At 42.2% G+C, this 113,075-nt stretch overlaps 2 protein-coding genes across 2 annotated transcripts in view; both read right to left on the bottom strand.

Moving 5' to 3' along the window:
- Positions 1-16,900: 16,900 nt before the first annotated feature.
- Positions 16,901-54,226, bottom strand: SMC3 (structural maintenance of chromosomes 3). The gene is made up of 29 exons (XM_055424679.2): positions 54,069-54,226; positions 52,998-53,073; positions 46,802-46,840; positions 45,245-45,312; positions 41,058-41,129; positions 40,381-40,460; positions 40,035-40,113; positions 38,768-38,885; positions 37,598-37,773; positions 36,998-37,078; positions 36,608-36,772; positions 36,185-36,306; positions 34,837-35,050; positions 29,466-29,569; positions 29,186-29,285; positions 28,392-28,552; positions 27,922-28,063; positions 26,167-26,317; positions 24,272-24,424; positions 22,907-23,058; positions 21,914-22,072; positions 21,196-21,303; positions 20,595-20,703; positions 19,717-19,964; positions 19,415-19,627; positions 18,953-19,144; positions 18,621-18,798; positions 17,937-18,043; positions 16,901-17,299 (listed from the first exon to the last, which is right to left on the bottom strand). The coding sequence occupies exons 1-29, from the start codon at positions 54,081-54,083 to the stop codon at positions 17,228-17,230; spliced, it is 3,654 nt and encodes a 1,217-aa protein (XP_055280654.1). The 5' UTR covers positions 54,084-54,226; the 3' UTR covers positions 16,901-17,227.
- Positions 54,227-100,658: 46,432 nt separating this feature from the next.
- DUSP5 (dual specificity phosphatase 5) overlaps positions 100,659-113,075 on the bottom strand; it is a 13,230-nt gene continuing 813 nt past the window's right edge. Inside the window, exons 2-4 of the mRNA XM_055424680.2 lie at positions 108,531-108,679; positions 105,272-105,491; positions 100,659-102,538 (exon numbers count right to left, since the gene is read on the bottom strand). Coding sequence (XP_055280655.1) covers positions 102,132-102,538; positions 105,272-105,491; positions 108,531-108,679 — 776 coding nt within the window. The 3' untranslated portion in view covers positions 100,659-102,131. The remainder of the gene's footprint in view (positions 102,539-105,271; positions 105,492-108,530; positions 108,680-113,075) is intronic.

The raw sequence follows: 113,075 nt of genomic DNA, 5'->3' as shown, positions 1-113,075 counted from the left end.
AGCAGCCTTGAACTGAGCCTGGGAAGGGCTTGAGCTGGTGGGGCACAGACAGGGACTCGAATCCTTACTCTGCTGCTTAGCTGTGGATTCTCAGGCAAGCTACCTTCCCTGGCCTTGGCTCAGCCAGTTCACTTCTATGCAAAATGGGAATGCATGAGGTCCAGCTTAAAGAATTGTCAGAATTAAGAGAGCATATGCAAAGCGCCAGAGAAGGCAATGGCACCCCACTCAAGTACTCTTGCCTGGAAAATCCCATGGACGGAGGAGCCTGGTGGGCTGCAGTCCATGGGGTTGCTAAGAGTCGGACACGACTGAGCGACTTCACTTTCACTTTTCACTTTCATGCCTTGGAGAAGGAAATGGCAACCCACTCCAGTGTTCTTGCCTGGAGGATCCCAGGGACGGGGGAGCCTGGTGGGCTGCCATCTATGGGGTCACACAGAGTTGGACACGACTGAAGCGACTTAGCAGCATGCAAGGCGCCTGGCACCTGCCTAGCACAGAGGACAAACCCTCCATTCAAGGTACTTCTGCTCTCTCTCCAAATGATGTGTGTGCAGGTGTGTGTGTAACAGGTGTTAAATACATGTGTGTGCGTGTGAGTGGGAGGAGGCAGGGCCGGCCGGGGGATACAGCACACAGTTGGCTCAATTACTCATGGCCTCAAAATAAAAAAGCTGCTCCAAGCATTTATAGGCCCCAGGATGATTGTAAATCCCACAGCCCTGGCCCCAGGCCAGAACAGTGCTAGCCCACCCTCCCCCACCTCCTCCGCTGGTGGCCAGAGCCCCTCTGCCTTCCTCTCTCCCCAGATGGCCTGGTCCATGCGTGCCCAAAGCCCCGGGAAGTCACGGAGCATCAGAGGCGCCATCCAGGGTGGTCCTGAAGGGTCCGGGGTGGGGGTCTGCTGGGCTTTTTGGAGACCCTGGACTCTCCAGGGACCTCTTCAGGTGAGGAGATCCATCTAGAAGCAGGGAGGGGAGCCATGCACAGCCTGGACTTCTCCCCCTTACAGTGTGACTCTGCCAGGGGTGTGAGTCCTCAGTCCCTCCTGCCTGGGAGCCGGCCAAGCAGGTGGGCACACTGGCCTTCATGTCTCTGAGGAGGAACCAGGAATCTCTTTCCTGTTCTGGAGCTTAGGGGGAGCTGGTCATGGAAGGACTCCTGCTGGGACTCTTTCTAAACCAAAGGCTGCCTCCTCCCTGTCGAGCTCCATAAAGCTGTTTTTCTGTGATTTTGCAGAAGGTTGAGAGGCACACAGATGGCTCTGGAAGGTCAGTGTGAAGCCAGCAGGCCTGTCTCCCCGAGTCATTCCAGTTAGCCCTGGGAGTGTTGCTGGGAGTAGGGGTCCTGGAGAAGGGTTCAGTGGGCATTCCCACCTCCTTCGCATTCCCCTGGCCAGGAAGGTCGGGGACAGGACTGGCCTGAGGTCACCCACAGTACAAGCAGGTGCTAGCTGAGCGCTAGAACCCAGGAGTACTCTCCCATCAACTTCTGTGTTCCCAGTGCCAGATCTGAGGCCCCAGGGTAACAGGGGTTCAAAGTGATGGTGGGCTGGACTCCAGCCCAGGGCTCCCGGTGGCAAGACTGCCTGCTCCCCCAAGAGGCTACTGCTGCTGCTGCTGCTGAGTCACCTCAGTCGTGTCCGACTCTGTGTGACCCCGTACACGGAAGCCCACCAGGCTCCCCCGTCCCTGGGATTCTCTAGGCAAGAACACTGGAGTGGGTTGCCATTTCCTTCTCCAATGTGTGAAAGTGAAAAGTGAAAGTGAAGTCGCTCAGTTGTGTCTGACCCTTAGCGACCCCACGGACTGCAGCCTACCAGGCTCCTCCATCCATGGGATTTTCTAGGCAATAGTACTGGAGTGGGGTGCCATTGCTACTGCTAGAGTTCCACATAAAGAAACATTCTGGAAGTGCCTACTTACAAAAGGGTAACTGCAGCAGATTAGAGATGGCCACAAAATCTTGGCAATCCCTCCATGGAGAGGTGGGGCCCAATTCCCCTCACCTTGGAACTGGGCCGGACTTCGTGGATTCATGATTTGCTTGACAAATGAATGATGTGAGAATGACTCTCTGGGACATCCATGGCTAGTTTCCCTTAACTTCCTATCGGATACAGGAATGAAGCCGCCTTGAAGTAACCCAGGTGAGCCCATCTTCCAGCTGAATCCCACTCAGGTGACTGTCACTGATGCCACATGGAGCAAAGAATCACCTTGCTGCTGCTGCTGCTAAGTCACTTCAGTCGTGTCCAACTCTGTGTGACCCCAAAGACGGACCTGCCCAAATTCTTAACCCACAAAACTACGAGATATAATAAAATGGTGGCTTAATCTTCTGAGTTTTGGTGTCGTCTCTTAACACAGCAATAGATAACTATACGGTAACTTTCCATCTTGAACATACCAGCAAACAGAGCAGCTGGCTGCGGACTCCTTTCTAAAGCAAGTACACACACCCCTGAATTGTATACACCACTGAAGCTCAGATGTCTTTCGAGATTTCATAAAGCTGATTTGGGCCCCAAATATTATAAATGTAACTTGGATACCAACTGGCATAAAAAAATTAAATCTAATTCTTCTGGTGCAATGACTGTGTGCACAGCCCTCTGTTCTCATTTAATTCAAGAACCACCTTTTAGGGTAGTTTCATGCAGTATCGCCGTTTTACCAGAGAGGACATGGAAACAGACGTTAAGGAGCTTGCCTGAGACCACACAGCTCGCAAATGCCAGGGCTGGGATTCAAAGAGCCTCTCTCCACGGAGGCTGCTTCCCAGGGGCCCTCCCCACGTCTGAGAGGACACACCTGACACGCCGTGTTGGTGACACGAGGGGCGGTGGGTGGGCGCTGCTGGAGCGGGGGTCCCGGGGCCCCAGGAAAGCGGCCTCCAGGCTGACGAAGGAGCACAAACCCCAGGCCCAGCCTTGGCCACCTGCCCACGCCCCTGGCGCAGCTGTCCCCATCGCGGGCCTCCGATCCGGTTACAGACCCCGGAGCCCGCTCCTCCTCCTGCCCGTGCGCGGGACGGAAGGCAGAGCCCGTCCGGCCTGGGAACAGCGCTGGAGGCGGAGGACCAAAGCGTCCCAGGCACTGCCAGCTGCCGTCACCGTCACCGCCGCGCCCCCGCCCGCTAAGCTCATTCTCGGGGGGTCTTCGGCGGCTGGTGCTGAAGACGGACAGGAGTGCACGCCCTGCGGTGGGCTGAGAGGGATCCTGCAGCTGGCTTTGTCGAGACGGGGGATGCCGCACCAGGCCGGGGCTCCGCACCTGCTGCGGGAGGAAGTCCCCTCCTCCCTTGCCCCAGAGGGCGTGCCAGTGCCCACGCACGCACCCAGAGGAAGCCGCCTCCCACCCAGGGGCTCCCATAGAAGGCCCGGGCCTGGACTGACTCTGGGCTTCCACCACTTGCTAATCTAAGCTTCAGTTTCCTCACCTGTTAAATGGGTTCATATAGCACCTAACTCATCGGTTTTATATCTCAGGTCCTCACCAAAGGCCTGTTGAGTAAAACCAATAAGCAATAACAAAAGCAACAACCCCACATCCGTCCATCCATTCCCCGTGGTGCAGGTCCCAGACTCGACTCTCCTCCTCACTGCCTTTCTGTCAGCCCCACCCTTGCTTGACTGGACTTGACCCAAGGCTCTTAACTAGACCTCCCCCTGCCACCCCTGCAAGTTGGTGAGCTTCTCTCCTCTGGGTCACGCCTCTGAGAAGCTTCAGGTGTCTAGCAAATGTATCCAGTTCTTGGGGATTAGGCGACAATCCTACTGAACGCCCTTTCAAAGTCACACTAGAGCAGTGACCAGCAGGCCCCCTCGGGCCATCCAAGTTTCTAAGGGAAGTCATTTGTTTGACACACTGTCTTCCACGGACCAGGGCATAGATTCTGCTAAGTTAGATGTTAACTTACAAAGAAATGAAACTTCCCCCAACTGGAAAGTTGGAAGTGACTGTTGTAGGCTAGAAAAATAACCGCAAAAGACTACGGTTTTATTGACCTATTGAGCTTCTGTCATCCTGCAGGTTCTGTCATTAATGAGATAATGGTGCTCATGGGAAAGAACCCACCTGCCAATGCAGGAGACGCAGGAGACCTGAGTTCAATCCCAGGTCGGGAAGATCCCCGGAGGAAAGCATAGCAACCCACTCCGGTGTTGTTGCCTGGAGAACCCCATGGACAGCAGAGCCTGGCAGGCTACAGTCCATGGGGTCACAAAGAGTCGGACATGACTGAAGCAACTTAGCATGCATACCTTGTATGAGAATCATATTTTCAAATTTTCAAAAATGATGCTTCAACACAGATCTCACATGTCTAGGAAGAGGCCAGGGTTGGGGTGAGAGGACCCCTGTGAATGGAAATTGGAAAGAATGAAGCCCCAGTGGATGATGAGAAGCTGTGGCTGGAGAGGAAGACGGAGCTTAAGGCCAAGTGCACCTGTGTCCTGAGAGCTGGTGATGCTTCAGATGCTGGGGTGATGTTAGGGATGGGAGACAGGGTAGATGGAGCTACAGAAGAGTGATTGCTGAACAGAGTGGTGACACAAAGTGGCAAGCAAGAGCCAGGAGCTCACCGGTCCCTCTCCCTAAGCCTGAGAGAAGAGGGAGATGAGAAAATCCCTCTCCATCAAAAGGACTCCAACAATGAGAGACCTCAAAGGGAGTCATCAGGAGGCAATGGAAGGTCTCAGGTATTGAGAATGAGGCTGAAGGTTTCAGAAGCCTTAGTGATATAAGAGGGTGGGGAGAAGGTGGGGCAGGTGTGGAAGGAAGATGGCCGGCTGGCCCAGGAGTGAGGGCAGCAGGAGGGCAGGAAGCCGTCTGGAAGGAAGCAGGGTCATAGTGATGCCCGTGACGGACAGGGCAGGCCGGGGGCTTCTACCAGAGCAGGGCCTGGTGCAGCTCTGGGGTCAGACATGCTCCAAGTGGGGACTGTGGGCAAGAGGATTTGGGGGTTTTCCCAGTGGCCAGATTCACTGGCTGGGCATGAGGAAACCCTGAGCTGGTCACACTGAGCTCTTAGCTTCCAAGGCTTCCCAGAAACTTCAGGTGTGCAAGGGAGGTATTGGGGTGACTGGGAGCCGCTGTCAGGCTCTTCAGCTGCCACATTGTGACACTGGGCCTGTGATTATGCTCTGAATCTCCCCTCAGAACTGCTGGCAGCCAGCACAGACCCTCATCTGGGAGCCTCCAGGTCCCATCTACTGAGGAGGCCCAGGAGTCAAGCTGGTGAGTTTGAACTACTCTCCCCTCGAGACAAGAATTAGCTTAAAGCCCCCAAGTCAAACGGGGGAGTGGCACAGCCCTCCGGCTGGTGGGACAGCGGCAGCTCTGGTTGGCTTACCTCTGCCACCCCAGCCCTCCAGTCTGGAGGCCTTTGGAAAGTTATGCCAGTCGCCGGGACCACCCTTCCCCCCACCTCCCCACTGCATCCAGCTGCCGCCCACTGTTTACCTCGGTTCAGATGAATGTTTTCACTTTCCCCTTAGTTCAAGCAAACCAAAAAAGCCTGCTGCTTTTCTTTGCCTAGACGTCTCAGAAAAGATTCCTCCCAAGTTCATGGGCCACTCTTTGTTCCAAAAGTGAAGGGTTTCAACAGTCTGAGCCTTCTCTTTAAGGCCCATAGATTGTCCCAGTTAACAGGCAGGTCCTGCGACCTTCCTGGGCCCTGCCCCAGACCTGCTGATATAGAATCTCCAGGGGGAAACGCTGGCGAAATGGCAGCTTCAAAAACGACTTCAGGGGCTTCTTTGGTGGTCCAGTAGTTAAGAATCCGCCTTGCAGTGCAGAGGGCGTGGGTTCAGTCCCTGGTCTGGGAAGATTGCACATGCCACGGAGCAACTAAGCCTGTGTGCCAGAACTATTGAGCCCTTGCTCTGGATCCCTTGAGCCACAACTACTGAAGCCCACGTGCTAGAGCCCATGCTCTGCAACAAGAGAGGCCGCCGCAGTGAGAAGCCCGCACACTACTGCTAGAGAATAGCCCCCACTTGCCTTAACTAGGGAAAGCCTGTGAGCAGCAACAAAGACCCAGCAAGGCCAAAAATAAATAAATAAATATAAAAACCACTCCAGGGCATCCCCCTGGTTAAGAATCTGCCCTGCGATGCAAGGGGCATGGGTTCAATCCCTGGTCAGGGAACTAAGATCCCACATGCCTCAGGGCAACTAAGCCCACGTGCCACAAATTCTGAGCCTGTGCAGCTAAGCCCTGACATAGCTAAATAAGTAAATAAATACTTAAAAAACCACTCCAAGTGGGGAGTTCCCTGGTGGTCTAGCAGTTAGGATGGCGGGCTTTCACTGCCTTGGCCCGGGTTCAATTCTTGACCAGGGAACTGAGATCCTGTAAGCTGAGCAGGCAGGCCCCGAAAAAAGGACTAAACATAAACAACACTCCAAGTGATGGTGAGGCAAGGCTGGGTGACACAGGTTTAGATAAGAACTCCTCTTGGATATGGGGTATTTGTACATTTCTCATCAAACTTCTAGCTGATTTATTCCCGATTCTTCCCTAGCTATCAAGTTCAGCCCTTGAGTGGGCCAGGGTGGCCGCACAGAACATAGCTATCTCGAGCATCCACACCCCCTTCTGTGTGGGGGAACCCAGTCAAAGGGAATCATGGCAAAGATAGAAGTAGACCATGGGAGAATTCAGAGGGGATCAGCAGCCTGGGGCGTCCCAGGTCACGGCCTGTGGGCAGGTGGAAGGTTCATGGACAGGGAGGCACCACACGGGTATGTGGACCTCAGAGGAGGACCGACCTGGGCTGGGTCTGCCGCCCCCTCTTAGAGCTGTGTGGCCGGGGGTTGGGGTGAGGAAATAGCCCCTTTGAGGCTCAGTCACGTTTTTTTGGACAACAGTTCCTCTCTCAGGGTGGTGGTGAGGTTTGTCTGCCCTTGCCATAGAGAATAGAAGTCTCTGAGCACAGAGCCTGGCACACAGTAAATGCCCAGTAAGTGCCAGCTGCTATTATTGATCATTCATTCATTCCACAAACACTTGCTGGGTAAAAATGGCAAAAATAAACAGCAAAACAGAAAATTATACAGATGCGTTGTCAATGCTCATAGTGCATACGGGGTGGAGGGTTTTAAAGGGATTTTACTCTAAATTCATACAAACAAAGGTTTCTGTCTTTAAAGTGACAGAAGAAAAGAACTTGGGGGAAAAGCACAGGTTCTACTCAGATGAGAGTTCCGCCCTGGCTCCTGCTTCAGATTTAGTCTGTTGGTGCAGGAATAGATTGTGGAGATCCCAGAAAGGGGGCCTGACTTCCCGAGACTGGAGAATCTTTTCAGCCTTGAAGAACAAATAAAACTGTTAGCCCTGTACCCTAGTACCTGTACCCTAGTATTTTTGCAGTAGTAAAATCTTAGTGATCTAGAACTATTCTTAGTTCCCTCAACTTCCAAGTCCTCCTCTACCTCAAATGTCTCATGTTACTGCTTTAAAAGCCCTCTTGTACCTACAACTACAAAGTAAAGAATCACTAGGTGGATTTGAGAACCAAGAGAGAAAAGGGACAGTGTGGGGGGGGGGTGTGGAATCACAGTCCTGCTCTTCGGGATACACGAGGTTGAACCCAGGCTCTCCTCCAGGAAAGCTGAGCGCTCAGAGGCGTGGGCAGGGAAGAGGGCTAGTGGTGGTGGCAGAGCTCAATGTGCAATCTTTGCCTTTTTAATACTGGGAGCTGAGAATAGGGTTGGGGGACTTGAGAGGAATTGACAGTTAACTGCTAGAGAATTCCAGAATCAAAAGCACTTAGCCAGTATGCTCCTCTGCAAAAGATGTGTGTGTGATACAGATTGTGGGGGAAGAGTGTTGGATCTGCAATTGCTTCCCAGGGACCATCTGAAGCTAGGGCCTTGCAGAACCCGGGATTGTGTTTCAACGACAAAAGCTTTTTGCTTTTGTGGCCTGGCATCCCTGGGGGATGGGTTGGGGGTGAGGAACGAATGTAGCTGCAGGAAAAAACAAATCTCCGGGAATACACCTCAGATTTGTAGACAGCTAGGAAACCAACTGGTCCAGAGGTGCTTTCACCCTGCTTTGTGGCAGGTCATTCTGCCAGTGTCGGTACCAACTTTGAGTTTTAAAAGGGGAGTCAGAGAGAAGAGCTCTAGTGAAATAGGAGAGAGCAGGGCTCTCTACCCTCAGCCCCACCACTTTCTCTTTTCTTTAATATTTATTTATTTGGCTGCGTCAGGTCTTAGTTGCAGCATGTGAACTCTTAATTGCGTGATGTGGAATCTAGTTCCCTGACCACAGACTGAACCCAGGCCCCTTGCTTTGGAAGCACAAAGTCTTGGCCACTAGATCACCAGGGAACTCCCCCCACCTCTTTCTAACAGGAATTTTTCAGCAAGTTACTTCACCCTGATGGAAGCTTCCTTTTGTGAAGACTAGTTAACACCACCCACCTCAAATTTATTGCCCTTAAGTGAGATGAAAAGAGGGTCTGTCTAGTATTTGTTGTTGTTTAGTCGCTAAGTCGTGTCTGTCTCTCTTTTGTGACCTCATGAACTGTACCCACCAGGCTCCTCTGTCCATGTGACTTTCCAGGCAAGAATACTGGGGTGTTCTTGTATTTCTTTCTCCCGGGCATCTTCCAGACCCAGGAATCGAACCCATGTCTCCTGCATCGGCAGGTGAATTCTTTACCACTGAGCCATCAGGGAAACCCCTGTCTAGTATTTGTCGGACATGACTGAGCGACTGAACTGAACTGAACTGAACTCACAGAGTTAAACTGTATAAATTCGATACATAGCAAAGATGCTTCTGTCCCAAGGGATCAAGATGACCACCTGAAATCAAACTTTTTTTCCCCCCACTGTGTTGCTTGCAGGATCTTAGTTCCCTGACCAGAGATCGAACCCAGGGCCCCAGCAGTAAAAGTACCGAGTCTTAACTACTGAACCTCCTGGTAAGTCCCTGAACATTTCTTTTTAATATCCAGCCAAGGACAGAAGTTAGACAACAGACACTCCAGGATTGTGTCCACAAAAAAAGAAAGCAAAAGGTCACTGGGAAGACCTCGTTGGCATGCAGCTTCAGTAGGTTATCTTTCTTGAAGGCTCCAGAGCTTTACTCTCACACTTGAGATGAAAGACGTTCTTAGCTCGGAACTGAAAGACCAGGTAGCTCATTGCTTGTAGCTTAAACACCCCAGGCCGTTGTAAGGCCATGCCTAGTGCCAGTTACTTGCATCAGAGTCACAGATGTAGCTTTAGGGGGGCCAAGATTGAGGTCACTGTTTGACTCCAGCTGAGAAACAGAAGGCAGGGCCATGCGTGTGTACAAGCAGGCACACATGCTCCTTCACACCTGCTTCCCAAGAATGAACACTTTATTCTTCAGCAGTATGGAAACTGGACTTCTGGGAAAGTCCTTAAGGGGGATAATAGTACTTTCTCCAAGGCGACTGGGGTGCTAAGAAGGTTTCTTAGAAAACCAACCGGCAAGTATTGTCATCATTCTGTTAAGAGACCCTGATTCTGACTCAGAGTTGTGTTGGAGAGATGATGAAATGGCAAACTGAAATGCAGTGTCATAGGTGAAGCTGTTTACATTAAGGGATGCAAGGTGAAAGTCAGAAACAGAAAACGGGAAACGAAGACAATCTCTTCTGGGTCTACAGAAGAATTCAGCAGTCACAAGCAAAAAAAAAAAAAGCTGCTCTGAGGAGAAGCAAGTCAGGGCTATTTCAAGAAGGGGTTGCTGTTTTGTTAACAAGATTCTATTAAACAGCTGTGGCATAGTTTTCTAAATGCAACGATACAACATGTTGCAAGCACTAGCCACCTTGGCTGAAGGCATCCAATTTATGACTGAACTGCAAGCAGTTAACACTTAGCTCGAACTTCTGCAGCAGAGAAATCTCAAAAATATCACACCTCAACCTTCTCATTGCTCCTGAAACTACTAATAAGGAACTAAAGAGGAAACTAGTTTGAAAACTATAGGCTGAAAAAAGGAGGGGTTGGCATGTGGGAACGGCCCCCTCTAGTGGTTCTGGAAGTAAATGAACTAATTTGGGATTTAGAATATCAGGAGCAAAGCACAGCTGCAGCAAACCTCAATCTTACCAAAAAGCTTACGCAATTATTATTTCTGAGGTGGCATGACAGATTCCTATTTTAAAAAGAAAACCTCTCCTAGCAGGCTTCTGCCTTAGAAGCAACATGATCCTTTCACTATGTTACACAATAACCGCTTCTGTGGGCTTCAGTTCAGTTTCATTTCAGTTCAGTTGCTCAGTTGTGTCTGACTCTTTGCGACCCCATGAACCGCAGCACGTCTGGCCTCTCTGTCCATCACCAACTCCCAGAGCCTACCCAAACTCATGTCCATTTAGTCGGTGATGCCATCCAACCATCTCATCCTCTGTCGTCCCCTTCTCCTCCTGCCGTCGTTTCAAATGAGTCAGCTCTTCACATCAGGTGGCCTTAGTTCCAAATGATTTGGCCTCACATCCATGTTCTTCACGATCAACTTTCTAATGTTTTTTTCTCTCTCACCTATGTGCACTTCTTACCAGTCTATATAACCATCATTTTTAATGAACAAAAAATTTCATACTTAGGAGACTAAGGCTGGATTTGGTATCACCACACACTTGACTGTGTATTATATAAGCAGCATGCCAGGCACTGGTCTGAACCATACAGAATCCATAAAAGATAACATTCAAATGCTAACAGACTTATACCAGCCAATGTGATGACTCGGGGGAGTAAATATATCCACATTCTCCTTGAAAACCTAATCTCTATGCTGCCTCATATCCCTGTGCAGTTACTGGCTGCTACAAGGGCTCTTACACCCAGGAGACTCTCTGTCTCTAGGAAGGGGAGACCAAGTGCCACAAGGTGGCAGATTTATGGAGCAACACTGGCATCTTTCATGCAGAGACTGGCAGCCAGGAGTAACCCAGCCCCCTAGGACATTCAGGGGGACAGAGATCAGAGTGTACCTAAAAAGGTGAGAGCTAAAGAAAAGGGGAGAAGGGTAGGGAGGGAAAAGGTTTTGATTAAACAAAAGATGGTGGTGACTCACCCTTTGAAATCTGCTACTGGGTGTAACGTGGAGGACCAATCAACACTGTACAGAAAAGCACCCCTATTTTCAGGTAACCAGGGAGGACAAAGAGCTAATCATTCCATATTTCATGTGTTTAAAAAAAGGTACAAAAATTAAACAAAAAGCTTTCTATCTTGAGAAAATTAATTTCCAGGATTCTGGGTAAAAATGCTCATTTGGGGGGTTTTGCTTTTGGCACTGTTGCTGAAACAATCTAAGCATCCAATAGGAGATATTTAAGTAAATTAGGCTACTTCTGACAGAATTTTGTGGCTATTAAAATTTTGTTTCTGAAGAGATTAAAGAGGAATATTTCATATTGTATTACTAACTGAAAAATTCAGGATATAAAATTATATACCCAGTATAAACCTAACCGTAAAATTTTGCATGAAAATGCAAGGAAATGCCTGGAAATGTTAATTGTGGAAGTCTGGCTGGTAAGGTAACCTAAAAATGCCATATTCTTCAAAACTACATGTAATATACACACTCTTCAATCTATTAGTACTTTGTAAATAATAATATTAGTAAAATCTCAGAGTGTCAGAACAGAAACCCTTTTTAGATTTATGAATCACTGGCTAATTCCTTTGGTGAATTTCTGTCCTTCCTCTGAGTTTCTGGGTTAGCCAAATATTCCAGGATTTTCACATTTTTCTGTTCATTTTCATTAAGAATAATTTATGAGGAACTCCATAGCAGTTCACTGTTAGGACTCCATCCTTCTACTACCAGGAGCCCAGGTTCAATCCTTGGTCAGGGAACTAAGATCCTATAAGGTGTGTAGAGAGACCAAAAAATTACATAATATAAAAACTTATGATGAGATATAGAAAGGAAAATGGGTTTTACATTTATATTGTTTCACTATTTAGGTGCTTACTGTTATAAATTCACTTAAGCCTCATTTACACTCTTGGGGAGATGCTTAAGATTATTAGCAAGTTCTAGAATGCCATGCATGTAACATCCCTGCCAAATTCTTTACTATGGAGGTTTGATTATATCAGGGCAAAGTTACAGATCATGAACTATATACCACTTCAGTCTCCATTTGTTGTTGTTCAGTCTCTCAGTCACGTCCGACTCTTTGTGAGCCCGTAACTGCAGCTCGCCAGGCTTCCCTGTCCTTCACTATCTCCCGACTTTGCTCAAACTCATATCCATTGAGTTGGTGATGCCATCCAACCATCTCAAATTTTGTTGACCCCTTCTCCTCCTGCTGTCAACCTTTCCCTGATGCTGGGGACTTTTCCAATCAGTTTCAATGTCCATAGGTGACTCATAATGAATATTCCTGGGGACATGCTTAAGAAACATTTTAGGAATGTTAGAAGGATACTGTGCTTACGTAACCCTTTGAATGGGGTCTTAGAATTCTATTTCTCGAATCAGATTCTCCCTTAGGAAGATCAGTTAATTTATGGTAAAACTATAAACAGTCTACTCTGTGTGTGCGCTGTCTCTCAGTTGTGTCCAACTCTGTGGGCTCACTGACTGTAGCCCACCAGGCTTCTCTGTCCATGGAAATTTTCCAGGCGAGAATACTGGAGGGGTTGCCATTTTCTACTCCAGGGGATTTTCCTGACCCAGGGATCAAACCTGTGTCTCTTGCGCATACTGTATTGTATCCCCCCAACCCCCACGAGCAAATGCACACATTTAAGTTCCAACCCCACTACCTCCAAATATCACTACTGTTTTGGAGACAGGACTTTAAAGAGGTGATCAACTTACAATAAGGCTGGAAAGAGTGGGTCCTAGTCCAATCTGACTGGAGGCCTTAGGAGGAAATTTCCTTAAGTGGAAATCTGGACAAATGAGTTTATTTCTGGACAAAAGTTATGCTTCAAAAGATATCATTAAGAAAGTAAAAAGACAAGGGCTGGGAGAAAATTTCTACAAGTCACACACCTGACAATGGACTTTTGTATCCAGAATATATAAAAAACTCCCACTTCTGTTATTAGTATCCTATAATAATGTAAACTATGATTCTATAATAAGAATACGAGTTAACAGAATTTAAACATGGGCAAAAGATGTGAACAGACATTTCACCAAAGCTGACACAGAAATGACCAGTAAGTACACAAAAAGGTGCTTAATATCATCAGTCATCTGGAAAATGCAAATTAAAACCACAAGGAGATACCACTTCACCTAAGAACGGCTATAACAAAAAGAGAGATTAAGTGCTGGTGAGGACACGGAAAAATCAGAACCCTCATAAGTTACTGATAGAAATATAAAATAGTACAGTTCCTTTGGAAAAGTTTGGCAATTCCTCAAAATATTAAACATACCACATGACCCAACAACGCCAAACCTAGGTAAATACCCAAGAAAAATGAAAACACACAAAAACTTGTTCACAGATGTTCACAGAGGCATTATTTATAATAGCCAGCCAAAAGGTAGAAACAACCCAAATGTCCAACTAATGAATGATTAAACAACACAGTATACAGTTGACCTTTGAACAACATAAAGGTTAGGGGTGCTGACTTCCCCTTAGAGCTGAAAATTCAAGTAATGCTATTTCTGCCTCAAAAGCAAAGGAAATGATCCATAAAATGAAACTACAGGTAACTATATTGAAAAAATATCCAAGTATAAGCGGACCTGACCAGTTCAAACAAATGTTGTTCATGAGTCAAACTGTATAATCATACAATGGGATATTATTCAGCAATAAAATGGAATCAAATACTGGTATGTGCTACACCATAAACGAACCTTGAAAACATGCTAAATAAAGAAAGCTAGTCACAAAAGGTCCTATATTGTATAATTCCATTTACATGAAATGTCCAGAATAGGCAAATCCATAATATGAACATGAAATCAATTTGTGGTTGCCAGGGGAATAATAAGAGGAAAGGGAGATGTAGAGTGACTGCTGATTGGTACAGTGTTACTTTTGGGGTAACTGAAATGCTCTAAAATTTGACTGTACAGATGATTGCACAATTCTGTGAATAAACTAAAAAGCACTGAATTGCGCTATACTATTCTGAAGGGTGAATGTTATGGTGTGTGAATTACCTCAATAAGCAATTTAAAAACACAATAAACAAAGCTCTCCTTTGGGAAAAGACCAATGTTCCAATAACAAGGTTTTCCAAACTATTTACTTATCTGGAGGAACAACTTCTACAGCTCAATTTCTGGGATAATTTTCCTAACTTCTATTAAATACACTGGCATTTTAAATTAAAACTACTTTTTAAAGGACAGTTATAGCAGGATTTCTAATCTTCACTGAGGGTCAGATCACCTTACGGAACTTTAGAATTAACACTGACCAAGACTCTATCCGATTGATTATATTCTTTGCAGCCGAAGATGGAGAAGCTGTATACAGTTAGCAAAAACAAGACCAGGAGCTGACTGTGGCTCAGATCATGAACTCCTTATTGCCAAATTCAGACTGAAATTGAAGAAAGTAGGGAAAACCACTAGACCATTCAGATATGACCTAAATCAAATCCCTTATGATTATACAGTGGAAGTGAGAAATAGATTTAAGGGTCTAGATCTGATAGATAGAGTGCCTGATGAACTCTGGACGGAGGTTCGTGACATTGTACAGGAGACAGGGACCAAGACCATCCCCACGGAAAAGAAATGCAAAAAAGCAAAACGGCTGTCTGGGGAGGCCTTACAAATAGCTGTGAAAAAAAGAGAAGCCAAAAGCAAAGGAGGAAAGGAAAGATATAAGCATCTGAATGCAGAGTTCCAAAGAATAGCAAGGAGAGATAAGAAAGCCTTCCTCAGCGATCAATGCAAAGAAATAGAGGAAAACAACAGAATAGGAAAAACAAGAGATCTCTTCAAGAAGATTAGAGATTCCAAGGGAACATTTCATGCAAAGATGGGCTCGATAAAGGACAGAAATGGTATGGACCTAACAGAAACAGAAGATATTGAGAAGAGGTGGCAAGAATACACAGAAGAACTATACAAAAAAGATCTTCACGACCAAGATAGTCACGATAACGTGATCACTGACCTAGAGCCAGACATCTTGGAATGTGAAGTCAAGTGGGCCTTAGAAAGCATCACTATGAACAAAGCTAGTGAAGGTGATGGAATTCCGGTTGAGCTATTTCAAATCTTGAAAGATGATGCTGTGAAAGTGCTGCACTCAATATGCCAGCAAATTTGGAAAACTCAGCAGTGGCCACAGGACTGGAAAAGGTCAGTCTTCATTCCAATCCCAAAGAAAGGCAATGCCAAAGAATGCTCAAACTACCGCACAATTGCACTCATCTCACATGCCAGTAAAGTCATGCTCAAAATTCTCCAAGCCAGGTTTCAGCAATATGTGAACCGTGAACTCCATGTTCAAGCAGGTTTTAGAAAAGCCTGAGGCACCAGAGATCAAATTGCCAACATCCGCTGGATCATGGAGAAAGCAAGAGTTCCAGAAAAACATCTATTTATGCTTCACTGACTATGCCAAAGCCTTTGACTGTGTGGATCACAATAAACTGTGGAACATTCTGAAAGAGATGGGAATCCCAGACCACCTGACCTGCCTCTTGAGAAACCTGTATGCAGGTCAGGAAGCAACAGTCAGAACTGGACATGGAACAACAGACTGGTTCCAAATAGGAAAAGGAGTACGTCAAGGCTGTATATTGTCACCTTGCTTATTTAACTTCTATGCAGAGTACATCATGAGGAACGCTGGGCTGGAAGAAGCACAAGCTGGAATCAAGATTGCTGGGAGAAATATCAATAACCTCAGATATGCAGATGACACTACCCTTATGGCAGAAAGTGAAGAGGAACTCAAAAGCCTCTTGATGAAAGTGAAAGAAGAGAGTGAAAGGTTGGCTTGAAGCTCAACGTTCAGAAAACAAAGATCATGGCATCTGGTCCCATCACTTCATGGGAAATAGATGGAAAAACAGTGGAAACAGTGTCAGACTTTATTTTTTTGGGCTCCAAAATCACTGCGGATGCTGACTGCAGCCATGAAATTAAAAGACGCTTACTCCTTGGAAGGAAAGTTATGACCAACCTTGATAGTACATTAAAAAGCAGAGACATTACTTTGCCAACCAAGGTCCATCTAGTCAAGGCTATGGTTTTTCCCGTGGTCATGTATGGATGTGAGAGTTGGACTGTGAAGAAAGCTGATCGCCGAAGAATTGATGCTTTTGAACTGTGGTGCTGGAGAAGACTCTTGAGAGTCCCTTGTACTGCAAGGAGATCCAACCAGTCCATTCTAGAGGAGATCAATCCTGGGTGTTCACTGGAAGGACTGATGCTAAAGCTGAAACTGCAATACTTTGGCCACCTCATGCGACGAGTTGACTCACTGGAAAAGACTCTGATGCTGGGAAAGGTTGGGGGCGGGAGGAGAAGGGGACGACGGAGAACGAGATGGCTGGATGGCATCACCGACTCTGTGGACATGAGTTTGCGTGAACTCCGCGAGTTGGTGATGGACAGGGAGGCCTGGCGTGCTGTGGTTCATGGGGTCGCAGAGAGTCGGACACGACTGAGCGACTGAACTGAAGACTCTATCCCTTAGAGATTTGGATTCAAGTGGTCTAGGGAAAGACTCAAGCGGTGTTACATTTTTAAAAGCTCCCTCCATGGATTTAAACAAGCAGCAAGGATTGGGAATCATATTGCAATTCAACAGAATATTAAACCATATTTTAAAAATCTTCTTTTAGGTGAAGGCAGACCTTTTCTTAAGCAAAACAAAAAGCAGATATTTAAGAAAAATTTGTTTCCAATCATACAACTATAAATAAAAAGCCACATAAAACAGTCATAAAACCAATTATTTAATTGAAGCTATAAAAAGAGGCAATACACTTAATAATTAGGAAAGAATATTTAGCACATTTTAAAAGATTTAAAACACGAGAACACTTTACAAAAAGTTGTGTGGGAAATAAAATCCTTAAACTATCAATAGAAATGTAACATTAACAGAGTATGTTATAAAATACAATGACAGAAATATAAAAGGACTATGTATACTCTAAGCTGAAAACTATTAATAACGACCAGATATTTAGGTTTAAATTTACAGTTCCTGGGTAAAAGGATCATATTACTATACACATCTTCCAGACCAATGGGCAATATTTTCCAATTAACCATGAGTGGTATCATCTTCTACAAAGTCTTTGGCCATCTCTGCTGTGATCACATCAATATGACTAACCTGTAGAATAAACATTAAAAACAGAATCTGTTAAACTGTAAAGAAACTTATCAGTGTTCCCACTAGATATGGTAATATTTTAAAAATACAGCCAGTTACCTATAAATTTCATATTTCAAGTCAACTGACTCTAAAACACTGACTGATAAAACCCTTATTTTAATGCTGTTTGTTCAACACATGAATTTAAAAAATATTCCGCATTTTAATGCTCTGAAAATACAGATAAGTACTAACGTCTAAATATCTGAACCACATTTTTGTTCAGTTTTTATTACTTTGCTATTTCAAAGAATTTTAAGGCTGAAAACACCTGGAAGAGCCATGTGGTCTAACCAAATATAAATCAATGTATGTAAATATTAAAGACTGTGCATTAAATAAGCACTCAATAGACTGGAGAGGAGGATAATGTCTCTTAATGCCAATGAAAATAAAACTATGCAATGAATGCCAAAAAAAAACCTGATGAACTTCACAAACATTTTAAGTTGTTTTTCACAAAGATATCATCATCCGATAAGCAACAAGTATCTGAATTTTTTCTCATGACTTAAGTAACAACAAAAAAAAGAACTGAACAAATACAATGGATTAAATACTATATGAACTTAAACTTCACATAGACAAATTTTACCTTATTTCTGAACTTCACACCATAGAATTTGTCAGCTGACTCAAGCAGTTCAGGCCTAAAAGTAGTTGTAATGAATTGAGCATGTACAGCAAGCTCCATAATCATATCTGTAAAAAGAGTAATTTAATAAAACCGTTTTCTCAGTAGAACTAAAAATTTAAAAAGCAATGATCTTTACTCTTAACCTAAAATTTAAAACTGCCTGTTTGCATATATCTACAGAAAGCATCGTTTCTTAAGCTAGGGTTAAACCTTTAACACCGATATCTTAGTTACAGAATATAAAAGCAGCATTTTCTGACATAGGATTAGAAATAATCTCAAAGCAAAGTAAATTTTCTCATCCAGAAAAACCAAAAGCAACCTTTTCCTGCTACCTACTCCTCCAAGATCTTTTGAACTTACTAAAGATCAGGTATAGATTATTTAAATACAGAATCAAATCTGTTTATGAAAAACAAGTTTTAAAAGGAGAGACGTTTGTATAAAAGTTTAACTGGGGTTGGATTTTCAATTGTTTCATGTTTCTCATAGAACTAAACTTTGTAGTCTAATATTAAATTTAAAAATCTTTGTTAAAAGAGAAATTATTTTATTGAATAGTACCATGTCTAGTCTCCCCAGATAACCTTAGGCAGCAAGAAATATCATTTCTAGTAAGTTACTATGAAACCAAAACTGTACCTGACACAGCCTTTCTATGCTGAGCATCCAGAGCCTGGTCAATCTCATCAAACAAGTAAAAAGGAGCTGGGTCACATTTCTGAATGGCAAAGATCAGAGCAAGAGCTACCAAGGATTTCTGTCCACCCGAAAGCTGTTGCATTTCTCTCATTTCACCTTGTTTTCCTGTAAATGACACCTAAGAAAATATTTAATTAGAGTTAATATTTCAAAGGGGGTAAAATCACCATCATCTCTTAAAATTAAATTGCATACAGAGCACCAGTTTAAGATTTGCAAAATATTCAACAATGATAATGCTCTCAGCAGAACTGAATATAAAGTTATTTTACCCTAATTCCAACTCCAGTGAACTGGTCAACTGATGGAACACTGCTTTGCGACCCAGAGCCCCTCTCACTTTCACCACTCCCTTCTCCTTCATCCTGGGACTGACTGCCTTCCACATCGCCTTTCTTCATCACCAAAGTAGCTTTGCCACCAGGGACCAACTTCTGGAATACTTCACTAAAGTTTTTGGATACCTTAAAATGAATAATATATAAACAGGTGTCAAATGGAATAGGTACTTTTTAAAACAAAGACAAAAATTATTTAAAAGCAATCAAAAATATTTTTATTTTTTAATCTTAAGAACAAGAATAACAGATTTGATCCTGTTAAGAGTTGTGTATATACTGGATGTCTGTAAGTATTAAACAATTATCAGTGGAAAAAAAGCTTTAAAATCTTTACAGATTGATAAACTGAGTATCTGAAGTTAGCCTGTGTATTAACTACAAACAGAAACATACCTGTTTGAAAGTTAACTGAATAGCTTCGTATTTTCGAAGTTCAAGTACGTTCATCAGTTCCATGATTGATTTGTAGCCCCTGTCCAACTCTTCTTGTCGCTTTATTAACTTTTCTTTCTGCTCCGAGAAATTTACAAACTGATCTAAAGCTTTTTTGTTAACATGGCTGTACTTCTTCAATTCTGTGTTGCACTGTTCAAGTTTTCGAAACAACTATAAAGAGAAAAAAAAAAACATTTAAATAAACTCACATGTAGGAAAATTTGCAATGAGATTTCATATTTAAAACCAACTAGATTTACCTGTTTGAGGCTCAGTGTTTGGTATTTTTCAAATGCTTCCTGAGGAAGTGATCCAAGTTCTCGAATTTTCTTCATACACTCTTCTTTCTTCTTCAGCAGCATGCCTTGTCGATTTGTCATCTTTTCTAGTTCTTTAGTATCATGATTTATAGCATCCATGTGTTCTTTTTCCATATTTTTCCAGCGCTCCATACTCTTCTGCAGCTCCTTAATTCCAGCTTCTGTTTTATCGATGGAATTGTCCAAATCTAAAATGGGGGGGGAACCAAATTAGGCCGTAACACTTATTTTATTTTGGCTGAGCCATGCGGCTTGCAGGATCTTAGTTCTCCAACCAGGGATTGAATCTAGATCCTTGGCATGAAAGCAGGGAGTCCTAACCACTGGATCGCCAGGCAATTCCCCATAACACCTGTTTTAAGGCCAGACTGTTTTCTGACCAAAGATTTTAATGGTCAAATCTATCAAAATAAATAGGTTTAAATTTTCCTGTGAAAATTTATGAAAGAATTCAGAATAAAATTGGGAGTGTACACAAGCCATTTAAATATAAAGTTTTTATTATTCAATGTTTATAAAAACCTAAAATAATTTTCTTCTCAGCAATTAAGTGTCAAGAAACTTGATTCAGCTATTCCATGCTTTTGTCAATGAAACTAATAATGTATGGTCTCGTAAAAACTTCATTTCAATAAAATGAAGGTGACTATTTATAATCAACACTCTAAACTCTGTTCACTAGAAACTGTTTACAACGAAAACTTCTGGTACATGCTTTTGCCTGTTTGGGTATTTCATTTTGTAACACACAGTCTTATAAAATGAATAAGCTAAATTTAACTAGATACCAAAAACATTTTTACAAAGTAAAAATTCACCTTCTGATCTTGCCATGGTATCTTTCACCCTTTTATTGATGGCTTCAAGTTCTGAGGTTGTAGCAGTGAGAACAGTACCCCCTTCTGTCTCTCTCAGTTCATTGAGTTCCTGTAATACAAAAGGAACATAGGAGCATTAAGCCATAAAAATATAAACTTTGTTAGTTTCAGAAGATTATGACTGCCAATGTTTATATAGCTGTTATGTTTGAATAAACACTTAAGGAAACCAAAAAACATACTTCAAATAGTTGTAAATACTTAAGGAAAAAAATGATTAATGACAAAAAAATTTCTTAGCATCTGACCACTAATGAGAAAATATTCGTAACTAATATTTACTGAGTACCTAGAATGTGCCAGATAATCACATAAAACATACTGCTATGCTTATTTTACACAAGAGGAAACTGGAGCTTAGAAGTATCAAATGACTTGACCAACACAGTACACTAGGTGGCAGTGTAAGATTTCCAAGCCAGGGCAGGTAGTCAGACTGCTAGTCTTTCTGTCCCCAGAGTCCATACTCTAAATCAGAGCCTCTCACATAAGCATATTCAAAAGGTTATGCTCATCAAGAAACCATCAAAAGAGAACGTACCTGTTCTACTTGGTCCAAGCGTTTCCTCAAATTCTCATTGAGGTAAGTCTCTACTCGAGTAATAATACCTTCTAATTTAATTCTTTCATTCAGTAGTTGTCTGTTTTCCTAGAAGAAAAAAGAAAAAGTTGTTTGTCTACATAGGCATGTACATTTCACATACAGGAATGCTGTTAATCTGTTGTTGTCTCCATTACTTGTGTTCAAATGAGCTGAAACAAGAGTTTTATACCTCTCCAAAAAGACCTTTGTTTTCTTCATCTACTCTTTTATCTATTCAGAAGGCTATTTTTGTGCCTGATTCTTTTTATAAGGCATACTTCCAAAAATATTTTTCTTTTCCTGTTTTTCACTTTTTGAATTTAGTGTTAATTATTTACATCTATATTTAAGAATCAAATGTTATTAAAATGTTTAATCAAAACAATATTTTTAAACATGTAAAGGTGGTCAGATCAATAAATACAGCAAAGCTAACAAGCTCAATTTTACTAATGACAAGCAGGCATTAAATAAGATGAAAGAAAATAAAGATTTCTTATGCAATCCTATCATAAGGTTTAGAAAAACTTACTAAAATCTCATTTACTTTAAGGATACTGAAAGTCTAAATCTTATATTTTCTCAATATCTCTTTCACACTTTTTACTAGCAAGAAAGACACTTTTCACAACAGTTGATTACCAACAAAATTTTTTTTCCTGTCAACTGTACTTGCCTGCTGAAGTTGACGAATTTCATCATTCAGTGCATCTACTCTCTTCTGATCTTCAAGACTAAGTTGAGAAAGCAAATCAGTTCCCAGTTCTGCTTTCAATGATTCTCTGGTGGACTCCATAGCATGCAAACTTGCCTCCAAACTTTGTAAGCTACGTTGCTATATGACAGATTTTCCATTTATTAGTAACAGTATTAGTCCGTGTATCACTTACAGTAGTGAAAAATTGAAGACCATGTATATTTGATATTAAAGTGGGCTTTAAATAATATTATCTCAATTAAATATGAGATGCCCATTACATTTGATAATTAGAACTATGCAGCAACAAGAAAATGTTTATGATGCAATGTTATGTAGGATGTGTGGAATACATCATATTCCATGGTCAAACTATATAAAAATCATTATGCATATTCATAAGAACAGAAAGAAGTTGCTAGAATGTTAGGGTGGTCTAATTGTGGGTATATACACTACATTTTTAACTTTGTTGTTTTAGTATAATTCATGTACAAAATTAGTTCAGTTCAGTCGCTCAGTCGTGTCTGACTCTTTGTGACCCCATGAATCACAGCACGCCAGGCCTCCCTGTCCATCACCAACTGCTCATGTTTATGAGACCAATGGATATTATCATTTGTAATAGCAGTAACAGTTCACTTTCTAATTCATTTTAATATAATTTGGACAAAATGCAGTCAAATAAATCCATAAATAGTATTTATAGACACAAATGGTACCTGGCTGAATATTGGACAATACGTTTATGCCATGGCTCAAAATGCCTACTTGCTTAATGAAGTTGGAAAATATGAATTTGGCCTACAAAAGTAGACTCTTGAGTACTCATGAGTAGAAGTGTGATAAAGATACATGCAGATACCCAAAGTATGGGCCTAAATGAAAATGGAACATAATGTATGTTATATAACCTACACAATATATAGTCTACCTCAAATCTATATATTTTTAAAAAGCATACTTACGAACCTTGGGCATAAAGGTTTTCTCTGATTGCTGCCTCTTCTCTTTTAACATCTTCATTTCTGATAATATGCTATCTCGAGATGCTTTAAATTTCCTTTGCTGAGTCTCTATTTGCTGCATTTGGTTCATCAGCTGATCAATTTCATTATTAATCCATATACAAGGCTAAGGAAAATTCTCTTCAGTGTCTATTAATTTGTATCCCTAGATTAAGCTATTTCCCTGAATTTAAGTACCATAACAACACAGTTAAATGCTATGTCAAGTCTGTAGAGTCATAAAAGAAGCTTTTAACATTTTAACCCACTTCTCTCTCAAAATAACATAATTTTACCAACTGCTATACAAAATAAATAAAACCATGGGAAAGTCCTAAAGGAAGCTAAATGATATACATTTTAAAATATTTTTTTTTCATTCAGCAAGTATTTACTATATAAGCTATTATGCTTAAAGCACTATATAAGAGTTAGATGTGAAGAGGAGGCTTCACGTATTTTCCCAGGCCCTGTGCTCAAATCTTGCCAAATTTGGGCAGATCTCAAAGTATGCAAAGTCAAAGCTAAGACGTTTATTTACCTTCTTCTCTATGCTCTTGCTTCCAACTGATGACAAAGAAGCTATACACTCACAATTTTTAAAATGCCAGTTTCAATAAAAATAGCCTAATGAAACAGTAAAAATAATTATTTTCACTTCTTGAGTACCTGTTTTTAATATTGTGTGACATAATGCAAGGTATATATACAAAGCACTTTTGCCTTATACCATGGTTATTTTAAGAAAATAGACATGGCACAACTGTTTCAGTTTTGAGCCAAACTAGTCACTTTTAACAGAAAACCATTTTTATCTGAAAGAACGGAAAGAACCATGGTTACTAAGACTTGCATTTTGATGGACATTTCCTCCACTAATACTAAATCTGAGACTCAAGATAATAATCCCTAATAGACATTTTTCAATCCTTATATATTTAACTTCTTTGTAATACGTGGCATTCCTGATACTGCCCATTCTTCTTCTACTGAAACCCTATCCTGGTTTTCTTCCTATAATTGTCTGACAAATCCTCCTCAGCTCCCTTTACAATTTTAAATTTCTGTGTTCCTCAGGTTCTTTTCTCTCAGAAATACACTCATTGCCATTAACTATGTAACAGTTAAGCAAAGGATATTACAATGGTTTTTAGTTTTCTGTTTTTGGAAGTTAAACAGATATATTACACAAGCTTAAATAAAGTAAAAATAAAACATTTGGGCTATTTCCCCCCACTGTATATGTGAAAATACATCTAACACTCAAAAGATTCTATATTCCAACCAAAACACAGTTCTTTCTCTACAGCAACACAAGACAAAAAGATATTTTCAATATTTCTGCGCAGATTTTCATTGAGCTTTGCTTCAAGCTCGCCAAGTTCTTCTTCCGCTTTTCTAACATCTTTTTGTAATTCAAGTCTAGACTTCCTTGTATCGTAATAGCCTCCAGTCAAAGCACCTCGATGACTAACTTGGTCACCTATTAATAAAACATAAGAAAATTAGTAATTCTGTATAACAACTTCTTTATTCAACAATAAACTGATTCATAATCAAACGACTAGATTAAAGGTTTTACCTATTTAATAAGAACTTAAAAATTAAGAGTTTAAGCCATCCCGGAAAAAATGTTATTTTACAATATTAACACTTGCACTTAAAAAATATACCTTCCAGGTAAACCTAAACATTTGCCAGAAAGGAAAGAAGTGTTAAAGACTAACAGGAACATGTCAACAGGACACAGAACCTAGCTTGAAATTCCCAATGGCCATAACTGGAAATATGAAAATCAAAAATAATGCAATTTGGTAACACATTGAATAATAAAAAAAAATCCATGAATCACAGCAATATATAAAAAGGAAAAAAGGAGGGGGCTTTTCTTTACAGAAAAGTGACAGCTAATAAATATAGAAGCAATCATGGAATTTTAGAATGATCATTTTGAAACCCTCAATGTATTAAACAAGTCAGGCAACAGTCACCAAAGGATGCTAAACCCTTGGCAAAAAACTTTTTGGGGAACCTGATATTCAAATGTCCTTAAAGGATAATCCCACATATCATTTATTACTTACAAAGGGAAAAAGGTACCTTTACAACCAAGATCTGCTGGTGGTCAAACCTGGTATCACCAACAGTGGTACACAAAGTGACGCAGTAAGTACACATCACTCATGCCAATGCTTAACCTAACCTAATAAAGAGGAAGCAGTAAGACAAATCCACAACACACAAGATTTCTGAGAGGGCAGACAGAAGAAGCAAGAAGAACCACAATCCTGCAGTGGCTAAAGCGAAAACCACATCACAGAAAGTTAACCAGGATGAAAAAAGCAGAGGGTTTTGTCCCAGATGAAGGGGCAAGATAAAATCCCAGAAAAACAACCACATGAAGTGGAGAGAGGCAATCTTCCAGAAGAAGAACTCAGAATGATAGTCAAGATGATCCAGAATCTCAGAAATAGAAGAGGCAAAGATTGAGAAGATGCAGAAATGTTTATCAGAGACCTAGAAGAACTAAAGAACAAACGAGATGAACAACACACTAAAAGGAATCAATAGCAGAATAACTGATGCAGAAGAATGGATAAGTGACCTGGAGGACAGGATGTTGGAAATCACTGCTGCAAATAGAATAGTAAAAAGAATGAATAAAAATGAAGACAGAACACAAGAATTTCTTTGAAAAAGTAAATTTCTGGGGGTGGGAGGAAAACAGGAGAACTGTGCTATAGTATACTGCTTATGCTTCCCTGTAAACATATAGGGGAGAAAAAAAATATAAAATGAGGACAAGTGAACCTATATACAGAGGTTCTTAATCGTCACTCAAAATAAAATTCATGAGGTCCACTGCTAAACCTCGTTTTTAGTATCTTAAAGAATAAATTACAATGTCATATTTCTAGAAATACTGTGATAACCATGCCAACTGGTTTCTTTGGTGATCCAAAGTATTTTAATACATTTAAAAATTTTTTGAGAAAGGTGCCAGAGGCTTCACCAAACAAGTCCATGATGCCAAAAAAGTTAAGAAATTCTACTATGCATTAAATGATTATATTTGAGACATCAATTAAACATAAAATGTTAACCTTGCTTAAATTCTGACTTGAATAAACCAACAGGACTTAAAAATGAGAAGTAACTGGACATGAATTTTCAAACACTTTTAAAGGATTTATTTGTTCAAAGCTAATAATTAATATTACGAACCTTCCAAGGTAATGCAGTCCATAGTGAAAGCACGGGCCAACTGGGTTGAAACTTCCATACTACGACAAATAAGTGTTTTTCCAAATACATGTTTGAAAGCTTTGTCAAATCTGGGATTGTACCTCAACTTACTTATCATAGGAATAGCATCCTAAAAATGAGTATGTTGTTAGCAAGCAAAGAAATCACAACACAATTAATTAAAATATGTTATCAGAATTGTAAATTACATTTTTCTGAAACATAAAATGCCTTTACATTTCAAAACTGTTGATTTTTATACTGAACAAGTGAGAAAAATCATTCTACTGAAAAATCCCTGAAATTGTACTCATGTAAGTCATCCAGGTTTTCAATAGTATAGAGGTTTTCAGAGTACAGTGATAAAGAGCTCAGTGGCTCTGGAGTCAGACTGCTGAAGTTCAAATCTCAGTTCTGCTTCTCAGATGTGTGCTCTGGACAAGTTGCTTAACTTCTGTACTCATCTACTGAACTACAATAACAACAGTACCTTCCTCATAAAGTTGTTAAGACTAGGCGAGTTATAAATGTGAAACATTTAGGATAGCATCTGTCACACAGAAGGGACGAATATAAACTAGTAGTATATTCTCAAAATACTTTCATTTTATTTTCATCTAATAATCTACGCACATATAACCTTAGTTAAATACTCAGAAAAATATTTTTTTTCAGATAAAATTTATTTTCCCTTTTTTCTCTCTCAACTGGCAGAATCGAATTTTTAATTAGGAAATACATCCTACATACAGAAAAAAGCAATAAATATATTAAGCTTAAATTAATAATTACAAACCAAACACCAACATAACCACCATGTAGGACAAGAAACAAAACAGTACTATAAAACCCAGAAGTCATGAGCGTAGCCCTCTTCTAATCACACTGGTTATCTCCAACGGTTATACCACTGGTGATGACCACTCTTATTATTTTGTGGTAATCACTTCCTTGCACTTGTAGTTCTATCATCTAAGATTACTTTTGTTCAGGTATTGTAAAGGGAACAACACTATATGCATTCTTTCGTGACTTGCTTCACTCACATATCACATTTAGGACTCAATTTCTCCTCCTCAAACTTCAGAGATAATTTGTAGATTTAAAAGAAAAAGCTAGACCACTTAAATAGCTCATAAGATTCTCACTGTTCCTCTTCAACTGTAGATCATTCTCCCAGGGTTTTAGCTTTAACCTTAAAAAACAGTGAAATAATGGCTACTACCCATCAACATTCTGAAGCCAAACACCTCAAAGCAATTACATTTTTATCAAGGATGATGTGTAGGTAATATTTTTAATCTGTTAAAAAGCATACCAACTAATAACAAGAGCAACGTTATGCTTTCAGAGCCTATCATCTTGCTAGATATTTTTAATCTAATTTATAAGCCGTTTCAAAAAAAGAATATTCAGAAACCTTATTTACTTTAAATGATACTTCCTCAGGGAATGCTTCTCCAATTATTAAATCTTACTTTTGTCTCCTTGAGTTACACTCTCAGAATATCCTGCACTGATGTATTTTAACACACTGTGCAATGGTTTGTCATGGCTGTGACCTCTGCCTGCCTTCCTTCCCTCATCCAGCATTAACTGTCCTTTACAGTAAGAAAGGCATGTTTACCTCACAGACCGTGTGAGCCACAGTGTACAGTGCTTGTTGTGCACTAACACGTGCTAAACCAAGAAAAAAACTTTTTGAAAGACAGACTTCAACACACACCAACTCACATTGGTTTCAGGATAGGCAGTATCCCTTACATCTAACTTGTTAAGAGGCAGGAAAGTAACCTCTCCAGGGAGATTCATTTTATTAAACTCCATCAAAATCTTCGTGCTGACTTCATCTGAATCAACAATGTGATAAAATAACCTACATGTAAAGAGAAAGAGATAGGTCCAAAGTGCTTTAAACATTTACGCAAACAAGTTACTTTTTTCTATGCAATCCAATTTGTATGGGGAGGGCTACTCAGAAAATTCCAGTGGAGGGAGAGAAAGTACAAAAAGGAGAAGTTGTAGTTTCTGCATCTAGGAACAAACACTTAGCATCAACGTCTTTAATTGGAATATTAAATAAAAGAGGATTGGAATATTAAATAAGAGGATATATTTAAACTACAAAAAGTTATTTCTTAGGTTATTCTTATTCCCTCTTTTCTTTCAAAACTCAAAACATCAAGCAAAAGAACAAATCTCACCTGTTTCCAGCAGTGACTTCCACACATGTATAGAAAGCAGGCTCACATTCAAAGTTATTCATCACAATCCCATGATAGCCATTTTGAACATGCTGGTTTATTCCTTTTCGACGGAAGTGGTCTAGCACTTTATTTATGCTATCTATTCCATTTAAAATGGCCTGTTCAGAAACAAAAAATTGTAAAATATTGCTAATGGCACTCATGCTGATATAAAATGCCCCCACTGCTCTCTACATTAAGAAAATATACCAAATTGGGAGATTGGGATTGACATATACACAACTATATAAAACAGACAACTAGTAAGAACCTACTGTACAGCACAAGGAGCTCTACTCAATACTCAGTAATGCCCTATTTGAAAAAGAATCTAACAAAGAGTAGAATTACTTATATGTATAACTGATTCCCTTTGTTGAACACCTGAAACTAATACAACTCTGTAAATCAACTATATTCCAATAAAAACTTTAAAAACTATACCACAGATTAAATACCCTCTCCAACAATAGGTCAACTCCCTTGAAATATACCAACTACATGCAACACCTTGTATTATGGATTCTGTTCCATGACATTAGCATTAAAAATGGACCCTTCATTTTTAGAAGAAAATCAAATGTGCCAGAAATCAAAAGTGCTATTTTTAATAGCATGGGTGCTTAAATGATATCCAGTATTTCATGTTTATAAGACAAGTTAATTTGCATTCTTATCTTGAAAGCTAATAAATTCTTATGCAGTAATAACTGATTCAATGCAAACTGAGGTAATGAAAAAAACCTACCCACCTTTCCTGTTGCAGCTCTAAGAAGTTGCTGTTTCTTTTCAAGATCTTCTCTTTTAGCAGCAAGTGCCTGCTGTTCTGCGTTCTCTTCTCTCCACAAGTAACTAATCAATAAAAAATAGACTGTCTTCAATTTTAAAATTAAGATAATACGCTAACAGTATACAATTTTGAGGGAAGACTGAAATTAAACTTCTGTAGTTAATTTATAACTTAAAGACCATTTAACAGCCAGTAACTAGCATTACTCAAAAATATCAAGGCATACATTAGTCTATACTAACTTTCTTTCACTTTGTAATTCATCTTTCTTATTTTTTACTTCATAGTATTTTCTGTCCAGTTCTTCAACTCGAGCTTTGACTTCATTAAGATCCTGATCCAGTTTCTATGGAAATAAAAATAATTCAAATTTTAAAATCTAATTTCATACAAACTAATCCCTAATAACACAAAGCAGGTCAATTGTTACCAGAGGATGGAAGAGGCCAGGAAAGGGGAGAGGGAGGAATTACCAAGGGATATGGGAAACATTTTGGGGTGATCAATAAGCTTGTTATCTTAATTGTGGTGATGGTTTAACAAGCACATACATGTATAAAAATAATTAATTTGTTCATTAATGACCTTACTACTTCTATAATATATACTCTACAATTTTAGAAGAAAAAAATTTATTAATTCTCAAAACACTACAGTGCATACTTTTCACATGGCCCCCTCTACACACACACCCCAACACAAGAGATTTAGGAACATACTAAGAAGCAAAAGGCTCTTTTGCACACTGTAATTAGCACTGTAAAATCATCTCTATCCAGTATAAAGAACAGAGTTCACCCTCCCAAGTGGTCATTTTGATAAACTTAAATGTGACTGAAATATTGAAAAATAATTTCAAACTTGAAAAAGAATAAATAAAACCTCTCACTGCAAAGTCCTGTTTTAGAACCAAGCTTTTTCAAAAAGGGCATCTGTTGAGGTTGATATTTCTGTGAACTCAAGACAAAAATGCCTTTTAAGACAGGACTGTAGCTATCTCAACTGAAACAATACTAACAAATTCCCAAATAACTGACTACCTCAATCAATCTGTTTTCCATTCCTGACCAAAGTCCAAAGCACACTGGCCAGCAGTCTATTACTCCTGGTCACTTGTCTACCAGCTGAGCTGTTTATGGTTACAGAATCAGTTCTGTTTGCTCCCTAGTATGTTTTTGTTTTTAGGTGACTGATTACATTAAACATTAGATAAACTGATGATATGAGTACAAGGAAAAGTTGTTCCTTTAAAAAACTGATTTAGTTTTGAACACACTCAAAGATGAGTCACTAAAAATTGGATTAAATGGGCAAACTCCTAATATATAATACATAAGTGCATATGGTAATAGATAATATGTACTTTATAAATGGGCTTCTGAAGTAGCTCAGGAGAAATGGAGTAGCCATCATAATCAACAAAAGAGTCGGAAAAGCAGTACTTGATACAATCTCAAAAATGACAGAATGATCTCTGTTCGTTTCCAAGGCAAACCATTCAGTATCACAGTAATCCAAGTCTATACCCTGACCAGTAATGCTGAAGAAGCTGAAATTGAAACTGAATGTTTCTATGAAGACCTACAAGACCTTCTAGAACTAACACCCAGAAAAGATGTCCTTTTCATTACAGGGGACTAGAATGCGAAAGTAGGAAGTCAAGAAATACCTGGAATAACAAGCGTACAGAATGAAGCAGGGCAGAGGCTAATAGAGTTTTGCCAAGAGAACACACTGGTCATAGCAAACATCCTCTTCCAACAACACAAGAGAATACTCTACACATGGACATCACCAGATAGTCAATACTGAAATCAGATTACATTCTTTGCGGCCAAAGATGGAGAAGCTCTATACAGTCAGCAAAAACAAGACCGGGAGCTGTGGCCAGATCATGAACTCCTTATTGAAAATTCAGACTTAAATTGAAGAAAGCAGGGAAAACCACTAGCCCATTCAGGTCTGACCTAAATCAAATCCCTTATGATTATACAATGGAAATGACAAATAGATTCATTGGATTAGATCTGATAGAGCGCCTTAAGAATTATGGATGGAGGTTCATGTCATTGTATAGGAGGCAGGGATCAAGACCATCCCCAAGAGAAAGAAATGCAAAAAGGCAAAATGCTTGTTTGAGGAGGCCTTACAAATAGCTGTGAAAAGAAGAGAAGTGAAAGACAAAGTAGAAAACGAAAGATATATCCATTTGAATGCAGAGTTCCAAAGAACAGCAAGGAGAGATAAGAAAGCCTTCCTCAGTGATCAATGCAATGAAATAAAGGAAAACAATAGACTGGGAGAGACTAGAGATCTCTTCAAGAAAATTAAGAGATACCAAGGGAACATTTCATGCAAGGTGGCCACAATAAAGGACAGAAACGGTATGGACCTAACAGAAGCAGCAGGTATTTAAGACGAGGTGGCAAGAATACACAGAACTATACAATAAAGATCTTCACAACCCAGATAATCACAACAGTGTGATCAATCACCTTGAGCCAGACATCCTGGAGTGCAAACTCAAGTGGGCCTTAGGAAGCATCACTATGAACAAAGCTAGTGGAGGTGATGGAATTCCAGTTGAGCTATTTCAAATCTCTGAAAGATGATGCTATAAAAGTGCTGCACTGGATATGTCTGCAAATTTGGAAAACTCAGCAGTGGCCACAGGACTGGAAAAGGTCAGTTTTCATTCCAATCCCGAAGAAAGCTCAAACTACCACAAAATTGCACTCATCTCACACACTGGCAAAGTAATGCTCAAAATTCTCCAAGCGAGGCTTCAACAGTACTTGAACCATGAACTTCCAGACGTTCAAGATGGTTTTAAGAGGAATCAGAAATCAAATTACCAACATCCGCTGGATCACTGAAAAGGCAAGAGAGTTCCAGAAAAACATCTATTTCTGCTTTATTGACTATGCCAAAGCCTTTGACAGTGTGGATCACAACAAACTGGGAAATTCTCAGAGAGATGGGAATACCAGACCACCTGACCTGCCTCCTAAGAAATCTATATGCAGGTCAAGAAACAAGTTAGACCTGGACATGGAACAACAGACTGTTTCCAAATTGGGAAATGAGTACATCAAGGCTGTATGTTGTCACCCTGCTTATTTAACTTATAGGCAGAGTACATCATGAGAAATGCTGGACTGGATGAAGCACAAACTGGAATCAAGATTGCTGGGAGAAATCTCAATAACCTCAAATACGCAGATGACACCACCCTTATGGCAAAGAGCAAAGAGGAACTAAAGAGCCTCTTGATGAAAGTAAAAGAGGAGAGTGAAAAAGTTGGCTTAAAACTCAACATTCAGAAGACTAAGATCATGGCATCTGGTCTCATCACTTCATGGCAAACAGATGGGGAAACAGTGGCTGACTATTTTTTGGGGCTCCAAAATCACCGCAGATGGTGACTGCAGCCATGAAATTAAAAGACACTTGCTCCTTGGAAGAAAAGTTACGACCAATCTAGACAGCATATTAAAAAGCAGAGACATTACTTTGCTAACAAAGGTCCGTCTAGTCAAAGCTACGGTTTTTCCAGTAGTCATGTATGAATGTGAGAGTTGGACTATAAAGAAAGCTAAGTGCTGAAGAATTGAGTCTTTTGAACTGTGGTGTTGGAGAAGACTCTTGAGAGTCCCTTGGACAGCGAGGAGATCCAACCAGTCCATCCTAAAGGAAATCAGTCCCGAATATTCATTGGAAGGACTGATGCTGAAGCTGAAACTCCAACACTTTGGCCACCTGATGTGTAGAACTGACTCATCTGAAAAGACCCCGATGCTGGAAAAGATTGAAGGTGGGAAGAGAAGGGGACAACAGAAGATGAGATGGTCGGATGGCATCAGTGACTCAATGGACAGGAGTTTGAGTTGGTAATGGTCAGGGAGGCCTGGCGTGCTGTACTACATGGGGTCGCAGAGTCCGACGTGACTGAGTGACTGAACTGAACTGGTGGCTCAGTGGTAAAGAATTTGCCTATCAAGGCAGGAGACACAGGTTCAATCCCTGGGTGGGGAAGATCCCCTGGAGGAGGAAATGGCAACTACTCCAGCATTCTTGCCTGAAAAATCCCATGAAAAGAGTAGGCTGGTGGGCCACAGTCCATGGGGTCGCAGAGTTGGACACGACTGAGCACACATGCACATATTTTATAACAGTAATTTAAAATGTCAAGTCACAAAGTCAAAGAAAGACTGAAGAGTTGATGCAGATTAAAGCAGATAACAGAAACAGGACAACTAAATGCAATATATGATCTTATATTGAATCCAGAATTGTTTTTATCCAACTTTAAGGAGAACTGTATTTACATGTGCAGCTCATAACATGAAAGTCCCCTTGGAATGCCAATCACTACTCCTATTCATAAGAAATATCTTGGGTTCTACATCAAGATTGATATACACTCTGGTGAAGAATGGTGATAAAGAAGGCTATTCAGGTGTGGGGGTAGGCAGTATATGGGAAATCTCTATACCTTCCTCTCAATTTTGCTGTGAACCCAAAGATGCTCTTTAAAAAATGTCTAAAAATAAAGACTGGTACATAAGCATACACCTATCTTTAAATATTTATATATAAATACATGTAAACATTATACATGAAATGCATATAAGCATACATATTTAAGATTTTATGTTTTCAGTGACTTTTCTGATAAACCGACCATACCAACGGTGAAGACCTTATAAGGGAAAAAGGTTCCTTCTAGGCACGTGTATAAATAAATAAATAAATAAATATATTCTTACCCTACACCTGTCCTACACACTCCCTTCTCACCACTTCGATCATCTTCTAATCACCTATATATATCCACAAGTATCACTTAAGAAAGCATTTTTCTCTAATTTTAAATAATTTACAATCTTTCTTACTCAAAGTAATTGTTTTATCTTCTACTTCAATTTTTAAGAAAATGCTAACTAAACATGCAGAGTGAAAGTTTAATTCATTTAGAAAGTGTTATAAAATCACCAATGTGTTAACAAAATATATTCTGCAGTAAGTTATTACATTGATAGAATATTACATTATTATATAAAAATGGAAATATTTTAAATTATTATAGTCACTTTAGATTTGTATGATATCACTTAAAGTGTACAGTCCAAGTACATGTTGCTGCTGCTGCTGCTAAGTCACTTCAGTTGTGTCCGACTCTGTGTGACCCCATAGACGGCAGCCCACCAGGCTCCCCCGTCCCTGGGATTCTCCAGGCAAGAACACTGGAGTGGGTTGCCATTTCCTTCTCCAATATGTGAAAGTGAAAATTGAAAGTAAAGTCGCTCAGTCGTGTCCGACCCCTAGCGACCCCACGGACTGCAGCCTACCAGGCTCCTCCATCCAAGTACATGTTACTGACTCATATTTTAAAATATATTTAATCTATATGGACACTCACTGACATGGCAAAAAATCTTTAAGAAAAAGAACTACCATATGTGTAATATTAAACTGTGCTGGTCTTATCTAATTAAGTATCTGTCTTGTGTATTTTATGATAAACTATTTACAAATAAAACTTAAAGAAACAGATAAACCTGCACATGTTCACACGCAAAGATTTCACAAAGCAGCTATAAAAGTTCTTACATTATACTGCTCCAGATTTTTCTCTTTATTTGCCTCAGTGTCCTCCAAATCCTTATGTATAGCTGCAATCTGTCTTTTCTTGTCATTAATAGCTTGATCTAAAGACTTGAGTTCCTTTTTAATCCACTTATCCCTTTCTTCTTTTGATGTAAACTGGCTTCCTCGACCCTGCTTTGCATAAAGGTCCGTTCTTTCCTGGGTAGCTTGGGCCAATCTACACAAGATAGAAAAGAATGCATTGAAAAGGAGAACAGGAAATAACCAAGTTTAATTGTAATCAATACCTCAAGAGTACAGAGAGATAACCATTTTTTTAATTCCATACAAGAAGGAAAGAAGAAGAATTCCCTGGTGGTCCATTGATTAGGACTCTGTACTCTCACTGCGAGGGCCTGGGTTTGATAGTCAGGGAACTAAGACCCCACAAGCCACATGGGGAAAAAGGGGGGAAAAAAAGGAATTGAGTACAAAAAGCAACTGTTATCTAATAGTGCTTCTAGGACTAGCTCTATATAACATTAATTTAACTTCAAAATCACAGTGAAATTCAGGTAAAACAGCCCATCCTCTAAGGATTTAAGGTCCTTCCTGGTCTAGGTTAGTCACTAAACCTAGACAAATCTAGCACCCTACCTCAGGGATTTTCAAAAATGCTCCAACTATACTTAACTATTTAAACATTTTCAACACCTTACAATGAAAGACATTATAAAAGTTAAAAGGCAAGAGAAAACACATACAACATACAGGACAAATATTAACCCCCAGATAACATAAAACAATCCTATCAAACAGTAAAAAAAAAAAAAAAATCAGGAAAAAAAAGGACAAGGCTATAAACAGGAAATTCATTAAAATGAACATATGAGGCATAAAAACACGATAATGTACTAAACTGTGAAGTTGGCAAACACTGGCAAGTCCAATCTACAGACAGAAACTAAAACGTCTAGATGTTAAAAGACATCAAGTATGAAAAGAAGGTGGCAGAACGAACACACAGCAGGATACAATTTGGGTAAAAAAAAGAACAATCATCATTCATGTTTTTAAAAGTCCAAAATGTAGCTATATTATTATGTGCAAGTTACTGAACTTCCCAGGGTCTTAAATCTGTCAAACTTATAGTGAGGATACTGTGGATCATCTATGGCTTCTAAACAGGCAATATGCATATACTAATACTGGCCCACAGTATTGGCTGTTACTTTGAAATGGGCATTTAATTTTTTGTCCTTAATTACTTTTTGCCTTTAATTACTAACTTCCTAACCTATAATTCTTTATATAATAAGGTTCTATAGAGGAAACATGTAGAAAATTAAAATTGGTGAAAAAAGTCCCAGACCTAGCAATTCCTCGCTCTTCTTTTTCTTTTACACTGTTGAATTTAGGTTCTGTTTCTGCCAGTTCTTTCTGCTTTTCTTCTATTTTTTCAAGCAGCTTCTGCCTTTCTTTTAATAAGCGTTTCTGTAAATAAAGCAAGATAAGTAAAAATGCCATCTGTTTAAAAACTTTTCTTATTTATAAGTCTAGCATAAGATATTTTCTCATGAAAAAAATTCATGAGAAAATTGATCCTGCAACATAAAACTAATTTTTAAATGTAAGTAACTGATAGTACTCAGTTGCAACTTGAATGCAAATTATTTTAATGTGCCAAATTTTTTACAAAAATTCAAGCATGCACCCCTGTCACAGGAAGGACTGTCCTCTGCAATTCCCACTCACCTGAACATTTATGTCTTTCATTTTCAGCATTTTAACTTACCCTCTGTTCACTATTGCCTGCCAATTCATCTTGTAAATCCTTGGCTTTAAGCTCCAACTTAGTTCTCTGCTTAATTTGTTCCTGTCTTTCAGCACTGAGCTGTTCCTTTTCTTCTTTCATAGCTGAAATTTTTGTTTTCAGTTCTCTAACTTGGCGCTCAATATCCTATTCAAAAAGTATCAAATAGAAACAAGTTAGATAACTAGAAATACAAAAGCAAAACCAGGACACCATTAGTTTGTCTCTTCTTTCTCTCTTATTTAAACTTTCAGTAATACTCTCTTTCTAATACTCAATCCCAGTGACACCACTACTTGAAGTTACCATTCCATAATTCCGGTACAGAAAGCTTAACTTACAAGTTAACCTAAGTCTAGTTTATAACCTTACCTCCATTTTATCTCTTGCATCCTGCTGAGCATCTCTTAATTGTCTGGATTTTTCTCCACTTGTCTCTCGCTTAGCAGAAAGCTGGAAAAAAAAACCAAGCTATGATTTCTAATCCATTTTGTATTTGTTCAATATTTTATAACATCTAGTAAAAATCTTTAACTATCTGCTAAAACAAGCATTCACTTAAAAAATATTTTCCCCAAAACTAACTGTATTGGTTTTAAACAGAAAATGCCTATAGTTTTCAGCATCACCTAAAACAAATTTTTGCACAAAATGTCAGCAATACTAGTTACAAAATACACCTTAAAAAGCCAAGAAAGAAATTCGTGAAACCCTAAAAGCTGTTTTCTTCTCATCCTGGTCTGCCTGACACCACCACCTAATTATATTTCAGATGCAACTAGAGCAAGGACCACGTGGGTCATTTTCCTTGGAGTAAACTCAAAGAGAAAATTTGCTGAGAAATGAATTCACTAAGAAGTTTTAAAATTTTGAGGTCTGTATTTAAAAAATCATTGCAAAGTATAAATATAGTATGAGTTTAATATATTCATAAAAATAAAATTAAACAAGTGGCAAAGGTAAGTATTTTACCTCATCAAGTTTAGCACGAGTCTCGTTAAGTTCCTGATTGTAAATGGTATATTCCAGGGCTCGTCTCATCTTATCCCACTTTTGATACTGAGCTAGTTCTTCCTTTTCTTCCTCTAAGGTATGTAATCTCTCTTCAATGTATTTTAACAACTCATTGATTTTTTCCCGTTTTCCCTCTTAAAAAAAAATGGGAGAAGGGTGAAGGAGTTGAATAAAATTTTTACATAGTATCAATTCTCAAATATACTGTGTTAAACTTAATCTTAAGCACTTTAGCATTATTTCTTTGATATTAGGTGGTAACCAAATCTAAGATACTAAAATGGCAATTAAAATGCTTTATTATGGAAAGTATGAGATAATAAACTTAAACATGGTGACACTGATTCTTATATTACACGTGGTACAGGCCTCTGTTTAAGCTTCCTTTAAAAGTTAATGTGCCTCCCCATGACATTAAGAAAAAAAAAACAAAACCCTACTTAATATCACTGGTGTCACTGTTTCTCAATTCTTATAACAGCATTATCTATATAGCTGCCATATACTGAGTACTTACTATATTCCAATCATGGTGCTACTTTGCTCGTCTATTCGCCACTACAAACTATAAAAAGGGACTTCACAGATGGGAATGCTTTGGACTAGAGAGGGCAAGTCTAAAGTCTCAATATCAAGTAACTATTATTTAGACTTTGAACTAAGGGTCTCTGACTAAGCCATGAAAGGACACAGCACTTGAAAGGCACAGTTGAGTTTCCATAATGAATGTACTAAGGAAGAATCTAAGTTCAAAGTTTACATTTTACATTTACTTGCTTCTGAATAAATTAAAACCTAATGCCAACTGATATTTCAGCATTTTTTTTTCCTGAGGAATACATCCAAATGTGTTATCCTCACTAATAATGAGAAAGACTTTAAAGGCACAAAGCAGCTGACCTAGAATGGTACTATTATCTTACAGTAATAATTCTTTACTCAGAGAGAAAAATTGTTAGAATTCTCAAACCTTAAACTGCCTAATACTAATTTTCTTTCCAGTCGGTCTACAGGCAAATTATTATACAATATACTCCTGAGAATAGACAACTTCTCTCAAGTATCATAACACAATGAAAAAGCAATTCACAGAATAAAAGAAATAAGCCAAAATAACATTTATTTTACCTGTTTCCTTCATTAAAGATATGCTTTCTTCTTTTCGTTCATCATACACTCTAGTACCAGCTACTTCCCTTAATAGTTTTAGTCTCTGAGAATCCGGTGCTGTTGCCATCTGGTTAATCTAAAAATTTTAGAAAAATAATTATTTACAGAGCTACATTGCTCTTTAAGAACTCTACCTTGAAAGGTATTCACATGCCACGTTTTAAGTATGAATTCACAATGGGAGAACAGCAATGAACAGAAAAGATCTTACCCTCAAGAAACCTACATTCTAGTGGGAAAAAACCCAGGAAGTACAGGAAGTACACATACTGTTACACTGTAAGTGCCATGATGAAAAACAAAACAAAATAAGAAATTATAGCATAAAGAGTTAGGGTGACAGCAGTGCTCTTATAAAAGAGGCAGACAACATAGATGGCTTCTATGAAATGACCTATGAGCGGAAATTGAAATAATATAAAGGGACCTATGCTGCATGCATGCAGGAAGTCTCAGGTAATTGCTTTCAAATCAGCCTCCTTTTAAAGAAATTTTTCATAAAGACAGTCTTTTCAAAAATCTCTCTCTTAAAAGTAAAACACATTCTTCCTAATTCCTTTTTCGGAATGCTAACTTTCCAACACATAGCTAAAAACGCCTCCAACATGAAATAAGAAGTGGACATTTTAAAAGGATTCTCCCCTAGTCCAAAATAGCACAACAGAAAACTATTAGGACACTGCAGGGTTATGTTCTAAGAAAAATAAATTATTTTATATATATGTAGTTAAAATATATGAGGAAACAGTAGAACAATCAGCTAAAGTACATAACTCCTAAAAACTGTAAAAAATACAATTCGATTAAGGGAAAATAATATGTAGCATTATGACAGATTTCTGGTAATGTAAGCTTTCTAGTGTGTTATACTAAGAGAGTATTAATTTCAGAAAGAAACTTTTTTCAAATGTGATTTTTACAAAGTTTCTACAATACTCTTAACTTCTACAAACCAAAAATATCTTCAGATCACTAAGAAAACATGATCCACTTAAATAATTCTGCTGAAATACTTTTATCCCACTATACAATGGATCTATTTTGCACTTTATGGCCACAAAAAAGGTATTATTAATACAAACTTCAGTGCAAAATAAATCAATGAAAACAGAAGACAGTTAGGTCCATTTTCACCCAAATTTAACCACTAGAATGAAATCAAATTCATCATTCAATGAAAATAATCAGAAAACAAATTCCATTTAAAAAGATACACATTTTTTACCTTTCCTTGTTTAACAATATAATAAGGATTGCTTCGAGAAAAACCAGCACTTTCAAGGAGATTCATCACATCATTTTTCCTGTTGATAAACAATTAAAAATTTTTTCAAATATATAACAATCTAACAATAAGCAAAGAGTACACTAACCCTTGAGTTAAGGAGCATGAAGGACTACAGAACAGTCATTAAATTATCATTTATATCAGCCTCAGGGAATCTTCTGATTCTTATGCTTGAGGTCTAAATAATGATTTGCTGAACACGAGGCAAAAGTACCTCATATGATGAGCCAAGTAAAATACTTTTACTCTTTTGTATAAAAATTATAAGCATAAAAATGCTTACGTGACCATTTTCTTGTCTAAGAAATACTGATCCTTTTTGGCACCAATGACTCTTCGAAGTGAAACTTCCTCTTTGTCAATCTAAGAAAAAAACATAAAAGCTCAAACATAAATCTAACAGTAAATGTTTTGGAAACATTTCAGTTAATAAGGTCATTTTAGAGTCCGTCACCATAGCAATTATTTTGAAACTTCAATTATCTCACTAAAGATATGTTATGAATACTCAATTCTATGACAAAGACCTCTTTTAACAACAGTGTGCACATTCTTACTTGTTTACCAGAATATTCAAAACTTTAAGATAAAATTAGTATGTAAGCAATAGCTATTTTAGTATAAACTAAATCATAAAAACTTTCCTGGGTAGCTAAAACAGTAAAGAATCTGCCTACAATGCAGGAAACCTAGGTTCGATCCCTGTGTTGGGAAGATATCCTGGAGAAGGGCATGGCAAACCACTCCAATATTCTTGCCTGGAGAACTCCACGGACAGAGGAGCCTGGAGGGCTACAGCCAGGGACTCACAAAGGGTTGGACACAGCTGAGTGACTAACACACACAAATCATAAAAACCTAAGTACAGCTATAAATAAAAGTTTCAAAGCATGAAAAAAGTCAGCTGCATCAATAAAATTCTCAACATTATTACTGAAAGGAAAAAAAACAGTTACTCACTGGTAACCGGTTGTCTGAATTGTCAAAAATAATCTCCACAAAAGCAGAAATAACACGAGGACCAGTACCCTCCTAAAACACAAGAAAAAATTAATGTCATTTAAGTGGTATTTTCATATTCTCTAAATACTTTTAAAGTTTAGTGCAGGTAACAAGCCTGATTCAATGGAGGAAAATTTCTATCAGACGAATATCACAGCAATCCAGTCTATGCCCCAACCACTAATGCCAAAGAAGCTGAAGTTATATGATTCTATGAAGACCTACAAAACCTTCTAGAACTAACACCCCAAAAACGAGGTCCTTTTCATTACAGGGGACGGGTACGCAAAAGTAGGAAGTCAAGAGATACCTGAAGTAACAGAAAACTTTGGCCTTGGAAGTACAAAATGAAGCTGGGCAAAGGCTAACAGAGTTTTGCCAAGAGAACACACTGGTCATAGCAAACACCCTCTTCCAACAACACAAGAGAAGACTCTACATATGGACATCACTAGATGGTCAATACATAAATCAGATGGATTACATTTTTTGCAATGGAAGATGGAGCAGCTCTATACAGTCAGCAAAAACAAGACCGGGAGCTGACCGTGGCTCAGATCATGAACTCCTTATTAAAAATTCAAACTTAAATTGACTAAAGTAGTGAAAACCACCAGACCATCCAGGTCTGACCTAAATCAAATCCCTTACAATTATATAGTGGAAGTGACAAACAGATTCAAGGAATTAGATTTGATAGAGTGCCTTAAGAACTATGGATGGAGGTTCATGACATTGTATAGGAGGCAGTGATCAAGACCATCCCCAAGAAGAAGAAATGCAAAAAGGCAAAATGGTTGTCTGAGGAGGACTTACAAATAGCTGTGAAAAGAAGAGAAAGGTGAAGGAGAAAAGGAAAGATATACCCATCTGAATGCAGAGTTCTAAAGAATAGCAAGGAGATAAGAAAGTTTTCCTAAGTGATCAATGCAAAGAAATTGAAGAAAACAATAGAATGGGAAAGACTAGAGAACCCTTCAAGAAAATTAGAGATACCAAGGGAACTTTTCATGCAAAGATGGGCACAAAGATAGGTATGGACCTAACAGAAGCAGAAGATATTAAGAGGTGGCAAGAATACACAAAAGAACTATACAAAAAAGATTTTCATGATCCAGATAGCAGATTCATGTCAATGTATGGCAAAACCAACCAATATTGTTAAAAAAAAAAAAGATCTAGATAACCACAATGGTGTGATCACCTACCGAGAGCCAGACATCCTGGAGTGCGAACTCAAGTGGGCCTTAGGAAGCATCACTATGAACAAAGCTAGTGGAGGTGACAGAATTCCAGCTGAGCTATTTCAAATCTCTGTAAGATGATGCTATGAAAGTGCTGCACTGGATATACCAGGAGATTTGGAAAACTCAGCAGCAGCCACAGGACTGGAAAAGGTCAGTTTTCATTCCAATCCCAAAGAAAGGCAATGACAAAGAATATTCAAACTACCGCACAACTGCATTCATCTCACACGCTAGCAAAGTAATGCTCAAAATTCTCCAAGTGAGGCTTCAGCAGTACGTGAACCATGAACTTCCAGATATTCAAGCTGGATTAGAAAAGGCAGAGGAATCAGAGATCATACTGCCAACGTCCACTGAACCACAGAAAAAGAAAGAGAGCTCCAGAAAAACACCTACTTCTGCTTTATTCATTACGCAAAAGCCTTTGACTCTGTGGATCACAACAAACTGTGGAAAATTCTTAAAGAGATGGGAAATAACAGACCACCTGACCTGCCTCCTGAAGAATCTGTATCCATGTCAGAAGCAACAGTTAGAACCGGACATGGAACAACAGACTGGTTCCAAATCAGGGAAGGAGTAAGTCCAGGCTGTACATTGTCACCCTGCTTATTTAACTACGTGCAGTGTACATCATGCGAAATGTCGGACTGGATGAAGCACAAGCTGGAATCAAGATTGCTGGGAGAAATCTCAATAACTTCAGATACGCAGATGACACCACCCTTATGGCAGAAAGCGAAGAACTAAAGAGTCTCTTGATTAAAGTGAAAGAGGAGAGTGAAAAAGTTGGCTTAAAACTCAACATTCAAAAAAACGAAGATCATGGCATCCAGTCCTATCAGTTCATGGCAAATAGATGGGAAAACAATGGAAACAGTGACAGACTTTATTTTCTTGGGCTCCAAAATCACTGCAGATGGTGACTGCAGCCATGAAATTAAAAGATGCGTGCTTCTTGGAAGAAAAGCTATGACTAACCTAGATAGCATATTAAAAAGCAGAGACATTACTTTGCTAACAAAGGTCTACCTAGTCAAAGCTATGGTTTTTCCAGTAGTCATGTATGGATGTGAGAGTTGGACTATAAAGAAAGCTGACCACTGAAGAATTGATGCTTTTGAACTGTGGGCTTGGAGAAGACTCTCAAGAGTCCCTTGGACTGCAAGGATATCAAACCAGTCAATCCTAAAGGAAATCGGTGCTGAATATTCATTGGAAGGACTGATAGTGAAGCAGAAGCTCCAGTACTCTGGCCACCTGATGTGAACAACTGACTCTTTAGAAAAGACCCTGATGCTGGGCAAGACTGAAGGCAGGAGAAGGGGACGACAGAGGATGAGATGGTTGGACGGCATCACCATCTGGAACAAGTTCCGGGAATTGATGATGGACAGGGAAGCCTAGCGTGCTGCACTCCATGGGGTTGGAAAGAGTTGGACATGACTGAGCAACTGAACTGTACTGAGAAAATCCTCTTGCCAAAGCAGCAGACACCAGATTAGGATAATAATACTCAACCACAGAGCTTTTTTTTCCTCCTCCAAACAGACTTTGACTGTGAATTTAAAAAATGAGAACTATGCAAAAGATGACAAAGTTAGATGTACATAGCTTTTATTCTACATACCACTTCATTTGAGCACAAGACCCCATAGCCACCCAATTTTACCTATTTGCTAATATATAAAACTTTGAGGCTTTTCTCTTATAGATTCATCTTAATGTTAAAAAGGAACCCTAACAAAGCATATAATTACTGGAACTGTCTTTTTAAACATTTGAGATATTCTGTATAATTTTAAACCTGCTATGAAAACATACACATTTAACACGTCACATTTCGATCAATTTGTGACCCAGCTACCTACCAAGCCCAGGTAATTTCTAGATTGTGAAAACTGTTATGAAGTAGTTCAATATAATAAAGAATAACACCTAAAGAAATTATTCTTTTAATGCTAATCTGAGAAACCTAAACAGAGATTTGCTTATAGGGAATCAATCCTGACTACCAGACTAAAAATTCAAATTAAAAATAAAATTAAAATTTAAGAGTGGAAGGAAGGAATTCCTTGCTAGTCCAGTGGTTAGGACTTGGTGCTTTCACTACCGTGGCCTTGGTTCAATCCCTGGTTGAGGAATGAAGATCCCACAAGCCACATGGCACAACCGGAAAAAAAAAAAGAGTGGGCAGGGGTAGTGGGGGGGTGGGGGATAATGGTTAGAAAAGAACTTTAAGTCTGAGAGATACTGTGTAGATATATTGAAGAATCTTGCTTTCTGGTCTTAAAAGTAATTATAAGCCATATTTAAATAAGACAGATAAGGTACACCATTTTATCATAGACTTTTAATACTTTCTTACCCTAAAAGTATTTACTATTCATAATTTAATGAAAACATTCTAACAATTTTTATTACTATAAACATACTTTCTTATTGGAAAATGATATTACCATTTAAGTACAAATATGGCTAAAAATAATTTTATGTGGTTAAGTTTGTAATGGTTGCTTTTCTGTGGCTCCATATTAACTTCTGATTCTGAGTCTCAAAGTTTCTAATCCCCAACCTAACTCGTTTTTCTCCTCAGCAAACCAGATTCCAGACGCTTACCAGGCCAAACTCTTTAATAAAGAATTTATATTTACATGGAAGATATATCCATCCATAGGGAACTCCTACAATATTTTTAACCCTTATATAAAAATTAAGCCTTTTTCCTGCATTAATATAGTACACTAAATTTCACAGCAGAACAATATACATAAGAAACATATTGTGTCATGTTCACAAAAGATCTGAAACTTGAAAAAATAATTTTGTTTAGCAGAACTGACAATGTATTTTTATAAGTACTTAAAACCAGTAATGTTTTAAAGAAGTCTCACTCACATGTAACAAAGCCAATCGCTGTTCTGGACGAAGATGACTAAACTCATCACTGAGAACAAACTGAATTGCTAGAAACATAAAAACAACTATTAGTAAATTTAAAAAAGATTTATGCTTTACTTATAATCTCCCACACCTTCAGAGAACACAGTGTATCTATCAGGTAATGAACAATACAGATTGACTGTTTCATATAGACAAAAGGAATGCAGAAAATTTGCCTGTACAGACTAATCACCTACAAAACAATGATATTAGAAAAATATTAACAAGCTTTCACTAAAACATTTAAGGTAAGAAAATAAAAAGAAAACACTGAAATACACAAAAAGACAAGTAGAACTAAGGTGTAACTTGATCAAAGTATACATGTTCAGGTTTCATGCTATATTTGCTTTTATTCACTACATATAAATGATAAAATATTTAACAAAATAGGATATATTCCTATAATATCGTTAATTGGATACTTTGTCAAAAGAAACAGAACTAAGTAGGAAATACTGGGAAATGCTTCAGATTTCTACTCTCTGCTGCAGTACTTACACACCCTTTGTCTTCTATAAATAAGAAGGTGTCAGTCATGCCACTTCCTCAGAATGCCTAACTGTACGACCCTCTCCTAGAAATGTAACTCTTTACTCCACTGCTGTATTCCCAGTCCACCCGAGAGACTTTTGACACTCTCGAAGAGTGAGTGTGTGTATACGAATGTGTATACTGGGGGTGATAGTGGGGATTGGTTTTCTTTTATAATCACCTTGGAGGGGACAAATTCAAGCTCCGAGAGATTATGAAATACTTCCACTCCAATCCTACTCTTCTCACCATCCCCAAATTACAACTATTGATAGAATACAAAGTGCCCTTTAGAGCTGTGAGCAGAGAAAGGACAGAACCTCTGCTATTCCTAATGCTCCCTTTTCCTCAAGTACCACTCAACTAAGACGTTCAAAATATTTTCAACCTACTCTTTATATAGTCCAAATCTGTTAAAATATTTTTTCTCCCCAAAGAATTTAACACAGGCATTACAAATCTTCAATGCATTTTATCTTTAGAGCTAGTTTTCAAAGCTCTATCTACTACCTTCTGACTACTGTCTTTGTTGAGTCTATAGTTTTTTATACTCCTCCATCATTTATTAAAATAATTGATTTAGATGAAACAGATAAGCTATTTCCCATAACAATATTAACTATTCTACCGCACTTATATTCTTTCTCTCTATTTACAACATTTATATATGGCACTTAAGTTTAGAAAGCACTCCCATACATATAATCTCATTTGATTCTCACAACTCATCTAAGGTAGGCAGGGTAAATACCTGTTTTTAAAGTGAAAGACTACTTTGAGAAGTTGTTCTGCATAATTTCACATGGCTAATTAGCCACTCGCGTAGAGCTCAGATTCTTACATTCTAAACCCTCTACATTAAATTGCAATCGTGTTTGAAAAAGTATTTCTTCTGTTTCATGCAGACATAACCTCAGATAAACTACCTTAAGATTACCTAGGTCTTATAATATTTAGAATTCAAAACATAATACCTACCATAAAAAAAGTTACTTTTTCCAGATCCATTTCTGCCCACTGTAAAATTTCAAAAAGTATATTATTTTGTATAAAAAACATTAAATTTTAAACTGAAAGTATTCAAAGATATAAAATCCAATTTTCTAACAAAACATCTTAAAACTTAAATACAACAGAACAGTGAACAGCAAATAATAAAACAGCTTTAATTACCAAATGAGTACAGTTTTTGTATAGTCTTCAGTTTTTTCTTAAAGAAATTTATTTCATTTTTGCTTTCTCAATAGTTTAAAATTAACAGGAATAACTAAACATACTATGTGTTCTTCATAATTGATAATCATTACAATGGAAATGTAATTCTATTTTAATTATATATAATACTTCTAACAATTTAAAGATTCACATGCTAAAATTTTAAAATACTTAAATAGTCATTAAAAAATCTCAAACCATTTCCATGTTAAATCAGTTTTCTGATCAGCCCTATGCATCAAGTAGTCTCAGAATCACAAAAATACAGACAACTATAAGGCACTTGTTTTACTACCTGAATTCAGAAATAAGCAATTCTATACATAAAAGAAAATCAAATGCATCAGATATAATGAATTTATTTGAACTTTTCTGTTCAGAATTTTCATTAAGAGTCATGAATAACTATGTCACTCTCTCTCAATCTTGACCAAAATCCTGAACAATTTAGCCCCAAAGTCATTATCTTTAATCCAAAGTAAATTCTAAAGAGATCAGAAAGTAATGAAGTGCTTTAAAAAAAAAAAAAAAGGGCATGTAACAGACACAGGCCAACTTGAAGGGGGCTTCTACTAGGGAAATCTAGGACAATTTGAGCACCAAAATAATTAGATGAATTATAAATTAGTGCTTGGGTGGAAGTGGAGGAGAATAATTCATGAGTCCATACTGAAAATAAAAAGATAAATAAACAGCTAAGGAGAAAGGATGCTTGATTACAGTAAAATAACAAAGGGTAAATGTGAGAGGAGTGCTGGAAACAGAACATCATCATCCTGTAACTACCAGAATAAAGGCAAGAATTATTGATGAATACTAAATCTAAGGGGGAATTTTGATAAGGAACACAGTATTTGCATGGTCCCTAAATCTCTCCTCCACATTATTTATCAGTTGCAAAGGATAAAACACTAACTATGGTGGAAAAATGACACAACCTTTACTGATCAAAAGTATCATCATCAATAAGAAGCAGATGGATATCATGTGCCTCCACATGGAATACCCTGAAAAGGATACATCATTTACATAATATTTCTCAAAACTAACATTGTAAAAGACAAAGGTTTTGGAAATGACCCAGATTAAATGAGAATAGAGATATGACAACTAAATGCAACCTCTGACCCTAAATTAAATCCTGTACTGGCAGGAGGCAGGGGGGGAATGCTATAAAGAACATTTATGGGTCAGTCAACATAACTGCTGCTGCTGCTGGTGCTAAGTCACTTCAGTCGTGTCCAACTCTGTGTGACCCCATAGACGGAAGCCCACCAGACTCCCCCGTCCCTGGGATTCTCCAGGCAAGAACACTGGAGTGGGTTGCCATTTCCTTCTCCATACTAGCAAATAAAAAATAAAAGATTACTGTATTGATGCTAAATTTACTGACATTGATAACTATACTGTGATTATATAAGGTGACTTCACAAAATCTGTCTGGAAGTTATCCAATGCGACCACAAACCAGATATATCTTCTCTGTAAAGGTATGACCACTTCTCCCCTCACTCTTGCCCTCATGCTGCACTCTCCCATTAAGGCCCTAGCAGCTAAGCAGGCCTGGGGCTCTGTTTTCCAGGAAAGCAGGACTAACACAAGTATTGATCGTTAACAGAAAGAATAGTTACCTCTGGGTAGAGGGACTATAGTTTAATTTTTTTTCCTTTTAGCTTCTATGCTCTTTATGTTCTACAAAGTCATGTATATTTCCCTTGTTAGAAGGAATAGGAAAAAAGATAACCTTAAAAACGTTTATGGTTATTACATTTAAACATCAAACAAGTATCAGCACACGAGGTTTCTCCCTGCCTTCAAATCATTATTTTTCTAAGGGTCAGAAATCACTAAACAAAGTGGAATGCTTTCAAAAGATATGTTTAGAATCAATCTCAGTGTATATTACTTTTGGTCTTTCTTACATGATTAACGGACTTATTTTTAATTGTTAAGATTTTTTTTTTGATGTGGACTGTTTTTAAAGTCTTTATTAAATCTGTTACAATATTATTTCTGCTTTATGTTTTTGTGGCCATGAGGCACGTGGGATCTTTGCTCTGGACCAGGGATTGAACCTGCACCTTGTGTATTGGAAGGTGAAGTCTTAACCACTGACTGCCAGGGAAGTCTGGACTTGTTTTTAAAATATGTTAAACAATATCATTTTTTTTTCAGTTAAACAAAAGAACATTTAGATAATTTCCTTTGTAACTGTGACTATTAACAACACTAATGTTGCAACCAAAGTAGTAAAGCAGCTACTGATAAGAGGCCCTACAGATATAATTTAAGCATTCTAGGTAATGATGGCCATCATCTTACAGTTCATTTACAAAATTAATCAGTCCTCCAAATCTCAAATCCTTGGGTTCCAAACCCAAGGATTTAATCAACCACATACTGGGGGTTTTCAGAAAGTTCCAAAAACAAACCAGAATTTGCCACAAGCTGGCAACTATTTACACATGATGTACATTGTATTTACAGCTATTTACATAGCATTTACACCGTATTACAAGTAATATGGGGATATGCTTAGGTTATATGCAAAAAGTAAGATTTGATAACAAGTTTAGTCACGCATCCAAGATACCAAAGAGAAACTGTAACTGTATAAAACTGATATTAAGGTATTTAACCACTTTTAATTTATAAGTTAAGGAAATAATCTAAATCTAGAAATTATTCACTTTTCTCCATTTCTAAAGATTTTCTGATTGATGAAAATCAGAAAAGTGAAGTTGCTTAGTCGTGTCCGACTCTTTGCAACCCCATGGACTGTAGCCTACCAGGCTCCTCGGTCCATGGGATTTTCCAGGCAAGAATACTGGAGTGGGTTGCCATTTCCTTCTCCAGGGGATCTTTTCGACCCAGGGATCGAAGCCAGGTCTCCTGCATTGTAGACAGACGCTTTACCGTCTGAGCTACCAGGAAAGCTGTAAGTAAAACTCTAGTACAATCAATCTATTCTTATAGCACACTAATTAATGATTTTTCAGTAGGTTAAGGCAGAAGGAAAAGTATGTTTTTATTACCAACTACAAAGCTGCAACTGATGTTTCAAGGGCAGGCTTTTTCTTGCCCTCAATTTTTAAATTTTATTATTTATTTCAAAATAAAATATGATTCTCAAAAGTTTCTCTGGGAACATTAGTATCCACTGTTCACCCTTAACTTATTTCTGTATTGTCAACTCAACTAGCACTTACCAAGGGCATTCGCCATTTGCCTCTGCAGAGATTGAACCCTGTGCTGCTGCAGCTGTTGACCTTCAACACCCCCTGAGCTGAATTCAGGGTGGAGAGTCAGGCACTATGCTCACTCTCACTTTCCCACCAGGGAAACTGGTGCAACACGTCTTCAGATAGATATTTTCAGGAACTGATTTCACGATCCCAATCCCTGCATCTCTTCACATCTAGAAAATAACTAAATCCCCTCATGATGACATTCTCTCCTTTTGACTAGCAGAAAACTTTGTGTCAAGTAAGCACTTGCAAAGTAATGTTAAAAATTCTCCAAGCGAGGCTTCAGTTCTCCCCAACGGAGAACTCCCAGATGTTCAAGCTGGATTTAGAAAAGGCAGAGGAACCAGAGATCAAATTGCCAACCTCCACTGGATCAAAGAAAAGCAAGAGAGTTCCAGAAAAATATCCACCTCTGCTTCACTGACTATGCTAAAGCCTTTGACTGTGGATCACAACAAACTATGGAAAAGTTCTTCAAGAGATGAGAATGCCAGACCACCTTACCTGCCTCCAGAGAAACCTGTTAGAACAGTTAGAACTCAACATGGAACAATGAACTGGTTCAAAATAGGGAAAGGAGTGCATCAGGCTGTATATTTTCACCCTGCTTATTTTATATGCAGAATACATCATGAGAAATGCTGGACTGGATGAAGCACAGGCTGGAATAAAGACTGCTGAGAGAAATATCAATAACCTCAGATATGCAGATGATACCACCCTTATGGCAGAAAGCGAAGAGGAACTAAGAGCCTCTTGCTGAAGGTGAAAGAGAATGAAAAAGCTGGCTTAATACTCAACATTCAAAAAACAATGATCATGGCATCTGGTCCCATCTTTTCATGGCAAATAGATGGGGAAACAATAGAAACAGTGACAGACTTTATTTTGGGGGGCTCCAAAATCACTGCAGATGGTGGCTACAGCCATGAAATTAAAAGACGCTTGCTTCTTGGAAGAAAAGCTATGACCAATCTAGATAGCATATTAAAGAGCAGACATGACTTTGCCTACAAAGGTCTGCCTAGTCAAAGCTATGGTTTTTCCAGTAGTCATGTATGGATGTGAGAGTTGGACCATAAAGAAGGCTGAGCGCCAAAGAATTGATGCTTTTGAACTGTGGTGTTGGAGAAGACTCTTGAGAGTCCCTTGGACTGCAAGGAGATCCAACCAGTCAATCCTGAAGAAAATCAATCCTGAATATTCACTGTAAGGACTGATGTTGAAGCTGAACTCCAATACTCTGGCCACCTGATGCGAACGGCCAACTTATTAGAAAAGACCCTGATGCCAGAAAAGATTGAAGGCAGGAGGAGAAGGGGGTGACAGAGACAAAGATGGTTGGATTGCATCACCAACTTGATGGACATGAGTCGGAGCAAACTCCGGGAGATGGTGAAGGACAGGGAAGGCTGGCGTGCTGCACTCCATGGGGGTCACAAAGAGTCAGACATGACTTAGCGACTGAATAACAACCAAAGGGCTTGAATGCACTTCACCAAAATCTTAAAGAGACTGACCTTCCCTCACTGCCTCTTTGGAGCAGTCTCTCAGAGTTATCTGAGGTGCTTGTCTTCTGGGCTGCAGTTCTCATTTTGCCCCAAATAAAACTTATTCCCAACTCGTGCATTTTTAGTCAACAGTATGAATTTTACCTCACCTCAAGCTATGGACTCCCTGGTGCATACTCTCCCTGACCCCCAATTCATATGTTAAAGCCCTAACCCCACTGTGTGAAGCCTTTTGGAGATAAGGGGGTCTTTAGGAGGTAATTTACGTGAGGTTAGGAGTGAGGCCTTTATGGTAGGACTATTGCTCTTTTAATAGGGCGAGGTTCAAACAAAGATTCTCCAGAGCAGTGAAAAAATAAATCCCTGCTGTTTAAGCCATCTAGTCTATGATATTTTGTTGTGGCAGACCAAGCCAACTAGGACACTGTATAGCTAAAATCTATGTTGATAGCAATTCTATACTTTTCTGGTGTCTAGAAGCACTCATTTTCATCTATTCTTTAAAAACTCAGCAGATGGTCAGAATACACTTGCTGTCTGTATCACTATCATCTGTAGAAACTATATATTAACTATTGAAGGACAATCACCATTAGCCCCCTTATCCTCACATAATTGCTTTCTCATTTAATCTTCCCAACAGCTCTAAGAAACACGTATCATTATTTCCACTTTACAAGTGAGAAAACTGAACCAACAGGAAGTCTGAAGAGTACATGGTAGAATTGGAATTTGAATCCCATTCTGCCATGATCCAAAGTTTATGCTTTTCCCACCAAGCTATATGGTCTGTCCTTGGACGTTATAATAGGAAAAAAAATATCTTAGAACAACCTAATTTGTGAATAAAGAATGGTCATCTTTGAAATAAGGCAACAGTGACCATTTTTAAAGTAGGAAATGACATACCAAGAATAGCTGAAATACTAAATTTAGTGCCATTCACTATAAACTTAAATCTATTAAAACACATACATACAAGGTTACCAAATGAATACTTTGACTGTCTTATCCAAGTATTTTTAAACGTAAAAAGGAAGCAATTTCATCAGTGCAGATAAAAGAAAAGTATTCATACAGAAAAAATATATATAAATTTATGTAATATTCAAGACAATTCCTGTCTCTTTAAGCCTAATATAGGTAAATTTAAACGACTATATATAGAGAAAACTGACGGAGTAAACCATGAACACTTACCAATAACATTATGTTTCGAACTGAACGGATCTACAATTGTTTGATCTCTATAACTTCGAAAACCCTGGATAATAACCTAACAAACAAAAGAGATTTTTTTCAGAAAGAAATAACACACCCCAAAAGAACTAACTTCTAAGCTAATATTTTCCTTTTGCCCTCCTTCCCTTTCTGGTTTCCCATTTAATGCCAAATAGAAAAATTTCCATGTCAGAAAAGAAAAAATTATCTTGGAAAATGATTTAAAAATCTTCTTAAAACTGCCCGTATATCAGTAACCATTGCCAGTGTTGTTAAGGAGAAGTTATAATCAGTAACTTGTTAGGGAGTGCTCAAAATCAAGGCTGTATAAGGCTGGCTGGAACACTAACCATCACAGGGCCGGATAAAAGTCTATCAAGTATGCAGTGGGGCTCAGCGGTCCTGGGCGCCCCTTTCAGTCACACGCTGGCCAAAAAAGAGCCGCCCATCCAGGACAGGACTGCTCAGAGTCCAACACAGCCAGCCGAGAAACTTCCCTTAAGGAGTGTCAATGGGCTCATTTTCGGGGTGGCCTCCAGCGCGGGAAGACCATTTTGACAGAAAGTAAACAACGGAATGAGGAGGCGCTGCACCTTCTGCAGGAAGGAGGGGCCCTTTCACGTCTCCGGTAACTCAGGGAGGAGCGAGGCCCTTGGCTAAGCTGATACCCCAGCTTGGACCCCACAGGCGTGCCGAGGCCGGGGACACCCTCTCTCCACACACGCCACGCAAAAGGCTCGCGAGGGGGCTGGCCAGCCCAGCAGGACCGAGCTGCTCCTCGTCCACCCGGGAGGGCCCGGTTCCCTCCAAAAGGCCCGCCCCGCCAGCCCCTTCAGCTCTCTCCGCGAGAGCCCGCCTCCCTCAGGCAAGCGCCCTGCGGGGAGGCTCGGGCTGCAAAGCGGCGCCCCGATTCTCCGCGGGCGCCCCGAGCTGCACCCCTCCCCCAGAGCCGCTGTGCAGCCCCGCGCCACCCTGCAAGAAGCTACACCCCCGACGGAAGGAGCGGTCCTCACGAGCCCCTGAGGGGCGGGAGGGGCGCACGGGCCTCACCTGCTTTATGTACATGGTTCCGCGGCCCGAGCCGGGGAGAAGGGCTCCCCGCGAGCAGCAACAACTCGGCAGCGCGATTAGGCGAGGCGCCTGAGAGACCCCTCCCCCCAAAGCGCCGCTTGCACCCCTCTAGCCAAACAAAATGGCGGCGCCCGTGGAGGCGGAGTCCCCGCCTCGGACGGAACCATCCTCGCAGCTGCGCTCGGAGCGCGGGGGGGATCAGAGTCAGAGTTGCTCTGTCTTTTTAGCGAAAGAGCCTTCTACGACGTCGTTAGCTGAATTTCCTGTGACTCCTCAATTTTTAGATGAATGTCCCCTGAGAATTAGTCGGAAACTTCATTCGGAAAAGCCTTGGTCGTGAGATTGACCTGTATTCCGTCCGAGCACGCAGCCAATGGTTGCGGCCACAAGGTGGAGAGAGGTTAGGCGCCAAAGCTGAGAGGGTGTACGAGCGCCAGTAGCTGTGCGAGTGGACGGCCCCGTGGTCTCGCGCTGTTTGGAAATACCGAGCTGGGGCGGGCGGCGCGGCTGCCCGAACCTGCAGAGTACACTACCGGGGGGAGAAACTCGGTGGGCAGAATCCCTGGCCCTCTATAATTCTCTCTCTTGTATAAGTTTAGAATGGCCCCCACTGGCTCTGGTCTCCCCACTCTCAGGACAGCGCCAAATGGACTTGACGCTAGAAAATAAATTTTAATAATGTCATAGTTATTACTATCCCGGAGCTGTTACTGCTCTGCCAATTGATGTAAATCTAGGCAGACTGGACGACTGCAACGCAAAGATTTCGTTAAGATGAAAACTCCCGCCCCTTTTTTTCCCCCTAACAGCCTAAAAGCTTGGAGGTGCTAGTGGCAATCCTGGGCGTATCTCTGCACCAATCGCAGGAGAAAAACTCTGATCTCTGGGCCGCTGTAAAATTACCTGCCACTCAGCAGTCACTCAAGTTGGTCGGTCCTCGCCAGCCGTCGCGCTACGGCGGGCAGTTCTAGCGCTGATTATTTCTACATTGAACTATTTCAAATGACTAACTTCATCCCTGTCAACACCTCTTGGTGCTGGAGGAAGACTTTATGTACCTTTTTAATTGATGAAGCGGACAAGGACACTTCATGGAAAACAAATGACTTATTAAAAGGGGGCAAGGGAGAGAGAAAGAGCACTTCAGGGAAAGCATACGACTTTTAGGAAAGTCAGACCGGCCCTTAGGAGAAGAGATGGAAGTCGCTAGTTTTTGTGACTTTGTTTGAGTATTACTTCAGTGATGAGTCAGACTTCCCCCTGTGTTCCCAGAGAGAGGATTTATGTCAAGTGTGTTATTTTGAGCTCTTTTGAGAGGCAGATAAGAGATTTCAGAAACTCAAATATTTTCAGCTCAAAATAATGTTTATGCCACGATAGTGGATTCTGGATCCCTTCCAGAGGGTATCCAGAGTATACCTGTCAGGTCCTCCTTCCCAGGTATGAGAAGCTTGATATCAATATAGTGGACCAGCATCATACTTTGCTCAGTGATAAGAGAATTAACGACTCCAGACTATATTATGACAGCTCTCTGTTGGCTCAGCAGTAAAGAATCCACTTGTGATGCAGGAGACTACCTGTAATGCAGAAGTCCCCGGTTTACTGGGTGGGGAAGGTTCCCTGGGTGGGGACGATCCCCTGGAGAAGGAAATGGCTACCCACTCTGTTGCCAAAATCGTGGCTCTTTGTGCACCAATGCCAAACAGAAATATGGAGGCAGAATTATGGAGGAGAAATGAAGAGTGGCTTTATTACTTGCCAGGCAACGAGGGAACACAATAGGCTAGCCCCTCAAGAACTATGACACTTCTCCCCACCCCTCAACCCACCCATCCTGAGTATGGAAAGGGTACACAGTCAGGCTGGTGCAGAATCGGGAAAGGAGTACTCAAGGCTGTATATCGTCACCCTGCTTATTAACTTATCTGCAGAGTACGTCATGAGAAATGCTGGGCTGGATGAAAGACAAGTTGGAGTCAATATTGCCAGGAGAAATATCAATATTTCAGATATGACACCACCCTTTGGCAGAGAGGGAAAACGAAATTAAGAGCCTCTTGATGAAGGTGAAGAGGAGAGTGAAAAAGCTGGCTTAAAACTCAACATGCAAAAAACGAAGATCATAGCATCTGGTCTCATCACTTCAGGACAAATAGATGGGGAAACAATGGAAACAGTGATGGACTTTATTTTCTTGGGCTCCAAAACACTGCTTAATTAAAATGAAATTAAAAGACCCTTGCTCCTTGGAAGAAAAGCTATGACAAATTTAGACAATATATTAAAAAGCAGAGATATTACTTTGCCTACAAAAGTCTGTCTAGTCAAAGCTATGGTTTTTCCAGTAGTCATATGTGGATGTGAGAGGTGGACCATAAAGAAGACTGAGTGATTTCAAATTGAACTGTGGTGTTGGAGAAGACTCTTGAGAGTCCCTTGGACTGTAAGATCAAAACAATCAATCTTAAAGGAAAGCAGTCCTGAATAGTCATTGGAAGGACTGATGCTGAAACTGAAACTCCAATAATTTGGCCACCTGATGTGAAGAACTGACTCATTGGAAAAGCCCCTGATGCTGGGAAATATTGAAGGCAGGAGAAGGGGATGACAGAGGACGAGATGGTAGGATGGTATCACTGACTCGATGGACATGAGTTTGAGCAAGCTCTGGGAGTTGGTGATGGGCAGGGAAGCCTGGCGTGCTGTAGTCCATGGGGTCACAAAGAGTGTCGGACACAACTGAGTGATTGAACTGAAGCTGAGGGTATATGTATATTCATGAAGGGTTTTGGGTGGTGGATGCATATTCATTAAGAGGCTTGAGCAGGGGAGAATTCAGCATGGAATTAGGGTAAGGTCCGTCTATGGGGTCACACAGAGTCGGACACGACTGAAGTGACTTAGCAGCAGCAGCAGCAGCAGACAGAGAAGGCTTCATTCCAATCCCAAAGAAAGGCAATGCCAAAGAATGCTCAAACTACCACACAATTGCACTCATCTCACACGCTAGTAAAGTCATGCTCAAAATTCTCCAAGCCAGGCTTCAGCAGTATGTGAACCGTGAACTCCCAGATGTTCAAGCAGGTTTTAGAAAAGGCAGAGGCACCAGAGATCAAATTGCCAACATCCGCTGGATCATGGAGAAAGCAAGAGAGTTCCAGAAAAACATCTATTTCTGCTTCATTGACTATGCCAAAGCCTTTGACTGTGTGGATCACAATAAACTGTGGAACATTCTGAAAGAGATGGGAATCCCAGACCACCTGACCTGCCTCTTGAGAAACCTGTATGCAGGTCAGGAAGCAACAGTTAGAACTGGACATGGAACAACAGACTGGTTCCAAGTAGGAAAAGGTGTACGTCAAGGTTGTATATTGTCACCTTGCTTATTTAACTTATATGCAGAGTACATCATGAGGAACGCTGGGCTGGAAGAAGCACAAGCTGGAATCAAGATTGCTGGGAGAAATATCAATAACCTCAGATATGCAGATGACACCACCCTTATGGCAGAAAGTGAAGAGGAACTCAAAAGCCTCTTGATGAAAGTGAAAGAGGAGAGTGAAAAGGTTGGCTTGAAGCTCAACATTCAGAAAACAAAGATCATGGCATCTGGTCCCATCACTTCATGGGAAATAGATGGAAAAACAGTGGAAACAGTGTCAGACTTTATTTTTGGGGGCTCCAAAATCACTGCAGATGCTGATTGCAGCCATGAAATTAAAAGACGCTTGCTCCTTGGAAGGAAAGTTATGACCAACCTTGATAGTATATTAAAAAGCAGAGACATTACTTTGCCAACCAAGGTCCGTCTAGTCAAGGCAATGGTTTTTCCCGTGGTCATGTATGGATGTGAGAGTTGGACTGTGAAGAAAGCTGATCGCCGAAGAATCGATGCTTTTGAACTGTGGTGTTGGAGAAGACTCTTGAGAGTCCCTTGTACTGCAAGGAGATCCAACCAGTCCATTCTAAAGGAGATCAATCCTGGATGTTCATTGGAGGGACTGATGCTAAAGCTGAAACTGCAATACTTTGGCCACCTCATGCGACGAGTTGACTCACTGGAAAAGACTCTGATGCTGGGAAAGGTTGGGGCGGGAGGAGAAGGGGACGACGGAGAATGAGATAGCTGGATGGCATCACCGACTCTGTGGACATGAGTTTGAGTGTACTCCGGGAGTTGGTGATGGACAGGGAGGCCTGGCGTGCTGTGATTCATGGGGTCGCGGAGAGTCGGACACGACTGAGCGACTGAACTGAACTGAACTGAACTGAGACAGAGAAGGCAATGGCAACCCACTCCAGTACTCTTGCCTGGAAAATCCCATGGACGGAGGAGCCTGGTGGGCTGCAGTCCATGGGGTCACTAAGAGTCGGACACGACTGAGTGACTTCACTTTCACTTTTCACTTTCATGCATTGGAGAAGGAAATGGCGACCCACTCCAGTATTCTTGCTTGAAGAATCCCAGCGATGGGGGAACCTGGTGGGCTGCCGTCTGTGGGATCACACAGAGTCGGACACGACTGAAGCGACTTAGCAGCAGCAGCAGCAGCAGACAGAGTCAAAGGTTGGGTTGGTTGAAGTCATGAGGGTCAGGAAAAGTCAGCATCATCCCTTAGATTCCAGTTGATCTGGTGACTGAGCGCTTTGCATGTGTGCATGCTAAGTCACTTCAGTCATATTCAACTCGTTGCAACCCTGTGGACTGTAGCCTTCCAGGCTCCTCTGTCCATGGAGATTCTTCAGGCAGGAATACTGGAGTGGATTGCCATGCCCTCCTCCAGGGGATCTTCCTAACTCAGGGATTGAACCCATGTCTCTTATGTCTCCTGCATTGGCAGGTGGATTTCAAATAGTGCGAATAGCGCCTGAGTGCTGCAAGGATGATTTACATTTTTCAAAACAGTTCAAGAGATTTCTTCAGGCTAATCTTTACTGTGGAAACAGAACTGAGGGTTTACTACTGATTTATTGTCTTTGCTATTGTTACTTCTCTTGTGTGTTAACAGTTTGTTCTTTCATTCCCTTAAGATCATTATTACTAAGACCTGTTCAAGGGCAAGCATTGTGGCCAGGCTTAGGTCACAAAATGGTTTAGGACTAAAATGGCTTGTCTAATGTCCAAAAGCTATATCCAGTTCTTTTCCTCCAGGGGACCGCCTACCTTAATTGCTTATAGGATTTGTCAGTTGTTAAGAATATCTATCATGATTATGCATGCATGGACCAGGGAAATGACCACAGTGGTGAGTTTTTTGGATCCATTGCAACCCATATGAAACAAACAAGGACCAGGACTTCATTTTTCAACTGGCCCCTGCACACCTCCAGTCTGTCAGGACCCAGAAACATGTTTGAACTCCCCTGGCATCAGTGTCAGTACAGATCTTGTCTTGTTGAATAGTGTTGTTGAATATAGTACTGTTGAACCCAAGTTCATGTGCCTGATGCACAGTGAGGCCAAACAAACTGAAACTTTTTAGTTTGGAGCAGAGAAAGATTTATTGCGAGGAGAATGGGGCAGCTTATGTTCAAAAAGCACAAACTACCCAGTGGTTTTCTGGGAAGAGTTTTTATAGGCAAATTTTGGAGGAAGGGCTGCAGAGGTGTGTGACCTTCTGGTATAGTAACGGTGATATTCCAGGAATCTCAGTTATCAGCCCTCTTGTTCCAGCCAGTCTGGGGTCCACATGCTTGTGCTCAGCCTTCAGTTACCATTCTTGACCTGCTTGGGGGACTTAGTGCCTGTAGAAGAACTCAAGAGATGTGTATTGGATTGTAGTGTGTGTACCTTGAGAAAGAACCAGGACCCTCCCCGTCACTGCTCTATTGTTTCTTGCCTCCTTTTAGTTTCTTTCTACATTCCCTCACTCCCCTAGTTAGTAACTTTGAATATGCCCTTTGGAATTCAGGGAAAATCTAGGAGGCTGAAGCCTTTTCCCTACAAACAAGAAATGGGGGGACACAGAAAGGCTTTTGGTATGTGGCAGGGCCCCCAGGGTCCTGCCTGGGTTCAGTAACACTCAAAAACCTGACTGCTCCCTTTCTGCAATGGGGCAGTTACTCTGAAACTTTCAGGGTCGGATTGGAGGAATAAATATACTGAATATACTTGCAGGAGGAATACACCTTGCTCAGGACCCAGCCTTCTATTCAGCTTATGGGCTGTGATGTGGGATCTGGCTAAAGTCTAGAAATTGGGTGAGGGGTTGTGATTTTTCTGCTGTGGTGACTGACATCAGCCTCCACTCACCCAAGCCTAATCTAATGTGGTATGTAAATGAACCTCTACCACAACTGGCTGCCTGTTTCACTGCTAGGAACAACGTGGTCTTAGCTGTAGCCATAAACTCCTTAAATGTAAGGGCTAAAAATAGAAAATCATAGATGATAATATAGGAGTAAATCTTTGTGACTATAAATTCGGCAGTGGTTTCTTAAACATGACATTAAAAGCACAAGTGATGAAAGACACATAATTTATACTCTATCAAAACTTTTGTGCAGGGACTTCCCTGGTGGTCCAGTGGTTAAGAATCTCTGCCAATGCGGGGGACACCAGTTTGATCTCTGGTCTGGGAAGATCCCACGTCCCGTGGAGCAATTAAGCCTGTATGCCACAACTACTGAGCCTGTACTCTAGAGCCTGCAAGCCATAGCTACTGAAACCTGTGCACTCTAGGGCCCGTGCTTCTCAACAAAAGAAGCCACCACAATGAGAAGCCCTTGTAGTGCAAGGAACAGTAGCAACTTCCCCCAACCACCCCCCGACCCCTGCCACCACCGCCCTCTGCAACTGGAGAGAAAAGCATAAAAGCTGTCCACAACAAAGACTCAGCACAGCCAAAAATAAATAAAATAAAAACTTTTGTGCATCTAAAGAAATAAAACAAGAAGAAAATATTTGTGAATTTTATTGATATAGTTGAAAAGAGACTTGTTTCTGAAAATATAAGAATTCTTACAATAACATTAAAAAGATAAGTTGGTTTAAAAATGGGTAAAAGGCTTGAAAACAAGTTTTCCCAAGTGGTCAGTAAACTTATGAAAAGATGCTCACCATCATTAGCCACAGTCAGCTACCACTTCATATGCACTGCTGCTGCTGCTAAGTTGCTTCAGTCGTGTCCGTCTCTGTGCGACCCCATAGACGGCAGCCCACCAGGCTCCCCCGTCCCTGGGATTCTCCAGGCAAGAACCCCGGAGTGGGTTGCCATTTCTTTCTCCATCATATGCAGTAGGATAGCTAAAATAAAAAAGACAGACAATGACAGGTGTTAGCTTGGATATGGAGAAACTGGAACTGTCTTACTGCTGCTGGGAATGTCAAATGGTGCAACCACTTTGTTCCTTGAAAAGTTACATATAGAATTACCACACGACTCATAATTTCATTTCTGGGAGAAGGCAATGGCAACCCACTCCAGTACTCTTGCCTGGAAAATCCCATGGACGGAGGAGCCTGGTGGGCTGCAGTCCATGGGGTCGCTAAGAGTCAGACACAACTGAGCGACTTCGCTTTCACTTTTCACTTTCATGCATTGGAGAAGGAAATGGCAACCCACTCCAGTGTTCTTGCCTGGAGAATCCCAAGGATGGCGGAGCCTGGTGGGCTGCGGTTTATGGGGTCGCGCAGAGTCGGACACGACTGAAGCGACTTAGCAGCAGCAGCAGCATAATTTCATTTCTAGGTATATATGCAAGAGAAATGAAAACTTCCACACAAAAATGTGTATATGAATGTCCATAGCAGCATTATTCTTAAGGGCTAAAAGGTAAAAATAACTTAAATGTCCATCAACTGATAGATGAGTAAAATGTGCTCAATCCATACAATGAAGTATGATTCAGCAATAAAAAGTAATACTGACGCACATTGAAGATTGTACTGACACATATGCTTCAGAATACCAAAGGAGTTCCCTGGTGGCTTAGTGGTTAGGATTCTGGGCTTCCACTGCTGTGGCCTCGGTTCAAGCCCTAGTCAGGGAACTCATGCAGTGCAGCCAAGGGGGAAAAAAAATGGATGAATCTTTCAAATGTAAGCTAAGTGAAAGAATCTAGTCACAAAAGAGCACATATTGTATGATTCCATTTATATGAAATGTCCAAAACAGACAAATTCATAGACACATAAAATAGATTAGTAGTTGCCTGGGGTTACAGAATGGGTGGGAAGATTGGGAAGTAGATTTGAGGAAAGTTTTTTTCTTTTTTTGATCTGTCTCATAAAGTAAAGGAAATAAAAGCAAAAATAAACAAATAGGACCTAAATAAACTTAAAAGTTTTTGCATAGCAAAGGAAACCATCAACAGAACAAAAAGACGGCATACTGAATAGGAGAAAGTATTTGCAAATGGTATGACTAATAAGGAATTATTATCCAACATATGTAAACAGCTCTTGCAATGCAATATCAAGATACAAACAACTCTATTAAAAACTGGGCAGAAGAACTGAATAGACATGTTTCCAAAGAAGAAATGCAGGTGGCCAACAGGGCCATAAAAAGATGATCAACATCATTAAATCATCAGGGAAATGCAAATCAAAACCACATCACACCTGTCAGAATGACAATCATCAAAAAGAGAACAAAGAACAAATCTTGGCAAGGAGGCAGAGAAAAGAGAACCCTCCAACACTGTTTGGTGGGAATGTAAATTGGTGCAGCCACTGTGGAAAAAGTATGAAGGTGTCTCAAAATACTAAAATTGGAACTACTGTATGACCCAGAAACTCCACTCCTGGCTATATAGATGTATGTAAAAAAAATCCCACCAAAAACAGCAAATCAAAAATACATGAGGACTACAATGTTCATAGCATCATTATAAGCAACCTAAGTGTCCAACAACAAATGAACTGCTAGAGATGTGGTGTGTATATATGTATGTATATGTGTGTACACACACATACACTATGGAATACTGCTGCTGCTGCTGCTGCTAAGTCGCTTCAGTCGTGTCTGACTCTGTGCGACCCCATAGACAGCAGCCGACCAGGCTCCTCTGTCCCTGGGATTCTTCAAGCAAGAACACTGGAGTGGGTTGCCATTTCCTTCTCCAATGTGTGAAAGTGAAAAGTGAAAATGAAGTCGCTCAGTCGTGTCCGACTAGTAGCGACCCCATGGACTGCAGCCCACCAGGCTCCCTGTCCATGTGATTTCCCAGGCAAGAATACTGGAGTGGCTTGCCATTGCCTTCTCCGATGGAATACTACCCACCCATAAAAAAGAACAAAACTTTGCCATATGCAGCCATGTGCATGGACTTAGAGGACGTTATTGCCTGCCAGTACAGAAGATGTAGGCTTGGTTGGGAAGATCCCCTGGAGGAGGAAACTGCAAACCACTCCAGTGTGCTTGCCTGGGAAATTCCATGCACAGAGGAGCCTGGCAGGCTACGGTCCATAGGGTCTCAGAGGAGTCAGGACTCAGCAGCGAAACACACACACGATACACACAACATGCTAAGTGAAACATTAGACAAAGACAATGCATGATATAACTTATGTGTGAGATCTAAAAAATACAACAAACTAATGAATGTAACAAAAAAGAAACAGGCTCACAGATAAAGAGAACAAACGTGTTTACTGTTGAGGAAATGAGGAAAGGGCAATATAAAGGTGGGGTAGCAGAAGGTACAGGGTGTAAAATAGGCTACAAGATATATTGTACAACATGGGGAATGAGGCCAGTGTTTTGCAATAATATAAGTGGAGTGTAGCCTGTAAAAATTGTATAAATAAATAAACATCAAATTTAGGTAGCATTCACAAAGAAGACAAAAGAATACGTTCAAAACTTTAAGAGCACTCTGAAAGATTATTGAATTTTTAAAAATTGATAGATGTGGAGGTTCAAAATTTCCTGTATAAGCATTGTTCCTTGTGCCCAATAAAGTAGCACTTTGGGATGCTAAGATTTAAAAAATAGTGCAAAACTCTCAAGAATCTTGGAAATTATGGGTGAATCGTGTCTAAGTAGGTAGATCAAATATCATTCTTCATAGTTGGACAGATTTAGCAACTAGCTCAAGACGGTGACAGATTAACTCACACACACAAAAACAGGTAGCAAGGTGTTTTTGTTTCTTCATTTCAAATTGTTGAATGCACACATACTGCTAACATGACAATTAATGTGAACAGCCTGCCCAGGTGGCGCCATTGCTAAAGAACATGCCTGCCAATGCAGAAGACTAGGGTTTAATCTCTAGGTGAAGATCTGGAGGATGGCATGGCAATCCACTCCAGGAATCTTGCGTGGAGAACCCCATAGACAGAGGAGCCTGGTGGCCTACAGTCCACGGGTCACAAAGAGTCAGACACAACTGAAGCAACTTAGCCGCATGCATATGCAATTTGAACACAGTAGAGATACGAGGAAGAATTTTTTTCAGCTTCATTGATGACAAACACAACTAAATCTGAACCACATAAAACTGGGAAGGATTACACTCTTAAGGAATGTGGTTTAAATTCAGTATAGGAATATATTCTAATGGTGCAGCTGCGTTGACAGAAAAACATTCTGAAGTCATTACCCAAATTAAAGAGCTTGCATGAGTGTATAAATCAACATACAGCTTCCTTCATCAAGATAGCTTCACACTGAAAAAATTTAGCTGAACTAAACAGTGTTAAGTTACACAGTAAAAAATTGTGAATTATGCAAAAACTACTGTATTAGGTTTGAGATTTTCTCTTTATTATGTGATAACATGCCAACACCTATTGTTGCATATGGTAGGAGGCATGAGATTCCACGCTGACTGAAGTGGAACGTTCTATTAGCTATGTCTTAATGTGAGACAAATTTGCAGTGTTCCTAGAAAGTGAAAAACACTTTCATAAGGTCTCCGCCTTTTAAAAATGTGGTGTGGATCATAGATTTGTTTATTTGTGTGATATTTTGGGCATTTTTGACGATCTTGCTACTTCTAAGCAAGGAAAGACTGTGATATGATTTAAAATGGCAGATAGGATCGAAGAGCAAAAATGAAAGCGAGAAACTTGGAAAAAGAGGGTTTCCATAGACTATATAACGTGCTCCTTAATTTAACAACAATTATCAGTAAAGTAGGTGATGATCTTGATATTGCATATCTGGGAAGTGTTATGGCCAAATGCCTTACAGATTTGACAGAACTGTTTACATTTTATATCCATTAAAAGAAGATCCATGCAGGGGAAATTTACAGATCCAGAAACCATTGCTTTCCTTGAAAGGTAACTGTTCAACTTTATAAACTTAAAGAATAAATTGGTCGAAATGCCAATGGATTGCAGATTTTGAACATCAGAATCACTTGCTTTATTTTGGATAAAAGTGAAAGATGAAAATCGTGAGCTTCCTGGAATGGCTTTAAAATTTCTTCTTCTATTCCTGTTAACAAACCTCTGTAATACTGGTTTCTCCACTAGAGCTTTTATTAAAAGAAAACATAAAAACAGTTTCAACAGTCATTGTACCTTCTGAGTAGCATTATATTCCATTCTGCCTGCTTTAGCTAGACTTAACAAGCCCTTATAAGTATATTTGTCCACTAAAAACAATATTGATATGAATAGTATTCATTTATATTTTACTTATAATTTTATAAGTAAAATAACATTATATTTTACTTACAATTTTTGTTTAGTTATGACTGAAGAATGACAAAAAATTATTAGTATAAAAGCAGTTCTCTCTATTCATCACTCATAACATGTACATTCAATGAACAACACATACAGATTTTGCAATTATTTTACTTTTTCCCTATGTTATCTTTGTTCTGATTATGCTTATTGAAATGTAATATTGTCTATTGAATCCGATAATAACAATCAGGTTTTTATTTTGTATGTCTTTGGTTTTTAATGTAATTTATTCAGTAATTCATTTTTATTGAATTTTACAAATGTTGGAATGATTCGCAACAGATCAAAAAAATATAAATACTGGCCCTTTACCACATTTAGCTTGAGAAGCACCATTCTATGCATCAGATTCATATATAACATGAGGATAAACTACTAATTTTGGATAGATCACAATTTTGTTTTTCTTTTTTGGCTTAAGCATTAAAAAGTATTTATTGGCTCTTGTAAATCAAGCAATTCAAAGACATCAGCTTCAGATATGACTTGACTCCGAGCCCAAACCATGTTTCCAAAATTTAATTTTCTCTTTACATTTCTCAGCTGTGTTGCCTTGACGTTGTCTCCATTCTTGGCAGTTCCCTTCTTAGGCTTGAAAGATGATGTCATCAGCTCCTGGAGTAGCATCCTTCTATGCTGAAATTCAGTGAAAGATAGTGAGCATCTTTATTCTAGCATTTCCAGAAAACTTTCTGGGGTCCACTCTGATTGGACTATGTCAGTCCATGAGCTCATCTTTGATTTGATTACTACTGATGTCGTCAAGATGCAGGACTTTGGCCGAGTCAGAATCATTCATCCCACTATTATTTTTTTTACTGAAGTATTGGTGATTTACAATACTGAGTTAGTTTCAGACGTACAGCAAAGTGATTCAGTTATGTGCGTGGTTGCTCAGTCAGAACTATAGCCTGCCAGACTCCTCTGCCCATGAAATTTTCCAGACAAGAATGTGAAGCAGGTTGCCATCTCCTACTCCAGAGGATCTTCCCGACCCAGGGATTGGTCAGTTATAAATATATACTTCTTTTTTTCAGATTCTTTTCCATTATAGGTTATACAAGATATTTAATATAGTTCTCTGTGCTTGTCTAAATCCTTGCTGTTTATCTCTTTTACACATTTGGTGGTGTGTAGGACTGATTACAGTTTTGAGTAATGTGAAGTCCAGTGAGTTAGGGAAAAGAAGGGCCACTTTTTTCTAGCAGGAAAGATGTACATTGTTCTGAGTGTCACTTCTTCACCATTCCCACTAGAGGGCAGTCAAGAAGTACTTATAATTGTTCAGTTCAGTTCTGTGGCTCAGTCATCTCTGACTCTGAGACCCCATGGACTGCAGCACAGCCAGGCTTCCCTGTTCATCACCAACTCCCAGAGCTTACTCAAACTCATCTCCATCGAGTTGGTGATGCCATCCAACCATCTCATCCTCTGTCGTCCCCTTCTCCTGCCTTCAATCTTCCCCAGCATCAATCAGGGTCTTTTCTAAGGAGTCAGTTCTTCGCATCAGGTGGCCAAAGTTTTGGCACTTCAGCTTCAGTATCAGTCCTTCCAATTAATATTCAGCACCGATTTCCTTTAGGATTGACTAGTTGGATCTCCTTGCAGTACAAGGGACTCTCAAGAGTCTTCTCCAAGACCATGTCAAAAGCATCAATTCTTTAGCGGTCAGCTTTCTTTATAGTCCAACTCTCACATCCATACATGACTACTGGAAAAACCATAGCTTTGACTAGGTGGACCTTTGTTGGCAAAGTAATGTCTCTGCTTTTAAATATGCTGTCTAGGTTAGTCATAGCTTTTATTCCAAGGAGCAAGCATTTTTTAATTTCATGGCTGCAGTCACCGTCTGCAGTGATTTTGGAGCCCAAGAAAATAAAGTCTCTCACTGTTTCCATTGTTTCCCCATCTATTTGCCATGAAAAGATGGGACCAGATGCCATGATCTTAGTCTTCTGAATGTTGAGTTTTAAGCCAACTTTTTCACTCTCCTCTTTCACTTTCATCAAGAGGCTCTTTAGTTCTTTTTCCCATTCTGCCATAAAGGTGGTGTCATCTGCATATCTGAGGTTATTGAGATTTCTCCCAGCAGTCTTGATTCCAGCTTATGCTTCATCCAGCTCAGCATTTTGCATATAATTGTTGGGTGTGTCAAAAAGCCAAACTTGCTCTTAAACTGCAAGATTGAAGTATAGCAAAAAAATAAAGCAGAGCAAGATCAATTACCCGGTGAACATTTATTGGTACCAATACTGTACTGAACCACAGTAAGACTCAATGAAGAGTTTGAAGCCCAGTGTCTTTGTATTTATAGCTAAAACCCAAGATATGTGTGTGTGTGCGCGCTTAGTTGCTCAGTCATGTCCGACTTTTTGTGACCAGGCTCCTCAGTCCACGGGATTCTCCAGGCAAGAATACTGGAGTGGGTTGCCATGCCCTCCTCTAAGGATCTTCCCAACCCAGGGATTGAACCCAGGTCTCCCACATTGCAGGCAGCTTCTTTACCATCTGGGCCACCTGGGAAGCCCAAGAATGCTGGAGTGGGTAGCCTATACCTTCTCCAGGGGAACTTCCCGACCCAGGAATTGAACCAGGGTCTCCTGCATTGCAGGTGGATTCTTTACCAGCTGAGCTACCAGGGAAGTCCAAAACCTAAGATAGTAGGTAAAAATGGGACAACTTAAGGCTAAAGGGACAGATTGGAAGATGTTGTATGTTGTTTTATACTATGTGTATTTTACCGAGAGAGAGAGAGCTTGATTCATTCCTCAGGTCAGAAGCCTGGGTGGGCAGGCAGCGTCTACACTGACAGCTCTAGTTCTCAAGATGTGGAGGAGAAGTGGACAGACACGGTGGTGTCTCCCCTCATCACGGGGTTGCTGAACCGTTGCTCTGGGATACATGAACATACACTCCTATACTTTTATTCCAATCATCACTACAAATCTTAGCCCATCTCTCTATCCCAGTTTTCTAGCTGACTTCTTTAGGGAATTCTTTTCATAATTGGGCTTCCTTTGTGGCTCAGCTGGTAAAGAATCTGCCTGCAATGTGGGAGACCTGGGTTTGATCCCTGGGTTTGGAAGATTCCATGGAGAAGGGAAAGGCTACCACTCCAGTATTCTGGCCTAGAGAATTCCATGGACTATATAGTCCATGGGGTTGCAAAGAGTTGAACACGACTGAGCAACTTTCACCTTCACTTTTCATTATTAGTTCCTTCAACATTTGCTAAGTACTACCTTGTTCCTGGCACCTTGTAAGGCTCTGGGTACAGCTGTGAATCAGCTTCTGCAATCAAAGTGTTTAGAGAATATAGCTCTTTCTATTTGGGACCTTGAAGGTCCTGGGAACTATTTTTATTTCAAGCCAACATCTCCTTCAGTCAGTAACAAGTGGGCCACTTAGAGCTGCCATCTCTCAAATATTCTCTTGAAAAGGTAGAAGAACAAGAAAGAAAAAGAGGGGATAACTATAGAACCACAGGGTGATCCAGAGTTGCCTTAACACAAGCCCTTGAGGTGCCAGAGCTGGACTCAGACTTGGCCAACTGTCTGTGGAAGGATGTCACCTTTTGACTTTAACAGGACTTCACTGAAGTGAGCCTTTGAAATCCAAAGGAAGAGGGGCCCACACATCAAGGAACTCACCCCACGCCTACCTTAGGCTTGTTTCGATTCTGTAGGGACACAGATGTTCTCATTCCCAAGGCTGTCTGGAACTGCTGGAGGCAGTATAGCATGTGGGTAAGAGCCTGAATTAAGAATCAGACAAGCCTCAGTTGGAACTCAGGCTGGACCCTGTAGTAGCTGCACAACTTTGGACATTATCTTTGTGTCTGAGCTCTCACTTCTTTAATAATAATAGTCACACCCTGGAAGATGTTGTGAGGTTGAAACCATGTCAAGTAAGTGAAGTTCTTAACTGGGCAACTCCCCAGCATGTGTTAACCCAGGGCATTGAGATAAATGCTCAGTTTCCATCATGTAAGTAGATCAAGGAAAAGGATGTGCCTAAATTGATTCTATTTTGAATTCTATTCTATTCTGCCACGTGCTTGGCGGGAAGAAGTCACTTTGTTGATACAGAATGTATCCATGGCCACAGGGAACCACCCAGGTCACTCTCTGTGCCAGAGGCTGCCTTTCCTCTCCTCTTGGGTCAAACATTGCCCAAGTGGCTGAGAAAAGATCAAGGCATTAGTATTTTCTGGAGACCTGCACTGTGTCCTGTTATCTGAAATGACTAAAGGGAAGGTGAAGGGAACAAACAACTATTGAGTGCCTGCCTGCCATCAATATTCTGCTCTTTCCAATATTCATTCATTCGACAAATAACAACTAGACCTTGCCAGGAATAAAGAGGTAAAAAGAATGCCATATAAGGAGTGTCTTACTTAAAGCATAGGATTAAGTTTTCTTGTTTGTTTTAAAATTATTGTACAGTAGATTCTGCTAATGTACAGTTCTATGCATTTTAAAAGCGTGTAGATCCATGCTGATAGCATCACAATCAGAACACAGAATGTAGTGTAGGAATTTTAATTTCTAATTGGATGTTGTGCAACTACGCCCCAGAGAGTTTGAGCAATTCTCCAAGGTCAAGGTGTCCAGTGCTTATTTACACAGATGATAGAAGGAAATGCAGATTTTCACCTTGGAGTAGGCTGGAGGTCAAGGAAAGGCTCTGTGGCCAGCATTGGTCCTTGAGGTGGAAATCCCCTCTTTTTCATGGACGGTGTCAGTGAAAACTTCTTGGTGCAGTGAAATAAACTCTGTAGACTTTAAGAAAGCCTTCTGAGAATTTAGAATTTAGCTGGGTTCACCAGTTTACTCTCAAGGCACAGCTTGTCTGGAAGAACTGATTTTAACAAAGAAGTATTATGACTCACTTTAAACAGAGACTACAGGGACTTACCTGGCGGTTCAGCGGTTAAGACTCAGTGCTTCCACTGCCGCGGGTAGGTTCCATTACTGGTTGGGGAACTAAGGTCCCACATGCCATAGGGTGCGGCCCCCCCAAATTTTTTTACTACAATGTAATCTTTTGCCATTAACTCCTGGTCATTTTGGTGGCTGTTGATTGAGGTACCCTTGTTCTGTGGGCTGCCCTCACCACTTTTAACCCGATGTGTTTAATGAGCTCTGTCCTGGACAAGAAACATTTCAGTGTTGTGAAAATTATAAACTGAAAGTCAATAAAATTGAGTGAAAGGTCGAGAGCCCCTTCTAGGGAGGGCCGCACACCTACAGCTTCTAGTACGTCTTCCACCTCTTAAACCAGCTGCTGTGGTTGCTGAAAGCACTTTGGAAAATTTTTAAGCCAGCGTTTTTTGTTAGTTTATGTTACTAATAATTGCGCATGATAAAAATAATATTAAGTGACCAAGAGTCTCCCTCCCACCCCCAGACCTCAATCCTTGGACTCCCCTTCCAGGGGCAAATGCCATGACAAGTTATCTGTGTAGCCTTTGCAAAGTCACTAAACAATTTTATTTATTGTCTATAGAATGTGCATTTATGTACAGCCCAAAAGAAATATGCCATCCTATTTCTCCTGAGTCTAGTCATTCAATTCATTTAACTGGAAGCTGGTACCAGGCACGTACTGAAAGTGAAAGTTGTCCAGTTGTGTCCAGTTCTTTGCCACCCTGTGGACTGCAGCCTGCCAGACTCCTCTGTCCATGAGATTCTCCAGGCAAGAATGCTGGAGTGGGTTGCCTTTCTCTAGGGGACTTTACTGACCCAGAGCTCGAAGCTGGGACTCCCCCATTGCAGGCAGCTTCTTTACCATCTGAACCACCAGGGAAGCCTTGGTACAAGGACCCAATAAAGCAGCTGTGACTTTCAAGGAGCTCATGAATCAGAAGGACTTGGGGCCGCACTGGCCTAAAAAGCATTATTAAACACAGAGAGCTCGGATTGGTGGCCCAGATGCCCCATAGTCCCACCGATTTGGTCCTGGCACAGCCACCACTAGCGCCATCTTGTGGCAGTGGTTGGTTTTCCAAATGCTCCTGCTGGCAAGTCTAAGCTCGCCTTCCTTGTGGGAAGAGAAATTCTTCTCCTCAAAGTCCCCAATAGGACCCCAGAGGTCAGCCCTCAGCTGGGTTGACCACTAGCCTGGAGCAAGTCTCATGAATGCTTTCTTTCCAAGGTGCTTGGAATTCCCACCCTAGAATCACTAGACTGGGAGGGATCTTAGAGTACCCTTTCCAGACTCCCTCTCCCACACAACCCATCCTCGTCATGGGGACTCTTGACCTCGTGGGGGTGGGAACACACCAAGGACCAGGCACTCCTTTCCTGGGCAGCCCACTCAGTGGTCATACAACACACATGGTAAGAAAGCTCTTCCCTCTACTTGACAACACATGTGGCCCAGTGACACCCATCCACTGTTCCCAGGGCAGGATTATCCAACAGGTCGACCATCAGGGCTGTTGGAACAGCAAAGTGGAGGCATCTGAAAGCACAAAAACAATTTCAAGGGACACTGATATGTGATAACTATTTTTAAGAAGAGAAGGAAAAAAAAAAGCACTAAAGTGGTTCATGAGAAAACTCAGAACTTTATTGGACTTCTTTATACTTCATATTAGGAATTAGATGCTTAATATTGTATTACCTTTGGGGGGAGGGTGGGCAAGAAATACCTTTAGAGGCTTAAGACTTCAAAAGATCTTAAACAATATTCCTGGATTTCTTTACCCAGAGGAAGTGTCCCCCACCAGACAGCCTCTCAAATATCTGATGACTTCTTCCGCTCTCATACTCAACCTTCCTTGCAGTTTGTCAACCTCCAGGAAGCCCGTTCTGAGCAACTGGGAGAGGACTGGGGTTTCCCCCGAGACACAAAACCCCATCTGTGTTTGTCTTTCCACACAGAGTCCTGAACCCTGTGCTTAGAGACAGCAGTATGCCTTGAGTGGGTGCCCACAAGGCGCCCACGGGGTCAGTGACTACTCCTTACTTCACGGCTGAGGCTTGAACGTCCGCCCACCTGTTCCCATCAGTCTTACATCACCCGTCTGGAGGGACGGGGTCCCGGTTTGCCTCCTTACCCAGCCCCAGGACAACCAGGGTCCCACTGGGCTCTCCGTAGCAGGGGTGTGGAACGGGGCGGAAGCTGAGAGCTTGCGCCCCTCAGACTGGTAGGGGGGCACAGGAAGGGGTGACTAAGTCTCCCTAGCAGCGGGGAGTGAGGGGGGGGGTCATACATACCATGGCTCTTATTACTAAACAGGGCATGGCAGAGTGAGGGCTCTAAGGCACAGGGGACCCTGAATAAAACAGGAAGTGGTCACTGTGATTCAATCACGGAGCTTTTTCCTGAGTGTCATCTGTTGGGAGTAACACAGCTTTGGGGAAAGTCACTGTGCTGGGGTGGGGGTGTGGGTGGGTAGGGGGATGTTCAAGGTACGGGCTGGGGCTGCCACAGAAACTGGGCGGTGAAAGCCGGTAGGACAGCAGACTCCTTCCTGTAGCATTGTTGTCTCCAGTGAGCCAGCCAACACCAATCCCAGCCATGTGGGGAAGAGTTTCTCTGTAGAGGGGATGGCTCCCAGGAGGCAGCATCTCTCTGCCTTCCTGGAGTCAGAGATCCTATTTACTAAAGCTACCATTGGTACAGGTTACTTGACTTCTCTGAGCCTCCATTTCCTTAAAAAAATAATGGGAATAATAATGGAGTCCACTAAGCTTTGTTACTTGTTACCACTAACACCTTTGTCCTTGGACTGCAAGGAGATCCAACCAGTCCATTCTAAAGGAAATCAGTCCTGAATATTCATTGGAAGGACTGATGCTGAAGCTGAAACTCCAATACTTTGGCCACCTGATGAGCAGAACTGACTCATTTGAAAAGACCCTGATGCTGGGAAAGATTGAAGGCGGGAGAAGAAGGGGACGACTGAAGATGAGATGGTTGGATGGCATTACCAACTCAATGGACGTGAGTTTGAGTAAACTCTGGGAGTTGGTGATGGACAGGGAGGCCTGGCGTGCTATAGTCCATGGAGTCACAAAGAGTCAGACAAAACTGAGCAACTGAACCGAACTCAATAGCTTTGTTGTGAAAATGAAATAAGATGTTATGTTTACCATTTTAAAGAGTGATTGGTAGGCAGTAATAAACAATAGCTGTTATAATTTTGTATTTATTATAATCAGGGACTCCCAGAGGTGGACATCTTAACCTGAATAATACATTTTGAAGAAGAGAAATCTGAGGTGTTAAGAAGGTAGTGATGTTTCCAAAGTCTCACATTGCTATGTCTGGAACCGAGGTCTTCTGCTTCTTGGCCCCTTTCCCTCTTTCTCTCTTACCCCCTGCCCCCTGCACCCCTCCTTCTTCATCATCTACCACTAACCGGGTTCCTGTTACATGCCACCCATTTAATGTATATGATATCAATTAAGTCTTAGATAAGGTAGGCAAAATTGTTCCATCTTTCAGATGCCATGTCATTTAGCATGCTTCCAGCCATCTTCTCATCAATTCCTTTAAAACTCTTCACCCAACACCCTCTCCAGGAAGTCATCTTTGATTAAATCTTCCCCAGGATTCTACTCCCTCCCAAACAACCCTGGCTTCTCAACTATTAGCTGACAGTCTGATTTAGCAGATACATCTTGCAGTCATCAACAACCAATGTAAACATATGAGGAAGGACAAGCCTTCAAACATGGGTCTTCCAAATTATAACTTTAAAAAACTACTTAAAATACTCTTATAAACATAAAGTAATAGCCATCACTTTTTTGAGTGTTTATTTTATGCCAGACTCTCTTCTGAGTGATTCACATGGAATATCTTTTAAGATTTTGTTTTTTATGATGTGGACCATTTTAAAAGTCTTTATTGAATTTGTTACAATATTTTATTCTGTTTTGGTTTTTTGGCTGTAAAGCATGTGGGATCTCAGCTCCCAGACCAGGGATGGAACCCACACCCTCTGCACTGGAAGATGAAGCCTTAACCAGTGGACCCCCAGGGAGGTTCCCACATGGAATATCTTTAGGTGTGCATTTATAATATTCTCAGCAAACGAGAAGAATTCCTCGGAAGTTCCCTTTCTTCCAAGGTGTTCCTTGGCTCTGAGCAGCTCTCCTGACGCAGCAGCAGCTTGTGGGCATCTTTCGCCCTTGAGAGAGTCCCAGGGTGGGGGACACAGAATAGAGGGGGGCAGATACCCTAGGCACATCCAGGGACAACTGGCCAAACACATTCATTGTGTTGTGAACACATTTCTGAAGGAAGATCTGACCCCTCCGGGTTTCACAGGAGGCGCTAGTAGTAAAGAAACTGCCTGCCTATGCAGGTTAGACACGAGAGACATGGGTTTGATCCCTGGGTTGGAAAGGTCCCCTGGTACAGGGCATGGCAACCCACTCCAGTATTCTTGCCTGGAGAATCCCATGGACAGAGGAGCCTGGCGGGCTGCGGTCCACGGGGTCGCACAGTCAGACAGCACTGAAGCGACTTAGCAGCCAGGCCTGCTGCCCGCTCTGGTTTGGGTCTTACCCTCCTGTTCTTGTGTCGGCCTGAGGGTGGTTCACCAGCCTTGGATCCTTTGAGGCCCCTTCTCAGACCAGTGCCCCCTGCATTGCTCTCTCCTCTCCCTAATCTCTGAGCCCTGCTCACCCACCTTTCCTTCCCCAGGCTCCTCACCCTGTCTCTCCTGCGCCAGAGAACCCTGCTGCTGTTGCCCTCCATAACCCCAGCTCTCTTACAGCTGTACCTCTGCACATTTCCTTCCCTGCCCGACCCTCCCCCGCACCCCCTGGCTGGCTTCCTGAGGACACTCACAGAGAATTAAATAAATACTCTATGTGGGCTTCTCTCCTCTGATCAAACTGTGGGCTCCTCAAAACAGAGGCTAAGATTTAATCTTAACAAAACTTTATTCACAAAAATAGACTGCAGGCCTATGGGCCATAGTTTAGCATGTGATTTTTTAAAAACATTGCATTACAATATTATCTTTTTGGCACTCCACCCTTCCCTTAGGTTTTAGGACTCAAAGCAAGTACACAAGTCTCCTCGCACTGTTCCCTGTCCTGTTTGTTTGTATCCTCAGAGCCCAGCACAGTACCTGGAGGTGCGTTGGCTCAGTTCTCACAGCTGGATGAATGAATGGACGAACGGGTGAACGAAGGAGAAAGGACACTGGAGCGGGGATCGAAAGCTCTGAGGCCCAGGCTCTGCCACTCACTACGTGACCCAGGCATATTCCTTTATGCTACAGACCCGTTTTCTCATCTGTAAAATGTATAGGCTGTGTTAGGATTCCTTCTGCAAACACTTAACAAACATTTATTGATAAAGCTCAGACCTAAAAAGGGGGGTGTGACCCAGTTCATTTCCCTGGAGGTACTTACAGCTGAATTAATTTATTAATATTAAATCTCTGAGCCTCCAGGTTTTTCCTCTGGAAAATGGGACGATGCTTGCCTGGGGCTATAATGAGGCTCAAATGAGAGAAGCCAGGCATTCTGCATTGTATTACTCCAAGCCCTCTCAAATCTTGAGTCCTATGACTTGTTTCACACTTTTCTATAAACCAATCCACAAAAACACTAACATCACACCCTTATCCTGGCTTTGGGGAGCCGCTGAGTGTCAAGATTTCAACCCTGCCTGGGTACCTACTAACTGCATGTCCTTGGGCAAGTTTCTGAACTTCTCAGAACTCAATCTCCTCATCTGATGAATGGAAGTGATAGTTAAGTGTTCTCCCATCTCACAGCACGGTTGCAAAGGTGACCAGAAATTGCCCCATCTCGAGTGAATTAAAAACTGAAAACGCCACCTTTGGGAAGTGATCTGAGGACTTCTGCCACGGTGAGGTTTTATGACCTCCTACCCTCCCTCCATCACCTGCTCTCAGAAAGGGAATAGAAAGTACCACTTACTGACATGGGAAGTGATCCCCACTAGGGGAAGCTTAACTTTTAATTGGCATCAAAGTCTGAAAGTAGAAGAAGTGATGTGGCATTTCAGGTGCTGGGGAGGGAGTAGGAGGAGAGTTTAGGGGGTCTGAGAGCCTTTCTGAGCCACTGAAATCGCATGCAATAAATAATGTCACGGACAGTGCTTCTGAAGTCTCCCGCCACTCTCATTCGGTCATTTCTCATAGAAGATTCAAGTAGAGCAAGCAGTTCACTTCTGCCTGGACCTCAGCTCCCAGCCATGTGACAGGAGGAAGCTGAGCAAGGAGACCTCTGAGCCCCCTGTGACTTCTAGGTTCTAATGGTATTTCAGAAGGCAGGAGGTGCAGCTGGGAGGGGAAAGGACGATTTCATTTCCCTTTGCCCTCCTCAGTCACCCTTTCTGGTCACTGTACTCCCACACTGGTGGCCAGGGCAGAGCCAGGGTAGGTTGGGGCGCATCCTCTGCCTGCCGCCGCACCCTCGGAGCCCTCCCAGGTGGGGCGAGGGTGCCCATTTGCGCAATCACTGCCCAGGAATGCAGCTGGGGCAGTTCCCACGGGGCTCTCAGCTCTGGGTGGGACCCTCTCCTCGGCCGGACGATCAGAATCACACTCGGCAAAATATTAATTATTGTTGCTTCCAAAGCCCCACTACCGGCAGATGCCGGGCCCTGCCCAGGAAGTTCAAACAATCAGCGTCTCTGGCATTTTAGTCACCCCCGGTTGGAGAGCCGGGTCGGTCGTGTGATCCCCGTCCCCTCCTTAGATGAGAGGCACTTCCTGGAACCCAGCCTGGGACCCACAGGTGCCTGGAGGCTGGAGGGGGCTGGGCAGAGTTGGGGTGTGTGTAGGTGGGGGATGTAAGGTGAAGAGGAGACGAAAAGGAAAGTCTCCAGGAAAAGAGAATAAACACGGTTTAAGTGAACTTATCTAGGATTCCCTTTTTTTCCCAGAAGATGTAAGAAAATTGCCCTGAGTCCGAAGCTGCCAAAAGGCAGAGTAGAGGCACTTCCCACTGCACTAATGGCAGGTAATTTCACAGGCAGGATGAACCACCCCAGTCTAATCAGTGGTTGAGCATATTGGGAACGTGAGAAAGCAGTGGGCAGGCCAACCCTTTCCAGGTGACTGTGGGGCTGCGGAGCTCACACTCTTGGCATCAGTGAAAATGCCCTGTCAAAATTCGGCGAGGTGGTGCAGGTCCTATAGGGATTTGTCCCCGACCTGCATCCGATTTGTGGGAATTTTAGGAAATGGTCTCTTGAAAGTTTCTTGGGACATATTGCTTAATTGAAGTCGATTAAGTATCAGTTGATACTCCAAAGAAGCATTCCAGAATCAGAAACAGTTTCTGGAAAAAAACTCTCATAATTTGTAAATGCATGTCCCCCCTACCCCTCTAAAAACTGGAAACAATACTTGGGGAATGAGCCTATCCACTCCACAGGATATTTCACAGCTCCTAAGAATGATGATTGCAAAGAGTCTTTAATAACATAAGGAAATGCAGAGGCTGTAAAGTAGGACACGCAACTATACCCACAGGGGGATCACAGCTGTTAGAAAGGAAAAAAGGGAAGAAAGAACCCAAACCAATACATAGAAAACAGGGTGGCAGGAAACACCAAACTGTTGACAGTGGTTTTCTGTGGGTGGTAGGTAATTTCATTTTCTTCTTTCAACTTTTCAGTGCTTTTTAATCTATCTATGGCATATATTACCTTATAGTGAAAACTATCCATGTTTTACTTTAAAAGAGAGAAAGTGGCTTATAATAGTAATAATAATAAACAATAGCAACAATAATAATAGTAAACTAACATCTACCGAGCATTTACTGGGTATCTGTATTAAGCAAGCACTTAGCCTATTTTTTTTTTTAAATCCTCATAACAATCCTGTGAGGTGGACATTATTAATGTGTCTATTTTACAAAAGCTCTGAGAGCATGTCCACAACATTAGGGCATGTCCACAATGTTGAGTTTTGGGCAGTCCAGTCTCCAAAGCCCCCCTGGCCTGTGTGCAGGACTTGCTTTTATATGTTAACTTGGAGGAAGGAACCTCCTATCACTGAGGTCCAAGGGCAAATCCTCCTGCTTCCAGCTTTCTGGTAATGGGTGTGGGCACGTGACCTGAGGCTTGGGCCCTGGACCCAGAGCGCTAGAGAGTTAGAATTCTTGTCTGCCGTGATAGCTGGCTGCAATGGCATCAGTGTCCTGCTAAGTCCTTCCTGGCCAAGGAGTGATTTTGTGTCTTCTGCTGCTCCCGGCCTTGAATGTGACCTTAATTTCTGCTCCTTTCCCAAGTCTGCCCCTTTTGAATCCCTGCCCATTCTATTGCATTGGATTCCTTTTTTCTTTTATTTTTTTTAAGATCATTGGGTCCATCTCTGTGGCTTGTTACTAAGAGTTCTGACTGGTGTTGGTGATTTTCCTGCAGTCTCAGAGCAAATGATGGAAGCAGGACCCCAATCCTGACCTGTCCATCCAGAGCCCATGCCCTTAACCAAACCTTTTGTCACTAATACTCCGAGCTTCCCTAGAGTGTGATAAACATTTCCTGAACTCCTAGAAAACAAACCGGAAACACCAACTTGAAGTTTTTCTCAGAAATTGGCAGCCCCCACCCACTCTATTGCCGTGGGAGCCTGGCAAGCTGATCAACTAAAGGGCAGGAAGCCTGACACAAAAGCCAGGTCAGGGTGGAGCCAATTCCAGCTTCCAGTGACTGGGGCGCGTGGGCCTGGGGAGGAGAGGAAGCAGAGGCGTCTCAGGCCTCACTGGCACTTCCTGGCCAGTGCCGGAGGACTGACTCAGCATCCAGTGTCCTCAGCCTGGAGGCCTTCTTTGACCTTGGGAGGCTGGGAGAGGAGTTTGACTCTCATGGCACCCTACATCCCCCTCTCCCACACCAGGTTGATAACTTGTTTACACGTCCACCCCCATGCAAGTGAGGACTTCTAGAGGGCAGGGACGGAGCCTTTCCCACCCTGAATTCCTCTTGCCCGGTGCATCACTGCTGTTGGAGTGAATGAGAGAATAAGTGCCTGAACTACTTTCCCCATTCCCATGCTAAGCAGTGGGAAATCTTAAACCCTGGACTTTTCCAAGGCATCTTGGTGAAATAGAACAGCCATGGACTTTGGAGCTGACAAATTCTGTTTCAAAACGTGACTCTCAGGACTTCCCTGGCAGGCCAGTAGTTAAGACTCTGTCCTTCCAATGCAGAGGATATAGATCCTACATGTGATTCAGTGTGGCCAAAAAAACCAAAACATCAAAACCTGGTTCTCCTACCTATAAATTCTTTTTTAACTGCTCTGAACCTCAGCTTCCTCATCTGCAGGATGTGTGCTGTTCTTTGTCGCTCAGGCATGTCCGACTCTTTGGGACCCCATGGACTGGGGCCCACCAGGCTCCTCTGTCCATGAGGATTCTCCAGGCAGGAATACTGGAGTGGGTTGCCATGCTCTCCTCCAGGGATCTTCCCAACCCAAGGATTGAACCCAGGTCTCCTGCATTGCAGGCACATTCCTTACCATTTGAGCTACCAGAGAAGTCCAAGAATATTGGAGTGGGTAGCCTATCCCTTCTCCAGGGGATCTTCCCAACCCAGGAATCGAACTGAGGTTTCCTGCGTTGCAGGTGAATTCTTTACCAACTGAGCTATCAGGGAAGCCCCTCATCTGCAGGACAGGAACAGTGCTTAAACTCTCACACTGAGTGATGGGGCAGATAGGAAAAGTGGGTGACACACTGTAGGCCCTCAGACTCTCCAACTTTGCTTCCTCCTCCCAATATTTCATTCTGGCTCATTTCCTTCTCCCGCTGTCCCTCACCTGAGTACTTGCCCAATGATAGGGAAAAGGTTAAATAAACTATGGAACACCAGAAAGATAAAATATCAGGCAATCAATAAAAAAGTCGTTTAACCAATAATTTTTAACAGAATAGAAAATGCTCACATGTTCATGTGAAGTGCAGATAAGGCTAAATTATTCATACTGTATGACCTCAGCCATGTACAATGAGTATGCAGATGCATGCCGGGACGTGCAATAGCAGTTTCTAGAATGATACACAAGAAACTCTTAACAGTGTTTTCCCCTTGGGTAGGAAGAGAAAGTTGGAGAGGACTTTTCACTTTATAACATTCTGTCCTATTTTATATGTATAAAGTAATGTATATGAGGCATATAATATTAGATATATATTTGCCATGATCATGTATTAATTTTTAAATAACCACCCCCCCAAATGTAGAAAAAACAGAAAGGAAACAAAAGATGTCAACTGTGGTTATTTGGGGAGCTGTGGAATTACGGGATGACTTAAATAATTCTCCCTGTTATATTTTTCAACGTTTTCCAGGTGTTCTGTGATGAGCGTATAGTTCCTCTAGAATCAGAGGGAAGGCAAACACCACTTGGAGTAGCTCCCCTGGGGTAGGGGCAGGAGGAAGGATGAGCAGGTGATGGTATCCAAAGGGCCAAGGGAGCATGAGGTGTATCTGGGCAGAGGTGGTTGTATTTTTGGAGCCATGTGGCTCCTGCTGAGTCAACTAACTAGTTGTTTGGCCCCAACCTGCCAGTGGAGGCAGGAAATGCTCCCACTCCTGCCCTGGTTTACGCTTAGTCATCCTCTGGGAAAGCAGGGTAGGGGTGGGGGCAGGAGGTGAGTTGGGAGTCTCCTTCTGCCCCGGGAGCCTTCTAGCAGAGAAATGTCCCGAAGGGGGTCTAAGACCTGGGCATTCTAGCCACCTGGCACTGTCACCTTGGGGCAGGCAGCAGCTGGGAGCAAGCTGGGAGGGTTGGGGAGGGGTACGGAAATAATGGCCCTCTGGCGTTTAGCAGACAGACCACATCCTCCCCTGGAAGCTGCTGTGAATATTAATTACCATTTGTCCAGGGCTTTGAGAGTCCCCAGATGAAAGATGCACCAGAAGGAGTGTCACGATGAATCTGTGTTTATGGTATTGACTTTCATCCCAAACATCCGTCATGACAATCATGTGTCTCTCTCCTAAACTTCCATCGCCCTGACGTCACAGCCTCAAAGCAGAGAAGTTGAGCATCGGTATCAAACGATGCTGAAGGGGAGGTAGGAAGGGCAGGGGCAGCTCAACCCCCGTGATCCTGCATTTCAGATGGGCAAACTGACTGCTTCATTCCCCCACAGCTTAAAAGCAGGAAATGATGATGAAGCCGAGGAAACTGAGGAAGGAAGCCTTGGTTGCTGTTGTTCAGTGAATCAGTCATGTCTGACTCTTTGCGACCCCATGAACTGCAGCATGCCAAGCTTCCCTGTCCTTTACCATCTCCCGGAGCTTGTTCAAACGCATATGCATTGAGTTAGTGATGCCATCCAACCGTCTCATCCTCTGTCACTCCCTTCTCCTCCTGCCTTCAATCTTTCCCAGCATCAGGGGCTTTTCTAATGAGTCGGCTCTTCGCATCAGGTGACCAAAGTATTGGAACTTCAGCTACAGCATCAGTCCTTCCAATGAATATTCGGGATTGATTTCCTTGGAGAGAGGGGCTATGGATGTCTCTGGACTTGAGTTCAGATTCTGTCCCTTGTGTGGACTGCCCTTCGAGGGATGGGAGGAATCCCAAAGCTCTCTGCCTCAGAGCATGCAACGCTGAGCAGGTCCATCCCTAAATACACAATTCCAACTTCTGACTCCTCTAGCAAACTGAATCATTCTTTGTTGATTGCTTCTGAACCCTTGACCATGGCCAAATTCTGTCATCTCCTGGCTCTGTGAATTTGGGTGGGAAACTCTTTGGTTTTCTGGACTCTTCTCATTCTGTCTTTTCTTATTTTATACAAGAAGATAATTGATCTGTAAAGCTGCTTAATGTGTTTCTGGGCAGATGTACACAGCAAATCCATTGGAGAGAGGGTCATGAAGGGGCCAGCCCCTCTCTTAAGGAGACTGCATTCTTACAGGAGAGTAGGGTCCTCGTTTATGAGACATTTAACAATCTCAGAGAGCAGAGAGGCAGAGAAAAGGCCAGATCCCCAAGAAGAGCAGGATAGTTGTGACCTAGAGAACTTGGGAGACTGCCAGGATCCAAATATGGAGCTACAAAGGGACCCAGCCTAAGTGGAGATAGTGAAGAGCCCATCAAGGCCAAATGCAAGGTTTACGAGAGGATGTGGGCAGGCAGACAGGCAGGCTGGGGGAGATTGTGAAGGCCCTTGAATGTCAAGCTAAAGAATTAGAATTTTATCCAGAGGACAGTCGGAACCCACTGAGTTTCTGAGCCAGAGGATAATACAATGCAGAGTTGAATAAGAGGTAAAACATTTTCACCAGGAGGTGAATCTTAGCATCTCTGAGTCAGCAGCCCCACCATGAAATTCACTATCTCCCTCCTCAGTCCAGACCCCCAATTCTATTTCAGCTGATGACACATAAGAAAAAATGTCACCTCCCCTGGTTGCTCTCTGACACACTACCAAGTGTTATTTTCTTCATAACACTTATCACCTTTGGAAATGATCTTGTTTATGTACTTGTTTTCTTCCTCTTTCTCTGCTGGTCATGGAATATAAGCAGAATGGGGTGGTTGGGGGATTGTTATCTGTTTTGTTTGCTGTTTCATTTCTAGCAGCTATGACAGTACCAGGCTTCTGTCAGATGCTCAGTGTGTATTTGTGGAATGAATGAGTAGATGGATTGATAAATACATTAATGGCACACTATTTTCTCAGTCACACCATCCCCAAGCCCCATGGTGATTCTTGAGTCATGCTTCTTCCTGCTCTGCAGAATCCAGTCATTCATTGCCATGTCTATGGACATTATCTCTGCATCCCTACTTGCCCTCCCCTCCCCTCTGCATTTACACCTGGACTCTCTCAGACAACGCTAAGCTTCTTGAGGACAGATGCTCCCCTTCATTTCCCCCGTGGGGGGTCAGCAGAGGGCCTGAGTGATAACAGCTCCCACTGGTCCAGTCTTTACAGTTGTCCAAATGCTTTTCATATGATCCTGGTATACCTCGGGCAGGATCAGACTCAGACCCCAGCCCTCAACTCTAAGTTCAGTTCAGTTCAGTCGCTCAGTCATGTCTGACTCTTTGCGACCCCATGAATCACAGCACGCCAGGCCTCCCTGTCCATCACCAACTCCTGGAGTTCACTCAAACTCATGTCCACAGAGTCGGTGATGCCATCCAGCCATCTCATTCTCTGTTGTCCCCTTCTCCTCCCACCCCCAATCCTTCCTAGCATCAGACTTTTTTCCAGTGAGTCAACTCGACGCATGAGGTGGCCAAAGTATCGCAGTTTCAGCTTTAGCATCAGTCCTTCCAATGAACACCCAGGATTGATCTCCTTTAGGATGGACTGGTTGGATCTCCTTGCAGTCCAAGGGACTCTCAAGAGTCTTCTCCAACACCACAGTTCAAAAGCATCAATTCTTCGGTGCTCAGCTTTCTTCACAGTCCAACTCTCACATCCATACATGACCACGGGAAAAACCATAGCCTTGACTAGACGGACCTTGGTTGGCAAAGTAATGTCTCTGCTTTTTAATATGCTATCTAGGTTGGTCATAACTTTCCTTCCAAGGAGTAAGCGTCTTTTAATTTCATGGCTGCAATCAGCATCTGCAGTGATTTTGGAGCCCCAAAAAATAAAGTCTGACACTGTTTCCACTGTTTCCCCATCTATTTCCCATGAAGTGATGGGACCAGGTGCCATGATCTTTGTTTTCTGAATGTTGAGCTTCAAGCCAACCTTTTCACTCTCCTCTTTCACTTTCATCAAGAGGCCTTTGAGTTCCTCTTCACTTTCTGCCATAAGGGTAGTGTCATCTGCATATCTGAGGTTATTGATATTTCTCCCAGCAATCTTGATTCCAGCTGGTGCTTCTTCCAGCCCAGCGTTCCTCATGATGTACTCTGCATAGAAGTTAAATAAGCACGGTGATAATATACAACCTTGACGTACTCCTTTTCCTATTTGGAACCAGTCTGTTGTTCCATGTCCAGTTCTGACTGTTGCTTCCTGACCTGCATACAGGTTTCTCAAGAGGCAGGTCAGGTGGTCTGGGATTCCCATCTCTTTCAGAATGTTCCACAGTTTATTGTGATCCACACAGTCAAAGGCTTTGGCATAGTCAGTGAAGCAGAAATAGATGTTTTTCTGGAACTCTCTTGCTTTCTCCATGATCCAGCGGATGTTGGCAATTTGATCTCTGGTGCCTCTGCCTTTTCTAAAACCTGCTTGAACATCTGGAAGTTCACGGTTCACATACTGCTGAAGCCTGGCTTGGAGGATTTTGAGCATGACTTTACTAGCGTGTGAGATGAGTGCAATTGTGTGGTAGTTTGAGCATCCTTTGGCATTGCCTTTCTTTGGGATTGGAATGAAGACTGACCTTTTCCAGTCCTGTGGCCACTGCTGAGTTTTCCAAATTTGCTGGCATATTGAGTGCAGCACTTTCACAGCATCATCTTTCAGGATTTGAAATAGCTCAATTGGAATTCCATCACCTCCACTAGCTTTGTTCGTAGTGATGCTCTCTAAGGCCCATTTGACTTCACATTCCAAGATGTCTGGCTCCAGGTGAGCGATCACGCCATCGTGATTATCTTCGTTGTGAAGATCTTTTTTGTACAGTTCTTCTGTGTATTCTTGCCACCTCTTCTTAATATCTTCTGCTTCTGTTAGGTCCATACCATTTCTGTCCTTTATCGAGCCCATCTTTGCATGAAATGTTCCCTTGATATCTCTAATTTTCTTGAAAAGATCTCTTGTTTTTCCTATTCTGTTGTTTTCCTCTATTTCTTTGCATTGATCGCTGAGGAAGGCTTTCTTATCTCTCCTTGCTATTCTTTGGAACTCTGCATTCAGATGCTTATATCTTTCCTTTCCTCCTTTGCTTTTCGCTTCTCTTCTTTTCACAGCTATTTGTAAGGCATCCTTAGACAGCTATTTTGCTTTTTTGCATTTCTTTTCCATGGGGATGGTCTTGGTCCCTGTCTCCTGTACAATGTCACGAACCTCCATCCAGAGTTCATCAGGCACTCTATCTATAGGATCTAGTCCCTTAAATCTATTTCTTACTTCCACTGTATAATCATATAGGATTTGATTTAGGTCATATCTGAATGGTCTAGTGGTTTTCCCTACTTTCTTCAATTTAAGTCTGAATTTGGCAATAAGGAGTTCATGATCTGAGCCACAGTCAGCTCCTGGTCTTGTTTTTGCTAACTGTATAGAGCTTCTCTATCTTTGGCTGCAAAGAATATAATCAATCTGATTTCGGTGTTGACCATCTGGTGATGTCCATGTGTAGAGTCTTCTCTTGTGTTGTTGGAAGAAGGTGTTTGCTATGACCAGTGCATTCTCTTGGCAGAACTCTATTAGCCTTTGCCCTGCTTCATTCTGTGCCCCAAGGCCAAATTTGCCTGTTACTCCAGGTGTTTCTTGACTTCCTACTTTTGCATTCCAGTCCCCTATAATGAAAAGGACATCTTTTTTGGGTGTTAGTTCTAAAAGGTTTTGTAGATCTTCATAGAACCATTCAACTTCGGCTTCTTCAGCATTACTGGTTGGGGCATAGGCTTGGATTACTGTAATATTGAATGGTTTGCCTTGGAAACGAACAGAAATCATTCTGTCGTTTTTAAGATTGCATCCAAGTTCTGCTTTTCGGACTCTTTTGTTGACCATGATGGCTACTCCATTTTTTCTAAGGGATTCCTGCCCACAGTAGTAGATATAATGGTCATCTGAGTTAAATTCACCCATTCCAGTCCATTTTAGTTCACTGATTCCTAGAATGTCGACGTTCACTCTTGTCATCTCCTGTTTGACCACTTCCAATTTGCCTTGATTCATGGACCTAACATTCCAGGTTCCTATGCAATATTGCTCTTTACAGCATTGGACCTTGCTTCTATTACCAGTCACATCCACAACTGGGTATTTGTTTCACTTTGGCTCCATCCCTTCATTTTTTCTGGAGTTATTTCTCCACTGATCTCCAGTAGCGTACTGGGCACATACCGACCTGGGGAATTCCTCATTCAGTATCCTATCATTTTGCCTTTTGATACTGTTCATGGGGTTCTCAAGGCAAGTATACTGAAGTGGTTTGCCATTCCCTTTTCCAGTCAACCACATTCTGTCAGACCTCTCCACCATGACCCGTCTGTCTTGGGTGGCCCCACACGGCATGGCTTAGTTTCATTGAGTTAGACAGGGCTGTGGTCCATATGATCAGATCAACTAGTTTTATAGGATTATTATTTCAGTGTGTTTGCCCTCAAATGCCCCCTCGCAATACCTACCGTCTTATTTGGGTTTCTCTTACCTTGGTCATGGAATATCTCTTCACAGCTGCTCCAGCAAAGCACCACATGCTTATTTGGTTTTTCTGATTCATGCATGATTTATGATGAGTGAATGAATGAATGATAGTGAGCAAATTAGTGTTGGAAGTGCTCAAGAGCAATTGTAGAGGGAGAAACTGAAATGGAAGACCTGTTGAGGAACATGTCCGTCCCCAACATATTGACACAAAGTAGAGAGAGTGACTGGGCACTGGGGATGAGTGGGGAGAGCCAAAATCTGGGGCTGGAAATAGCTAATTCCCTGTATGTTAGATGACTTAGTCTCATGTGTCGTGTACCCCCCTCCTCTGTTTTCTTATTATTCAAAACAGAAAGACATATAGCAAACCCAGGAGAAAACAACAGAGCAAGGGATTCTGAGTCAAAAAGAGATATAACTTATATGTTTGTGAACTACTGTGTTTGTAACCAGTAAGAATTAAAAGTAAAAGCAAATCCATTGGACAAAAATTGAAAAAGGACAAAAATATATCAAGAAAAAAGAATATGAAAATCACCGGTTATTTCACCATCCAGAAAAAGTCATTCTAACGTTTTGATGCACATCTGTTCAGACTACATAAATGTTACTTATAAATATAAGCACATATAATATTTATATAAATCATACTTATATACTTTATTATATACCATATATATTATATATACAAGTATGAACATACTTTAAAAAGTAAATGATATACACACAGTTGTGCAACCTGATTTTTGTTCACTTAATATGTAGTGAACACAAAGGAGATTTTATAAGCCCAAAGGGCAGTATGAAAAGATAACCTCTGGGATAAACAGGAAGCCACAGAAGATATATGAGTATAAAGTGAGCGGTTAAGCTCTGGGTTTTGATAAATATTACTAAAGTAAATAAATCTTAGATGTCCTGCCAGTTTAGGTAATTATTAGCTCTCTATCAGCAAGGCCACAAAGTCATAGACTCACAGGATGTTGATACTTGAAGGAGCCTTCGAGCTGATCTAATTCAACCGTCTTCCCTTAGGTATTGAGAAACTCCAAGCCCTGGGACATGAACTAAGTTGTCTGAAGAGACATGATTGGTGAGCCACAGAGCTGGAGTGAGTATGGAGTGCCTTGACTCCCAGGCCAGTGCTCTTGCCACCAAACCACACACATAGGCTCTTCAACCACGGACACTGACACGCAGAATGGAACAGAGACGATGAGGCCCCGAGCGCACCATCTGCGGTGATTCTGGAGCCCCAAAAAATAAAGTCTGACACTGTTCCACTGTTTCCCCATCCATTTAGCAGGACCTAATTCGATGAAAGTGAGAGAGGAGAGTGAAAAATTTGGCTTGAAGCTCAACATTCAGAAAACTAAGATCATGGCATCTAGTCCCATCACTTCGTGGGAAATAGATGGGGAAACAGTGGAAACAGTGTCAGGCTTTGTTTTTTTGGGCTCCAAAATCACTGCGGGTGTGGATTGCAGCCATGAAATTAGAAGACGCTTGCTCCTTGGAAGGAAAGTTGTGACCAACCTAGATAGCATATTAAAAAGCAGAGACATTACTTTGCCAACAAAAGTCCATCTAGTCAAGGCTGTGGTCTTTCCAGTGGTCATGTATAGATGTGAGAGTTGGACTGTGAAGAAAGCTGAGCGCCGAAGAATTGATGCTTTTGAACTGTGGTGTTGGAGAAGACTCTTGAGAGTCCCTTGGACTGCAGGGAGATCCAACCAGTCCATTCTAGAGGAGATCAATCCTGGGTGTTCATTGGAAGGACTGATGCTAAAGCTGAAACTGTGATACTTTGGCCACCTCATGTGACGAGTTGACTCACTGGAAAAGACTCTGATGCTGGGAGGGATTGGGGGCGGGAGGAGAAGGGGATGACAGAGAATGAGATGGCTGGATGGCATCACCGACTCGATGGACATGAGTTTGAGTGAACTCCGGGAGTTGGTGATGGACAGGGAGGCCTGGCGTGCTGTGATTCATGGGGTCGCAAAGAGTCGGACACGACTGAGCGACTGAACTGAACTGAACTGAATTCAACAGATTGCAGTGAGAATTAAGAGATCATGAACACAAGGGGCTGACCAAGGTGTTTGACATATAGAAAGAGCTCAATAAATGTAAGCCATCATGATTATTGATGCTGTGGCATGAAGTTCAATGTTCTTGTAAACTTTAAAAAAGAGCTTCAGGGCACATCACAGCTCATCCTTGGCTGAAGGCATCTGTGGGGACAGAGGATTTAGAAAGAAGCCCAGTTCTGGAGCTCTATGAGTCCCCCACTGTGAGGGCTGTAGCTAAGAGAGACCATTATATAAAGGAGGACGTGTGGCTTGGAGTGGAGCTGTAGGCAGCTGGGGACTCAGGGACTGACTAGTGTTCTTATTGGAAATCACCCCAAGACATAGCTGTGAATCCATCTTCACACTCCCTGAGCTAGTCACTTATTGGGTAAATCAAGGGTACAGAAAAATTTATTCTGCTTTTTTCAATCTATTTAAAAATTAATGAACTGTTTAAATCTAAAAGAATAGCAAGTTATTATGAGGTTTATAGGAATTCGCTGGTGGCTCAGACAGTAAAGTGTCTGCCTACAATGTGGGAGACCCGGGTTCAGTCCCTGGGTGGGGAAGATCCCCTGGAGAAGGAAATGGCAACCCACTCCAGTATTCTTGCCTGGAAAATCCCATGGACAGAAGAGCCTGGTAGGCTACAGTCCATGGGGTTGCAGTCGGACACAACTGAGCGATGTCACTTTCACTTTCACGAGGTTTATAACAAATGTAGAGCTAAATTCATTACAACACAAAGTAGCACAAAGACTGGAAAGAGGGACAAGTAAATATATAATTAGAAGTTCTTCCAGTTACACATAATAGTAATAGTACTATATGAAGGTAGTGATAAGTTAAAGGCAGATATTTTAAACCTCAGTACAACATGGAACTATAGAAAATACTCAATTTGTCCAAAAAAGGCAGGAAAAGAGTAAAAAAAAAGATTCAAAAGCAAAGGGGACAAACAGAACACAAACAGAAAAATACTGAATTTAACCTTAATCATATTAATAATTACATTAAAGGTAATGTAAAAGACAGGGATGGTCAGACTGAATAAGGAAAGCAAGACTCTACTATATACTGTGTACAAAAAAAAAAACAACTCTAAATGTAAATACACAGATAGATTAAAAGTAAAATAAAAAGATATAACATGCAAACAATCAAAAGATACGAAGAGTAACAAGGAGATCAAACCAGTCAATCTTAAAGGAAATCAACCCTGAATATTCATTGGAAGGACCAATGCCAAAGCTGAAGCTCCAATACTCTGGCCACCTGATGCGAAGAGCTGACTCATTGGAAAAGATCCTGATGCTGGGAAAGATTGAGGGCAAGAGGAGAAGAGGGCGAGAGAAGATGAGAGATTGAATGGCATCACCAATGCAATGTACATGAACTTGGGCATACTCTGGGAGATGGTGAGGGACAGGGAGGCCTGGTGTGCTGCAGTCCACGGGGTCATGAAGAGTTGAACACACCCAGGCGACTGAACAACAGGGTAGCAGTATGAGGCAATCTGGACAACAGAACAAGGATCGGAACAACAGACAAAAGGGGACATTTCATAACAATAAAGGGGTCAATTGATCAAGAGGATGTTCTGTGCTGTGCTAAATCGCTTCAGTTGTGTCCGACTCTGTGCGACCCTATGGACCATAGCTTGCCAGGCTCCTCTGTCCATGGGATTCTCCAGGCAAGAATACTGGAGTGGGTTGCCATATCCTTCTCCAGGGGATCTTCCCAAGCCAGGGATCGAACCCGGATCTCTTATGTCTCCTGTATTGGCAGGCAGGTTCTTTACCACTAGGGCCACCTGGTAAGCCCACAATCAAGAGGCTACACTGATCTAAACATTACTGCACTGAACAGAATTTCAGAATACATGAAGCAGAAACTGGTGGAACTCAAAGGAGAGAGAGGCAAATAATTGATAGAAGAGTAGACAGGAAGTCACTAAGGATATAGAAGACTTGACCAACATTAGCAATCAACTTGACCTATGTGACAGTTCATAACACTCCACCCCAAAACAGAGAAATACACATTTGTTTTTCCAAGTGCCATGAAACATTCACCAAGACAGACTGAATTTGGGGACCACAAAATCAAAGTGTCAATAAACTTGAGGAATTGAAATCACACAAAGTATGTTTCATGACTACCACAGAATTAAACTAGAAATCAATAACTGCATGATATCTAGAAAATCTCCCAAGTTTTGAAACTAAATAGGTCAAAGTGGAAGATAAAATATATTTTGAACTGAATGAAAATGAAAACACAACATATCAAAATGTATAGGATGCTTAGAGGGAAATTCATATCTTTAAAGGTTTGTTTTAAAAAAGAAGAAAGTATAAAATCAATGGTTGATTTTTCACCTTAAGAAACTAGAAAGAGTAAATTGAACACAAAATAAACAGGAAGAGGGAAAAATAAAGATAAGAGTAGAAATCAATGAAGTAGAAAATGAACAAATAGTACAGAAAAATCAATGAAACTGAAAGGCTAGTTTTTTGAAAATATAAATAAAATTGTAAATTTCTAACCAGGCTGATCAGGAAAAAGCAAGAAAAGACAAAAATTACTAATATTAGGAATGAGGGAGGGAACACTAATATAAATTGTAAGATCTTAAAGTGATAATAAGGAAATATTATTAGTAACTTTATGCTACCTAGTTCAGCACTTTTGATGAAAATAAACAAGTTATTTGAAAGACACAAACCACCAAAATTCATTCAAGAAGAAACAAATAAATGGAATAGCTTTATGTCTACTAAAGAAATGGAATTTATAGCTGAAAATCTTGACAGAGAGAAAACCTCAGGCCCCAGTGACTTCACTGATAAGTTCTACCAAACATTTAAGGAATGTCAATTCTATATAATCTCTTTCAGAAATTAGAAGAGCAAAAACTCTTTCCCATTCTTTTTATGAGGGCAGAATTATTCTGATATCAAAATCAGACAAATACATGACAAGAAGAGACTAGAGACAATATCCCCCATAAACATTAACACAAATACTTTAAATACTAGGAAATTAAACACAGCAGTATATAAGAAAGATAATATATCATGATAAAGTGAGGCTTATCCCAGGAATGCAAGGTTTGATTAACACTCAAATTAATCCATGTAATGAGATTTACAATGGTTTGAAAAAATCTTAGGAATACATTTAACAACAGAAGTGCAAGACTTGTACACTGAAAACTACAAAACATTGTTGAAATAAATTAAATAAAACCTAAAGAAATGAAAAGATACCTGTGTTCATGGATCAGAAGACCAACCATTGTTAAGGAACTTATCAAACATATCTACAATTTAACACAAGTCCTACCAAAATTTCAGCTGATCCTGTGGCACAAATTGACAAACTGATACTAAAATCCCCGTGAAAATTCAAGGAACCCAAAATAGACAAAACAGTGTTGTGAATGAATAATAGGGAATTCCCTGGCAGTCCAGTGGTTAGAACTCTGCACTTTCACTGCCTAGAGCCTAAATTCAATCCCTGGTCAGAGAACTAAGATCCCTTAAGCCACATGAAGAAGAATGAAGAGTTGAAGAACTTCCTGATTTTCAAACTTACTGTAATGCTGCAATAATCACAATAGTGTGGTACTGGTATAGGGATAGACATGTAGATCAATGGATTATATAAAAAAACTCTTGAAATAATAAAACAGCTTATTTGAAGAAAATTTTCAACAGATATTTTATCAAAGAAGATATATGAATGGCCAATAAGCACATGAGACAATTCTCAAAATCATAAGTGTGAAAATGCAAATTTAAAAAATCCAGTGAGGTACCTCTACATGCACTAGAATGGCTAACCTTAAAAAAAAACTGACAAAACCAGTATGAGCTAGGATATGGAGAAACCGGAACTCTCATTCATTAGTGCTTGAAATGCAAAATGGTATAAACAATTTGAAAAATAGTTGGCAGTTTCTTATAAACTTAGAAACACACTTACCGTTTGACTGCAAGGCTGTCTGTGAATGTTTATAGCAGCGTTATCCACAATAGCCAAAAGCTGGAAGCAACCCAAGTGTCCATCAATGGGTGAATTGATAAACGAAGGTCGGCATATCACTACGATACAGTACTATTACAGCAATAAAAAGGGATGAATTATTAGTAGTCATGCCACACGGATGAATCTTAAATGCATCATACTTAGTAAAATAATCCAGACTCAAAAACCTACATACTGTATGCCCCCATTTAAATGAAATTCTAGAAAAGCCACAATTAAAATGAAAGAAAACAGATGAGTGATTACCAAAGTCTGGGACGGGGAAGGAGGAGTAAACACAAAGGAACACAAGGAAATTTGAGCAGTGAATACAACAGTCCCATATCTTGATTATGGAAGTGTTACACGACTGTACACACACATTTGTCAAAACCCAAACGGATGAATTTTATGCTATGGGTGAATTTTATACTATGTAAGCTATACCTATACAAAATCGATTTTTAAAAATTCTGAGCATTGTTATTTAATTTCCATGTGATTCTGAAGGGAAGGTATAGGTACATACCTATATGTAGGTACAGGCATTTAATATATGTTCTACATTTAATAAGGAATCCTAAAATCTGAGAAGGCTTCCCTGAGCAAGTGAAGTAACGAATGCAGCATAAGGAGACCCATAAATGACCAGGTGAAGAAGGAAAGGGATGAAGCAGAGGGAGGCAGGTATGCAAAGGCCCTGGGACCTAAATCCTTCCCACAACAGACTTTCCAATAGAAAATCCACTTCTGCTTGCCCAACCCTCACACCAGTGGGTAGGTCACCATTGTAATTATTGTAATTAGTCATCATGGCCACTCTTCATTGAGGACTTACTATGTCCTTGACCTCATACAAGGCAATTACTCCTCATCAGATTTACTCTTCAAAAGTGTACCCACAAGGTAGATCCAATTAGTACTCTTTTTATGGATAAGAACTTGGAGGCTTAAGGAGATGGAGTAATTTGTTCCCATCCACATAGCTAGCAAGTGGCAGAGCCAGAATTCAAACTCAGGTTTTTTAAATTCCAGCCCTTGAGTTCCAAGAAACTGCTGAACATAACTTCAGTGAGACAATTGATTGGTTCTTCCTTCCAGACCAAACTCTTCTACCTTTCCAAACTCTCATCATATAACATAGTCTCCAACCCCTTCATTGCCCATCGTCTGTAAGCATGCTAGTTTGTCCATGTCCCACTTGAAAATTCAGCTCTAAAATCTAAACTTAATAATGTTGGAAGAGAAGGCTTTGTAAAGTTAAGGAATTACAATGAGATCACTTGAAACCCTGTTCTGAAGAACAAATAGATTTCATAGCCTATTTAAGGGATATAGACATGGAGACAGATAACTGAGAATCTTTTGAATTTTCTTTTCTGGAAAATAGTGTTGTGTGGGGAGAGAGTATGGAGAAGGCAATGGCACCCCACTCCAGTACTCTTGCCTGGAAAATCCCATGGATGGAGGAGCCTGGTGGGCTACAGTCCATGGGGTTGCTAAGACACGACTGAGCGACTTCACTTTGACTTTTCACTTTCATGCATTGGAGAAGGAAATGGCAACTCACTCCAGCGTTCTTGCCTGGAGAATCCCAGGGACGGGGGAGCCTGGTGGGCTGCTGTCTATGGGGTCGCACAGAGTCGGACAGGACTGAAGTGACAGCAGCAGCAGCAGCAGGGAGAGAGTATGCCCTTGGGAATCCAATGCAAGTTGGGTATCCTGGCTTTGACATTCACAGGTTTTAGCTATGCAACCCTTGAGCTAAGTTTATAACCTCTCAGTTTGCTTATCTGTAAATCAGGGCTAACAATATTATTCTTGCAGGATTTCTGTGGATCTTAAATGAGAGAACATATGCAAAACGATCAACATACAGCCTGCCAATAGTAAGTGCTTTTTTAAAGGTCATTTTAAAGGTCCTAAGCTGTTAGACTCCCTAGGGTCTAGCAGCTACGCTTCCTGATTTTAAGTCTACTGTTCTTTTCCTCGTGGGCTGGAGATAAACTGTTTTCACCTTCCTACCTTAGAGATATATCTGAGGCTTCACTCTCTGGGGGGTTTATTTCTCTCAAGCAGCACTTTCATTCCTGGTTGCTGGGGAAGCCCAAAATGTAAGCATAGGGATGCTTCAAGGTTCTATTTTAAACTCCCACCTGGTAACTTCTAGGTTTCTATAAACTTTATAAGCGAATGGGGGTGGATGTGTGGGCAGGAAGGGATCAGACCTGCCACTATAAATAAATACTACCAAGATTTTAAATGTAGGTACCCTAATTGATAATATGAGATCACTTACTAGAGGTGGGACAAAAGGGGTAGGGTTGAGTTTTACTTTGGGCATTAATTAAATTCTTTAGTGGCAAGCTAGGCAAGTGTATCGGAGAAGGCAATGGCAAGCCACTCCAGTTCTCTTGCCTAGAAAATCCCATGGATGGAGGAACCTGGTAGGCTGCAGTCCGTGGGGTCGCTAAGGGTCAGACACGACTGAGTGACTTCACTTTCACTTTTCACTTTCACACATTGGAGAAGGAAATGGCAACCCACTCCAGTGTTCTTGCCTGGAGAATCCCAGGGACGGGGGAGCCTGGTGGGCTTCCGTCTATGGGGTCGCACAGAGTCGGACACGACTGAAGTGACTTAGCAGCAGCAGGCAAGTGTATGGCAGGATCTCAACCCTTCCTAACTGAAACTGCTCTGTCTACAAACCCTGCTCAGGGAGTATGAGGTAGGCAGGTCTCTGAACTTAGAAGAAACAGACTGGTGCCAGGGTGGATACCTGACCCAAGGGCAGCCCACCCATTGACTGACAAGTGACCAATGAGGTGATGTGGTGACATGGACTCTGACCAATAGGATAGCAGTAATTAAATCTAGGACCCATGTTTCCTTTAGGATTGGTAAGGGATTCAAAAGTGGCACCTGGGGTTAACATGCTTATGAGCTTATGTGCAGAGGATAGCTTGGGCTTTGAGAGAGATGGAAAGAGCAACTTCTGGTTCTGACAGCATTTATTTCCCAGCTTGTCACCCATTCACGCCTTCATTCAACCAATACTTATTGAACACCTACTATAAATCCGGCCCTGCACTAGATCCCTCTTGAAATTCAATATAATCTTTGTTCTCCTGGTGCTTCTAGTCTGAAGACAAACATTAATAAAATATAATTACAGATAAATGAATATTTCTTAAACTTTGATAAAATGTGAAGAAAAGCTATAGGTAGGAAGCTACGAGAGACTGAATGGGAATGTCTGACCTAGTTTGGAATTCTGAGAAGTCTTGCCTGCAGAGGTGACGTTTGAGCTGAGATGTGAAGGACAAGTAGGAGTTATTTAATTGAAGGGTGAATTTAGGGGAGAAATGTGTTCCAGGCAGAAGAGCCAGTGTGAATGAACAAAGAGGCAGGAGGGAGCATGGCTTATTGAACGGATGCCATAAAACCACTGTGGCTGGAGTAGAGTGCAGCTGGGCATTAAATGCCTTTTGTATCTATACACAAAATGTCTTTTTTTTTTTTAACGTGGCCTGAGGAGACTCTCTTCCTTGGACACAAAAGTCCAATGGACAAAAGCACCTACTGTATAGCCCAGGTGCTGAGAGGGGTACAAGATCAATGAAATAGCTTGATCTTGGGCTCTACCATTTACTAGCTATGGGACCTAGGACAGGTTACCTAGTATCTCTGAGGCTGTTTATGCTTCTGGAAACAGAGACAATACAAGCATTTGTACAGGGACTTCCCTGGTGGTCCAGTGGTTAAGACTTCACCTTACAATGCAGGGGGTATGGGTTTGATCCCTGGTCAGGGAGCTGAGATCCCGCATGACTCATAGCCAAAAAACCAAAACATAAAACAGGAGCAATACTGAAACAAATTCAATAAAGACTTTAAAAATGGTCCATGTGAAAATAATCTTTTTTTTTTTTAAAAAAAAGCAATTGTACAGTACAGAGTTTTGATGAGTATTAAAGAGACAAGGCCTATGTGCATGTCTAACTTGACTTGTGGCATATGATGGTGGTTTAGTCGCTAAATTATGTCCAACTCTTGCAAGTCCATGGACTGTAGGCCGCCAGGCTCCCCTGTCCATGGGATATCCCAGGAAAGAATACTGAAAGTTGCTCAGTTGTGTCCGACTCTTTGTGACCCCAGGGACTATAGAATCCATGGCATTCCCCAGGCCAGAATACTGGAGTAGGTAGCCTTTCCCTTCTCCAGGGGATCTTTCCAACCCAGGTATTGAACCCTCATTTCCTGAATTGCAGGTGGTCTCCTTCATTGCAGGTGGATTCTTTATAGACTGTGGCATATAATCGATAATGCTTAATACACACTTTTGATATTAGCCAAATGACTGAGATAGGACCGGGACTCAATAAGAACTCGCTACTTTTTTGGACTATAGTAGGGGTGGAGGTGGGAGCAAGATTAACACAGTGTTCAGAACAAGGTAGTCAATGATGCAAGAGAACCTAAGGGATGAGCCAAGGCAGGGGTCAGATGGTAAGCACAGGTAAACACAGCCATGTGTCCATAGGCTGGCTTATCCAGGAGCTCTGCATGCTGGGGCGAGAGGGGAGAGGATGGAGCTGGAGCCAAGACGAGGGGAGCTGGGAAGGGGGCTGTGTGGGGCTGGGGACATGAGCACACCTTGAGAGGCCAGCTCCACTCTGGGACAGAAAGCCCAGGGAACAGTCATCAGTACTTACGAAGCCCTCATTCCCCACTGAACCCCAGGTTCTAGCAGGTGCTCAGTGTGAAATGGACGCAGGGATGATAGTTATCTAGGCAGAGTCACACCCATCACGGGCAGTGTGGGTGTCAGAAGCATCTGCACTGTGGCTTTGAGCAACCTGTCCATCAGGGCCAGGGCTCCCCCAAACCCCATAGAAGGTCACCAGCATCAGCATTCAGTGTTGAAAGTAGGGGACAGTGCCTGAGATTCTAAGACAAGACCTGGAGCCAGGCCCTTGTTGTGGGGTTTGGGTTCTGGACAGATTTATTCCAAAAAGAATACAGAATTTGGTCAGACTTACCAAGAAGGCAAAGATTTATCCAGTCCCATGGATAAATCCTTCAGACAGAGATGGAGAGTAGCAACAATGGAGGATGTATAGCCTTCTCTCCATGTGTATTTATATATCACCTCATTCCATAAGTGCATTGTGGTATGCTTAATATTCATTACTTAAGGGTTTTTCTTTTTTTAAAGTCACTGGGGCAATTGAAGCAAAGAAAAATACAGTTGGAAAATTTTAATGGAAACCAGGTGGAGTCAATACCCAAAACATATGCCATAAAGTCCTATAAAATTACCAGTGGTAAGGCTAAAAATTTGGTTCTGAACAGCCTGGTAGCCTGAGCAAGGAGGGAAACAGGGGCGGTCACCAACTTTATGGGGTTGGGAAGATAAACCACCACCAACTCAGTGAGATGTGGCCTTCCAGGGTGCCGAGACCTGGGGTGCTTTTTCCCTGGGTCCTCACACGAAGGAGCGCCATGGGTACACGGGGCTCCGCTGAGCACATTGGTGTGAGCTGCTCTCACACTTCCTGCCCCTAGGTCAGGCCGGGCTCAGGAGCCACAGACTCAACTGGGAAAGAGCTTAGAGAATGAACATTTCTGTTCTCCCAGACACATCTCCTCCTGGAGCACTGCTGCAGACCAGCAGAGGTGTTGCTTCAAAACCTGGGGATGAGGGAACTGGACCCCACCAGCTTTAATTCCTCATCTGGCACCGGAAGCCCGTGTAAAGTTGGCTTTGGCAAAAATGGAAGGGTAATTAATAAGGAGACTGTTAAGGGAGTGAGAGTTACAGAGCCATCCCCAGCTGTGGGGCTTCACTTGGCTTACCCGCCAGTGACTCATGGGCTTATGAGCAATCCTCATATGCCTGATTTAGAGGACTTACTCACCCTTCAGAGAAAGACCTTAATGCAATAAAGCAAATGTCAGCAAGTGGGACGCGGCTTAGCGTATCACCCGAGTCTACACCCAGCTTTCTCCTCCCTGCCTCTCCCTGCCTGAGGCCCCTCCAGCCACTCAGCACCTGGACAGACCCACACAATGGGACACATTCCAGGGCTGAATGAGGCTCAGATACGAAAGCAGGGAGAGACCTCAGGTGGACCAAGCCCTAAAGTCTGGTCCAGCAAGATTATAGACTAGCTCTAGAGCACTAGACTTTTAAGATCTAGAGCACTGGACTTTCTTTTAAGCTCTAGAGCACTAGACTTTTAAGCCCTTCTGCAAGCCTCCACAGGAGAAGGCAATGGCAAGCCACTCCAGTACCACTGCCTAGAAAATCCCATGGATGGAGGAGCCTGGTGGGCTGCGGTCTGTGGGGTCACTAAGGGTCGGACATGACTGAGCGACTTCACTTTCACTTTTCATTTTCACACATTGGAGAAGGAAATGGCAACCCACTCCTGTGTTCTTGCCTGGGGAATCCCAGGGATGGGGGATCCTGGTGGGCTTCCATCTATGGGGTCACACAGAGTCGGACATGACTAAAGTGACTTAGCAGCAGCAGCAGCAGAGCACTAGACTAGGGGCAGGGTGAGGGCTAGAAGCCAGGATTTCCCTTCCTGTGCAGTGCTCTTCCCTCCGTTGCTTTCCCTGAAAGGCCTAGTTGGATCATGTGAACGTTGAAGGTAAAGCAGCTTCCCCAGTAGGGGTGACATACCTGAGGTCTTTCCAAGGAATCTTTGGGGAAGCAAAGTTTTGTGGGGAGCAAGGCCTCAAGCAAAGCTTTTGAGGTGAGACATTTAGAAAGAGCTGGGCTACCCTTGGCTCGGATGCCATCTTGCTATTTGCTGACATGGCACCTGCTGGGGGAGCTGGAGGCCTTTTTGGACACCCCATTGTCAAGGAGTATGGATTAGAATCCCTGGGTTGGGAATGTGTGGCATCAATCCCAGTCAGTTTCCTGTTCCTCATGATTAGGAAACAGTCCCGTAGAGTAGACTGGAGCAGAAGTATAAGCCATGGGGATAAGCAAACACTGCCCCTTTCCTCCTGCACCACACAGAGGGCATTACTCAGAAGGCAAGCTGATTCAGCCTTGGATTTAAACTCACTCATGGAAGGATTTACCGAGGAACTCCTCAGGGAATTATCTGTAAGAATTAATCCAAAGGGTAAAAAAGAACAAGCATTTAAAGCAAACCTTCACTTCATTAGCTTATTTGTCCCTCGGTCATTTTTCCATTAGTTTTCTGAGAGCCTGCCATACGCAGGTACCGGGGAGAAGGCTGACCACAAGCTTGCCACTCAGGTTTACTGCAATCAAGGGTCTCAGGTTCTGAGGAACTTTTGGGACCATCTAGCTTAGTTCACCGGAGAAGGCAATGGCAAGCCACTCCAGTACTATTGCCTAGAAAATCCCATGGATGGAGCCTGGTAGGCTGCAGTCCGTGGGGTTGCTAAGGGTCGGACACGACTGAGCGACTTCACTTTCACACATTGGAGAAGGAAATGGCAACCCACTCCAGTGTTCTTGCCTGGAGAATCCCAGGGACGGGGGAGCCTGGTGGGCTTCTGTCTATGGAGTTGCACAGAGTCGGACACGACTGAAGTGACTTAGCAGCAGCAGCTTAGTTCACTCATTTCATGGATGAAGAAGCTGAGATTCAAGTTGAACTCTTTACCTGGAGTGAAGAGTTGAGGGTGGATAGATGCTCTGACCACCTCCCCGCGTGGCCTGGGTCTAAGGAATTCTCTTGCGCGCGAACTTAGGGAAGCCTCCCAGCTGGAAAGCATTGAGTAGACAAACAACCTCATGCCTGCAACTGCACACTCACCAGCACCTTAAGAGTTCATTTGGATAGAGTCCAGAAAAGTAGGCTGGGCCCCCACCTCAGTGTACCCCTACCTGAACTCATCCACATGAAGAACCACTTTTGTTCTTTTTACTATTTTTATTTTGCACTATATAAAAAAAAAACGACGATGATGACAACCAGTAACATACTGCTTTTCTTCACATTCATATGGATTTTAGGAAATTATTGCCTTTTCCCCTGGAGAAATAACCTACAGACAAAAAAAAAAAAAAGTAGTACCACACTGAGAAATCGGCAAATCCCAGAAGTCCACAGCTTGAAGACACCCCCAGGGGCAGGGAAGAACACAAGTGTCACCAGAGACGAGACAAGCACACAAAGATCACAAAGATAGCAAGCGGGGGTGACGGCTGTTTCAATGCCGCTGACCCAGGAAGTGGGTACCCGCTCTCTCGCGTGGCACCCACTGCCACCACTGCAAATAGGGGATTTTTGGTCTATGATCTAAAGAACTCTTTTCAAATGACACAGGAGTTGCTTTGAGGAGAGGTGCAACGAGTAAGGTTCAAGTATGAATAAGAATCATGCCCAAGTCCAAAGTCAGGGAAGAACCCACAGTGAGAAGGAAACCTGAAGTGTTCCCGTCTCACGACTTCACCCAACTGACTCCATCCCAGATGGAGTCTCAAAAGAATCCGAGGGTTCAAATTGGCATATACATCATGTCCCTAAAACCCTGCAGGCTTACTCTCCTGACTAGGTGGTGATCAGCTTATGCCCTGAAGCAACAGAGACAGATATAGAGACTGCCAAAAATTTTTTTTAAAAAAGGTGGAAATTGTGCTTCCTTCAAAATGAATTGGCTTCATGACTGCCTTTTCTCCTGGTCTAGCAACTGCATTCTCCCATGTTGCTGCAGGTTATTTATTGCCTTATGCTTGAAATGAGAAGGCGAATTTTGAGGTGCAAAGACTGGGCAGTCCTGAGGGCAGGGGTCTGGAAGTACAGTAGTCAGCACGCACTGTGCTCTCATAATGGCTTGGCCTTCCTTCAGTCCCGAGGTCAGTCTGAAGTTTGTCTGCAAACCTAGTGACCCCTTCGCTGCCCCACCAGGACAGCAGGACAGGGTGAGGTCTTCAGTATTGCACAGGTATGAAATGTCCACGAGTCAAAATACAAAATCACAGTTGTTCCTGGGGCTGGGCTGCTCCCCCAGCTCGGGTTTAGCAAGATGTGGCTGTGGCCAGGGGGCTCCGGCTGAGCTCTGAGGCTGTCGAGTGGGTGGGCACCGGGGCCAGCACCGAGGTAGGGAATGTGCAGTAGGAAGCCTGCACGTCAGGGCTCAGTGTCTGCAAGTGGGCGAGGAACGAAGGGCCGGCTGCCTCTCCTTGGCAGGAGGGAGCCCGGGGGGTGGGCGTGGAAGGCAGGATCTCAGACTCATACTGTAGAAGCTGGCCCATGAAGCCAAAGTTGGGCGAGACCACACTCCTCCTCTGCTTGATGTAATCAAAGGCATCCTTCAGGTGGAACTGCTTGGTCTTCATGAGGTAAGCCATGCAGATGGTGGGCGAGCGGGAGATCCCAGCCTCACAGTGAACCAAGACCTTGCCTCCCTTTTCCCTGACACAGTCTGGAAGAAAGAAGACAGTGGGACTGAGTTGGGATGGGGACTCAAAGGCAACTGGGTTTAAAAAAAAGTGACTTAAAAAAAAAGTGACCTAGTTATCAAGTCTCATCATGTCTGCTCAATAGCAGTGGTCCCACACTAGGCTTCTGCCAGTCTTTAATCCTCACTGGTGAGGACAGACCTCGGAGTCCCATTGATGTCCATCCCTCTGTAGGACCTACACAAACCTTAGTTTGTCAGGGTACTTGCACAGGTTCTGCCACTAGAGAGGCTCTAGACCTGGAGTAACCCCTTCCTGGGGATGCCATCTTAACTTGGGTCCCACAAATGGGTTTCAAGAAGGCTTTGGGAATATCTTTCAAACTGCATGCAAGTTTTTATTACACATTCACATTTTTCTGAGAGGCTCACAGATTGACTTGGAAAAGCAAGGGTCTGATTCTAATGGTGATAACCTAGTCCCCATTCTGGGAGAGGGCTTCCAGCCTCCCTGGGCACCTTGTTTGGCTATGCCAGTGTGCGATGCTTGGCTCAGCCCCCAGGGTTCCCACTAATGAAACATAAATAGTGTGCATCCGCTAATTATAGCCTTGGCTAAGTGACGCTTACGAGACGGAGGATATAAATGTCTTTGGCAAACTCCATCTTGCACAACAATGGGAGTTGCTGCTATAAAGCTACCACCGTCAGTTAGCGTGGTTTAGCTCAGTATGACAAAGGCGGGGCGGCGGGGGGGAGGGTGCCCTCCTTTTCTGTTCTACTCTTACCCAAAAAAGAGCTCTAAGTGTTAAAAATGGGCAGGGGTAAAAGGTTAAACATATATATACACCAAATTAAAACCACAAAAAAAGAGTCTCTCCAATTCCCTCTTTTGCTAGTGAGGAAACAATTACATCACAGGAAGTTAGACATACCTGGCACTATGTCAGGCCACCGAATGCAAAAACATTTAAGATTTTGAAAGGCCAATAAAAAGTCAGCCCCCTTACCCACCTCCTTTCTCATGTTTCAAAGGTTTGCAGATGCATCTCTAAGATCTAAAAGATCAGGTTTCTGAGCAGTCAGGAAGGATCCCTTGAGTTTTCAGAATGAAAATCTCAAAGGATGCCCCAGGATAGCTCCTTAGAGGTGCCCACAATATAGTCTCTGATTCAAAAGAAAAAAAAAAGTTCTTGTAAATTAGTTCAAAGGGGACTCCAGGTTCCTAGGATTACAGGGTCGTGACTCCACAATTTTCTTCTGCTCCTCCACTGGCCTCCTTGTCATCCAGCTTTTAGTTGGCCCAGAGCCAAATCCCAGAAACCAAACAGTATATTGCTTCTGGATTCCATTCCACCCTCTGGGCTTGCCTTCCATGTGGCCCTTGGAAGGCATCAGTGCGAGCGCAGTTTGGCCTCAGTCCCTCCCTCCTTCAGCAGGGCAAGGGGTCTGGGGAAAAGCGTCTCGTGTGCCTTCAGAATGCTGTGGGTTTGTGTGGTTGTGTACACAACAGACACACTGCACACACCGGATGGGGAGGGAGGCTTCTGAGAAGTGATGGGGGCCGTTTCACGACCTCACTGAGAAGCTATCTAGGTAATTAAATAACAAGCTGAGAAGGGCAAGGCATTCCCAAGGACAGGGAGAACAAGTCAAGGATTTCCCACCCTGAACCCATCGTTTCAGCTGCCCCTCGGGGGCTCCAGAGGAACCGTCGCAACCCAGAGGCTCAGGGGCCAGGGAGGGCAGGCTCAGCCTTTTGCTTGCAGTGAGTTTCTCAGTGGGTTTCCATGAAGGAGAAATTGTGTGTGACGAGCAGAGGCCCACCACGAGGCAGAAGAGGGGGCCCTTTAATGGCTCCCTGCACTAAGATGCCACTGATGCACGCAGCACCAGCCTTTCCCCTCCAACACCCTCACAGCCAGAAGCAGGAAGACCGCTGCTCAGCCTCCACAGCTCTGCATGTTAAAGGGAAAAGAGGACTCTGGAAAGGGAGGCAAGTCCACAAGAGTGGGGAGCGGTGCCCAGCCTAGTCCCCAAGGGAGATGGATGGGAGAAAAAGATGTCAAAATGAAAGAGCAGTCCAGTTCGCTCTGAGAAGTTGAAATCCCAAGGCCCAAAAGCCCTTTCCAGGCAGAGGGACCAGAGGTTCCCAGGCCTACACAATGGAGTAAGTGATAACTACCTTACGGAACATACAAAGGATGCAAAAAGATGCCAACTTCTCTGTGCATAAAGCATAGAGCTTGAGTCGTGTTACCGTTAATCCAAAATGAGCTGAAAATGCAAACCAAATTGCCCCCAAAGCAGTTTGCCAAAAACCGTGGAAAGCTGCTGGGGCCCTGGGGGTTCAGTGCGTAAGTAATGCTCTCTCGATCCTTCTGTTTGCTTTTAAAAATATCCCAATCTATGTAGAAGCACAGTCTGTGTGGTTCTTTCCCTCCCCTGCGTCCCTGGCATGGAGCATCACTCATGGACGCACTCTGCTTCCCACCTAGACAGAAACACTAACAGAGCGGTAGTGAGTATTGCCTTAAGATGAAATTAACTAATGCATATCGTGAAAATTAAAGCTCCCATTAAACAGCAACTCAAATCCTCCCCTCTGTCATCCTGATAGGTGAATCTCTTCTTGGCTCCCACTTGTGGTGGTTGCACAAACAAGATGCTTTTCTTCTCAGCGATGGGGTGGCCTCCATCAGTACATCAAAATCCAAGAACACCCCCCCCTAAATAACTGAGGACGGCGGCACGTACCGATGAAGTCTATCGCTTCTTGAAAGTGGGAGCTGATGTCAGCCGCATGGCTGTCTTCCACGGGGATCCATTTGTAGTGAAGGTGCGTCGTGCAGGCCTCGGAGGTCCGCCGGGAGACGTTGAGCAGGGCTGTGATGTGCAGGTTGGCAAGGAACTCGCACTTGGATGCATGGTAGGCACTTCCAAGGTAAAGGAACGGAAGGATTTCAACTGGGCCACCCTGGAAGCAGGGCAAAGGATAACCAGGCAATATTGATCACCTTGCTCTTCAGGGAGAAGAAAGAAAACAATCCTGACCTATTTGTTTTCAAGTGGGAGGTTTCCTCTCTGGTTTCCAGGTAGAGAATTAAGAGCCAGGGCAGTTTAACCAAGAGTTTGGGTAGAGCCTCCGTCCTGGTAAACTCTCTACCCTACATCACTGCCTTGGGACTCAGGGAGAGCAAATCTCACACAGCTGAGATTTTCATTGCCTTACATATATTGAGGTGGCAGGAAATGTTGGCAGCCCTTCTAGACAGACCAGGATGAGAAGCAGGGTGGGATGATGGAAGACCTTGTTGAAGTTCTAGCTGCCCCGTGAGTGCCAGGCCAAGGCCTGAACCTTGGGGGTAACCTCGATTTACTTCTAGATAAAATGGAAAAGGGTCCAACAAGGTGAGCCCCCTCCTTTACAGTCTTGACCTTGGATGGAATGTATTTCATCAAACCTAGGACACTGTTGATCCTAAGAGGCATTTGGATCGTCAGCAACATCAAAACATGCTTCCCACCATCCCAAAAAGTATACTTCTCAGAAGTGAAAATAACCACTATCTATCCGAAATCCTCAGATAAGGGAGAAATGTTAGGCCATGAGCAGAGGTTTGGTCTTTTTTTGTTGTTTTTTTCTTGGCTGTGCTGCTCAGCATGTGGGATGCAGGATCTTAGTTCCCTGACCAGGGATCAAACCCATGTCCCCCGCAGTGGAGGCATGGAGTCTTAACCAGTGGACCATCAGGGAAGTCTCAGGCCTGATCTTTAGTAGAGCTGAGTTTCGCTGAGAGACGCTTACATCCTCACCCTTTTGGGAGACAACCTATACCTGAGGTTTCTAGTTACGAAGGATCCAAAGAACCAGAGACCATCTATCCTGAGGCAAAGCTAAAAAGAACTGCTGGCTAATCAGACTCTGGCAGTCTCAGCATTTCCAGGGTGGCCAGAAAAGCTATACGTTCCACAGCTGGAACAATGGGAGCCCGATATTTACAGGGAAAAACACTGAGCTGGGGTGACAGTGGCTGTGTCTTTGGCAGTTTTTGTCATATCATCCATCCGTTTCCTGTGTTTCCATTTCCTGTCCTGGAATAAGAGTGGAATGGAAACTCTCTGCCTGACCCATGATAGGGAAAGGGGCATGGGATGAGGGCCGGCAGAAGGCGGCAGTTCTCAGAATACCCCACATGGGTGTCTGCTTTTACTTTCCGGAGATGTTGGGTGTTTAAGGCAAAGGCCAGTTTGACCACATGAAAGAAACTTAAAGAGATTTTACAAAAGGTAGTAATAGTAACAACCAGTACTTTTGTTAGCTGGCCCCTGGGCTTAACACTTAAGATGTAACTACACAGATGTCTCCCTCTCTTTAGAGATTGGAAAATGTTGCCACACCAGACCTGGGATCCTACTCAGTTTCTCCTGGAGCTGAGCCCAACCAACATCCCTGAAACCATATTTCTTTCCTTTTTTTGAATCTTCTTCTTAGACTCAAGAGGAAGAAACCAAAGGCCTTCAGAAACCTCAAAGGTTAACACGACCTCCCCCAGCTTTTCTCAAGGCAGAAGCACTTCTAAGAAGTAACACTAGGGGCTTCCCCAGATGAGTCTTGGAGACACTTCAGGGCCTCCCCCGGTTCGTGCTTGGCCAAAGGGCTGCTGTGCTTTCACAACATCCTGCAAATTCTCATTTCTCTTTCACTTTCTGAGAAAGGGAGGGGGGAAAACACCACCCAAACAAACGCAAATGGAAATCCAGCTAAGCCGGATGCCCACGGCTTGAAAGCCCAGGGTTCATCATACTCTGTAATTTTAACAAAGGAAAACAAACAAAATAATAACCTTGGCACCTCGCCAAGTGACTAGGTTTCCTGACCAAAGATTCCATTCAAGGAAAAGCCACCTGGTTGAACTTGGAAGTCTATCCCCAGGGGCAGAGCTCTGCTCATGGCAGGCAGCTGGCATCTTAGGCAGCAGCATCTAGAAGTCTTCCTTCTCATGATTTGGGTATGTTCTTATTTTGTGTGAAGAACCTAAAAAGTTCCTCCTACCAAGTCAGGTACCTACTGGAATGACTCTTCCAAAAGAAGGCAAGTGGCAAACAGAACAGGGTCCTGAAAAGGACCAGAGCAAGGGATGAAGAGAAGGGAGTTCTGAGCTTAGTGCTGCCATGAACTGAGCTGCAGGATTCTTGGCAAAAATCAATCACCCACGAGCTGTGACAGTTTTTCCCTCTGTAAAATGGGAAAGTGGGTTTTGATCTCTGGTTTCTGCACATCTGAGTCCTTGCTTGCTTCCCACCCCCCACCCCTCATCCTCCTGCATCATAGGTAACCCCCTGGCTGAGTCATCCACTTTTTTTTTGCCTTTAGTGGGTTGCCAGAAAGTACAGCTCTAGGAAGGGAAAAAACCCACATGTTTGTAGACACATGAAATCCTCATGATCTCTGGTTTCAGAATTTATGGAATTATAAGCATCAGAAACCCCTAAAGGAAGCTGCATAGCCATCCAAACAGTAGTTTCTCTACAACCCTCCCCCAATCTTCCTCCTTCAGTTAAAAATACCAAGACACGCCTTTACAGGTACCAGGTCAGGTTGGTTTGCAGAAACTGGAGAGCGTGAACAATTACACAGAAGACCAACACAGGAAGCCTGAATGTCAGCTCTGAAAACGTCTTCAGGGAAACCTAAACTGCTATTTCGACACTTCTCTGCACCTCCCAGGCCAGCTAACAATAATATATCTTTCACTTCCCCTTTTCTCCAAAAGCCACCGAGCATCCTGAAGCGTGTTTGCTCTTGACAGCTTATTTGCTGGAAGGAAGCCCATGCACTCTTGGATGGAAACTCGAGTTGGCAAGCAACAGAGGTTCTCCAAAGCTAGAGGCCTCTGCCAGCTCCCTGATCCGCAAAAGAACCAACCAACGTCAGTGATCAGGGAGAGGGAGAACCAGGGTGCTGTGCAAGGAACAGAGCCAGGGGCCCGGATGGCACTTCCACACCACGTACCTGGTCATAGGCCGGCCTGTAACTGATGCTGAGCACTGATTTCCCACACTGACTGATGAGGGCTCTCTCAGTTTCAACCTTCTCTTGTGAAATGGGTTTTACATCCACGCAACACTCAGGATATTCGGAGTAGAAAGTCTCATATCCCCCTAAAAGACAAAAATAAAAAAGCAAGAGAGACATAAGCACTGACTTTTTTTTTTCAGTCTGTCAGAAAATGCCTAGAATTGATCAATACCCTGAGAGTGGAATACTAAAAAAAGGTATTAAGTTACTATACATTCTGGTCTTATAAAAAAACTGAGCCAAACAATAATAGTTTTAGAATAAAAATGGGCTCCATAACCATAAACAAACACATACTTACTCTCTCTCCCCTAAAAAGCTACAGTTCAAAGGCAATGATTAACTTTTGATGTCTATGAGAAGAAGCTTAAACTGTGAAAGGAAATATATCTGACATCTGGCAAATATTAACCAAACCCCTCCAGACAACAAAAGCCATTTTCTCACATTTATCTAAAATTCAGGTGTGATTATGCAGAATTTCAATAATTTTTGAAAGAAGCTCTTAAACTGGTCTGTTTCATCCATAGCCAATCAGCTCTAAACAGGAGTATAGATGAAACCCCCTCTACAAGGGAATGGGGGCTTACATGAGGTTTTAACCTCAGGGCCATAAAATGGTCCTGCCCTTTCTCTTTCCCAAGGTGCTAAGAACACTGCTGACAGCCCTCTCCACAGGTCCAGTGTAATCAATCTAGTTAATTACCTTCTAAACCAAACTAGAGGTATGAGGCTTTCTGAATTTAATTCTTTTCTCCACCCACCCCCAACCCCCGCTGCTTTCCCCTTGATGGCCACCTACTCTCCGTTTATCTCCTTATTACCCTCCCCTCCTGAACTTTCTCCCCAGCTACACACGCCCTTGTGTGTGCATACACACCTTCAAACTGATAAGTCAACTACCCGCAGGTATGATTCTATAAAAATCCTAACTACATTTAAACTTCTCCAGTTGGATCACTTAAGTTAAGAACTGCTGCTGCTGCTGCTGCTGCTAAGTCACTTCAGTCGTGTCCGACTCTGTGTGACCCCATGACGGAAGCCCACCACGCTCCCCCGTCCCTGGGATTCTCCAGGCAAGAACACTGGAGTGGCTTGCCATTTCCTTCTCCAATGTGTGAAAGTGAAAAGTGAAAGTGAAGTCGCTCAGTCGTGTCCGACCCTTAGCGACTCCACGGACTGCAGCCTACCAGGCTCCTCCATCCATGGGATTTTCTAGGCAATAGTACTGGAGTGGCTTGCCATTGCCTTCTCCGAAGTTAAGAACTACTCTGACCAAATCAGAGAAACTTGAGTATGTAAATTCTTGGGCCTGTACAGGAAGTGGGGAAGAAACAAATAAAAAAATTGGCCCTGAAGCCTCAGAATGCCAAGTGCTGCTGGGTGAACAGGCCAGCCTTGTGTAGGGAAACCCTCTGCTTCCACTCCAAAGGGACCTAAGGCATTTCCTAGAGCCTCCAGAAAACATTTCTTTTTCCAGAGAACTGGGGTCAAAACATCTTTTTTTTGGCCACTCTGTGACTTGCAGGATCTTAAGTTCCTGGACCAGGAATTGAACCTAGGCCCTGGAAGTGAAAGTGCCCAGTCCTAACCATTAGACTGCCAAAGAATTCCTTCAATCATCAGTTAAACAAGCATTCTGAAACCATATATTTTTTTTCCCAATGGCTCCCTTTTTTTCCTTCTGTCTTTTGGTGCTGTGATAGCCCCACAGTGGAACACATGGTGGCTTTTTTAAACCCCTGCCATAGGCAAATGGTTAATGGATTACTCGGCAGTCTCCAGCTCTTTCAGAAGCTGCGGCCAATTCCTAGAATGAGTCATCTCGCCATTACTGCTTCCTCTCAGCGTGCTGGAACTGCCCCCGCCCCCAACAAGCACACCCAAATATCCCCTGTGGTCACTTCAACAAATAGCCACTCGGGCCTCCCCAGATGAGCTTCCGGATCTCCACAATGACCAATTTCCTGGTCATGATGACAGGTCATGCCAGAGGTGGGCAGAGGTGGAAAGTTTGGAGGTATCTGTGGCTTAGATTCCCCTCCTTCACCACCACTGCCTCCACCCCCTGCACGGACCCTCAGCTTCCTCCGAAGAGGTGTCCCTAGTAAGCAAAGCACTTCCTGCGCCTCAACATTTTTGTTTCTAGGAGACACAGTGAGTGATAGGGGACAGGAATCTGAAGTAAAGCGGCCCAGGCTCTCTCAAACTCCAGAATGAAGCTTGGGAAAGAAAAGCCTTCAGGTCACCCCATCTCTAATAGAGCACTTAAAAGAGCTGGCTGTTAGGAGGACAGACAGGAGGCGCGGGTGTGGGCTGGGTCCTGCCTGCCTGTTGACAAAATACAGCAGGCAGACAAAGAGTCTCAGTGTGACGAGGCACAGACAAACAGGGTCCTGCCTCTTCAAGTTGGGGTCAGGAGTCCTCCAGATTAGATGGTCTCTGTCTTTGACCCACTCTCATCAGAGGGGTGGAGAGATGGAGCATTCCTCTCTGGTGCCTCACTTGAGATGCAAGAGCTGAAGCAACTCTTGGCTGCTTCAGTTGTCTTCAGAGTGGTTCTGTTTTTGATCACCACTGCAATACCTATCAGGGGAGTTGAACAGAGAAAGAGGACGGACACTATCTATAAATACACACTGACAATGTCATTTGGGTCAATTCATTTTAGTGGGTTTTGTGTGTGTGTGCAGAAGGCATTGACAGAAGTGTACAAGGCATTGCCCCCCACAATCTGAGATGCCACTAGATCAAAAACCTGAGCTCCTATCTGGACGTGAGTTAGGTGAAGAAATTATTTTCTTTGGCAACAACTTAAAAGTTCAGCATTGTTATAAGGCTAAGTATCAAGCAATTTCTACTGAAATTTAAAACGGACAAACTGTGACCTGGCGATTCTCATAATTTTACTAAAAGATAGTGCACACACAAAAGCATTTGGACAGAGATATACTCTCCCACACTGCTTCAAATACTAAGGCATGAAGCAATCTGCTTACTGGCTATCATCAGGGGATGAGTTTAAAAAGTGAATAGAACATGTATGCTCTGATATGGACAAGTCTCTCAAGATCTAGTTAGGTGAAAGAGGCAGGAACAGGAAATACACAAAATCATTCTATTTTTAAAAGATACTCATGGAAAATTAATTTATCTAAAGATGAACAAGAAATAGTTGACTGTTGTCTCTGGGGAGTGGAACTGGGTTCTAGGGTGTGCAGAAGATCCACTTTTCATTGTACAGCATGTTGCTTTCATTAAAAAATTAAAAAAAAAAACAAAAAACATTTTTACTTGAGATGTCTACAGAGCTGTCTACTTCCTGAGGTAATAACTTCCAAACGGCTTGCCTGGCCCCTTGGAGAGGGCTGGAGACCAGAGGTAGGACCAGAAGGGGTTTCCTGGAAGATATCTTTCATGCTGCTGGAGAGGCAGAAGCTTTTCATGCACTCACAGCTAAGAAGAGGAGACCAAAAAGGGTCTCAGGAAGACAAAGAAATCAGGGGCTCTGTGTGAAAGCTCTGCAGAGTTTAGAGGGCACTCTCCATCTCCAGGGGGCTGAGGCTGGGCGCAAGAGAAAGATCTTCTGCCTCTGGTGTTTCCCTAACAGGAATCAACTGGGGACAGACAGCCTGAAAGAGGTGCTAATCGAGGTGGGAGCTGCCCCTGTATCTCTGGAATCTCCCAAACTGGAAGATGTAAAACTCCACACGTTGCACGGTTCTAAAACAGCGCCTTCACGCTCTCAGCTCACCGTACCTGAGTTCTGAATCCCAGCTATGTTGTATCTCAAGGCGACCTCCCAAAGCTGGCTGGGCTGAGTCCTCGACGTCTCTTCCCTACAGGCTAAGCCTTCCATACACTTGAGGTTAAAAGGGACTCAAATAAAAGGCGGCAGCAATCACAGGAAGTGATCAGAAATCAATACTCTGGAATTTGACAGTAAATCACCCACCCACCACCAAAGTCATCTCCCCCCGCAGGTGTAACGTGCAGACTGGTGAAGCAGCTACTGGACGGTCTCAAACCAAATGCGCCGCAGTCCCCTTCATAAGCACCCTGTGGCCCCCTCTCCTAGGTCCTGGCTCGCCGGCCAGCCTGCCGCCCGCCCCCGCGAGACCGCGTTAGGTGCCCCAGCTCTGGCCCACGACCAGTCCAGGGGATGATCCCGGGGCGGGAGAGGGGAGGTGAAAGACAGTGGGAAGACTAAAGACTGTCAGCTCCCAATGGAGCTAGAAAGGCCTGGGAGGGGAGAAGGGGAAGCCGAGGAACAATAAAAAGCAATAAAATGAAAAGGAAGAGGGGGAGGGCCTCGCCAGGGTCAAAAAGGCAAGAGGGTCGATGAAGACACAGCCTAACTAACATACGTTAATTGTCCAGGCGGAAGGAAAGGGGACACCGCGGCGCCACGCTCCTGGGGGGGTGGTGGCGACCAGCGGATCCCTTCAGATCTGTCCATCAGGAAGGCTCCAGAGCGTC

This window comes from Moschus berezovskii, chromosome 12 (assembly GCF_049115385.1).
Source record: "Moschus berezovskii isolate FMDL1 chromosome 12, NW_MosBer_1.0, whole genome shotgun sequence".
NCBI classification, from domain to species: domain Eukaryota; kingdom Metazoa; phylum Chordata; class Mammalia; order Artiodactyla; family Moschidae; genus Moschus; species Moschus berezovskii.
The sequence above is the reverse complement of the archived record's forward strand: the minus strand, read 5'-3'. Positions and strand labels throughout refer to the sequence as shown.

What these genes read in the sequence shown, in the direction of transcription:
- SMC3 (XM_055424679.2), bottom strand. An exon ending in AAAAAGTAACTTTTTTTATG is followed by an intron (nt 45,313 to 46,801) that starts GTAGGTATTATG and finishes TTATGTTTCTAG; the next exon opens with CAATTCAGTTTGTTCTCAGT. An exon ending in GAAGTCACTGCTGGAAACAG is followed by an intron (nt 28,064 to 28,391) that starts GTGAGATTTGTT and finishes CTTTACATGTAG; the next exon opens with GTTATTTTATCACATTGTTG.